The sequence below is a fragment of the Emydura macquarii genome, unplaced genomic scaffold, assembly GCF_026122565.2.
Source record: "Emydura macquarii macquarii isolate MOO-44397 ecotype Brisbane River unplaced genomic scaffold, CSIRO-AGI_Emac_v2 contig_3374, whole genome shotgun sequence".
NCBI lineage: Eukaryota > Metazoa > Chordata > Testudines > Chelidae > Emydura > Emydura macquarii.
The window spans coordinates 162,765-268,263 of record NW_027133511.1 but is presented as its reverse complement, the minus strand read 5'-3'; the positions used below and the strand labels follow the sequence as shown (position 1 = coordinate 268,263).

Sequence of the window (105,499 nt, the reverse complement as noted above, 5' to 3'; positions counted from 1 at the left end):
CTATTCCCCTTTCAAAGTGTTCCTCCTATTAACCCTAATGTGAAATACATTCATGTGTTGTCCAGGGAATAGATTCTTTAGGGTATACATACCCATGTATGTTTCTGAAGTTTGAAGTAGAGACTATATACAGATACATAAGTACACTATGCCTGGGTGTACAACCATCACTTCCCATATCCTAAACAGTTCTGAAGTGTTGCTGTGCACTGCTGCCACGTTGCACCCCAGAGATGGCTGCATTACATTGATGGGTGAAGCTATTCTTATGGACTAAATCCCTTCTTTGTGGCAGAAAGTTCTGCCTTCAGAGGAACCAGTATTGGGAAAGCAGGGTGGAATTTTTGGTGTCCACACTGCAGAGTTTTTGTCTGCGTTCCTGTGCAGCTGCATACAGGGAGGCAGCGCAGGGAGGACGGGGGTCAGGGCTGGTGGAGCCACCAGCACATGGCTCCACTAGCTGTTGTCTCCTGAAGGAACCCAGCCAGAAGAGAGACTGGTGCAGCTTTAGGGCTGCAGTAATTGTCACAGAACATATCTACTGGAATTCTATAGCTGGGGCGATGGTGGGTGAGGGACCTTTTACCCCATCCTGGTGTTAAGCCTGGTGACATGGGCTTGAGGCAGGAGAGCTGAGAATTTGTCCCCATGTATGTAAAATGCTTTGAGCTCTTTCTGGGTGAGTAAGCATTTTTTACCTACATGTACACCAGTGTAACGTCCTCACTAAGGCTACGTCTACACTTGGTTCTAGGGGTGTAATTCCCAGCTCGCGTAGACATACTTGCGCTATCTCAATGAAACTTAGTTCATTAAAAATAGTAGCATAGCTGTGGTAGCATGGGCAGCAGCGAGCGGCACCCCAGTGTGAGCTGTCCTGAGTACAAATCTATCCAGACCCCATGGGTAATTCTCAGGGCAGTTAGCCCATGCCCCTGCTGCCTGTGCTTCTGTGGTTACACTACTGGTTGCGGTGCGCTAGCTTGATGAGAGCTAGCTCAAGTATATCTACACAAGCTGGGAATCACACCTGTAGCTCCAAGTGTAGACATAGCCTCAGAGTGCAGCCTTCACCTTTGCATCCCCAGGCATGAGCTGAAAAAACACATTTGTTTACATAGATATTGTTTATTACATTCCCTAAAACATTCCTTACCAGGCAAAAGTAAAGACTGCCAGAGTTTTACAAGATGACTCCAGGTTTTTAGTGAGAACGTTGCACAGGAGAGAGAATGTTCTGCTGCCGGTCTGGTTTGGGGATTAGTGCTATCAGAAGAATGTTTTCTGCTTGTATGGTCCAAAAGTCCCTCTTATACCCCCTAATATCCAGGGCCAGATTTCGGGGCAGATGACCCAGGCAATTGCCTGGGGTGCCGGGCTTGGAGTGCTGTTTATGTTAGCAACAAAAGGGAAAATCAAATGTTTGAAGTATAATGTTTCAGGTATTCCATATATGGATTCATTTGTCACTAACCTGGAATGTTCTGGACCTTTGTAGAATACCGTGGAACCTTCCAGACTTTCTGAGAACTACATTTTCCTCAAACCTCCTTGATTTACAGATCCTAGCATGCAAATTTACGTCTTACATGACAGGGATAAATCGCGCATCAAAGTCGTGAAATGGGCTGCATGTAAACTCACTCCCAGCTGAACACATGAATGCTGTGCCCAGCCATCCATGAATTACATACAGGGCGACACCCGCATGTCCCCAGTCCTCACCTTGCTCCCCAGAAATGTGCTTCTTGTACTGCTCAGTAGCCCTCGGACAGCACAAGCTCAGATAATTCATCATTCCAGTACTGGGTAATGATTATGCACCAGCCTTGTTGACCTAAGTAGATCTATTTCCCAAACATTTCAATCAAAACACACACTGGTTTAGGTAAAACAATCAAACAAGTTTATTAAGTAGGAAAAGATAGATTGTAAGTGATTACAAATGATAAGACAAACAAGTCAGAATTGGTTACGAAAGAAAAAAAAAACCCACAAGCTAATTCCTAAATTTTACCAAGGCTAAGCGGTTTAAAAGCAAAAGGCCTGTCTCACCATAAGCTGTAATAAAATTTCACAGGCTCATCTCCTTCCAGCCTCGGACCATTCCAGCTTAGTTCAGTTCTTTCAGAGTCATCAGTGTCCTGAGCAGAGAGGTGGGAGGAGGAAAGGGGTGATGTGGAGGTCACTGTCTCTTATTTTATACCCTCCTTCTCTCCTTGAGGATTACCCTCTGCCAGGGTGTAGACAAACAGTCCCTTGTGTACATAAGATGTGAAACATTCCTGTGATGCAATGTAAATGTCTTGTTTATACCTTCCTGTTGCTAAAGAATGGCCAGTTAAACAAGTAATGGCCCTTTAACATCTGTTTGGAGTGCTAGTGTGTCTTGATCTCTGAAAAACTGGTTTGGAGCTGCTTGTCTTAACCTTAGAGCATGTTATAACAATGATACATAGTAGAATCTAAAGCTTCTCAGACAGTGCTGATACACACATTTTACATGGACAACAATATTCAGCAGATTATGAGTTTTCAAATGATGCCTCCCAAGGTTTCTCCACTTAGGAAGGAACAATCCATATACAAAATGGGAAATGACTGCCTAGGAAGGAGTACTCCAGAAAAGGGTCTTGGGGTCATAGTGGATCACAAGCTAAATATGAATCAACAGTGTAACACTGTTGAAAAAAAAGAAAACCTCATTCTGGGATGTATGAGCTGAATTGTTGTAAGCAAGACACGAGAAATAATTCTTCCGCTGTACTCCATGCTGATTAGGCCTCAACTGGAGTATCATGTCCAGTTCTGGGTGCTGCATTTCAGGAAAGAGGTGAACAAATTGGAGAAAGTCCAGAGAAGAGCAACAAACATGATTAAAGGTCTAGAAAACATGACCAATCAGAGAAGATTGAAATAATTGGGTTTGTTTAGTCTGAGGAAAAGAAGACTGAGGAGGGACATGATAACAGTTTTCAGATATCTTCAAGTAAAAGGTTGTTACAAGCAAGAGGGAGAAAAATTGTTCTTGTTAACCTCTGAGAATAGGATAAGAGGCAATGGGCTTAAATGGCAGCAAAGATGGTTTAGGTTGGACATTAAGAAAAACTTCCTAATGGTCAGGGTAGTTAAATGCTGGAATAAATTGCCTAGGGAGGTTGTGGAATCTCCATCATTGGAGATTTTTATGAGCAGGTTGGACAGACACCTGTCAGGGAAGGTCTAGGTAATACTTGGTCCTGCCTTGAATGCAGGGGACTGGAGTAGATGACTTCTTGAGGTCCCTTCCAGTCCTACAAGTCTCTGATTCTAAGGCATACTTTGTACAAAACATATAACTCTATCAAAGTGGTGAACATGGGGTTGGCCACAGATAGCATATAGGTGGCTACAGACACCATGGAGTTCTGTGCTGGTCTTTAATGTTCAGAGTGTCAGTACTGACGTCAGTTTGGAAGTTGTTTTAGAATATTGTAGAGTATACAATGTACAGACAGTTGTCTCCAGCATAGGGCTCATTAAGGCCAGATTGTGACCCCTTCTCTTGGTGAACACTCACAGTCAGTGGGGCTGTTCTTGTGAGCAAGGGGTTTAACAATCTTGCCTTCAGTGATTAAATAACCCAAACAGATTTCCCTCTAGGTTTTAGGGCCAGATTTTAACACCTTACCTTGAGACATGTCTTACACTTCTAGTATCTAATCCCATTGAAACACCTGTATCGCCACTCAGCTCAAAGTAGAAACCTACAAATTGCCAAACTCAGCTAGTTCAGTATCCTGTCTCTGACAATGGCTAGTAATAGCTGCTTCAAGGGATGTGCAAGGAACCCTGCAGTTGGCAGTTATGAGATAACTTGCCCACAGGGAAAGTCTTTTCTTACCCTTTTACATGCCAGGACAACCCTAATGTCTTCACTGGTCTGAAGACAAGGGTGGCCCAGCCACTGGAACTTTTCTGCTAGCAATTCTGTAATGCACAAATGCAGAAAGAGTCCAGTGTGCTCTCCCAGAGCTCAGCTGGCCCTGAAGGACTGACAGGACTGCACAGATGGGACTCTGAATATGCACAGGAAGATTTTTTTTTTTTTTTTGGAGTTAAGAAAGTTTTTTTCACAGTTACTTTTCAGAGTAGAACCACACTTTACAACTGCATCTGTCAGCAGCTTTGTCCCTGGGACCTTGCCTCATCAGCACCTTCCACTCTCCAAGCCATCTTCCAACTCTTGGATCTAGCTAGTTAATCTGATTCTTGTCTGAGATCAGGAAAAAAGTTTGGCCTCCAGTTTCTTCTAAGGATCACTTGTCTACTGTAGTTATGAGATTCCCCCCTTCCCCTCGAGGTTGTAACTTTCTTCTTCACAAGTGCCAAATTTGCTGATGCTCCAGTGTTAAATTAGTTCTATAAAGATTCTGATATTGATTTAAGAGTCGTAAATTATCTGTAAAACTGACAGCCTCCTGATCAATCTAAAATGCTGACCCCTCTGTGAGACCAGGGTTACCCTGATTTGAGCGAGACAACTTGGAAATGGAAATCACTTCTGGTCATGACCCCTGCTTGGGCTATCCTTGCTGGGCATCAAGTTGTATTGACACTCCTAGTGCTCTCTGCTTGTGGTGGGACTTTGAGCTTATGGACTCCCTATTTTCTCTGCCTGATGTTCACCATGTCTTAACTCCTTTCAGTTGCTAGTGTGGGAAAGCCATTCGTCAAACCTTTTTTGATTACAAACAGAGAGACACTACAACAAAGCAGCATGTCGCCGGCTCAGGGCTTCTCAACCCTACTCCTGCCACCATGTATATAAGCGTTCTTCTGTACTGGGATCAGCATCCTCTTCAACTCCAGTGCTGGCTGTGTCCCAGCACTAATATTTCTTTGAGTGAGAGAAAGAGCTGCTTGTACTATGGTGCTGACTTAAACACTGATAGTGTGCTGCTGTTGAAAGGAAATAGCTTTGTCAATTCTCCTGCACAAAAGGCCTTGCTTGTGGTTTTGGGGGTTTTCCCTAATGCAGTTGGTTTCAAGCCTCGTTATGCAGGCACAGACACTATGCAAATGAGATTTGTATACTGGAAGCTTTCACCGTATGCCATGCCATTTCTAGTGATGGCAATACAGATTCTAGATAACAGGAAGCAGATCAGTGCTGATACATTACCCCCCCTAGTCTACAGCCACTCCACATGCAGACCTCTTGCTAAAGCCTATATGAATACAGCTCACAGGTCAGCTACATACAGGCCCTTAGGTTAATTACGGTAATTATATACTAGATAGGAATGGACACTGTATTAAAGTGAATTTTCAAAACCTTTAGAAATAACCTGCAAGACTCACACCACCCTCCTAACTGGGACTGGAGCGGGTGCTCCTCGCAGCAGGCTGAAAACACCTGACAGGCCAGGTTCCTGGTTATTTCTTGATGCACTATTGGCTGACCAGATGTCTGCCAGCTCTGATGTGGATTAGGAAGACAGAGGGAGCCATAGTTTGCCCTCATGACACTGAGTCCCATCCCATTAAAGTCAGTAGCGCAAGGGCTGCAATTCCCACTGGGATGGAGGAAGGAGTCTTGAAGCTTGGTGTATGATCAGCAGTAGTGTAACTAATCAGTGCAGTTATATAGTATAGCTCCTTAACATAGACTCGCAGCCCCAAGGGAAAGTGGAGTGCGATGGGCTGTACAAACCGCACTCGGGCTGGAAAGGGTTAATGAACTGCAGTGGGCACAATCATGTAGTGGATGTCAGGCCAGTAGGAAGGGGTTGGAGAGGGGAGAGCTCACTCCCTTGTGGCTGGCTGGAAAGAGGGAAGCCCAGCTGCTCCCATGTGGGGAGAGAAGCCTGGCTGGAGCCAGGAGCCTGTGCTGGTCAGAGCCTCCCTGGAAGACAGGCCCATTTGGGTTTATCAGGGACCTGCTGATGATTAAACCAGGCAGCAGGTGGAGGGGAAGTGGGGGGGATGGTGACATCTGTGAGCTGAGCCTGAGGGCAGGTTGGATGAATAACCTCAGAAGGGCTGAGGACTTAGCCCAGCTGGGATACAGATTCCTTTATTTCATGTTTGTTTTGAGACTGACCTTGGGCTCCATTACCCCAGAAGGGAAAGAAGTTGAATTTTCACAGTGACCCAAGCTAGAGGGCTGAACCATAAGCCACCAGAGCGGGCTGGAAATCCCATCAGGGAAACTGAGGCAGAGCAGCTGCAGGACCATGCTTGGCCTCAAGGATGCACATAGAGGTGGTGACCTAACAACATGGGGCTCACATCAGTAATTTACCAGATTAAGACTCAGTGATGTTGCTGCACTGTATCTAGGTTGGGGTTTGCTACATAGCTACATCAATATCTCTAATATAGACTGGGCCTTAGGAACCAAAGGAGGAGATAGTCTATCGTCTACAGTGGCAGATCCAGCCTGCACAAAGGAGTTGAGAAGTCAAAGTTTTTCTTTAGTTTAGTAGAGGAACCTTAAAGCAGCTTGGAAAGCCTCCTGCTTTGTCCTCAGAGAGACAGTGAGCTGTTTTCTTCCGCCCTACACTGCAGAATTGTCCCGTTGCGCTGCCTCCTTCCTGCTTGACTATCTTTAAAACACTTTTAAATACATAGTGGCTTACTGTTTTCTATGGTTAGACCTAGGGATTTGGAACATCATGTATGTTACATTGGACTAGGGATGGGCCTCAACCAGAACCTCCAATCAGGAACCATGTCTTTTTCTCCCCCTTCCAAATCTGCCTCTGTGGTTTTGGATCTGCATCAGAAAAGAGGCCCGTTTTCTGGATCTGGTAACAGTGTGACCCAAGATGACAGAGGCCGCACAAAAACAGCTGATCTCATGCGATTTGTCACGTGTATCTAGATGCTTATAATGCATCCATCACCATGGTATCTGGTTGCATATTTCCACCATTTTGCATTGAAATCTCAGAAGAGGCGCTTGCAAGAGGTCAGCTTCCTTGAATCTCAGCCCTGGTTCAGTCTTGAAACTGATCTCCAAAGTTTCATCTAAATCCAAGTCCTAAATGACCAAAGAATCTGTAGAACGCTCGGGTGCATGGGTGTGATTATAACTGTTGGAGGCTACAAAAGACAAGCTTCTTCATTTGATTACCTGTTCTGCTCATTCCTTCTGAAGCATCTGGCATTGGCCACTGTCAGAAGACAGGATATTGGGCTAGATGGCCCATTGTTCTGACCCAGTATGGCCATTCTTATGTTCAGTTATCAGCAGTTATGACATAGTTCAAAAAGCACACCACCCATGTGTGTCCTGAAAATGTCTGTCTTGTGAGGCAACAGACCCAGTCGATGGGTGTGCAGTTGTGTGTTGGGGGGACCTATGTATCTCTTCTGTAGTTTTGTAATGTACTCAAAGAAACACATGGTGTTATGAAAATGTGTGAAGTTTTCCCAATGGCTGTTGTGTTTAAACTTCCACTGTTAAATGTCTTAACAAGAAGATAGCAAAAAGGGCTGTACCATTGAAATGCTATTGAATGTACAATTGAAATGCTACCATGTGTGTCCTAGAGAGGAGGGAGAGCTATTTAAAAAGTGTCAGTCAATTTTGCATTTAATGGACACCTGTTGCCTAGCTATCAAGCATGAATGTGCACATACAAACGAGATTGGTGTTTGTTTTAAAGCGCCACTGTTATGCCACTTCAAGCCAAAGCTTCCCATCGCAGCCTGTTTTTAAATGCAGCAGACTGGCTTGGTTCAATGAGCAGGTCCTGGCCTAATAAATGTTATTGACTAGTGCTCGTTGCAATAAAGTTTATCATAGCAAGAATGTCTGGCGTGGTGGATCTGAGAAAGGATCTATAATAGAACTGTATTGTACCAATGTCCTTTGATTGTGAATGCCTGATGTTTTATGTTTGCACTATATGACCTAGTTGTGGGGATCTTTGTACTCCTGACAATCTTTTTTTTAAATTAGCCATTTTAATCAGAATTTACAACCTATTTTGATTACACTAGAATAAAGGTGTTTTTAGAAAAAGTATTTACCCTCTGGTCCTGACTGTGATGCTTTGGTGGGCGTGGAAATGTTGCTAGCCTCTAGGTTCGGCATCTGCACCTATGCAAGGTCAGACAGTTGAGAGGTGAGCATCTCAGAGCCTGGCACCAGCACTCTGCTCATCTTTGTGAGAGGACTGCTGCTGTTCTTGATTCTGAGCACCAGGAAGCAGTTTGCTATACCTCCACCATCCATGTTGCAGATGGTGATCTGGCTGCTGAACTGGTTCAGCGTGTTCACTACGCATCATATTCTGATTCCCTTTCCTTGGGTAGTGCCTTGCTCCAGAAGAGGTCCTGTTGATTTCTTCCTGGCGAGTAAGGCTGTCAGGTCCGAAGGGCCAGCCCAAGACCTATGCACCACTTAAACCCTGAGGATTTATGTGACTCATAAAGGTGACTCACTCCCTAAACCCTGCACCTGTTGTCACTGCAGCCAATGGCAAAATCCTCACCGTCTTCCACGAAAGCAGGAGCTGACTCTAAAATGCTTTATTCCTTTGAATGGATGCTCTTGATCCTACTGGTAATTCAATGCTTACTGGAGAGGATTATGTTGCCTGTGTCTTGCTGCCTTTTCTCTCCATGGTGTGTTAGAGCTTCTTAAAAACTGGAACTCTTGTTTCCCTGCTCATTTGAGACACTTGCAAACACTGACTTGCCTCCTTCTGGCAACATGATGCCAAAGCCATCCTGCCTTCTCCTGACTCCTTTCTGAGTGCACACCAGTGATGGCAGCAGGAATTGGCACTGATCCGGTAATTGTTTGGGTGAAGAGAGAAGGATCATGACTACTCCACTCACATAATGGTTTTAAATAATGTTGGCTGTTGGTTTCGTTCTAACCATCACCTCAGCCCTCCTCAACAGGGTCTGTGTGCTGGATACCATGATCTGAGGGTTACCTGGATGATTTCAGGAAGGGTTGCAGATGATTCTGATGGAAGCTGAGTCAGTGGGAGTTGCAAAGACTCAGCACCCCTCAAGATCAGGCCCTGAATTTCTTGTGGTTGCAGTGTCATGCTATGGGAATTCTGCTGTAATCAAGCAGTGTTTCAGGCCCACTTACTTTCAAGTGTAACCAGGTGAATGTGTTGATGTGACACTTATCCCAACTCTACAGCTACACCCTCTGCTGGGAATTTCCCTGTGCTTTTATAGAACTTTAAGGCTGATGGTTTTTTCCCAACACACTGTAGTCAGCTTCTTAAATAACAATCTCTCTGCGGCATATCCTCAGCTGGTGTAAACTGATGCAGCTCCATTGACTCAATGGAGCTATGCTGATCTATGCTAGTTCAGGATCTTGCCATCTTATTCCTTCTCTTCCACCTACCCCCCTAGGAAATAAGTGATTGCGTGAGTTCCCACAAGTCATGGAATTGGGATTGGCTCTTCAGGTAAAAATGTTTTGATTTCCCTATGACATTCCCCAGGGTACAATCTGGACTATTGAACAACTGTGTCCCCTCAATTCTCTTTTACACTGCTTTGCTGTGAGAGCAACTACTCTTGACCCACTCCCACACAGCCTCCAGCATGTCAGTTACTCCCAGCTGCATTATATGAGTGCTCCTAGCCAGCCACTCCTGAATTATACTGCAGAATGACACCAGCAATTCCCAGTCCCAGACTTGTCCCCAGAAATGTGTGTCTTGTACTGCCCAGCTCTTTCCTTCTGGACAATACAAGCTCATAGAAAGTCTGTCATTTTAGTAATAGAAAATGCTAGGAATAAATCTTGTTATCCCAAATGAAGTTTCCCAAACACTTTAATCCAAACAGACACTGGTTTAAACGAAACCATAAAACAAAATTAATTAACTACAGAAAGATAGATTTTAAGTGATTACAAGTAATGAGGCATAAAAGTCAGAATTGCTTACAAAGAAATAAAAGGTCAAATGCAAACTAATACCTAATTTCAGCTAAATGAGCAGAAAGGTTTCTCTCAACACAGGCTTACAGCCATCTCGCTGGATTCCTCTCAACCAGGACCCCTCCCCCAGTTCAATGATGCTTCCTTTTCTTTCAAGAGTTGTTGATGCCATAAATGGCATTCAGGAGACAAAGTCTGGGGATGGAAACTTCCAGCTGCGTCTTTGTCAAGATGTAACTTTCTCACTCACACCCTTTTTCCTGCCAAAAAATGGCTGCTTAACCAGGTTGTGACCCTTCCGTGCCTAGGGTAACCACCCGAAAATGCCAAGGTCAGAGCAGGCTGTAAAAGAAGAGCAGATTCTCCCAGTGCTGGTGGGTGATATTGAATTCAGGCTTCCCAACAAGCCACAAACTGTGCTTCTGATTTCCCACACTGGTTATCAAGAAGCCAGTATACAAATACACACAGCCCCCTTTACTGCATTTCAGTCTCTGGCTCCCAATCAGCCACTAGGTCCAGTAAAGAAACCAGTTATTTAAACTCTATGCTCTTTACCAAAAAGGTTCCCCCTGACCCTAAAGGGTCAGCCACAGCACCAGATCAACATAAGTTTGGATCTTACCCAAAATACCACACTGCCAGCCAATCCTTTAGTAATTAAAACTAAAGGTTTATTATAGAAAGAAAGGAACAAACCGTAAGAGAAATGTTAAAGGATTAAAGCAATCAGATACATACAAATGATTTGAAAGTCCATATATATCAGGTTTCTAGAAGAATTGTGGGGTTTGCAGGCTTGTATGGTCCTTCTGATATACATCCAGTACCTGGATGGGTCTCAGTCCTTTGTTTCACAGCTTCAGTTGCAGATGACTTGATCCAGAGGTAGGTAGGTGGCTGAAGCTGAACTGGATTGAAGACAAAATGGATCTCAGGCCTCTGCCTTTTATGTCCTCTGGCCCTTTCCATGCTGCTTGTGGAATTTCACAGGAACCAAAATGGAGTCGAGAGTCACATGAGCAGTCCTGGTGACTCATCAGGTATATCCCTGGCTTTTCCCACCCACCCCCCGGACCCTTTGCATCTGTGAATTTCTTAATGGGCCATCAAGCAAGCTTTTGTTCTGTAGCCATCCTGTCTGGGGTGTGACCCAGACAGCACAATTTGAAATACAGATATATCAAACATATCCATAACTTCCATTACACACATAACACATGAACATAAACATCATCATCTTACTTAGCACATTATAGCCTTTCTAACAATACCTGACATGGCATATCTTACATGAATTACTATGATTTTAACATACTGATGTCAAACAATATACTAAATGCCCCCTCCCCCCAAATCCAGCCAGCGTGACACAGGTGATAGCCCATTTGATTTTGCTGACACCTGACTGAGGCATCCGTTTGCCTTTTGTCTCTGCGGAACTGGCTTGTGCCTGCTTTTCTAAACTTGGAATATGTCTCAGTGATTTTATACGGTAGAATTTTATAACTTTACGTACAACATTGCCACACATATTTTACCAGGACAATCATGATCAGCACATTGAGTTTTCAGATGATGCCTCACAAGTCATAATTTGTACAAAATCCATTATAAGTTTATAAAAAGGGTAGACATAGGAATACAGACTGTCACAATCCCCATTTTAGATAAAGGCAGGATTGCGGCACAGTAGCGTGTGAGAAGAAAACCTCTAGGAGAATTCTACACTGGCTTAAACAATCCTTTCCCCTTCTCCAGCTCCCCTACCCAGATCCAGCACTAATGTGGCTTTGGATCAGACAACTGCAGCTTAATTAAGTGAATGACCTTTCTTTTCTCCTCTGAAATTCCGACACGTGCCTGCATTTTGTTTCTGATTTCCCTTCAATCTCTCTCCCGCTTTCCCCACCCCTCATGTGTCAGCGAGATTTTCATCTGCAGTCTTTAAGCTACAATCCCACAGGTCCCTAGAGAAGGTTATTGGCAGCAATGGGAGGGGAAAAATAGCAGTAGCCGCACTGGGTGAACTCAGTAGGACATCTGCTATTTAATTTTTTTTTTGTAGATGTTGTGATGCTATTGATGTTCAATAAATACATCAGGGAGGTAGGTTGTGGACATTTTTGGCTGCTGCTATTTGGATAGCACAAGAAAAGAAGCACTATTAACCATGAGCCATGGATCCTAGCACCAAAACACTGCCTTCTGTGGAAGGATTGGAGCAGGATGGGTGGCTGGCTAGATTTTTGACCATCTCCTCGTATATGAAATACTAGATGAGGCCATCTGCCAAAGCTGATCTCTTCCATTTGAATGTCTTCAAAGAGCCAGGTTTCATTTTCATTAACATAAAACCTGCTTCCCTGGGAGAAAGTTATTTTATTTAAACAAAATTGGCCTAGGTCCTCAAAGGTATTTAGGTGCCAAACTCTCATTGAAATCAACCGTTGAGGATTTGAGCCAAAACCCTTCCCAGCCCAGGCCCAGCCCTGAGAATTACAATTTCTATGGAGCACATCAGCAGTTGAGCAGCACTGAGAATTTAACTGCCCGCTTCATATGACATATATCGACATCAAAGTGTTTTTTTGATTCAGTTGACAGGTCAGCACTTTGGCTTGCCATGAAAGGAGTTGGTGTTCCAAACGTTCTCCTAAATTGGGTGCACTATCTGCAAACAAGCCCCGGTGCGATAGCGTGCATTGGTTCATGACTTTTGCATTTCTTCATACCCTCAGGTGTGCACCAGGGATGCATTCTTGCTCCAGCACTATTCTGTCGATCGGTCAGCTGGATATTAGGACTTGCCGCACCACACATTGGAATCAAGGTTGGTCAAGACGTGTTTACCGACCAAGACTACACCAGTGATGCTGCCCTGTTTGTGGAGAAGTTAGGGAATTTCAGCCCACCTTCCAAGGTCTCCAAGACGCTGTCTGCAGTATGTGGTTGAACGTCTCATGACAGGAGACCATGGTCCAGAACCTTGAAACTGGACCACAAGAGCCCCTAGTGCAGGTGGGGTCGAGTACCAAGGAAAGAACTGATGAGTTCATCTACTTACGCTGCAAGCAGAGTTCAAACAGCTGCCGCAAACTGGATGTTCTTCAACAAATAGGTCTTGCTGCCCCCTGCATGAAGTTCACAGTCAGTGCCAAATCCTGAGCGTAAAGTGGTTTGACTTTGTGTGAAATGTCAGACTTACAGAGATCTGGCCTTTCTTCAATCACTCATTATATTCAAAAGTGGTAGTGCAAGTTCTTTGGCCATGTCACCAAGAAGGACAAAAACCACCCCAGCACTCCATACTCCTAAACTCTCCATCAACACATGAAGGGGGGCATCCCTTGATCCTACCTGGTGCCCCCCACGAGGACCCCCCCCCCGAGATCTGAGGATTCACAGGATTGAGCTAGATTTGGGAACATCACTACTTGATGCCTGCAGTGACGCCCGCAACCATGGTCACTCTGGCTGGCTGGACTGTGTGTTTGATGATGACGACATCAGTGGTTGGGATGTGGGGGTGGAGTCTGCCACCCACTCTCCCTTCCCCTTCTAGTGTTCTGCCATTTGATAGTGCCTGGTAGGCATATTTGCCTTGAAAAGGGATCAATTCGAGTGTTGAGGAATCCATTTCTGACCTCACCAAAGGCCATTTCCAGTCAGCCTAGTCTTCCCACCTCCATGTTCCCCCTCCCTCAGGACTGCTCGAGGTAGGTTCAAGCAGCAGGGGGCAAGGCTGCCCTCATTTCCTGGAGTATGCACTGAAAGGTGGAGAGCTCCATGTGCCGACCCAGCACTTGGTGATCCACCCACTTCCTCTGGTTGTAGTCCAGGCGGTCTCTGATCTTTGTGACGCCTGCCAAGACCAGCCTCTGGTGCACCGAGTAGGACTCTGCCATCTGCACACTGAGATGGGGATTGTGTAGCAGGGGCTCCGCGAGGAGATCTGCCCCCTCAGCAGCTGCCATGGATGTGGTTGCGGAGACCAGCCTCCAGGTCCGGCAGAAGTCCTGGTAGAAGACCAGCAGCTCATAGAGGTCTCACAGAAGACCCCTCGGGTGGAGAAAAAGAGCTGCTGGTCGTATCAGAGTCCGCGGAGGTGGCGGAGGAAGGTGCGCACCAAGTGGCTCCATGCCGGACTACCTGTGCTATAAAGGAGCCTCTGCAGGGTCTGTTGGCAGAAGGTGTGGACCTGGCTGTGGATGCAACACAGGCCCTGTTCCCTTTCCTTCAGAGGGAGACTCAGGATCCCTGCAGAGACCCAGTGCAGTCCTGGCCAAAAGAACTTCAGAATCATCTTCTGGAGGTTGGCCAGGAAATTCGGGGTAGGGACCAGGGTGTTGAGCCAGTGCCAGAGCATGGACAGGACCAGCTGGTTAAGCACCAGTGCCCTCCTCCATGGGAGAGGCACCGAAGCAGACCAATCCACCTCTGGAGCCACTCAGCCACCCTGCCTTCCAAATCCTCCCAGTTCTCCGGCAGAGAAGGATGGGTGGCAGAAAGGTACATGCCCAGATAGAGCAGTGGACCCGCGCTCCACCGAATGGCCTGAAGTGCGGGTGGGAGAGAGTTCGCCTGCCACCCAGCCCCAACTATCAGGCCAGAGCTCTTGACCCAGTTGACCCAGGCGGAGGAAGCCGCCAAGTAGATGGCTTGGCAAGCCTCCACACACACCAGGTCGCCCGGGTCCTGGATCACAAGGAGCACGTCATCAGTGTACACTGACAGCACCACCCGCAACTCTTGCTTGCAGAGCACCAACCCCGCCAGCCTCTTGTGGAGGAGATGGAGGAAGGGCTCGATGGCCACACTGTACAGGTGGCCTGACAGCAGACAGCGCTGACACACTCTTCGCCCGAAGCTGACTGCGCACTCTGTGGAGGTGTACAGCACCCGGAAAAAACCCAAAAACCAGGGCCCAAAGCCAAACGCCCACAGAGTACCCAGGAGATACCCATGGTCCACCCTGTCGAACGCCTTCTCCTGATCCAGGGACAGGAGGGTGAATGACAGACCATCCCTGCACCTAGCTCAAGGAAGTCCTGGACCAAATAAAAACTGCTGAAGATGGTATGGCCTGGGACAGTGTAGGTCTGGTCGGGATGGACCACATCCAGCAGCCTGGACCCTAGCCACAGCGAGATGGCCTTTGCTATGATCTTATAGTCCGTGCTGAGGAGCAAGATAGGACGCCAGTTCCTGAGGTCATGGAGGTTCCCCTTCTTGGGCAGCAGGGTGAGCATGCCTCGCCTACACAACAGGGGGAGCTCCCCACTCCCCAAGGACTCGGCCCAGATGATGGCGAGGTCCGGGCCAAGGATGTCCCAGAACACGTGGTAAAACTCCTGTCAGCCTATCCATGCTCAGGGATTTATTGGTGGGCATGAGACAGAGGGCTTCTGAGAGTTTGGCCAGAGTGAGAGGAAGATCCAGCCGGTCTCTGTAGTCACGCCAACCGATGGCAGTTCATCCCAGAGCACCCTGCAGGCATCAGCGATGGTCAGATCCAGGGAGAAAAGGCTGGCATGGAAAGCCTCGCACATCTCTGCTGGATCCGTGAGGGGGATGCCGTCCTGTGCTTCTTAGGCCCCCTCTTTTTCTCCAGGGTGTAGAAGAAGCGGGAGCCGCAGTCCATCTCCTGTAGGAGATGGATGCGGAATCGAACAAAGGCTTCCCAAGCCCGATGGTCTTCAAGGGTTTGGAGTTCCTCCCACTTCTCCCTCCCGCAGAGGGATGGATCCTCAAGGCTGGTGGCCAGACGCCTCTCCAGCTCTAAGACCTCCCGTTCCAGCTGCTCTATCGCCACACCGCTCCACCAGCTGGTCCCCCGAGTGTAGTCATGGCAGAAGAGCTGGGCGCAGACCTTCCCCACGTCTCACCACTGTCACGCCAAGGGACAGGCGCACCTCTGCTTTCGCCATGCCATCCAGAACACCCAGAAAGACACCACGAAGCCCATGTCCTCCAGCAGGCTGTTGTTAAAGTGCCAATAGGCCAGCCCCGGCCTCTCCACCATGAAGGAGGCCATCACGGTCACCAGGTGGTGACCCGAGAACAGGGCCAGCTGGACACCGGCAAAGTGGACTCACGCAAGATGGTGACGAGACAGGTAAATGCTGTCCAACCAGGAGTGGTGTGACCAATCTTCCCCCACCCAGACATAGGTTAAGGTGAACATGTCATCCAGGTGGTGGTCATGCCAGATGTCCACCAGGGAGTAACGGTTGACGATCTCCCTGAGGACATCCGCAGTGGCCTGGCACTGCTCGGTCCCCGTGAGGTCCCATTCCTTGAGGGTGGTGTTAAAATCCTCACCCAGGACCAGGCATTCACAAGGATCCAGGGTGCCGAGGAAGGTGGACACCTGCTTGAAGAAACGCACCCTCTGGGTCTGATGTCGGGGCATAGACGTTGACCAGGTTTAACGCCAGCCCCTCCAAGTGGACCCAGAGGTGCAGCAGGTGGCCCAGCACAACCTCGGCAACCCCCAGCACCTTGGGCTGTAGGTCAGGGGAGAACAGGGTGGCCACTCCAGCCGCACGTGTGGAGAGGTGGCTAAAGAACACCCTGTCCCCCCACTCCAGCCGCAAGCTGGCCTCAGTGGCTGGATCCGTGTGGGTCTCCTGCAGGAATGCAACCAATTACTCTCCCTCCCAAAGGAAGGAGAGCACCTGGCTCCTGTGGGGACCCATCCTACAGCCCCGGGTGTTCAATGTGCTGAAGGTGACAGGCATTATAGAATCATAAAATCATAGAGCTGGAAGGGCCTCAGGAGGTCATCTAGTCCAACCCCCTGCTCAAAGCAGGACTAACCTCAGCTAAATCATCCCAGCCAGGGCTTTGTCAAGCCGCAGCTTAAAAACCTCTAAAGATGGAGATTCCACCACTTCCCTAGGTAACCCATTCCAGTGCTTCACCACCCTCCTACTGAAAAACTTTTTCCTAATGTCCAACCTAGACCTTCCCCACTGCAACTTGAGACCGTTGCTCCTTGTTCTGTCATCTACTACCATTGAGAACAGCCTAGCTCCATCCTCCCTGGAACCCCCTTTCAGGTAGTTAAAGGCTGCTATCAAATCCCCCCTCATTCTTCTCTTCTGCAGACTAAGACTTATGAGGAGGGCTGGGGAGAGATCCTCGTTGGCAGGAGTGCTAGCAGCTCCCGTTGGGCCCCACAGCCAGTTCCAAAGGCCATTAAGGCATTACGGAAGCTGCGGGCCCTCTGGTCGGCCACAGTGTCCTGCATTCCGGTCCCTTTCCTCTCCTTCAGTGTGGCCCTCACGGCCTGGAGGACGCAGTGGAAGTCCCCCCCAGCGCTTCAGGGCGAGCTGCACCCGGTTTCGGACACCACATGTGTGTCCCAGAGAAAGGAGTGCAGCTCATCCCATAATGCATTGTGCGGGTTGTCCTCCGACCTGGCCCCACGATGGCCTCACAGCCTACTGGGATGGGAACTAGAAGCAGTGGCAAAGGGAAAACAGCAGCCCCGGGTGGGCTGGGAAAGGCAAACACAGAAGCCGCCCCCTCGGAGCCTGCAGGGGGAAAGGAGACAGCTCCGGAGGTAGCAGAAACACAGAGGCAGGGGAAGAAGGGAAGGGTCGTTGGCAAGGACGGGAGGAGGGAGCCTGGCTGGAGGCCGATCAACCAGCCTGTGGTAAGAGAGCATCACAGACTGCAAGGCTACTGAAGTGTTAAGTTTAGTTTAGAATGCAATTTACCTTTTTATTTCTTCCTGATCAAACCTGATTTATATTCTTCTGGCTTAGAATCACTTCAAATCTTTCTGTACTTAATAAACTTATTCGTTTGTTTATCTAAAGCAGTGCATGTGGTTCGAGTGTGTGTAGAGACCACATTTAGAGTGACAGAGCGGGTGCATAGCAATTTCTTTGATAAATTCACTAACCAATGAGCTTGCAGAATCCAGGGGGCAGCACTGAACTCTGTAAAACTGCAGTTCCTAGGGTTGCATCAGGGATTGGGGATATTAGCTGGGGGGAGGGGGTCACACCATTGCATAATCCCAGGAGTGACTAGTCAGAAGCACTCATTCACTGGGTCAGGGACTGCTTGCTTGCAGGTGGCTGGGCATGGGCTGACCCAGGAGGCAAATGCAAGATGGCCCCAGGAGTAGGGGGATTGGGGTGACACAGCGATATACCAGTCCAGATTGCAGAGGGGAATGTCACAATCAGACACTGGAATAGGAGGCTGGAGTCCTGGATTTTGTTCCTGGCTTTGCCACTGATGCTCTGTGATTTAAGACAAGTCACTTTGCTTCCCCATGCCTCAGTTCCCCCACTCGGAAAATGGGGAGAATGATACTCCCCCCAGCTTATCAGCTGCTTTGAGATCTGCATTATGTAAAGTGCCAAGTATTATTAGAGTACCTACTTGTTCTAGATTAACAACATCTCTGCAGCATGCGTCACTGTGTCTCTAGACCCTCAGTGGAGAGATCGTGTCATCCCACGGCTTCTTTTCCCAGGATTTATTTTTAACTAAGTGCATTAGTTTGCATCTGCCCTGGTGATACCAACAATAAAGTGAAAGCAGACAATTCTCTGCTGTGCAAAACTTCCCTCCTTTAACCCACTTTCTTTCCTGGGGCAGTGATCAGAATGAAGGTGGCTGTTTTGCTTGCAGAAGGAGCTCTCGCTTCTCCTCTGGCCCTCCAGCTTCTGCTTTGTAAAAGCAAGAGGTGCACTCGCCTGACAGTCTGTGTTCCTTCACTAGCCTGGCACCTCTCCTGTGCCTTTTAAGTGTCAGGAAGGTGCTGTGCACAGGCCATGGCATTGCTAATGCTGTGTGCATTAGTTCATCCATCCCTGATACTTTGATGCTCTGAGGTCCAGTCCCAGCAGGCTCTTGGTGTAGGATAGAAAGAGCCTTGGCCCAAACCAGGTGCTGCATATTATGCTGAAATGTCTGCTCCTCCTTACACATCCATTGAACTCTTCTAGGGAGCAGGGCAGTCTCTGGGATACACTTCCCCTTGTTAATCAGGCAGCTTGGGAGATCTTGTCCAGCTTTTTAGCCACGGCTCATGTTTATTCAAGCTGTTATGAATGGTTCTGCCTCTCTCGTCTTTCACATGTTACATTTTGCTCTTCCCATTTAGAAGCTGGAGCAATGACAGCATGAAAGGCTTCTCAGTAACAGCAGGGACCGAAAGGAAAACTCCAAATTAGCCATCTGGCACTGGAAATACAACCCGATGGCACTGCCCTCTCCCAAAATGGGCTTGCTGGCTGCACCAGCTCAGGGAGATGACAGGCTCCCGTTGAAGCAGACAAATTATTTGATCAGCCCTCATGCTAACAGTCCCAGCACCAACTTCTGATGTGGTTTGAATCGAAGCCACTTCCTTTCAGACAAAGCCTACTGGGAAACAAAAATGACTCTAGTGGTCTGATTCGTCTTTGACACAAGATACAGGCCAACAGAAAAGCGGGACTCATGGGTTAAGGCCCCTGAATTCTGTTCCAGCCGTTGACTTGAAGCATGATCTTGGGCACGTCACTGAGGCTGAAATGTTCAAAAGTGGCTTTTGATTTTGGGCCCTTCTATATCCAGTTACCCAAATCTAATCTCCTAAGGCCTGATTGTCAGGTGTGTGGTATTAGAATCATAGAATATTAGAGTTGGAAGGGACCTCAGGAGGTCAACTAGTCCAACCCCCTGCTCAAAGCAGGACTAACCTCAGCTATATCATCCCAGCCAGGGCTTTGTCAAGCCTCAGCTTAAAAACTTCTAAAGATGGAGCTTCCACCACCTCCCTAGGTAACCCATTCCAGTGCTTCACCACCCTCCTAGTGAAAAACTTTTTCCTAATGTCCAACCTACACCTCCCCAACTGCAACTTGAGACCGTTGCTCCTTGTTCTGTCATCTGCCACCACTGAGAACAGTCTAGCCCCATCCTCCCTGGAACCCCCTTTCAGGTAGTTAAAGGCTGCTATCAAATCCCCCTCATTCTTCTCTTTTGCAGACTAAACAAGCCCAGTTTCCTTAGCCTCTCCTCATAAGTCCTGTGCTCCAGCCCCTTAATCATTTTTGTTGCCCTCCGCTGTACTCTCTCCAACTTGTCTACATCCTTTTTGTAGTGGGGGGCCCAAAACTGGACACAATACTCTAAATGCGGCCTTACCAATGCTGAATAGAGGGGAATAATCACTTCCCACGACCTGCTGGCAATGCTCCTCCTAATGCAGCCCAATATGCTATTAGCCTTCTTGACAACCAGGGCACACTGCTGACTCATATCCAGCTTTTTATCCACTGTTACCCCCAGGTCCTTTTCTGCAGAACTGCTACCTAGCTTGTCGGTCCCCAGTCTATAGCTGTGCATGGGATTCTTCCTTCCTAAGTGGAGGACTCTGCACTTTTCTTTGTTGAATGTCATTAGATTTCTTTTGGCCCAATCCTCCAGTTTGTTTAGGTCCTTCTGTATCCTATTCCCTACCTTCCAGGGTATCTACCACTCCCCCCAGCTTAGCGTCATCCGCAAACTTGCTGAGGGTGCAATCTACCCCATCTTCCAGATCATTAATTTTTTGCTGAATTTGGGCACCCCGAGAAGTCAGGCACCACAGACATGGCCCTTGAAATTCCTTTGTAGTTCCATTCTGGCTCTAGGTGGCCACATGCCTGTGCCCCAAAAGGCACCATTGTGTCTGGCACTAACTGGCACCCCGTCAGCAGTCTGCGCGGAAGGGGCCATACACACACCCACACTCACTCACCGTGGCATGAGGGTGCCTCTAGTTGCTTTCCACAGCCACTCCTGGGCCAGCTTGAGGAACCTGGAAGACAACAATGTGCAGGGAGGCAGGAGCTGCCCCTGATGTATCTGTTCTGTGGCTAAGCGGAGGACTTGAGGCACGAGAGCTGGTTGCTCTGCCACCATTCGCCAGGACTGAATTCCCACACACATCCATGAAAGGCAAGCACCTTCCAGGAGCTGCGTTAGACATGGACCAGCTTTCTGTGTTCAGTTCTGATTGGTGTTGCCTCGGCCAGGCAATGGGAGCTGCAGGCACTTATGTAATTGGATGGGGCAGTTTGTCTGGTTCCATTCGGGCTCTGACATCCTAGTGTCAGCATCTCTGTCACTTTCATGCTTTCTGCGGGATGCTGTTTAGTGACTCCCTCCAGTGTGGAGTCAGGCAGTCTGCCCGTCCCTACACCATCTGTGCAAGCACAGGACAGAAGCCCTGAGTGGTGGTGAAAGGGATCTCCCAGCATGCTGTGTGCTGCAGCAAACTCTCCCTGTTCCTGCACTCAAAGTGCTGATCCAGGGGCTTTTGGAAGCCGCCTGGAATTGAGTTTGCTGGACCACCGCTCCCCGGGGTGCTGAGCTAGTCCCTGGGCTGGTCAAGGACCTCTCCATCTGTCCTCCCAAGTCCTATGGTTTGGAACCCTTTGTGTTCTGCCTACCCGGTGCAGAGAAGTCCTTGGAGGAGGAAGGTGAATCATCCATGCAGTAAAGGTTGCTTTGGGCAGCAATTAATATTTCATATAGGTAAAAAATCCTGCTGCTGCTGTGGCAACTTCAGGCGTGCGGGGAGAGAGAAAAACAAGCATACCATGAGAGCAGCTGGGTGGAAAGCAGAGCTGAGCATCTGACTCACCACCCCCAGGGAAGCAGGGGCTAGATTGAGCTCTCCAGGCTGACTGGATGAGGCAGGGATTACAGGCAGGAAGGTTTTCAGGCGATCATCCCGCCTGCCAACAATTATAGCCTTCTGCCATCGCTTGGGCTTTAAAGATCCAACCGTGCACCAAAAGGTGCAGTGGGGAAGGAGAGCTGAGAGGCTCAGCACCTTGCAGGATTGTAGAGGTATAGAGAGAGCACTCACAGGAGGAGGCAGAAAGAACTGGGCAGAGACTGCCTGCTGCTAGTCCAGACTGCAGAGAAGGCGGGCTGAGATCTGCAGCCAGGCCCCATTGTCATGAGGGACAGGGGGGGTTCCAGACACTAGGAATTTGGAGAAAGCATCCTCGGCATGTGGCACAGCAGGAACGCTGGGCATTTAACAGCCCCGTCCTCGTGGGCAGCATGTGGGATTCTGGGATGTGCTAGGGGCAGAATGGAGACTGCACGCCTGGCGTGGGAATGCTGTGAGCTTGCTGAATGAGCAACAGAGAGCAAGGGTGGGATCCAGGGGGCTTGTGTGGCTGAGGCAGCCCCCTGCCCACACAGCGTATCTCCCCACCACCACCACCATACACAACTGCAGTGGCAGTGGCTCTTCAGAAAGTACTCTGTGATTTTCCAGGGGGCTGGGTTATAAGTATTTAATGAATTGCCAGATCACTTCCCAGGCAGGTTATGAATTATTCACTTTCACTACACTTTGTCAGCTACGGATGCCACTTGCCTTGGATTCCTAATCAGCGTAGAAATGATAAAACCCAGAGACCCCCCCCATCTAGCACCCCCCCATCCTAACCCACTCTTGCCCCCTCCCCACTGCCATTCCTGTCTGCTTTCTCTGCTGATTTGCTTTTAAAATGTAGAATTCAGATGGCAAGTGAATAGCTGCAGAGCCAAGGATCCTGCCCTTGAGCTGAAACAGTAGCTCTTTAGGCACCATCTTCTCAGCCTTTACAACCCCAGTGCTAAGCAGGGGCCTGCCTGAACATCTCTTTAAGGATTTTGGTAGCCGAAGGAACACTTGGGAGGTAAGTGGCCTATTCCTGCATTTGCTGTAGAGAGGCCAGGAAGAAATACAGGCATAACCCTGAACAAATACATTCGTGACAAACCAACAGAGCCAGCGGGGCAGCAAGGTCATGGGTAGGGGGCTGGACTGGGCTTCAAGACTTGGCTTCTGTCCCTGTCTCTGCCACTGGGAGAGCAAGGTGCTCACCGCTCTGTGTCTTGTTTCCCCTCCCACCCTTTGGCTCTTTGGAGCATCGGATCTCCTGGGTGGACTGTCCCTTGCTATGTGCCGGTCCTGGGCCTTGCTCCATACAGGTCCCCCGTGCACTGGGCCCCCTTGGTGTCACTCTAATGCAAATAATTGGTTTGATTAATTTTGGCTACCGTGCCACTGATCCGTGTTCTGGGTTGCTCCTCTTGGGGAACTCAGGGAGAGGCCCCCCACAAAATTCCCACCAGATCACTCCTCGGGGGGGGGGGGGGGGGGAAGCCGTGGTTTGAAACCCCCCCTCCCTGTGGAACAATTGGGGGGCTGATCCCTGCAGGTGGCTGTTAGGGAGTGCACAAAGACACAGGTCCATCTGCACCCCTTCCGCTCTCTCCAGCTCCAAAGAAACGGCCCCTCAGTCAGCCCCTCCCCCTGGCACCCTGCGTCCCAGCAGGCGGCTCCATGGTATGGCGGAGGAGAGTGAGTCAATGCTGGCCAGGCTTCCAGCACCTTCCCCACATAAATAGTGTGTGTAAGCAGGGGAATGGGCCCGCTATTGTGGGGAACTTTCCTTGCTTGTACACTACCCCAGTGGAGTTGGCTAGCAAAAGGATCTGAGTCCCTGCTCCCACTCTTTTTACCCAGAGGCCCACCTGACCTCGAGGGCTCCCCTCCCACCCTCCTGTGGGGTGGGCTCCCTGTAACCCCGACAAGGCTGGGCCCAGGATTCCTGGGGCTCAACCCCCAATCTTGCCGTGGTCCCTAGGGCAGGGGCTAGGGTGTCCCCACTCCGGGGTACTAACTCTGCACTGGGCGCTTCCCTGACCCACTCATCATTGCATACAGTGCAAAGCAATACAATGTATTACACAAACAGCAATCAAATCAAATAAAAAAATAAGAAAAGAGGAGAAAGGTTAAAGGAAAACACCCAACACTGCCCCCTGGCATAGGGCACCACAGACAGTGTCTCTGGAGTGTAAGGGAGGTTCACAGTCTGTATCACACGTTGCAGGCCCACTGTCCAGGCCCTGGCTACACTGCAGGGATGCTCTGCCAGTAGCCACACACTCCCAGAGTCCCCTTCGCTCTCCCCAGCTGCTCACCACACACCCAGCTCCAGAGGGCTCCTGCCCCAGCTCGCTCTGCTTCACTGCAGCTGCGCTTGGCTCTCTGGGATGCCCCTCTGGCTCTGCTGCTGTGGGTTGGGTCAGCTTGGCTCCATTCAGCTTTTGGTGCTCCTTTTCCAGCCTTCCAGCTGCTGGCTCCTTTGTCCTTAGCTCAGGTCAGTTCTGCCCCAGGCCTGCCCAAGCAGGCAGCTCCAGCTCACAGGGAGGGCTGGGCTCCCCCCACCTTCCTGGCTCCCTCATTGGCCTGCCTGCCCTGTCATTCAGGCTGACCTGAGCTGGCCTCTCTCCACTGGCTCTGGCGCTGTCTGTTCCAGGGTCCTGCTTCCTCCAGAGATGGCCAACCAAAAAGACCCACTAAGTTTCAGTAAGGAGCTAATAGACCCCTTTCACATGGGCTGAAGTGGAAGATCATGGTGCCTGCAGGCTGCAGATGCTAGTGGGCGCCCCTTCCTGGCTTCCTGAGGGGACCCCCACCCTCTGTGCTCTGGGTCCCTGCCTGTTTCAAGCTCTTCGAGCTTGAAGAGAGCCCAGTCTCAGCGTCCCTTGGCATATGCTGAGGGCACAGAACTTCCATCTGGCACCTCCCTGTGTGTGTTGGGACCTGCTGTCCAGTCCCATCAAACACTGAGCACAGGAGGAGTGGAGATACAGCAACGACGTAATCTAGGTTTCCGAGTCCCTTAGAAGACCTGGGCCTAATAGACTAACAAGCCAGCAATTCTCCCCAACGTGGGCATTTCCTTAAGCCACAGAGCCTCTGCTCTGCTCACGAAGCTATGACTTTTCCGGCATGGCTTTGGTGCAGACAAACCCAGACATACTCGCAGCCATCCAAAATAAGCCAGAGCTTTCACAGGGTTCAGTGCAGCCCCTCGCGTTCTGGCTTTCGGACGTGCTGCTCTGCTGGTTCTGACATGCAGCGTGTGTATGCATTACAGTGACAGCCAGCGAGCCCAGGCAGGTTTGGCTCCCATTCCACTGGGCGCTGCACAAACATGGGACAGAAAACGGTCCCTGCCCCAAACAGCTTACAGTCTAAACAGGAAGCTGCACCAGGGGAGAGGAAGTGGGCAGTAGGAGGGACAGGGCCGTGCTAGGGACACAAGATTGTATATTAGCTCACACCATGGCTCCAGTGCAAATTTAGCCCAGGCTTCTACTTGGGTGTTCCTCTAACCTAGCTCCCATACGCACTGAGTTGAGTGATGCTTTCAACCCAAGCTAGCTGGCCCAGCTGGCCGCTGGATTACAACCTGGGTTCTGCTTTCGCTCAGCTGATACCCCACCCATTTTGCAGTGAGGACACAGGCTAAACCACTCCAGTGCTGCTAGCCTCCCCTGCCTTCCCCCACTACTCCCCCCCCCCCCCCCATGTGCCCAGAAGGACAGACAAATTCCCCCACAATTCACTGGGGAAAGCATCACGAGCAGCTCAGCTCTCTGCAGCACAAGGCCACATGGAATGTACCTCCAGAAGTCCTAGCACCACATGGCAAGAGAGCGCGGCGCCAGTGAGGACCCAGTCACTCAGGCAGGACTTTGCAGTGTGGTTGCTCCCATATGCTAGGCTGCCCTGGGTGCTGATCACCCAGGCTGACTGCAGTGAAGACACACTCTGAGGGTGCCCCTGAGAGTTGCTAAAGGGATTTGGTTTGGGGCTTTGAGCAAGGGCTCTTTGTGCGGTGCCAGCGTGCCAAAGGAGCCTGTGTCCCACTGCCTCCATGGGCACTTGGGCTTCAGCGGCATTCAGACACTTCCAAAAATGTTCCCTATGTGGAGAAAGAAGAGTAACGAACCCGCCCTTGTCAGAACCTGCCCGGTCAGAACCTGCCTGGTCCAAACCTGCCCTTGTCAGAACCTGCCCGGTCAGAACCTGCCTGGTCCAAACCCGCCCGGTCAGAAGCAGGTTGCCGCAGGTGTCATGGCAGAGGGAGGCCGTAAGAAGGGATTTGTACGAGGACACGAGCGCGGCTGTAGGAGTTGATGTAGAGAGGGTGTCCGAGCCATGCACAAGGGGCAGTGAGATGTCAAGGAGTAGGTGCCCTGGATGCTCTCTAACCATAGGCAATCAGTCCCAGCAGTCAGGGCAGGGGCCTGGAAGTTGCTAGCCATGAGCCATCACTTATTTCTAGCTGTGGGCTGCAGCTGACTGGCTACTAGCAATGGTCAATAGTCTATTCCCACCAGTGGCAGCTATCTGAAGCTCCACACGTTCCAAGAGCACAAAATCATTGTACAGGCCAATGACTTAGCCCAGTGGTTCTCACAACAATTTTTTTGGTGGCCTCAGAGTGCAGTCACCAACTCTTGCTGGTGGCCACATTGACAATTTTTCCTAATATACTCAGTTAACATTAGGAAAAATCAAATAAACATGCACATAGACATGTCCAAATAATAAGTTCTGGGTTTTGATGCATCAATTGTGTGGATCACATTATTTGCAAAAGTTGAGGAACTCTTTGAATGAAAAGGCTGACTCACTTGCCCCACTCACTGTTCAGGTGACAAAGGTGAGCGGGGTGCATGAAGAACTGCAGCCCCGCCCGGAGGCTGGAGGGAGTTACTTGTTCTTCCCTGCAAAGCAGCCAGTCTGGCTACATGTGCAGCAACTGCCCTGAGCCGCCTGGCAGAAGGCAGGGAGAGGGCTGCTTTCGGGGGGAAGAACTGCAGCTTAGGGAGGGGGCTTCTGGGTGATTGGGGGTCACTTGCACAATTGCAGAGAAGGGGGGATGAGTGGGTGAATGCAAGGAGTCGGACCGGCATGCGGACAGGGAGGAAAGGGGGGTGGGTGTCAGAAAGGCAGGGAGGGAAGGGGTGGGAGGTGGGACCCCAGGCACTGGTGGGAAGCCAGTGGCTGGCAGGGAGGTGTGTGGACCCTGAGGCAGACACATGGGGGGACTGTCACTTACCTTGGCACTGCAGTCTGGCGGCAGAAGGTGCTTCTGGGAGCCAAGGACCGGGGTTATTCACCCTGTGGGGGCTGCTCCCAACAAGTCCCAGCTTGTGGTCAGGTGAAACTGGGCTGGACCGGGTGGACCCTTGCCCCTGCCTCCCTCCCCGGCAGCTCGTGGCCACACAGAAACCCCCCAGGTGACCACATTTGAGGCCCACTGGCCTAGCCCACCACCTACATATGGCCCTGCTGCATCCCTGTAGCTCATGGTAGCACTTTAGAACATCCTTGGGGATGTGTGACTTTAAGCATTTGAGTAACACACTGACGTCTTTAAGGGCCCTTCTTTATGGGCACCTATAACAACATTTCCTGCTTGCCACACATTGCCCCGTTCAGCCGAGGAGGGGCATTTCATTTTGTAGCGTTAGTTATATTTCTCTCTCGTTGTGTTCAGGTTCCCCTGCCCAGTCTCCACGTTACCAAATAATGAGTGAACCAAGAGCAAGTAGCTGTATTTTAATGTACCAAGGAAGATTTTTAAACAAAATATAAATAGGAATGAGATATAAATCTTTTCACATCCATCTGTCCCCATACACACCACCTAGCTAATCTATCTATCCTTCCCCAATACATGCACATGTAAATAGACAAAGATAGATAGATAAATAGCCAGCTGTCTGTTCTGTGTATCTGTGCATTTATACCATACTGAGCATAGCTATATGTAGGTGCCTAAATCACTGATTCTAATCCAGTCTGGTTTGGCAGTGACTAGTGATGATTATTATCCAACACCTCTCTGGTGTCCTGTGTAAAATGATTTGGGGGTTGCTCAGTCCAGTTCTTGGTGCACAAGTGGCTTTGTCCCAAAAAGCATCACAATTGTCACTTAGCAACTTTGCTGGCAGAAAAATCGAGGTCCAAAGAGGCCATTGGTTCAGAACGCCTCTCTGCTCCCTCCAGTGGGCTATCCCGATCACTGCTGAGGCACCCTGGTGTTAGCAATGGGAATGTCAGCAAGGCTGCTGCCCGAGCTGGGGCTGTCCTGGGAATGAATACAGGTGCTCAGTCTGCGGCGCTCCCAGTCTGAGCTGTGTTTTGAAAAATCCCTGCTACTCGGCATTCACAGCTTTAATTTAAACTTTAAAAGTGCAGGCCCAGGCTCCCTGCGGAGCTGGTGAAATACTACATGACTGGAAGCCCACAGTCCAGAGACCTGGAACATATGGATATTGACTGATGGAAACAATTACACCAATCACAAGTGGTAAATGAAAGGAGAGTGCTTTGGTTTGGCTGCAAGTTCCACTCCCTTATTAGACCTTCCTGGGTTATTTTTCCATGCTTGAAGTAACATTTCCAGACCAGGCTGCACCATATAGGGCTGAGGGGCAGAATGGGGCGTATCCCCCACCGTGCCAGCCAAACCCAGCAATGTGCCAAAGAGGGGAGATGAAAATGACGCAGAAAGATGCTGCTCCAAGCCAATTTCCAGCAGCACATAATAAACGTGACTCAGCCCAGTGGGCAGGACCCTCTCAGCCTGCCCAAAGGATCCCCCCACAGCCTATCAACCGTCCACTTTAAACCCCCCCTGCTGGGGCAACTAGCTAGATCAATCACTGGGGACCATCCAACACTTCATGGCAATGTTCCCTCCCCCAATAAAACAGGAGCTACAGCAGCTGTTTGATAGGCTGTGAGCACACTCTACTGCCAAGGGAAGAGGCATCCACCTCCCAGGCTCCTATCATAGCTGGGGACCCTCCAGGCTGGGGACGCAGCATGTTGGCACAGTGAAGGAAGGCTGACCTCATGGTTAAGAGGTTGCTCGTAGATTCCCAAGGCCTGGGTTAGCTTCCTGGCTTTGCCACAGAGTCTCTGTGTGACTTTGGGCAAGTCCCTTCATTTCGCTGGGTCACATTGTGCAGCTGTGACTCACGCGAGCAGTCCCTTTGAACTCAGTGGGACCTACCTGCGTGAGTAAGTGCTCCCCAATGTGGGTAGACCACTGCAGACCTCAGCCCTGTGGTTCCCAGCTGTAAAATGGGCATGAACGATCCCTGCTTCGCAGGGTGTGCCTGGGGATAAAAGCACCAGTGGAGAGAGGGGCTCAAAGGGCAGGAGCCACAGCAATACATAGCTAGAGAGAGTAGGGGCAGTTTGTCCTGCTGCTACATATGCTTGACCTCTTGTTTTGGAGAGGCCTTTTGGGCCCGAATTCTCCATGGGAGTTAGGCACCCAAATGCCCTTGAGGATCTGGACCTTTGTGACTGTGAGGTGCTATGCCCTGCCCTCAAGTACCCAGGATCCCTATGTCTCCTCTGTCTGAGGTGCTCTCCCCTGCCGATCGCTGACCCAACCCTCTAGTGTTGCCAACCCTTGTTGTTTTATCACGTCTCTTGATCTTTGGGATTTGACTTAAAGCCCCAGCTGCTGGAATCATGTTATTTTGTGATCATCTCCATTTCATAAAGAAAAAAAGAAAGTTTCTGGCCCTCAGGGTGGCAGAGAAAAGTTTGAAAGTGTTCCCTGTAAAATCTAAAAAACCTAGAAAGCAAAGGGAAAGACCTCAGATGTGTCAATTTTAACAAACTCATGATTTTGGGGGGCCCAACTCCTGATCTGGGGATGGCAATACAATTGTCCCCGCCCCCCCATCTCTTGACCCCTGTTTCCTTTTAGTCCCTCCCTTTTTGGGCAATGTGGTCACTTTTGCTTCCCATTGGGCAGAGCCTTCCAAGACACTCCCTCCCCAACTGGGCTCCAAAAGGCCAGCACTTGCCACAAGCTCTTACTCCACTTTTAAAAGAAGAGGGGAGAACCTCTTTCTTGGTGTGTGACTGAGCCCTTCAGATGCCACAGCCCTGTGATGCTGCCTGGAGCCTGCAGTCAATCTAGCCAGCAAACTTTACAAGCCAATTGCAATCCCAGTGTTACTGCAGTGAATCTGCATAATCCCCGCCTCCTCCCTCTGCAGGAAATCTATAGGGTTGACCCCTAATGTTATTTTGAGTTAATGCAGCAGCTTTACGGGAAATCTCTAGCACTTTCACCCTCTGCAAATGTAATGCTCCAGGCCAGGGGCTGAAATGACAACTAAAGTGACCCTGGTGGGAGTGCTGATGAGGCAACTATCACTGTCAGGGTTAGCAGCCCAGTTGTCTCCCTGCCAGGGGGACTTTTTTAGACTGGCATAATTGTTAAGCCTGACGTGGCAGCCTGGTGGTGGAGTCTAATTAGCCGGAGGCATGGCTATAAAAGGATTATCTCAAATCCATTGTTTGTTGTGAGATTTGTCACTGACACTGGGGGGTGAGGGAGAGGCCTTGTTCACACAGGCTCCCAGCTCTGGGACTGCTCCTTCGGGAAGGGCTTACAGCTACCCAGGGGCCTGATCCTGTTTCCCTTGCAATCAGTGGCAAAGCTCCCATTGAAGTCAGTGGCTCACCATGGAACCGTTCTGTTCTGAGCAGTGGCTGGAGCTGGAGGGGTTGGCCTGGGGGAAGAGAGGCACTGTCGTTCATGAGATAAGGCTGGGGGCTGAGAGTTAGCAGAGCTTTCTCCTAGCGCTGGCCCTGCCCTGTACTCTAATCAAATGAAGCCACTGATTCCGGGGACCTTGATTGTTGGACGCTCCCCTTGAGCCATCCAAGACAGTTGAATGATCCCACCAAACATCAGCTGGCAACAGCGCTACTTCCTAGACTAGCCCTATTCCCATCTGCTCCTTCCCCACCAGGGCTGGGTATCACCTCCCAGGAGAGAGCAAACAAGCTAGGTCTCAGCCTCCCAGGACTTTGCTTTACCATTGCCAAGCACACAGCTCCAAAAGAAGCAATAGACTTGACAAGCAGTCCTTTCTGTGCATTCCCAGGGCCCAGACAACAGCCTCACTGTGAAATAGCATTCTAGGCATTGAAATGCAAATTCGCTCACCAAGGAAAAGGGAACAGCAAAGCAGAGGCTATGGGATATAAGTGGGTTTTTAAACAGAGGAGGAGGAAACATTCCATTTTCAGCTTGGTGGAGGGGGGTCTGTTTGCCCACCCTGCTTAAACCTGCAGTGTAATCCAGGCCACAGGTAACCTGCAATTCTGTGGCCAGGGAATCCATCACAGACTCCAGCCTTGCTGCAGACTCTAGCTCCAGAACGGAAGCCTTTCCTTGTTTCGTTAAGCTCCAGCCCTCATCAGTGCAAAGAAAAACCTCTGAAATATGAACTGAGCGCAGCAATGCCGCAACAGCTGCCTGAGTCTGCAGACAGCCTGGAACAATAGTGTTATGCATTGCCCTATTCATCTCACTTGATGGTTAACTCTGAAACATAAGGATGACAGTTGGAATGTCTGCCTTGTTAGCTATTTCATTGCAGAACCATGCAGCTAATGTATTTATTGCACATTCCCAGAGAACTCCCACAGAACTCCCCAGATGCTAAAAAGCCCCAAGTGTCTCCTGTCCAGCTGCCTCAAGGACCACCTTCTCCCTAATACCTTTAATGAGGCCACTATGCACTCTCAGTTCAAATCTCTGCAGCACACTGCATATGGGAAATACAGAACGGTACCAATGTAACAGCAAATGAATTAATTAATATCAAGCTACGCTAATCAAACGATTCATTTCCATGTTGAATCTGATTTTTAGAAAACATTGTTCAATTTTTCTAGAGCTGTGGCAGAATCTCCAGTCTGGAGGGATGCAGGGTAAGGGGGGGCTTGCTGCAGATTGAGGTGGTGCTTGCTACAGAGTAGCGAGGGATGTCTGTAGAATAACGATCATGGCTAGGTTCCTCCCTGCATTTCCCTCCGCGATAAGCTAATTCCCTCATTGCCATAATAAGCCCTTTGGCCTTCATTCTCTTGGAAACAGGATTATTGACTGGTAAAATGAATGCCAGATATCCCCTCCAATCAGCCTTTAACTGATACTGGCTTATGGTGATAGCATTGCACTGATGTCCAGTGTATTTGTCTGCAGTAGACAGCTGGTTTCATTCTCATGCTTGGATGGATTCTCCCATTGCTTGCAGTCTCCACCTGGAGGCTGGACGTCTCTCTAAAAGCTGTGCTGTAGCTCAAACAGCAGTTATGGCTTGATGTAGAAATGACTAGGAGAGGTTCTCTGGCCTGAGTTATGCAGCAGGTCAGACAAGAACAGTGAGACTCAGACTGAGGTGCAGGAGTCGCAAGTGGCTCTTTAATATGGCTCCTGTGGCTCTTTGCAGCACGTTATTAAAACACTGGGGGATTTCATTAGTAACCAATCTAAGTTATTAGCCAATCAGGATGCTTTTACTATGTTGATGAGTTCCAGAGGGGTAGCTGTGTTAGTCTGTTTTCAGCAAAACAACGAGAGTCCTGTGGAACTTCGTCAGATTGGGTTTCTGCCCACAAAAGCTTATGCCCCAATAAAATCTGTTAGTTTTTAAGGTGTCTCAGGACTCTCGTTGTTTTACTATTTTATTAACCAACTGTAGAATACTTGGCAGTCGTTTTGCTGTGAGAATAATATAGACATAGAAATAATAAATGCAACAGTAAATTCACATGACTCCGGCTCTTCTGGGTAATGTTGCTCAGTAATTTGGCTCCTGAACTACTGAGGTCTGAGTATCACTGGACTTGATGATCATAATGGTCCCTTCTGGCCTTCATATCTATGGATCTGGGGGTGTAATGGAAGCTGCAATTGGGAATTTCAACAGGCCCTTTAAAAGTGATGTCCGGCTGAGAGACAAGTATGATCCAGACAGAGAGCAGGCTTCTTTAGAGCTCACCTAGTTAAGCTGCTGCCTGCAAATCTTGTGGCAACATGCAGGGAACAATTCCTGCCAGCTCATACCAGTTTCACTTTATTGGAGGCATTCCTGATTCACATTGGTGAGCGGCGAATCAGGTCCAGCCAGTAGCTAGGGGCTGCACTAATTAGGCAAGTCTATTCTTGTCCCTTTTACAGATAAAGTGCTCCCTACTCTCTTCCTGACTACTTAGCCTGGAAGCTCTTTGGGGCAGAGACTGTCTCTTTGTTCTGTGTTTGTACAGCGCCTAGCACCATGGAATCTAATTCAATGATTGGGGCCATAGCTGATATCACAATGCAAATATCTAATCAGAATAATAGTAGCAACAGCTTCTTCCTGCTGGCTCTTGCTTGTAGTTTACTGCTTTATAAAGTGACTCCCCTGCCTCCACCCCAAACTTCTTCCCCCCACATCCCTTGGGACGGTTATAGTCACTTTGGTTTCCACCCGATGGTCAACCACCATTTCAGCTGTACATTGGAAAAGCCCTCACATCTTCCTACTCCAAGGGTCCCAGCCATTTGAGCTAGAGGAGAATCACCACTAGCATTATCAGTACGTGATCAATGACACACACTTGAATGTGTCTGATTTCCATCCAGTAGGGGTCAGTGATGGTCATATTAGCAATTACATTACACTGTCTTCAATATCTAATGCCCAGCTCCCAGGATCTTACTCGTGCTCCTGTGCCTACCCCTGCCCTCCAACCCCCCACCCCCACCAGGGTACTTGATGCATGTTTCCCCTGCTTGAACCTGAATTAAACTAAAGAACAGAAATCTCAGAGGGGATGATTTTAGCCAAATGCCTTCTCTGCATGACTGAAATTTCACATTTCCGGTTTGTTCTCCCTTTGTATATCAAAATGCTTAGTGATCAGGTGAATGATCTCATTAGCTTTTCTAACCACTACACCTTCTGTCATTTTAGAAAACTTGATAGGATTCAGCATGACCTATCTTTGTATGAGTCCATGCTGATTAAAAGGATAGTTCAGAAATTCCTAAGTGTTCCTGTCCTCTGCCTAATCAGCATTTCCTGGTCCTTCCCCACTGCTGACTGGCATCTAATTGCCTTGATCTCCCTTAGGATCCCATCTTAAATTCAGGTGTGGCCTCTCTTCACCACACTGGCCCCTCCCTTGCTGCCAGAGAGTATAGGGCGAGATCTTAGTTTGCTCAGGCGTGGCCTCATCCAGCCCAGAGGTTTTACCAGCCTTAATAACTAAGGCCTGGTCTAAACTAGAGAGTTTTGTCGACAAAACAGTGCTGAGGTACACACTATAGTCACCCCCACCGACAAAACTGCCCTGTTATTTTGACAAAATAAAACCACCTTGATGAGAGATGTAGGGCTTTTGTGACACGGTGTCAGTGTAGACACTGCGTCCCCTTATAGCGGTGGAAGGGTTGTCATTCTTGTCAATTAAATTAACAGGAAAGCTAGGGAGGTCGCTCTGGGGCCTGGGGCAGCTGGTTCTTGGCTCCTGCCTGGGAGCTGGGATACAGGCGCCCTCCCCAGGATGAGGGCAGGGACCAGGTGGGAGGCAGGCAACTCCCAGCTACATGGCTGGACCAGGAGGGCTGCGGGTGACTGTAGTGCGGCTGGGACCGGGGAGGGGAGAAATCCCCACATGGCTTCCTCGGCTCCCAGCTGGTACCAGGGAGTGGGTGGGGGGTAGTCCACAGGGAACCCGGGCTGAGAGATGGGTCTCTCAGCTCCCCACACTGCCCTTATGTCAGTGGAAGTGCTTCTGGTGAGGACGTGCCCCATCGACCCCAGGAGAGCAGTGTGGATATCGGTCATCATGGTAATTATAGTGGGGGCTGGGAGTCAACATATCTTATGTTGACAAATTTTTGTAGTGTAGACAAGGCCTAAGTGCCGTTCCATTCTTTAAAAGGACTGCGTAAAAACTTAAGAGTTTGCTCCCTCTGTGTAAAGTCAGAGTCGGATCCATGTATTAGTGGCACAAACATATTTTTCACCATGTTTCAGTTTTGTCAGCCCCATGGAGTCACCCCGGAGTCTATGCCAGTTTGTGCATTGCCAACAGCGTTTATTAAATTCCAGTTGCATGGCAGAGGCTTACACTTGCGCAATGCTACTGAAGACAAAGGGTTGCACAAGTGCCACTGAGAGCAGAGCCTGGCTTTGCAGAACCTATGTTATGGGTGAAGATGCATTAGAGGGAAAGAACAGGGCTTTTCCTTTGTCACTCAGAAGGAAATGTATAGGGCTAGCAGTTAGAAGAAACAGCTGTTTACTTGTAAACTCGGCATGTTTAACAAGGAGACACTGAGACACAATGAACATGCAACCCCATGATCAATGCCATTTTCACAGAATCACTTTTCACAAAGAGCTGAACTTTACGTGCCTGAACTAAAGACTTCTGTAATCAGTAGACAGACTCTCACTGGCTTTGGTGTGCTCTGTATCAGGTCCTAAATCGCTTTTACTAGTGTAATCCTGCAGTCCAACGATATTCCTTGGTTTTGCTTTATAAAATATGTGTCTCTTTCACATCTTTCCTGTCTCTTCCCACTTCTGTGCAAACGAAGGCCCTGATTCAGCAAAGGCTGTTAGCCTGCACTTCACTTTGAACATCTCCTAAAGGCCTTTCCTGAATCTGGCCTAACACAAATAATTAATTTGCTTTTTCTTAACCCTATCTGTCTCTTCTGTCAGTAAATTCCCCCTCAGATTGTCAACTTCCTTGATTTCTTTTTCCTTGTGTACTGAAACCATGTTTGGGATAGAATGGAATGTGACTGATAGGTCGCTATGCCTTTCTCATTGAAGGTGCTATGACACAAAGTGCTGTAATTACATTAACGGAAGCTGTAGCATTCGATCCATTACAATACTTGGTATTTATGTAACTACATCTGTATTCTTCCATGCTTTCCTTATTTGGTTGATTGTGATTTCTTAATGCCATTCTGTAATTTCTCAGTTCTTCTGGGTCCTTGATACATGCCTTTTTTTTAACCCAATATTGCCAACCTCAGGTATCCAAAAATCATGAGTTAGGCTCCAAACCATCATGAAATTATTTTAAAAATCATGAGACTTCTTTTTAAAAAAAAACAAAACAAAACAAATGATTGGTCATTTTATTTACCTTTTGAATTTAGGGTGCACTGAAATCACATTTTCAAGCGTTTCTCTGCAACCATTGGAGCTAGAAACTTACTTTTTTTAAACAAAAGCTTAAATTCTCATATAATCACTTGACTCCAGGAGCTGGGGCTTTAAAACAAACACCAAATGTGTTGGCAACATATTTTACCCATGGTTACTTATACCTGGTTCAGCCACATAACCCACATTTTACACCCAGTGGACATAATGCACTAGCTGCACATCTTTGCTTCAATAATAATAATTAATCATTTAACCTTATACAATATGTGATTGCATCTATAAGCAGGAATAAGGTCACAGCATTTCATTTGGAACAATTTCCATTTCCTGTCTGTGCCCTCCTTGTGCCCTCCACCTCAGCAGGATTGTGGTGCTGTGATCAATTACTATGGGGACCAATTGAATAATACATGGGCCCAGATCCTCAAAGGTATTTAGGTGCCTAACTCCTAAGAAATCAATGGGAGTTAGGAGCCTAAACACCTGGGAGGATCTGGGTCATGGTCCCTTTTCTGATTCCCATGCAGTAGGACACAGATACAATTTTGATCTGCAAATATGTCCAAAGAATGTTTAAATAAAAAACAACAACAAAACTGTTTTAATTGAAATTTAAAAAAAAAACCAAAAAAAAAAAAACCCTAAAAAACAGATAGTCACAACTGGGGGCTAAAGCCCCAGACAGTTCTATACTAACTCTTGTCTGTGCTACTTGGTCTCTGGTGGGTCCTAAATCACCTCTGATTTTAACTTCCCAGCTTCAACAAAGGGAGACTCACTATTCCCTTCTCTTTGTGAGGGTCCCAGCAGCTTTTCAAGCCTGGTGGACTAGCTTTAGCATTCACACTTTAGGGATAGAAATTTGCCACCTCTTGACATTTTCCATGGGGACAAACCCATCTGAGTGTCACCGCTGCACAGTCAGTCAGGTGCAGATCCTGCCTTCCTGCCAGCCCCGCCCCTGGGCTGCTTTGCAGTCCGAGCCTTCCTTCTCCATCTGTGAAAGAAGGATCTTTGCCTGGCTTGTGGTTTGAGGGAGCCCCAGAGCCCCGTTCTGCTGTTGCTGTTGCTGCTGCTGCTGCTGCTGCTGCTTCTTCGCCCAGCCCCCACGTTACACAGTTGCTCACCCTGCCTGCAGGCGCCTGTGCTACACTCAGCCACACCAACACCACGCTGATTTATGTCTACAGCTGAGACTACAAATCCCAGAATGCTGCGCTCAGCCCGACGCCATGACACGGAGCAGGGTGACGCGTTGCATGCCGGGGTCTGTAGTCCTTATCTGCGCCTGCGGCGGGCGCAATTTTCCGCAAATGAGGTGGGTCCCTCCGGCTCCGGATAGGCTGCGGCTGGTAGGGGGGCGGGGCAGTACGGAAAGGGGCGCGGACGGGGCGGGGTGTAGTTGATGGGCGAGGGTGCGGGCCTATGGGCTGGCGGCGGTGGGCGGGCGCTGCGGCGACGGTGGGCAGGAGGCGGAGCGCCGGGCTCGCGGCAGAGGCTGTGTCGGACCCGGAGCCTACAGCCGCCTCCTCCGGCCCGTGTCAGCGCGGTGGGCCCGGCCGGACGGTGAGTCTCGGCGGAAACCTCCTGCTCCTTCCTCCCCGTCACCTCCCCGCCGGATCCTCATCCCCCGCCTGGGGCCGGGCCTGCCCCCCCGTCCCCTCCTGGGACCTGGCCCTCACCTCCTCGGACCCCTCACCCCCCCGGCTCCCTCTTCCCGCCCGGGACAGACCCCTCCCCCCCTCAGCCCGATCCCGGGCCTGGTACTGCCCTACTGACCACCCCCTGGCACCCAGCGGACCCCGCCTCCAGCCTCCCCCGTGACCCTCCCATCCCGCCTAGATCAGCCTCAGGCTTGGCATCCCGACCCCCAGCCTGCCCGGCCCCGCCTGGTCTGAGGCCTGGCTCCCTGCTCCAGGTTAGAGACCCCATTCCAAGGCCTGGGAACCCCACCTCGTTATGCTTTGCTCCGTTTCCCCATCCCTCTATCCCTGGGGGCTGGCATGCCCAATACCCCTTTTTCCTGGGTCTTGCTCCCGCAGGAGCTGCGTGTTCCTGGTCTCCCCCCATCTCTGTGGGGCCTGGCATTGCCCGGAGTGGGCTGTCCCTGGCACCCTCAGCCCCACTGCTCTGGCTGGGCCTGGCACCCTCAGCTGGTGTCTGTAGTGGCTGATTCCCCTGGCAGCTTGTCTTTTGGTGTCCTGGTTCCTGTCCTGTGTATGGCTGGAGCCCCCTGTCGCATCTACCTACCGAAGGGGGAGGTGTGTAAACTACTCTACCACTTCATTTCAGTTTCCTTGGGCTCTGGCCTTGATTCTCTACTCCCTGCTCACATTGATTTGTGCAGAGGAGACCCTGTGTTTTGGAGGGAGGATTAGGCACCTTTAATTGGGGGAGGGAAATGAACAATGATAGCACAGCTGCTGGGAGATGGGCGTGAATTTAAATTAGCCACTTTATTGATCTGGGCAGTTAAATCTTCACAGATCTGATTTCTCTCTGCATTTAAAAACAACCATCCCAGAGTTTCCAAAGACGGGTGTGGGCTGAGGAAGAGGGTATTATGGAGGTGGTGGGGAGAAAGATGGGGGAAAGCTTAAGAAGTTAGCCATATGCCTGTTTATTTCTACCTATGCAAATAGCAGTTTTATTTTGCTGGAGGAGCTCAGCCCCACTGGCCCAGGAATGGTGTCTTTCCATGCCAGGGAGTGGCCACACTTGTTCCCAACAGGCCTGACTGTTTTGTTTATATCTGAGGATTTGTGCCTTTTCAGAATAGATAAATCTCTGACTCAAAGGCTCTGAGTGACATTAGCTTCCTGTGTGAATGTTGTACCAGTTATTGCCTCCTTCGCCCAAAGGGCTGTGAGCCGTCTGAAGGGAAAACAGCCTTTATGCTGGAATCTGGCATTCTAAAGTAGCTGCCTTTAAAAAAACAAACAAACCCCAAGTATGGGTTCTTTGTTGGCAGCTTTGAGAATGTAACTGTAATTTTTGTCTGGATGTTTAAAAGGCACTAAAGCTGAGCAAAGAAATTAGGACCCTCCTTTTTTTGTTTGTTTCAGGATCCTGTCCTATCTTGGTACAGAAGATCGGATGGAAGGTGGAAAGGATGGAAGGTTCATCTTGAGGTTGACTCATTCTTCCTTACCCTTCCTGCCCCCCTTTGAAGGGGGAGACAAAAACCTGTGTTCATAGGAGCCTCTCTAAAAGCTAGAAGCTGGTGTTGGTGCTCCTTTCAGACTGGCTGCATGTTTAGTATGCGGATTGTGCCTCTTCACTAATGAGAGGGAGAATGGGAACCCAGGGAAGCCCTGTGAAGAGCTATGATTATCTGCTCAAGTTCTTATTGGTAGGAGACAGTGATGTTGGGAAAGGAGAAATCCTGGAGAGCCTTCAAGATGGAGCATCAGAATCTCCTTACGCCTACAGCAATGGTAAGGATTTTGGAAGGGGTGGTGGGAGGATGCTCTACTCGGTAAAAGTGCAGCCATCATTATAAAGAAGCTATCAATAAAGCTTTTTTCTAATTTACTGAGCAGCTGCTCTAGTTTTTCTTAAAAATAGGTTGACTTTTATTGAGGAAGGGAATTGGACAGTACATGATGCTCAATGGTTATGTCCCATGTTTTGCTTTGTACTTTGGTACAGTTTGGCTTGGTGCTTTATCAGTTCAGTTTAACAGGACTTTCTCTGGTGCTAAAGCAAAAGTGTTGAGTCTGTTCTTTAAAATCGTAAGAATATGCCTTCCAGTGTCATAATGGAGAAATGATCAGAAATGTGTGCTGTGTTACCTCACACATTCATTAGATGTGCAAGTCCCATGGTGTGGTAGGACTGTTCACAAGCATGGCACTTCTTGTACATTATTTAAAAAAAAAAAAAAAACACCTTATTTTGGAGCATTGTTGGAGGGTTAGTACAGGCATTGAACTATACTCAGAGGTAGTACTCAGACACTTCTTCAGAAGAACAATGAGATTAACTCCTATCTAAAGCTTTTGGTGAGTGGCTCTTCCTCCAAAAATCAAGGTTTATAATGGAAACCTTGACAGGCCATTGACTATATAGTGTCACAAGACTAAAAGAGCCAAGGAATGGCGCTGCTCTCTCTCCTGCACAGTAGTTACAATGTAATGCTGCCTGGCAGGGTGCAGGTCCTATGGTGACTTGCAATCTGTCATAGTTCTCTCCATCGTCAGTGCAAAATGCTACCCCAAGGACTTGACAGAAGCAATCTAATTCAGATCCTGGCACACGGCATCTTTGCCAGGATGGGCCTGGGGGCTGTAGCAGTTGGCACTTGGCGTTTAATCTGCAGACAGGAGTCTGAGAGAATCAGGCGCTTGTTAACATGTGAAGTGAGACAGACTGAATTCAGCGTTTGAAGGAGCGGAACAGCTTGACTCCTGACAGTGCTGAGTTCTTATTACACATAGGTAAAACCGGTGCATAAGATGGCTTGGAGAGGGCAGGATAGCAATGAGATCTAGACTCCTGGTAGCAAAATGAGGGGCTGCAGGGGCTGCTCATGTGAGGTACTGGGTACCTGCAAACTCCCATCAAAGGGCTCATTACTCTGCTTTCAGTGAGAATGCTGTGTCATGGTGTACTTTGGACCTAGTGTTGACTGACAAACAAATGAAGGACAAAGCAGGAATTATTTTTGATACCATTTCAACAGGCACTTCTGGGTCTTAAAAATCTAATTAAAACCTTTATTTAATAAAGGCGATTCAAATCAGTTGGAAGCCAGTAATGTAGGAAAAAAAACTAGTGACTCAATAACTTGCCCAGGTTTTTAAATTATAAATATAATTATATTTATATATAAGTAAATATATGAAAGAAACCAATATATCAGGAATTATCAATAAGGCTGTGCCTCATGCACTCAGAACTGTGTATCCTAGGAAATACCACAGTTCTCTTTATTTAAAAAAAAATAAACCAAAAGACCTCGAATAGCTTGAAAACTTCCCCTGGCTGCTTGCTGTGTGCTATTGAACCCATTTTTATGTAGCTAGTTTAACTGTCATATTTTGAGTCTTACTCAATGCTATTGCATTTTTTTGATGTGTCCATTACTTAGTGGTTCATCTTGCTAAATTGCATACCCTGTAGATAATGGGATTGGATAGTCTTGTGATTTGAGTGAATTTAACATTCATGAAAGTCTTGACAATCCTGGCAATCAAATTCCTCTTGCTCCAGAACAGTTAGGCTGCAACTACAAAACCCTGACAGCGTGCATCAACTGTCACTGGGCAGGGACCATCTCTAGGTGTAAAGGAAGTTAAGCTTCCAGGTGCATTTGGGGCTTGGCCTCTCAGCTGAAACTGCCAGCTAAGGTAAAACTCTCCATATATGCCCCCTGAAGAGCATTCCAGTTTGGTCAATACTGGTCCAGATTAAACCAGTGACCTATAGGTGAAGGGCTGCATAATCCATTACTAGTCTCTCAAACTATCCAGTTTTGTCTATCATAAACTTGGGACACATTTCTAATGCTGTCCAAAACTCACCAAATTAAAACATTATGCAGAGGCTCTTGTGTAAAACCTAGATATTTGTACACACATCCTCTTTTTCCTATAAACAGATGTACACCTTATGCCATCCGTTTTTCATTTTAATTGTCTAGAAAACTGATTTTACTGTTATCTGAGAAAAAGGAATATGCTTTTGCTTTGATGGGCTGGCCTTGTGGTTAGCATAACATTTCTCAAGCTTGATTTCCCCTAGCCCTGGTTGGGTCCGATGGCGAGTTCTGCATTGCCCATGTGCTTAGCCTTTGATGGGAAGTGGTCTCCATGGTGTCTACTGTTCCTGAGCAAGGATCAACACTGAGCTTTGAAGGGAGTTCCACTTCCTTTGTCCAGGATGGCTATCGTGATGCAGGGCTCTGAGATGGGATAGGAAAACCTGGGGGGAGGAAGGTGGGAGGGATGCTCAAAAATATTGAGAGAGGAAATCTATAGAACTTCAAAAAATGCTAGTGTTGATCATTTCTTTTTAAAAATGGATTTTGTGGCCTAGGACCAGGCCTGATCCTAGGGCCTTCTGTGCAGCTGAGCTTTGGCTTTCCCTTGCCCAGGCCCTCACCCTATCTAACTTCAGCAAAGGCCTGCACCAGGAGAGTTCTTGGCACTCTGTAGGAGTGACTTGACATGGGGCCCAACTGAGCAGGGGGTCTGCTTTCATTTCAGTTGCCTCTGCAGTCCATGAGAGAGGGAGAGAGCCACTGAAGCTGCAGTACCTCCTTATGTGCAGCTGCTAAGAGGGCCTTGGTATGTAGAATGGACTGCATCCTTCCTGAGAGCATCACCGGTGTAAAGACCTTTCTCAGACTTTTCTAGTCACAGGAAACAGAGTCCAAAGGTTGCTGCTGAATATAGAGCTGTAACTGGGTACCTCTTATCAAATGTGATAGTTTTATTCTGAATGATTCCCTCCTCCCCCAATGTTTAGCAGATATAGCAACAGCTAGTAAATCTTCTGTTTCAATATCTTACACTCAACCTGGAGCTGGGTACATGTATGCAGTGACATAGCTGTTACCATCTGGAGGCTGGCCTCTGTGAAATGAATTGGTGGGTCTGACTCTCCACATCACAGATTGCCTCAGTGCATTGGCACTGACTAACACGCTTGACTATCTCAACAGCAGTCTGGGACTGAAGGAGCCAGGACTACTGAGCAGCCTCGCAGTGCGTAGCTGGCTCGAAATCAGAGTTGAGGCATGCTGGCGTGGAAGCTTCCACTGGCGTTCCCTATACTGTTCATGGTCAGTTAATAATTAAGACGTCAGCATCCAGGAATGTAAGGCTGACTATGCCCCTGATGTTTGCAGCACCTCCTGTTCCCTGGGAAGCAGTTCTGTTCTTAGGGCTCTGGCCTGCATCCTGTGTGAATGTACTGGCATCCTCACCAGTGTTGATTTCATAAAGGAAGTCCTTAAGTGAGGATGAGTGCAGAGAACTCCTTTTCTGCAGGGTGTGTACCGAATTCTGATGGACATGTTGCTTGGTCTGGTCCATACCGAAAGGCTTTCCTTCCAGGCTGGGCCTTTTGGATACAAAGACTCTGAAGCAATCTTCTTCCCTGGAATGTTTGGGCAAAGAGAGCTTGATGCAGACTGTTTGGGGTGGGCGTACCTCTCAACAGTTCCAGATTTCATGGGACTGAACCACTTTGGCCCCCCAAACCCATTATCCAAGTTGAAACTGCTCCTGTCCTAGGGGGCTGGGCTCAGTTCCCCATTTGGGCTTTGTGGCCTGGTTCCTGGCACATAAGGTCACAGTGAAGACAGGTTTCCTATGGCCCCCCCAAGGGCCAGGTTACAGTGCCCAGAGTGGGAAGCTGAGCCCAGCCAGCCTCACGGGACAGGAACTGCCAGTGCAAGGTGGGTGCAGTCTGCAGTTCAGTTTTCCCTCTCCCCAGGTCTCCCACACCCTGGGGGCAGGACCTGCTCCACTTTAGCCACTTGAATTGTTGGGCGGCATAGAGGGGGGTATGGGCCTTCCTCCTGTACTCCCAAATTATTCTCCCCTAAAACAATTTCAGGCAGCCTTCCTCCTATTGCAGAAGCAGGGGTCCACTCCCTCGGGAGTCTACCTGTGCTGTTTCCTTTCAGCTAGAGGGACCTGCTGAGAATGGTGCAAAGCCCATCTTTTCCCTCCAGGCTGAGCATGCTCCTTCCTCTCTGCCCTGTGCTCCTGCTACCTTGGGCAAAGGGGCAACATGGCACCTATGCTCTGATCCCAACTTAGCAGTGTGTGCTGCAGCTAGACTAGCTGAGAGTAAAAGCAAAACTATGTGCGTTGTCCTGCGTGACTCATAGGTGCCCTTGAACATTAGGCATTTCGTAGAATTTGAGGTCAGAAGAGACCACCAGATCATCTGGTCTGACCTCCTGTATATCACAGGGTCCCAGCTGCCACATGCTAAACTCAACAACCACAGTTAGACCAGAGTGTTATAGCCCATAGGAGACTAGACTGTTATGTGCCACAGGAGGAAGTAAGGTGCACCAATGCCTGAGGCCCCAGGAATGGCAGGAAAATGATTAACTGAGGTATACCCAGAAGATCCTGGCAAGTGACCTGCACCCAAATGCTGCAGAGGAAGGCAACACTACAACCCCCAAGGCCTCTGCCAATCTGACCTGAGGGCATATTCCTTCCTGACCCCACATATGATGATCAGTTAGACCCTGAGCATGAACCAAGCACCTGAGAGAGAGAGAATGCTCAGTGCCATCTCAAAGCCCTGATCTTCCCTGGTTAATGTCCCATCTCCTGCTATGACCATCCCTGCTGCATTCAGGGAAGGAAATTAAACAAAAACCCAGAAGACATTGGTGGGGGAATATCTCTTCCTGACCGCTGCAGGTGGTTGGCTGAAACCCTGATTAGGAGATAAAATGCAAGTGTGTCCCAGGGCTGTTGAGCCTTGCTCCTACCATCACAAGCAACTTGGTCATACAATCGCACTTATACATTTGTCCAGCCCCATCTTAAAACTGATTAAGTTGTTGGCATTTCTCAAATCGCACAGTTGTCCTGTCCTTGTCCTCCCCCCAAATGTTGAGGTAGCCATGAGTATCAAAGCAGAGCAGAAATGCCCTGATTGCATCTCTTGTTTGTTCAGAGCTCTCAGGTGTCTGGGCAAGTGTATGCAGTATGCGTACACCCCTGAGCCAGGGTGTGAAAGGCATCTGTTTAGATGGGAAGATGCTTGTTCTGGCAGGAAGGCATGTCATTTAGACAATGCTGTGTCACAAATCAAACCTCTTACTGAAATTCAAGCTGCTCATATGCTTGCACTTAAATAATCTTGTCCAGCTTGTTCCTTTAGCTCAGAAATCTGCTCTGTTCTGTGCTGCGTCACAACCAGCTGAGTCTTTTGAATTCCTCTCTGAAATGCTTGACACAGTGTGCGCAAGTGACAGTGATGCCGTTTGACCAGGTTATCAGCATCCACAGGAAAGAGGGTTTGTCTCAACACTGGTGAGGACTGGACTGTAACATGCTTTCCTGGTGGGCACGTGCTTCAACACGCTTTCCACATTCCCATGAAAAGGATCCTTTTTCTTCCTGTTGCTAGCACTCATAGGTAACCTGTTATACTCTGTCCCTGACTTACCCTGTTCCAGTCCAAATCCATCTGCTTAGGAAAGGATAAAAAGCTTTTCCTACTGTATCACAGTGGTGACATGAGTTTGAGTAGGTACCAGGAAAGAGGTCTCTGCTAGATATAGTAACCCTTACTTGGGGCTACAGTACAGATAGATGCAACATGGCTCAGTGCTTTAGAATCCTATACGGTATCTTGCATTTATTCAGAGGAGGGTTAGAATAAGATTTCCAGCAGGGTCTTTATTTTAAAATGGCCAAAGGTGGTATGTAGAAGAAATAATAATAAAATAGTAAAATAAATTTGAGTCAGATTCTAAGCATCCACAATACAGTTGTTCACAGGCTCCATTGCTGTGAGAAACTGTTCAGTCTTGTATAGGTCTAATAATTTGATATATTGAGTTTAGAGGGTGTGCTGTTTTCAATATCCCTTTCCTTCTCTCTGCAAGCTTTCCATTTTTAGTAATTTTCTAGTAAAACTTAGCTAAATGAGTGAAGGGGATTTCCCTGTTTCCATCCCATGCTGCTTTCTTCATTCTTACTAAGGTATCCAGTGGAGGATCTAGTCATAGTTCTAGGCAGCTACATACGCTGAGGTACGAAGTGAAGCAGGATATAGCAGTAGACTTGCCAACTGCAGAAATAATAAAACTCCGCACACAGTGGAGACAGATGCCCTTGGCTGGATTCACAAGGTGCATTATGTAGACCAGTGTTATTCTAATGTGCTTTCTCTGGGGAAGAGAGCAATTGCTAATAGAGAATAGATGGATATGCTGGTGAAGCCCCAGAAGGGGGCTGGGCCACTTCACTTTGGTATATGGGGTTTTCCCCAATGTGTAGAGATCCTGCCACACTCTAATTTTAACCCCATACACTCTTCCATGAAAGTCTTTTCTCATTTAATCAGCAGTAATCCATCTAGGTTGTTCTCTAGAGCAGACCTGGTCTTCTGCCCAAGCCACATGCCTGACTGCTCCCTTTGCCACCTTCTCCATGTAGTTCCTTCCCTCCCTTTTGACTAGGTCTCATGGCTTCCACCCTTTGCTTCAAATCTGCCTTTAAAAAGCTCCCTTTCAGTCCTCTAAACAAACACAATCTAACCTACAGCACCCCAGCATCCTTCCACCTTGTCATCACTCAGTGCATTAGTTGCATATTTGGATTGTCTATGTAGCAATCCTCAAGTTATCCTAGAGGTCACTAACCAAAAGACACATCCTGGCAATCAGTGCATGCGGGAGTGGAGAGGAGGGAGAGATTGTCTCCTTACTTCCTCAATAAGGACAGAAGAGCTTCAGCCTCCCCTCTGCACCCCTGAGCTTCTGAGATTCACAGGAGAGAGGCTGCAACCTCCTCCTATTGCATGCATCCCCTCCCCCTCCCTACACACCCCTTCTATGGGCTCCGAAGCTCCTTGTCTTCCTTGGACAGAGTCCTGTGGTGACTGGGAGGGCTGCTCTGCCATTGTTTGACTTGAGAAATACTAGCAGACACATGGAATTGTTTAAGATTGCTGCCTAAACTGCGAACTCCTTCCGTTGTCTCCTTTTTTCCTGTCTGCATGCAGTTAGCATTAGTCTAATCTTCCCCTTTTGGGGTGCACAGGAAGCATCTGTCTGGCTTACACCCAGTGTTTACTAAAACCTTGGAATGGGGCAGTCGAGCTATAGCACCCTCTCCTCTGACCTGCATCAGTTCTGTAGGCATAGGTGCTGCTGCTGTTGCCTTGCTTGGGCAGACTTGTAAGTCCAAGACCCAGATCCTTAAAGGTATTTAGGTGCCTAATTCTGATTGATTTCTGTGGGAGTTGGACACCTAATTACTGTTGCAAATCTGGACCCAAGCGGATTGTTCTTTACAGCGTTGCAGTGATGCATCAAGAGCCCGTCAGCAGCACGTCTCAGAGGTGGGTAAGGAGCAGCGATCCTGATGTCCGTACCCTGCTCCCTCCCGGCTGCATGCTGTTGGGTGTGTTCCATGGTGTCTTGATGAAGCAGTATTTTCCATATCAATATAGATGTCAGCTGTCCATTTGGGCTGGCCCAGTAACAGGCAACAGAACAGAACACAGCGACAGAAATGACTGTTCATTCTCTAGCATGATTTGTATTCATGGGAACAGTGTTTCACATTGAGGTTTCAGCACTCTGATGGGAGATGGGTTGGGACAAAATCTTGTAAATGAAGCCATGCCATCAAGTTTCTTCAGTAGTGGCTGCAGAATTAATAGACAGGGAATACTTCAGTGCAGCTGCATTGGCCATGCTGCTAGGAATCCTTCCCTCTTGCAATGGCTTGAAATACTGGACAAGTGGGGAGTGATTGTTACAGTAATCCCTTCCATCTGCTAGCACTCACTCCAGTGCCCTTCAGGGAAACACGTACCTCCATTTCAGCAGGGGGACAGAGGTCTAACCTAATCAGAGCGAGCATTGAATCCAATGACTTCCAGCACGTCTAGTTTTTCGTTGTTTCCTTTTTAGTTCTTTTTGTGAGCAAAGGTTCCTAAGATTCTGCCCTCCTTGTATTAGCAAGACCTCTTCTCTGCTTGATGCAAGTTAGATGGGGCTACTTCTAAACAGGGGCTATAGGCAATCCTGTTTCCACTGAAGTTATTAGGGCAGTGATCCTGCAAGGTGCTGAACACCTTATAAGATCCTGAACATCTTCAACTCTCATTGACACCAATGGGAGCTGAGAGTGCTCAGCACCTCATAGGGCTGGGCTTAGGTTACCTCTTTGGAAGGGATTGGTTGGAGGTAGGCTTTATAGTTACGGCACAGATTTATAATGTAGATGGGGGAAGTGCTCTTCAAAATGCTCCATGGATACTTGGCAATGTTAATGCAGTGAATCACAGAAGATAATAACACCTCTCCTTTTATATGGCTGTTAACAACATAGATAAAGACTCCTGCATCATATCACTATAGACTTACAGTTTATAAATCTGAAGTTAGAGGTTTATATTTAATAACGAAGGAAACTTTGTTCTTTTGTTTTTGCTGTCTTGCTCTTAAAACAGACTTAGCCAACCAGTGCTTGTTTGATGAAAAAGCTAAACCGTTGTCCTGACACAGCATTGCCCCGTTCACAAAAGTTACATACGCTCTGCTATTGAAAACCTTTGTCTTTCTTCCCGGTGAGTTTCTGTTACCAAGCACTTCCTGACACTTTCCTCAAGTTCTACTCTTTGCAGAGGGAGGGGGACAGTCTCTTCCTGTTGTATCTGTAATGATACTTGCAGCAGCTGTGCAGAAAGCTGGAATTACATTTGTGGGTTAAAGTCTGGCTCCCAGGCTTCCCTTGAGCTCACTTCTGTATTTTCTTTCCCTGATAAATCTCTCTTTACTTCTCTTCTACCTTCCCCTGCCTTTCCAAACTTATTTCTCAAGAAACTTTCTGTACCTTACCTGTTTCCTTAGCAGCAGCATTATGTCACATGGGGTCCTAGCCTATTCCAGGCTTTGTGTGAGTAGGGAGAAGCTATCTGACTTGGAATGCATTGGAACTGGTGTCCCTTCCCTTCTTATAAATATTCTGGTGCAAGCTGGGACACACCTGAAACCCCTTATACTAAAAGGGATTTCCTTAGGGAATGGAAGTCTGAATCTGAAGTCTGGTGTTTGCATTTGAGGCGAAGTCCTGTTTTGTGGGGTGTAGTTTTTGTTGCAAACCTCATTTTCCCCTCATCCCTCTCCATTAATTATGAGATTTTAAAATATAATGCTGAAACTTGCATTACTCTCAAAGACCTCTTATTTCTTGATGATTTAATGGGCATCTGTTGCCGTGTCTCATATTTTGATCTATTTCAATATTACAAACTTGTACCTTTTTACAATGTTGGGAGTTGATGTTCCCATTAAGATGCATCAAAGTGATTTGTTTGTCACTCCTACTGTGCAACGTGATGATCATCTCAATATGAGACATGGCATTTATTGCAGTTGGATACAAATTGTACAATATATTTGCTGTTAGGCCATCTTAGGGAGGGAGACACACAAGAGGAAGAGTTGAAAAAGATACATTGAACAAGTGCCAAAATTTAAATGGAAGGCATCAATGCAATTCTGGGCTCATGCTTAGTTACTCTGTCAAACCCTTCAGACTTCTGTATATTCCTAAAGGGACCTCAACTTAATCTAGTTTAAGAGTTAAATAGTTCCAGGTTCTACACTAGCCGATGAATCACCTAGCTAGCACTTACGGTTTTACAATCCCACTTTGCTATCTTTTACAATGTTGTTGTTTTTCTCTCCTCTGTTGTTTGAGGTCGACACACAGGAGAAGCTATGATTTTTTTTGATTTATAGTGGAGTCCAAAGACCCCAACTGAGATCAGGGCCCCTTTTGCTCCAGACACTTTACTAACAGAGGTATGCAGTCTGCACCCTGAGGAGTTTGGGGAAATAGTGAAACTGACTATGTACAGAGACTTATTTAACAAGCAATGTACTTTGTTTCCTCTCTTTCCAGTTTTTCAGTTTAGGCTAGGTTTCCACTGCCAAAACAAGATGTTTGTTTTATTTTTGTCTTATACAGTGAGAATTACAGTGCATTAGTTACCTTGCTGGAAAGTCCTAGTGGAAACAATGGGCAGGTAGTTTTTACCATGATATAACTGGCTGAGGTCATCACTTCCCCACTCCCATATGCAACTGACATCACATAGCTTAATCATGGTAAAAATGAGAGCTTTGTTTCCACAAGGATTTTATAATGAGATAGCTAAAATGTTAATTATCTTGCTGTAAAAACACAGCTTGTTTTGATAGTGAAGACATAGCTTCTGTCCTCGTAAGTGTTGCCTTAACATTAGGTTAAAAACTTGTAGTACAATTTTAAAATATCCAGTGTCCCTTTAAAACTCTGGCATAGGTTTACAGTGAGAGGAATCTCAAATGGCAAAGGTGAGGGAAGTAGTTGAGTGATCCCAACTACAAATGGCTCTTTTTCTCCATGTTTGCCCCCATGCATGTTAATTCTCTCCAGTCTTTCTCTTCCTTGACATTACTGCATCCCTAAAGAGACCTTATACTTTCCACCTTTCTTTTAACCAAAGAAAACTGGACTGAACTCTTCACAGTTCAGAGCTGTGCACTGACTATGGATCAAAAGAAGGGCTCCTGGAGGTCTTAATTAACCGTATAGTCTCTGTTTGAGAGGAGAAGGCTTGGAAGTGAAGTCTCTGCTATTCAGATCTGAAGCAATATTGCTGCAACGCTGGAGAATTCATAAAAGTGCATGGAAAAGAGTGTACCTCCCTAGCAGCTGCAGTTCCTTACTTAGGGAGGAGGATGGGTTTTGGAGTGTGCAGCTACATGTTGGGAGGATCAAATGCCTTGGGAAGTGCATATGCAGTGTTTGTAGCTGTGTCAGTGACTGGAAATGCAAACTGATGTGTGAAACTTCAATACTCGCACCCTTGTTCTCATAAGCCAAACATAAGTCACAGTCCTCTTCAACTGCAGCCAAGAGTAGGGGTCCCCACCTTCTCCTGTATTTATTACAAAAACACTGGTCTCTTCATAATTATGATTGAACCATTGTAAACCTGATGTTTTTGACACTCTTAATTTTTGCAGACCTAACCAATTTGCCTGAAATTCCCTAAGTGTGATTCAATGCTACAATTTTTTTTCTTGGATAGTTTGGGGCAAATTGGGTCAAGTACTTTAGAGATAATGTGGTCTGAAAATTGGGCTATTTTCACTACTTAAACGCTTTCCTGGTGTGGTGTTGTAATGTGATGCTTCAAATGGAATGGCTTACAAATTCTGAATTTGTTTTAAGCAGCTGGCTTTGAAAAGTCGTGCCTGTGAAAATTCTGCATACGTGTTTTAAGTTATTAGAAGCTATATCCACATGCACCTAGAACACTGCAGTGTTCTAAAATCTGCAAGCTGCCATGTTTGCACTCTAGGAAGCTTGCATCAGCTGAGTTGCCTACACTAGGCATTGATGCTATGCACAGATTTTGAAGCAAACAACTATGAATTCTGTATGGCGCCTGTGCCCCATACTTCCAAAGTACTCCATGCTGTCCAGCATTAAAGGTTTTTTAAAAACAGAAACGTTAACTCTAAAATTCCAGGCTTTAAAACATAGCTAGTCCTCAAAACACGTGTTCTCCTGAAATTATTTTGACTGTACTGAATGTTTGTCTCAGAACATATCTATAATTACATCTGTATTGTAATCTAACAGTGCAGCTTGTTATGATTCCCTCCGATTTCCCTCATAGTCTTTGTTACCAAGTGCAGCTGTATAATTTTGTGGCAAACTCGACTGTAAATCGTGAAAAAATTCTTTTCTCTGTAGTTGCTTCTGTATATATAATCAGTCATGATTTTCTTTTAAAGACCAGATCCACTTAATGTTCCCAATTCTAGACTGACTCTTGACTGTCTCTGGCTTCCTGGGTGTTCACTGAAATTGTTTGGAGCTGTAGGAACAGATTTGCTTCTGGCACAGAACACAATTTTCAGATGCATTTGCCATCCTTAAATGAGGCATAGAACAAAGTTCTACTGTGAATGGAAACTCTAGCTGCTTAAGTTCTCCCCATTGGGCTGTAGAGAAAGAAGCTGAAGAATGAAGTATTCTAAAAATCTGGACTCTTTTTACAGGGGTCTGAATATTCATTCTGCTGCTGTGTACGTACAAAACCCGATTTGCAATACTTATTTACATTGTGCAGTACCTGGGAATCCCTGTCATGGACCAGGAACCCAGTTTTAGGCACTGTACACACACCAAACACAGATAGTCCATGCCCCAAAGATTATGTTCGAAGTGTGAGATGGGGAAAAAAATGTTGGATACTGACAGGGAGTGTTCAAAGACTGTTTTGTTTAAAATCTTTCATAATTGTAGTAACTCCAAATCAGCAGGTAAATTTATCCCTCATTTCCAGTATTTTCTGATGCCCTGGATGTGACGCCTCTTAGCTTGTTCAGGGTTCCCCAATTTCCCAGGTAGTTTCTAGGACCCAAACCCACTTTCTGCAATGGAATTCTAGCCACTCATACTTTAGTTGGAGGCAGCTAACATGAGACTTCTGCAGATCCTTCCCAAACATGGATATGCTGCCACTTAACCACTTCTATGGATAAATTCCTATACTCAAAAGAGGACGAGTGTGAACTCCTAAAGGCAACATGTAGTAAGAAAAAACCTAAGAGTGAAGAATTAAGACTTGAAGCTCCTTGCAGCTGCAGTCTTATCATGATCTTGCATTGGATGTTGCTCTGGTGAGCAGGAAGTGCCACAGGCTGTAGACCAAATGGCTACAGGATAGACCAGGCAAGAGCCAGAAACCAACAGGCTGCGCTATGACAGAGCATACTTTTTATAGCCACTATGGTTCTTCCATAGCGCCTGATGTAGACTGAGACCATCACTTGCTGCTCTCAAATAAAAGAGGCTTCATCAGATGTTTCCAGTGTAGTGACATTATCAGTAAATAGTTTCCATTCCTTCCGATCTGACAGCTACTTCAGTCCTAGCACTTCATGCACTATCTGGGATTATTCTGGTATTATCTTACTTGGGAACTATCATATCTTTTAAAAAGATATTAAAACCTAGGATGTATCCCTATTAGCTATAGAAAGCACAGGCCTGAGTTGACTGGTTATAGTTGTTAGCCTCTCTATAAAAGACAGAAGATGAGTGAGGTAAGATCTTTTATTGGACCAACTTCTGTTGGTGAGAGAGACAAGCTTTTGAGCCACACAGAGCTCTTCTTCAGGTCCAAAGATATTACCTCACCCACCTTATCTCTCTGATATCATGGAACCGACATGGCTACAAACTACACTGCATTTAAAAGACAGACATTTGGAGAACCCTATTATTTGGCGGTGAAGATAAGAGTATTTCTATATCTACTAAATATATTTAAAGAGTATACAAATCCCATCTTTCCGTGGTTTATAATTCTGAGCTGAGAAATTAAATTCATTACCACTGGACCTGGTAAATCTAGGTTCAGATATCTTCAGTGTTTATCTATTATTTTAACAATAAAGCTTCATTTATTTAGCTCAACACAATGTTCATCTATTTGTAATGCATTTTTCTAGAAGACTTTGGCCACTCACAGTTTATGATCTATCAATAGAAAGTAGCTCCTCAAAGTTAACTGCATTTTCTTTTGCTGTATATTTATGCCATGGCAATAATTTCTAGATAGCATTGTTACTACATTATCAGGGAGCCTAAATATTTGCATTCTGTGTGCACATGAGGTATTTCTATACCATCCCCATTGGCTCTGTTTTCGTAGCTGACAGTTTAACATTTAGAACTTTCTAACTCATTGCATACCATAGTGTAAAATACCTTTTAAACTGAAAGCAGTTAAGCTACATTAGAGAAATGGAAGGACAAAGTGTTGTTTCAGTGTTAACTTATGCAAACAAGAAAGAAACCATTCAGAGCTCAGTCTCACAACCAAGACTGATAATTCTGTCCTTCATCACCACCTTGTGACTCCACATGGCAGCCTCTGCTCTCAAGTTACACACAAATGGCAGGGGTGAGGGTGAAACACAGAATCACTGGTGCAGTTTCCGGAGCTTCTAGCCTGGCAGGAGGGACAGAATGAACAAAGCATGCAGGCTTGGCAGATACTCTGTGCACAAGGACACAATCCAGCCACCCACAAGAAAGCTAGGCACTTGGTCTTTAACTGGCTTGAAAATAGGCTCATTTCAATGGTGAATATATCTCCTGTCTCCGACAGTGGCCTGTATCAGGGCTTCAGGGGGAGTGTACAGAACAAGCATTTGGAGTGATCCACCCGTCTTCCCTTTCTGGCGGTCAGGCGGCTTAGGGTTGCCTTGGACATGTGGTTGTTTCACTGACTATTTTGTCTAATAGCCATTGATGGACCTGTCCTTATCTAGTTCTTTGTTAAACCCAGTTACGCTTTTGGCCATCGGAACATCCCATGGCAATGAATTCCACAGTTTAATTGTGTGTTGTGTGAAAAAAGTACTTCCCTTTGTTTGTATTAAACCTGATGTCTTTTAAAAAAAAAAAAAAATCACCACCTTGTGAAGGCAGGAAGGGAACATTTAGGAGTGGAAGGTCAGTCAGGATTCTGAGCATTAACTCTTTCTTCCCTCCTGATCTTTTAGGTTACACATCCTGTTTTGTAGGATCTTTCTACTGTATCTGTTTTACTTCAGAGTGACTTACCATGGAACTTTCTGGCTACAGGTCTGTGAAACAGCAAACAAAGCTCAGATGAAAATGTACAAACCTGGAAAATGGGCCATGTTGTGTGCCAGGTAATGCACACTGAAACAGTTCTTCTGAGTGAGAATTTAAATGCAGAGGAAGGGTAGATGAGTGGCCATTTCTAGAATCTGATTTCATGCTTTATCTTCTAATCCCTGGTGGCTATGGCATCACGTGTGGCTGTCTAGTGGTGCAAAGGACGGCATTGCTAAACAGTGCTAGGGAAATAATAATTACAGTGAACCTTGAAGCCTCCGTGGACCTTTGGCAGAATAGGTAGTGAAGCTTTGCTGCTGCCAATGAAGAAAGTCCCTGTAACGGCAGACATCGCTTCCTGTTGTTCACTGCATGGCTGTCTCAGATTCCATGGGGAACAACCATCTTTTCAAAGCAGCCCTCTGTTACAGCTTCCACTTCCTTGTGGAATACAGTCATTATGCAGGAAAATGGGTCCCAGATGGCCTCTGCCTGCTGTAGTGTTTCAAATTAAAGGATTTGTAGGAAACATCATTCCATATAGATGACATGCGAAATATTGATTCATTGCTCTCGTTTTTGTTGCATATATAATCTTGCACCTACTCTTCCCAAATTCACTTCATACATATTTATTAGAGCATCTTTAATACTGGACATGAGAGAAGCTGGGGCTGCTTGTGGAAGCTGCTTGTGGATGAGCCAGTGTCTGTGGCTTTTTGTAGACCAGCTCCACTATGAGCAACTCAGTTCCTGCATGTTGGAATTACTGCTACCAGCTATTTTAATAAATTCTTCAGAGAAGTTCAGTTTCATATTGAAACTGAGAAGTAGAGATGTTGCTTTTGTTACAAGGTCCACGGGGCATTGCCTTGTCATAACACAGATCTGGAGCAACTATTCCTTGGTTTCTGATGTTGTAGCATCCAGTGACCTGTCACTCTCCACTCAGGAGTATAACAGGCTGAGTTGTTGGTATTCTAAGGGTCATGCTCCTCTTCCATGAATGGTTAGAGGGGGTGGAGTGGTCTACGCCAATGTCCAGTCCAGGAAAAGTGCCTGAGTTTTTCCGGGGTGAAGAAGGGAGACAATTTCAACTCTAGACTGTCAAAGAAACCCTGCTGTCAAGGCAGCTGCAGGAGGGGTCATTTGGCCTAATCTGGAAGCAGTAGGCTATTGATGTAGGTCACTTGCCCAAATTAAAGTTTTGGATGGCCAGTCACTGAATTTGGCTCTGTCATGCAGCATGTAGGTAGGTCAGTGTGTGGCACGATGAGTCTGTCACTGTGTGCAAAGCGTAATTAGCCACAAGATTGTCCAAGATTTTAGTACAGTTCCGAATGTTAGACACTTTGGGGATACTGAGAACCTCTGCAGTTGCATGAGAATAAAAATAAGGGATATGAACACTTGTGCTTCATAGCATAAGAGAGTCTTTAAGTGGAGAGCAGAGGAAAAGCCTTTCCCTGTGGGCAGGCTATTTCACAGATGTTCCTTATGAGGTTTCTTGTTCTTCTGTCTGAAGTGTCTGATATTGGCCACGATTAGGGTACTGGACTAGACAGTCCATTGGTCTGATCTAATATAGCATTTTCTGTGCATTACCTGTAAAACTCACTCTAATTCTGTGAGCTGCAAAAATGCCTTTTCAATTACCTTTTCAGGTTGGAAAGGGCCTTCCAGACCCCAGGTGTGTAAATGTCATTTATTATATCCACTCTGTCCTTCTGCCATCAGCTACTGAATTGGAGAGGGCTGTGACCAGATTACTTCATTGGTTCTGGAGGGCAGAGAACTAATTCATATTAGGTGCTGCTGTTGAGGAGCAAGTATTTACATTTGCTTCTGGAACTTTTCACACATTCCAAGTCCTGTGAAGAAGGCTTGGAGGAAAGATACCGTCAGTTTATTAATAAAGTTGTTGGCTTTATGAAAGCCCATTCAGATCACCATCTTTGCTATCAACCAGCTCCTCAAATAATCTTGCCGCTCTTACCCACACTAGTGAAACTCTGTCCTTACTATCTGAAAAGCAATAGATTGCAAAGCACTTGGGAATATTTACTGATCAGACTGCTGGCTTGCTTGACTGAACATTCCTAACATTGCAAGCTCTGAACAGAGGGCATCTCCTGCATTTGACACATTCTGTTAGCAGATCTTCACAATGGAGCTGCACCTGCAAGAAACACTCAACATACCCTATATTGAAAAGGCAGCTGCTTTCTCAGAGGTGGCCTCTTTCACAGCTTGGCAAGAGAGATCACACAGCCTTCTTTTCTGGGCCTCATGTTGATAATGCTCTTCTTGACCTAGAGGCCTCGATACAAAGAAAGGTAGCCTCCAAGCACCACACCATAATTCTGAAAACAAACCATGTAGCTTGTAAGGTGAAAAGTTTCTAGCTAACACTCTAGTGCTTGGAATCTGAATAAAAGGCAGAGTTGAATTTGTGGAGTTATCCCTGGTTATCATTAGGAAAGGGATAGATAATAAGACAGAAAATATCATATTACCTCTTTATAAATCCATGGTATGCCCATATCTTGATTATTGAGTGCAGATCTGCTCGCCCCATCTCAAAAAAGATATTTGGAATCGAAAAAGCTACAGAAAGGGGCAACAAAAATGATTGGGGTATGGAAAAGCTTCCATATGAGGAGAGATTAATAAGACTGAGACTTTTCAGCTTGGAAAAGAGATAACGAGGGGGGATATGATAGAGGTCTATAAAATTATGACTGGTGTGGAGAAAGTAAATAAGGAAGTGTTGTTTACTTCTCCTCATAATGCACAAACTAGGTGTCACCAAATTAAATTAATAGGCAGGAGGTTTAAAAAAAACAAAAGGAAGTATTTCTTCACACAACGCACAGTCAACCTGTGGAACTCCTTGCCAGAGGATGTTGTGAAGGCCAAGACTATATCAGGGTTCAAAAAAGATTAGATTAATTCATGGAGGATAGGTCCATCAATGGCTATTAGCCAGGATAGGCAGGGATTGCTGTTTGCCAGAGGCTGGGAATGGGCAATGAGATGGATCACTTGCTGATGAGCTGTTCTGTTCATTCCTTCTGAAGCAGCTGGCATTGGCCACTGTCTGAAGACAGGATACTGGACTAGATGGACCATTGGTCTGACCCATTGTGGCCGTTCTTATGTTCTGGTTGCTCTATAATTTGCATTTGACAGAAAACAGTAAATATAGCTTATATTACACAGAAATTTTAAAACTGAACAAGTGAATGCTACAGCCTTGTAGCCTTTTAGGTATGCAAAGAGAAGCAATCATGGTCACACTGACCAGTTTAGATACGGTAAGTGTTTGTTGTTAATAAGTACTCTTGTGGGAGAGGAGGGGAGGAGATTTGCAGCTGCTTGAATCTAGTGCATGCCGTTAAACCTACATTTCCCAAAGGGTTCTCTTGAGGCAGAGTACACCTCTGAAGCAAGCATATATGCCTTTTGCTCCATCAGTTCCTTGAGCTGCACAGGCTGTTTCCTTACTCAAGTGATTTATTCCCAATTAGTGACAATATTTGCAGAATTCTGAAGGAAAAGATCGAGTCTGTAACTTTTTGAAAATTCTAATGTATTGTCCAGCCTTTTGTTTAAATGTCTCAAGAGACTGGTCTTCCATTCTTTACCTTAAGTACAGTCTTATAAACTTCACTGTAAAAACTTTCTAACCTAAATTTCTTTTTCTTAATTTCATCTAATTATTCCTAATTACTTCCCATTGGATCACCTTAATTTCCTCTTTCCTCAGTGTTGACCTCTTCAGATAGGATGACAACTGTGTCAATCTCTTCTCCCTCACTCCTCTAACTCCAAAATTGACTAAGAGTCAATATGTGTATCATTAGCTCTTCTAATCTAATCTTCTTCATCAACCCTGTCTCCTGACTTTTGTTCTTTTTTGAATTTCCTTAAATTTGTCAACCTTTCTGGTAATGTAGCACATAGAACTGAATGCAGTATTCCAGATGCGTTTGCTCCAGAGCCATATGTGGTAGAAGCAGGATTTGTCAATTTTCTGTGGACCATCTCATAATCTGGTTTTATGGGTGCTTCCACTCACATTTGCAATTAGATGGGCTGCTACTTTTCCTGTTCACTGTCAAATCATATAACATTGGTGACAGCTCCAAAACTGCTAACAGGCCAAGACTATAGTGGCCGGATAATTTGGTCCAGAAATCCTTTCTTCTAACTCCCATCCAGTGCTAATGGTCTGTAGCAAGGACCCACAATCACTTTTTTTTTCCAGGTCTTCCTGAGAATATCACCATACTCTTAACTGCAGAATGGTGGCTCACTGGCATTGTAAATATTAATAACATAACTGTCCTGTCTGAGCAAAGGTCAGAGAGACAAGGTGGGTTAGGTAATATCCTTTACTGGACCAACTTCTGTTGGTGAGAGAGACAAGCTTTTGAGACAAGCTCTCACCAACAGAAGTTGATCCAATAAAAGATATTACCTCACCCACTTTGTCTCTAATATCGTGGGACTGACATGACTACAACATTACTGCATAAGCAGTGTTCAGTCATTTGTACTCTTCTTACCCAGCGTCTCTTCCTCCTTTGCAGCAGAGCAATGGCACAGCATCGCTTGTTGTCATTGAAACTACTAGATGGATTGTAAGGTCCCACTGCATCCGATTCCTTCTCCAGAGGATCGGTGGGTCAGCCACATGTTGTTTGTTAATCTTTGCAGCTGAGAGTCTAAATCCATTCCAGTAGTTGTCTCCAGAGTGGTGGAGTAGTGCACCTTCTGGTCTAATTGCTGTTTAAAGAGCAGATGTAATCTGCCACTTATAAAGAGCCATAGGAGCAAGACTAGGTTACAAAATTCTCCTTAGCTTACCTTATTTCCCATCTGTTCAATGATGCACTGAAAGGAATCATTTGCTCTTCTGTGGTGGGTAGAAAGAACAATGAAGGTTTAAAATGTTGATCCTATATAGAATAGTCAAAGGGGTCAATTGACTTTTTCCCCTTCTTGATTTGTAACTGAGCCAAAATGAATAATAATTAGCTTATTTATGAAGCTGAGCAATTCTTATTTTGCATTGTTTATAAAGCACTTTGAAATCTACTTATGAAAAGTCCTGTACAAGAATTAGGCTTGTTATTAATGAATTTTAGCAAATGTTTATTTTGGTTTTGGCTTTTTTGCTAGTGCAAAAATCTTATTTATTAAATAAGACAAGATTCAGAAGGAATAAAACCAATCCCTGAGTAGTTTAAAAAAACAAAACAAAAACCAACCCATATATATAATATATATAATATATATATAATGTAACGAAGCATTTCAGATCAACGTACAGTTCATGCAACATATACACATCTCTAGCAACAAACCACTAAGAATTTCTGGGAAGAAAGGAAGCATACGTTAAAACTATAAATAGCCCAGTACAGGGAGGAGGAGTTGTTGCTGTTGTGCTTTTTGAGGTGGGGGTTGGGGATTTTTTTGTTCCAGAATGTCACCATGGCTAAGATAGCCTATAAAGCCTTTTCCATGCTGCTCAGAGAAACTTCAGGCTGTGGCAGCGTTCATACACTGTTGCTAACAGAATTCTAGCGGGACTCTTCAGCTGAGAGGTGCCGGGACTGCTTGTGACAGTGTTTGCAGACTACCTACAGGCAGTGTGATCTAGTTGATCAAGCTTGGAGACCTGCTGCTCATTTACTCTGTGAGCTTGTCTGAGTCACTTCACCTTTTTGCAGGGTTCCCCCATCTGTAAAATTATCTTTGCCCTCCTCTATAAACATGTTGTGTAGATCTGCGTGAAGTATTGCCTAGGGCTGCAAGCCTAAATTCAGGGATTGGTTTAGCACAGCCCTGGAGGGAGGAAAGCGCAATCTGTTCACAGGATCCAAAAGAAGCACTGTCCTGCTGTTAGCTGCAGTCGTGTTTGAACAGTGATCGCTAGTGTTGCTCTGATTCCATCGTCAATAGGGCGTCCAAAATGATCTGCAAAGGAGGAGAAAGGCATGCACCCTTTTCTACTGCTCTGGATGTAGACAAGGACTGAAAAGGTTTTTGTCTAAAAGATTTAATCTGATACTTTTTGAAGGGAAGAAGACTCTTGCAGGTCCCTGACATAAGAAGTAGTAAAAGGCACAAGCCCAATTCAACAACAACAACAAATCATTTGCAGTTCACCTTTTAAAGCATCCAGAGTCTTAAGTTTTAAGTTGCCCTTCTGAGCAACTCCAGAGCTGATAGCAATAAATATTTGGAGGGACAGTCCATTTGAATTTCTTTAACTGAGTTAAAGAATCTGATTTGATAGTGCATCTATTCCATGTTCTGGCTGGATTTTATTTTATTTTTTTTAAGGAAGGTGGTGTCAGCTTCCCTGCTGATCTATTAAAAGATCATTTGAACAAGGGAGAGCAGAGGCCCTGGAGCAATAACACCAACCGTACACCTTCCCTGTCTTCTCTCCCCACCCTACTATCCTGCTCTGTGCATATACGTCTGCTGCCTCTTCAGTTTCAGACTTGGCTTGCTGCTAGCAAGCACTCTCGAAGCGCCTGGTGAAAGGACGCAGGTGAATGCCGCCTCTACAGCCGTGCATACTAACGGACATGTAACTAGCAATCAAAACCAGTGACATTGACTGCAAATAGTGTTGCCAAATGCATGTAGTAAAACTGGACGTTTTTCTCACCTGTCACAAATAGTCATTTTAAGTGGTGCAGTTAACACTGGCAGGTACACAATTTTATGATGGAAGTATAATTCTTTTAAAGTTGATGTCCCTTTTAACATCAAGGGTCGTGTTCAATTTGGGTAGGTTGGTCAGAGGATCCTGCAATGGATGAGTGATCCCCCTCTCCTGAAGGTGACTGCATTTTCCTATGAAAATGGCTTTTTTTAAATCTTTCTTTATAGCTAATTGCTGTTCTTATCACTGACAATCGAAAGGAATGACTCTAATGTGGAATCCTTCAGGAGCAGGGCCTGGAAGCCACCATGATATTGGTAATTCCTCGTCCGCCTGAAAATGCATCAGGGTTTCAAAACTTACTCCTCAAAGGGGAAGAGTGTGTCTCAGATGGTGGTCTATATTTCACCTGCAGTTGTGGCATCTTCTGCCAAATAGCTTTAATTACTTAGACACTAGCCCAACTTTATATTTTTCACAGCCCATAGTTGATCTGGAAAGATAATAGAAGAGCTAGTGTGTACTCTGGTCTAGAGACAACAGCTCAGACTAGTTTTCCAGGCTTCATCCATTGTAATTTATCCAAAATATTTCCAGTAAGATACTATGTGATTTCATCTTCAGCCAATAAAAGACACAAGGCATTACATCAGAATATATTTTTCTTAGTACTGCGTACCCTGAGGGTAGGACAAGATTACCTAGCAGCTACAGCTGTCGGACTAACTCTTTCAAAGGTATTGCATATTACCACAATTGTAGCAATTATGGAGCTCATAACTAGATACGTTTAGCATCGAATCAAAACTAGTTCTGGCTAAGCTTTGAGATGTCTATTTCAAGATGAGCTGTGCTTTGCAACTGGTAGACTGTACATTGGGGGGGGGGGGGGGACTCTGTAAGCACAATTTTTAAACTCTCTCAGAAATCAATTTCAAACTTTCTTTATCCGCTTCTAAATGGCAAAAAAGAGCAGCCTCCTCTAGACCCCAGGGAAGTATGGGCACTGCTGAGTAGACTGCTGCATTGCCAAAAGTTTCTGTGCAACAGTGGCATCTAGTGGTAGATGAACATGAAAATACTGTGTCCTGAGTCATCTCTTAGTTGCAAAATCAATAGAAGAAAAAGAAAAGCATAACCCTGCACACTCGGATTGTGGGTCTCTTGTAGCAAACGTGCAGCGAATCCAGCATGACCTGGCTTACTTGTCTGGTCTAGTCTGAAGCTTTCAATGGGGAGTAGCTCCTGGTAGCTGTAGTTAAGACATGCTGCCTGGGGGGGGTGTCTCCTCTGATCTAATAGGATTAAAACACATAATCTTTTTAAATTAAAATGGTAACTATTGAGTTGTGAGTGAGCTTGGTGTGTGTGTGTGTGTCTGTCTGTTTCGGAAGGGAAAGCAGTAGTACATACAGATAAATGTACTGTACAGGGCTGCAGATTCTGAAACCTTAAAGGAGTGCAGTAGTAAGGCTTTAGATTACTGCTGCAAGGCTGTCTCACTACCAGTCTAGCAAATTCCCCCTTCCCACAATGGCTCACATGTGGACTCTGTTATTCAGCTGTATGCACTGTCTGCTGCCACTGGTCGATGCTCTCTGTAAAAGAGCAAATAGTAAAGTACAGATGGGTGAGTCCTGCACCTAGCAGTGGCCGTGCCAACAGTGTTGCAAGTCACATAACATCAAGTGCCTATGTCATGACCAGGAGGAGTACGAGGGGAGCCATGGATTTGATGAGGCTGTCAGTGTTCCTACACGGTCACATGAGCATTATTCTCCCACCAGCCTGGCAGGTAACTGCAGGCATATGCAGCATACTGCTCAAACAGGCTGACCTACCTACAACGTGGGCGTAAAAGGAATAGTCTCACAGGCTATCACTGTGGAAGGAACATTGCTGAGTCCTGTAGGCCACACGTGTTCAGCTCCCTGCTTATGTATGTGGTCTTCCAAATGACAGCTCTGAAATGTTGCTGTTGCGTAACATATATATCCTCCTCCTCCCCCACCCCGCCAAACAATGATATGGTACTTTACAGTAGTGTGTTTCACGATGAGGTAATCTCATGACTGCCAGGCATGGTAAGGTCAGCAAGTGAACTTGAATCTATGCAATCTGTAATGATGCACCAGTTTATCAAGACTCAAGTTACTGGTTGGTATTTATACACCAAATATATTTTAACAGAAAAGCCTAGCAGATATAGAAGTGTTTTGATTGGAACTTGGTCTAATACAAATTCCTGGCTTTTCAAACTTGCTGGCTGCTGTGATTGTGGTCAGTGGGTGTGACTGGTATAGAAGACTAAATGCAGTTCCCCTTCCAGCATTTAAATCCAAGGAATAAGCTCCATAGATATATGGGCTGCTTTTAGGAGTTAACTAAACTGTTGTAAACAGCAATTGTTGGGCTGTTGCCTGAAACTTTAAGTGCAGAGTTGGAAGCAGACTTGATACGTTCCTTGCTGTGCACCATTGCATAAGACATTTAAAATTAGATTGAGCAAAGCACTAGCAAATACTCTAGGGACCCTTCCTCTGTTGGCAGGAAATGGGACTCCATCACCTAAAAAGAGATGAAACATTCTAATGTCGGGTGTGATTCTCTTTTGGTACAGTCTGAGAACAATGCTGTCACACTGCTCACCAACTGATCCCTGTTATGCACTTCTGCCCTTGGTTTTCTATTTTACTTGTTTTAATGCATGAGACTGCCGTTTGCCTACAGTCAGGCAGAGTGGGAGCAGGTGCTCTAGGCTTCTGCTACGCAGCTTTGCCAGTGTACCTCTATCATGGCCCACTCTTTCAGTTCTCTGCTTGAGTGAGGCCCAGCCTGTCAGCCGTGTCTGATCGAGTCATGTGGTAAGAGGCCTGCTGGGAGTGGGGGGAGGCAGGCTAAAGTGAAACCCCCAAACCAACCCATTTGAACAAAGGCTTTACCCCGCTTTACCCCACTGCCTTTATCAAGGCATGTCTGACGCGAATGCAAGAGGCTGCTAGGGAACCTCCTGATAGAGATGTTTGCCCACTGTTCAATGCTTTTATTGTAGGTGTGGCCATGCTGAAAGACCTTCTCTTAAAGTATGCAGTCTGTTTCTACCTAGAACTGCAGCAAGCACTGCTGCTATGACTAACCAGCATACGTTCACAACAGGGTAATTGCTGCCTGTTCAGGGTGTCCTAGGAATTTTTTTATGTACAGAGTAGGCAGCTAATGAAAGTGGAGGCTGCATATAGCTTTTCTCTTCCTTTAATGGGCTTGTATTTTTGCAGTTTGTATTTGAGCCTGTGTATTCCCTCCTCACTGAGCCAATCAAGCACTGCTAGCTTTTAAAAGAGACAATAGCCAAGTGATTAGTTTCACCTGGCAGTAGCATTTTGGAAGCCTTTGCACCCATAAGAATATGCTGCTATTCCCTGGAGTCAGCTTGGCTTAGCACTTTCACAAGTGTTCCATTAACGAAATTGAACGCTGGCCCAGAGAGCTTTCCGTCTGAGTGCTTTCCTTGGGCACAGAGCTCTGGCGCATGAAAAACAGCAGGCACCTTTGTACGCAGCAGAGCCTCCAGGGACTTTGCAGCTGAAACAAGGCAGTATTCTTAATTAGTTTTGTCCCCCAACAGAACACCTTGCAGAGTAATGCTGGGTCTAGGGTGGTCACTGTTCCATTAAGGGGATATTTGGTTGGAGGCTCCTTTTTACGGTGTCTTTCCTTTAGCGGATGGGGAGAGTGTGAGAACAAGCTGTCACCAGCATTAATTCAGTGGGATTGGACTGCCTGGCCTCAAGTAGCTGTGAATTGGGATGCTAGAGATCATTATTTATGGAAGTAAATCCAGAAGAGTAGCTTTTGTCTTCACCTGGAGACAATGTAAACTATCCGTACTGTATGTTTAAGTACTGGGAATAGTTGGAATGCAAGATAATTATCTTTATGGTTTTTTATAGCACCCCATCAGAGCTCAAATCTAACTTTTCACCAGCAGAAATCTGCTGATGGCTGGGGGTTGGGATGAGGAAGCCATTTTCTTTATTGACCAAACTTGGGGCTATTAATAGGTTATTGGGGAAGGACTTCTGTTGCAGGAGATAGGAAACACACTTTGTTACACAACAGCTGGCTATTTTTTAATTCCAGACTTCAGAAATCTAGCTAGAGGGAAATAAAGGTTGAGCCCTAGCAGGACAGGTTCAGTCTGTGAAGACGGCAGTCTGCTAGGCCACAGTCCAACCCTATGTAAGCAAAGCTCTCTACATCTCCAGAGGTAGCTCTGTAAACATCTCCACATCCCAGGTTCCCTAAACTCAGCAAGTTAAGAGGCAGCAAGTTGGCTCCCTCTGCACTTGAAGCCGGCTGGCTTTGGGGGGTGCTCTATCCTCCCACATACCAGTGGTATGGTAAGCAGCCTGTTGGCTAGTTTTAAAAGGGGTGTGCCAGCTGGGGGTGTTTGTAGCTTTTTCAGTCCAGCCACTTGGAAGGAGATCCAGCTTCCTATAAACCAGAGGGAGATGGCAAGCAGACAGGGTCCCTGATTTTTAACAAAATCCTTGCTTATCCAGAAGTTTTCAAAAACCTTCAAATAAGTGGGCCTTATTAACATGGCCTACCATCAGGAACCTTTTTGGCATTTCTGTGCTGTTGAGCCGTACGCCTCAATAGAGTTCGGGTTCAAATTTTTAGCAAAATTTATAAACCACATCCTGCTTCAGACTGAGCCTTTCCCAAATGCTTCTGGAGGAAGGATGCTCCTTGACCTACTTGACCTAAGTAGAATATGCTTCCCGTGGGTCATCTTAGACTAAGGACTTTCACTTCCAAGTGACTAAACCATGAAGAGTTTAAACAAGCTTTTGTGCTCTAGTCTAAATCTAGGTATTGCAAACACCACCTACTTGGGGAGGGGGGAGGGTTCTTAAAATTTAAACAAGGAGCAGGCAAGGTGAAATGGTATTGCCATCTGGACAGTGCATGAATAGCCTGTAAAAACATCTTCCACAGACATCTGGGAAAGCATAATTTTGGAATGAGCTCCCCATTCTAAGGAATCTTTGAACAGAAGAGGTTCGTTTTTTAAATGGATATCATTTTAAGCCTTCATTAGTTTTCATCTGCAGTTGCAAATATAAAAGAACAGCTATCCAAAGACTCAAAAAGTAACAGCAAAAATTTAAGTACATCGGAAGCAGGAAGCCGGCTAAACAACCAGGAGGGCCACTGGATGATGGAGATGCTAAAGGAGCACTCAAGGAAGATAAGGCCATTGCAGAAAAAGTAAATGAATACTTTGTATCTGTCTTCAGGGCTGAGGATGGGAGGGTGATTCCCAAAGCTGAGCCATTCTTTTTAGGTGACAAATCTGAAGAAGTGTCCCAGATTGAGGTGTCATTAGAGAAGGTTTTGGAACCAATTGATAATTAAAGAGTAATAAGTCACCAGAACCAGATGGTATTCACTCAGGAGTTCTGAAGGAACTCAAATGTGAAATTGTGGAACTACTAACTGTGGTATGTAACTTATTTAAATCAGCTTCTGTACTGAATGACTGGAGGGTAGCTAATGTGATGCCAATTTTTAAAAAAGGCTCCAGAGGCAATCCCAGCAATTACAGGCCAGTAAACCTAACTTCAGTACCAGGCAAATTGGTTGAAACTATAGTAAAAAACAGAATTATCAGACACAAAGATGTCAACATGGTTTTTGTAAAGGGAAATCATGCCTCACCAATCTACTAGTATTTTTTGAGGAAGTCAACAAGCATATGGACAAGGGTGATCCATTGGATGTAGTGTACTTAGATTGTCAAAAAGCCTTTGACAAGGTCCCTCACTAAAGGCTCTTAAGCAAAGTAAGCGGTCATGGGGTAAGAGGGAAGATCCTCTCCTAGTTCAGTAACTGGTTAAAAGATAGGAAACAAAGGGGAGGAATAAACATTGTTTTCAGAATGGAGAGAGGTAAATAGCGGTATCCTCCAGGGGTCTGTACTGGGACTAGTGCTGTTCAACATATTGACAAATGATCTGGAAAAAGGGGTAAACAATGAGATGGCAAAATTTGCCCATGATGCAAAACTACTCAAGATAGTTAAGTCCAAAGCAGACTGTGAAAAGTTACAAAAGGATCTCACAAAGCTGGGTGACTAGGCAACAAAATAGCACATGAAATTCAACATTAATAAATGCAAAGTAATGCACATTGGAAAACATAATCCCAACTATACATATAAAATGATGGGTTCTAAATTAGCAGTTACCACTCAAGAAAGAAATCTTGGAGTCGTCGTGGATAATGCTCTGAAACCATCCACTCAATGTGCAGCGGCAGCCAAATCTAACAGTGTTGAGAAACATTAGGAAAGGGTAAATAATAAGACAGAAAATATCATATTGCTTCTGTATAAATCCATGGTACGCCCACATCTTGAATACTGAGTGCAAATCTGGTTGCCCAATCTCAAAAAAGATACATTGGAATTGGAAAAGGTACAGAAAAGGGCAGCTAAAATGATCGGGGGTATGGAACAGCTTCCATATGAGGAGAGATTAATAGGATTGGGACTTTTCAGCTTGGAAAAGAGACGACTAAAGGAGGAATGATAGAGGTCTTTAAAATCATAACTGGTGTGGAGAAAGTAAATAAGGAAGTGTTATTTACTCCTTCTCAAACACATAAACTAGGGGTCACCAAATGAAATTAATAGACAGCAGAACAAAAGAAAGTATATCTTCACACATTACACAGTCAATCTGTGAAATGCTTTGCCAGAGGATGTTGTGAAGGCCAAGACTATAATAGGGTCCAAAAAAGATCTAGTTAAGTTCAAGGAAGATGGGTCCATCAATGACTATTAGCCAGGATGGGGAGGGATGGAAAACCATGCTCTGAAGTGTCCCTAGCCTCGGTTTGCCAAAAGCTCAGAATGGGTGACAGGATAGATCACTTAACACAATTTCTAGTTGCATGTGCCGGCCAGTCCCTGATACTACCTCTGACGTTTACAACACTTGATATGACTCTCCTAGGACTATCATGTCTACAGAAACAAAGCTGTGAGGTGCTGCAATGTTTTTCTGACTTCTCAGCAGATTTAGCAGCAGGAATTTCTGCTTATGGTTTAGAGCATGTTTCTCAAATTGATTTTGACGTAATGTTGTGCAATCCTGTAGTGTGTTTCAGTCTCCTTATTCTTACATGAATGTAGGTGATAAAGGAAGCGGTAACTCTTCCCTTCTAATACAGTGAAATTTAAGAGAGTGCCTTTGTCACTAAGTCTGACTTTTGTGAGAGGATAACTCATTTTTCTTATTATTACATTTGCTATAGTAGTTTCTTTGAGTTTTCAATTCTGTTCCATGCTCCAGTTTCCTATTTCGAACGGGGAATCAGTCTCTATGGTGAAGTGCTCAGCATCAGTTTTAGAACATAGTTACACTTAGCGGAAGTTGCAGGGGGTGATATTCGTTCAGTGAAAGGAAGGCTCTCTGTTTACAAGCTAAATAAATTAAAAGCTCCTCTGATGTAAGTTGCCAACTCTCCCGTTAATCAGCGTAAAAGCTTGAACTTAATACTCAGCACTGTCATTCAGGGTAGCGGCACAAGTAAGTAAAAATCTTGAGTTTTTTCTTGAAGGCTGGAAGAGATGGGTACAATGAAAAGGGTTAAATGTGGTTGGGGGAGGGGTAATGCTTGCATCAAAGCAAAGTACTTTCTAGTGGAGCTACTTCAATTGATCACTCTTCTACTTCCAAGCACTCCAAATGTACTCCAAATGACACTAGTGTGCCAGAGATGAAGCAGCATCTTCTGCAAACCTTGGAACCATAGAGCTGTCACCAGCTGTGGAAAGTAGATTGCTGTGTCGTCTCCAAAGACCCGCTCAGTGTTTGTTCAGCTTTTGTTGGTTTCCTTGCAGGAATTGACTACAAGACCACCACTATCTTGCTGGATGGCAGAAGGGTCAAGTTGGAACTCTGGTGAGTTTACATTTCTAAGCTATTTTGGCAGCAGGCCCAGTGTCTCTGAACATAGTGAAGTCTCTGCATGACTGGAGAGAGAATATAGCTAGCTCTTGAAAGCATGCTTCGATTCCCTTCTCCAGCTGTAAAAAAATGCTAGCCTGCTGCTCGTTCCTTTTCATTAGCATAACCTGGTGCTACCGACTAAACAGGAAAAGGTCTGGTCCTCAAGCCCAAGGAGAGCTGAAGTGGGTGGGTGGGTGTGTGTGTAATATATATAAAATGCACTGCTTTTCTGTGGTCCTGTTGAGAGCTTCACACCCTTAGTTCATGAGATTTCAGTGCAGTATAAAGGTGACGTACCGCATCTCAAGGAACAGATTATCTAAGCTGCTTTGGTGCAATTAATGCATCTCTTCCACATAGTAACTCACATGGCAGCATTAATTCAGATCCTCTAACACTATAATCAGCCCACACCATCTGCATTCCCAGTCAGCAACCAGAACACAGTCCTCTATTCCCAGTGTGGTTCCATCTTTCTCCTCCTCCAGCACATCACTTGATTCCCACACAACTTTCCTTCTCTTAAAAATAAAAATACTTCAGCTACAATGCCTGGCTTCCCGGATCACACAGGGAAAGAACTGCATGAGGGAAAGTGAAAGAAGGAAAAGAACTTGGTGGCGAGTCTCTACATGTGTGTCTCCAGAGAGCTAGCCCTGGATTTTGTTGGGCTCTGACTTCCACCCTTTAGGCTAAGAGTTGGAGTGAGGGGAAGCCATAAGATGAGCAGAGCAGAGAACAGACCCCAAAGCCAAAAGGGCAGAGACTGCATTCAGTTTCTTGGCAGGGCGTACTGCAAGAACATGACTGTGTAGCAGAGAACAATAAGAATGGCATGTGATATTTCCATGAAGTGTCCTCAGTTAGAATGTAGGAATTGCAAGACTGGATCAGACCTGAGGTCCATCTAATCTAGTATCTTGTCTCAGGGATCTGCACCACGTGCTTCAGAGGAATGTGAAAGAACCCTGAAGCAGGCAGATGAGGGGAATCTGCCCCCCCATATTAGGTGTAACCTTGATCTAACAGAAATTGAATTAAGCCTGAAGTATGAGGTTTTAATATCCCTTCCACACATTTTGAATCATTATGAAAACACTAAATATTTGTTGTTCATATAAATGTCCCATCTCTATTTGAATCCTGTCAAGTTCTTGGACTCTGTCCTGTTGCACTGAGTTCCGTAGTTACGTTAGATGTGTGAAAAGGTGTTTCCTTCTACTGGCTTTGAAACTCCCTCCTTTTCATTTGATTGACTGACCCCTTGTTCTTGTGTTATGAGATCCCCATCTTCCTTTGCTGTTTCTGTAGATAGGGATTGCTATCTGTCATGTCCCCTCGTATTCATCTTCTTTCTGAGATAGCAATCCTAGTCTTTTCAATCATTCTCAGAGGAGAATTTTTCTAGGCCTTTGGTCATTCTCATTGCCCTTCTCTGATCACTTCTAATCTAGAAATATCTTTTTGGAGATGCAGCGAGCAGTACTGCACGCAATATCCAGATGAGGCCACACCTTTTGATTTATATAATGGCATTATAATATTCTCAGTATTAATTGCCATCCTGCTCCTTATTCAACTTAACATTTTGTGTGCTTTTTTGATCACAGCTGCACATTGAGCAGAGGTTTACATTGAGCTATCACATTGAAGCCCAGATCTCATAATGTGACACTTCAAAGCTTAAATCTGAGTGCAGTGCTATGTTGAAACTTAAAGCACCTCTGACTGTAGTGTGCAGCTGATATGAATCTGAAATTGAGTCTCTGGGAAACCTGATCCAGGGTGATCAGACTTCCCATTGCTCGTTGACGTGCCACTCCTAGATCAGCACTGAATGGACACAACAGGCGCAGAAGACATCCCAGTGTGCCGTCTCGTTAGCCTGACCTCGGATTGCACTTCAGTAGACACTGCTTAGATCAGTACACTGTGCTCCAGCATAATCTCCCAGATGTCCACAGATGCTCATTGAGATTCTGCGTTAATGCAATGTCAAGTTTAAATAAACTTAAAAGAATGACTTAAACCTACAAATAAAGAGTTGAGGTGTTGTGTGTCTATAATGCACCCTGTTGTGCCTGTATGCTGCAGAACATGCTGTACTACCACATGCTGTTCACAAGGATTGTGGGCTGTGAAGGATCTGCGCACCTGGTGGCCAAGGAGGATTGGGTGTAAAAGTTTTTTTTACAGCCAGAGGGGGTCACTTATACAGCATCAGTTTTTAAGGACTTTTGAACTGATGAGCTCAAGTAGGACTTTCTCATTTCCATTATTTTAAAATTCAAATAAAAATGCTAAGAAGGTAGGCGAGGTCTGTGCCACTGCCAGAGAAGGGATTCCTAGCCCTGGTCTAACTTGGACCTGTCAGGAGCTTAGGGAAGTAAAAGAGAAGATGCCTTCCCCTAGTGAATAGTAACAGTGTGTGCCTCTTGGTACAACATGGAGAGGGCTGCAGATTTGTCATGGATACTCTGATTTTCCTGTTTGTCTGTGACTTGTCTTTGTGTCTGTGACTCACCCTGCAGCAATGGCTCCCGTCCCACAAGGCAGTTCCTGGCTCCTCGCTCTGGGCATGTTGAGCGGGGTCGTAGCGTTGCTCAGGTTTCGCCTGCCGGTCAGGACGAGAGGGTGGCCAGGCCAAAACCTAAGCAGTGCCGGGACCCCATGTGCCAGGTCACCATGCCTAGAGTGGCGAGCTGCCACTGCAGGCTGAATGCTGGATGGGTTTGCTCTCCAGCCCCCTCGCCGCAACCCCTCATTAAATACAGCATTTTCTAGTTTAAAAAAAAAAAAAAGTAAATCACAAAATCCATGATTTTTACTAAATGTACTGTGACTGCTTTGTAATTTTTTATTAAAAAAATGCTGTGACAGATCTGCAGCCCTGATCATGGAGTAGTGCTGAGAAGGTGCAAGTACAGCACTGCTCTGCAGGAAGAATGATGGCTTCAGCAAGGGACCTCCTGGTGTACTCTAAAGGTGATGGCCTGTTGGGAAGGAAAGACTTTCCAAAATCATGTTAAAAACTGTGCAGAGCAGCACGCGTTCCCTACAGCAGCAGGTACTATGTATAGTACTGGGAGATCTGGTGTGACTGTCACGGATTGATTGGGTCGTACTTTAGTCTCCCATCAGCAGGGTCAGTTGGGGGTCCTCCAGGCTTGACCATCTAACTCTCTTCTCAATTTATTGGATTTTCTGTTTCAGGGACACATCTGGCCAGGGGAGGTTCTGCACCATTTTCAGATCCTACTCCAGAGGTGCCCAGGTAAGCACTACAGCATTTCTACTCTGGACTGGGCCTGCTCACCATCAAGGTTCTCCAGATGAATAGGAAGCAAGTTAATGCCCAAAAGCACTGTCCAGCATCTCCCCCATTTCCCTTCAGATGTCCTACCCCTGCCCTTCCAATCAGTATACACACAAATCGGGAGACCCTCTCCTAGGGGGTGACTTATGCTATTGCGATAGAATATGAACATGCTCCACTGTACGAGGTAGTACACTGGGGGTGGGCAGAGGCCTGGTTACTAGTAGGATCATATGGAGCAGTCTTTGCACTGGATCTGGATTTGGGATACGTTGGAGTTACAGGGTTTGGCTGGAAGTTGACTTGATAAGCCTCAGATGACCCCGAACTCTCAAGATCAGCTTTGCCTAGTCTGTGCAGTTCCAGAAAATGAGCCCCTTCTATTTATGTGCATGATCCAGGCCTTAAACCAGAAGGGAGGGATGGGTCCGAGTTGAAAACTCAGATCTCAGAATGTGGGGGTGAAGGCTTAGATTGTGAGACTGTACTTTGGGCCCAGCTCCACAGCAGAGACTGACTCAGCATCTCTCACTGATGTCAGAGATCTCATGGCTCAGCTTCTACCCAATTCTCTGAATAGTTCTCTAGTTACCACAGCAAAATGGCATCACTGACTTAACCTCTCTGGTAAGAAGACAGGACTCCATGGAATAAAGTCAATTTAGGCTGATAATTTCTCTGGCCCAGAGGGGCTACAGAAAATATCCCTCTGACTTTTTCTCAAGAGCCAGTTGCTGTCTAAAGGCTCACTAATCTGACTGGTACACCCAGCAATTAACTAAGGCCTCAGCCTCTCAGTTTCTTCTGCTTTGACTTAATCTCTCACTGTTTTTGCTCTTTGGATTTCACTATCCACAGCTGTTGACCTGCTTCGCAGCCAGAGAGGGCCATCTTGCTGTCTTTCCTTAGGACTTGCTACAAATGTACTTGAGTTAGACATGCAAGCACTTAGACCAAATACCATGTGCTGTCTCCTCCAACTGTCACATTTAGTTCTTGTAGGTACACACCTTTAGTGTTGTGGCTGGTTCCCTGGGGTACCCCTTTGGATAACTCTATAGTTCTCTCAACAATTTGCATAGTATCTGTGGAATGAGGGAGCACAGAGGCCCTGCACCTGCACACCTAATATGGTAGAGGAAATTTAAGATGTTCTGCCCCAAAGTTGCATTCCAGGGAGATCTAGAATTCTGCTCCTGGTAAAGCATGTATAGGCAGGACAGGTCTTTGTCCCTTCCAACTTCTGAACAGCTAATTGATGCCATGTGGTATTTTGATGGTCAGATTTACTAAGACCAACCTTTCCCTATTCCCGAAACTTTACAAGAGTCAAATGCACAACCCAAACTGTTGGTGGACACAGATAACTTATCGCAAACCAGGAATTAGAACTAGGAGATGAGTCCCTCTAGATTTCCTAATCAGCCTGACAGGAAACACAGACTGACAGCTTCTGCCTCACTCTGTGTTATTCAAAGATACGAGCTGCTTGGCAAGCTATTGCTGTTAGAGAGAAGCTTTCTATCCTACAATCTGTATTCTTTGGAGCAGGGACCATCTGTCTCTCTAGGTGTGTGTACAGCATCTAGCACAAAGGAGTCCTGATCCATGACTGAGGTTCCTAGGCACAAGTAAAAAAAAAAAATGAAGGAGAAACAAAAAGCTAAGAAAGCAGCCTTGTAGTATGTAACAACCTGTTACCGTGTCAGAATTGGACAATTGGATTAGAGTTATACCTCTAGAAATCAGATAAATAATGCAAGATGGCTGCATTGGATAGCCACATCATTCCTGCAGCTAGGCCTGTCCTCAACACTGCTGTCTGTTGGAATGACTGTGTGTGATAAGGTACCCCAGAGGGCAGCCTACTATTGAAACTGAATTGGGAGAGCTGACTTTCAGTCCCAAATGGAGCATTTGCTTAGGCAATAGCTTCCCTTCCTCCCTCCCCTAACTAAGAGTGTTGGGTGTTTCTTTTGAATGGCAGAGTCTGGAACTGCCGGTGTTTGCACACATCCAACGATGCCTGCCCTGGCACACCGCGATTACGAATGAAAGCTTGAAACTATTTATCGGGAAAGTATGCCTCATTTACCTTACCTGCATACCTCCCCACCTGGGAGGAGTCCGTGAGGAATGTGATTTATTTATTTATTTTAATCCCAGGCCCTACAGCTAATCTGGGTGGAGGGGATCATTGGACATAATTGGGTTTTTAATGTAAACAAAGAACTGTGTGCAGGGATGTGGATAGAGCTGCCAGCCAGTAGGGGGCTTATTTCCAGCTTCCTCAAAACCTCGGGATCCTGCACGCCTTGTGACTGCCCTTTCCACAAATGCACCTCTTTTGCTTTCTAAGTCCTGGTTTTAAATATTAAAAAAGTGATCCTAAAAGTTGAGTGTAAACAGTGAGTGAGCTGACCTATTAAAAAGCAGAAGGATACTAAATGAAAGCCTCTGCAGCATGCCAGTGAAATTTGCACTGCAACCTCATAACATGGTTCTCATGAGCTAAGAGTGTGTGTGAGAAACTCGGGCACCTTTTCAACACTAAGGACAGGAAATTCCGGTATCATTCCACCATGTGGCTTGTAATAGAACATTCACTCAATACTATTAGCTGAAAGCCTGTGCTGTAATTTGTATAGTAGTGTGTAAAAAAGCCAGAAAAAGACTGAGAACTTAGAAATTAGGCAGTTAGAGACTGTGAATCCCTGTGATGATTGCACCTGGTCATATTCTAAACAAAAATAGCTCTTAGCCATGCTTGTAGCTGTTTCCATCACTTCACACTGATTCAACAGCTGCTCTAGGCTTCAGAGTGACACACAGCGTAACATTCCTGGAATCATATTATGTAGAAGAATAGATGAACATAGGGTTTTCCCTAAATCTAAATTTTGACTGATATCTTCAAATTGGTGCCTACTGTCCTTCATGGCATAGAATACACTGAGTAACCTGAGCTTTTGCTGAAATATTTGTGCAGATCTGTAGGTGCCTTTGAATCAAAATAAAATACTGTGGAATGCCATGCCCTCTGTTTCTCATGAATTTTGCCACATGTTTCAAGAAAAGGACTATCCTAGTTTAAGCTGCTCTTTAAATAAGTAGCCAAGCAAAGGACTGGGACTGATTGCATCAGAAGGCTGAATTTGCTGCAAGGATGGGCATTAATTTCTTAGCACCACCTTCTGGCACTTGAAAATTGACACTAGACTGGCACCCCCGCCCCTTCCTATGATTGAAAGCTATCATTCAACAAGAGCCCATTGTCTGAGAATGTGGCAATGCCTCAGAATGAGTCTCATGCTCCTAAGAATAAGTGCCAAACAGCCACTTGGTTTGAAAAGCAGCTCCTCGTCAGAGAGACTGCACCTGACTGTCATAGAGAATGAATGGAGTGGGCAGAGCAAAACCTCCGTGGCAGTTTCTTTAAGAAATGTAGCCCTAGTGACCATGGACTGGGAAGCAATTAGAAAATGGGAAGAGAATCTGCCTTGATGATTCCCTTTCCTGTACCATGCATCTTCTCATTCAACCCAAATTTGATTGTGAGAGGAGGTGAATCTGAATTAACAAGGAGGTATTCTGTGTTTTGAACACTTAGGCTGATTGTGGTGTCTCCAGATTGCACACTATCTGTGTCACTGGGCTTGGTAAACAACATTACACACTTTTATGGGCCACATCAGTGGGGCATCCTATTTTTCTCCTGGAAAAAGTCCGTCATTGGAAGTATCAGGATAGGACCAACTTCATTGTCCAAGGTTAGCCAATTTCAGATATTGGGCAATGAGGAACAGTCCCTTCTTCAGCCTAAGCAAACAAGCCCATCTGACTCAGTGGGGCTTGGAGACATGGACAAATGATTGGAGTACAGTAGAGCAAGTGACACAGCTATGTCATATCCTTTGGTAGAGAATAGGTGAATTAACTCACTTTGCTTACCTACTGCTTTAAAGAGGTAAAAGGTTCGTCTAGACTTGAAGGAAAGCAGTACCAAGTTGCAGTTTGAGAGTTCAGCCAAAAGGGCTTTAAAATGTAATAACAGTGATGTAGGCCAGCACAATGTTAGGCTAAATTTTTAGGCTGTGGTCCAAAATGCTGCATTTGTCTACTAGTGTTCATTAGTTAAGAACCTCTGTGTGGATTCAAGTATATTTCTCCTTAACTGGCTCTTCATCAGAATTAGCAGTAGTAGGCTATTGCAGGCAGTGTTACCTAGTGGCTAGAACAGGTGATTCTTGGGACATTTGCAGTCTGGCCCTAAGTATGCTCCTGAATGTGAGAGAGCTACAAGGCACTCCAGTCTGTGCCTCCATTTTCTCATCTGTGAAAACTTCACAGGGTTGCTGTGGGCTTCCCTCCAATACTTTAACAACCTCTCTTAAGTAACTTCAGGCCCTGCACCTTCCCCTGAGTCTCCTGCCAGTTTTTGTGGTGGCAGAATATCATTTTTCCTTTTTGCTGTTGGATGAAAGGTGCATACAGACAGGGAACTGACTGCAAGGAAATAGAGAAGCAGAGTTGTCACAACTGGTAACATTTTCAAGAGCATCGGACTCCCATTGAGCACTGGGCCATTGTGAAAGTTAGAGGGATTTAGGCCCTCTTGAAAACGACCCAAAGCTCTGCCAAACACTCTCAGTAACCTAACTGGAAATACTTTTGTCTCTAAACTTTTCTATTAATAGCAACCTTGGGTGCTACAAATAATAGTTACAAGATGGAATGTCTGTTTAAGTTGGTGTCCTAACTTGAACAGCCCTGTTGCCCCACCCCATATTTGGGCTGGGGAAGATCCAGCACGTGTAAATTGCAGCTTGGGGCTGTGCATCTTTGTAGTAGGGGCTGCCATTCATGTCCTTAACTATGCCAAATAGCTCACCACCTGGAATAATTGTCCACTGAGGGTACTGAGCACTAATCTTTCTGACCTCTCTCCCGGCTTGAATTTCTGCATCTACTGCAGAAAGGTCTTCATGGAAGCTGTTCTGTAGTACCTTGATGTTCCTGGCATCTGCCTCACTAACTGAATTTAAATTCTTGAGGTAGGGATGAATGGGGAAGCATCACTGAAACTTGTGTGAGCAGCTTCCCGGCAGATACTGTCAGTGCAACTCAGGCCTCAGGAATTCAGGCAGAGAAGATAAATAAGAAAAGTGGTGTTGATGTGATGTTGAAGCGCTGTCATGTGAGGAGTGCTCCTGACAGACAGACAGGCTAGGCCATCTTGAAAAGCAAACTGATCGCTGCCTTTTGGGGCTGGCTTGCTTTCTGAGTCCCCGCCCTGTCCTTGCATGCCTGGCTTGCTGCCGAACAGTGAAACTGGGAGTCTATACTGCTCTTTCTCATTGAAATGAGAGGGTGATGAGGACTTTAGCTCTACGCCTTCACACTTGGCATCTAGCTCTTCCAGTTCCTTTTCCCCATTTTTTCTCATGTCTTTTTCATCTGCCATTCCTGTAACTAAACCACACCTTCTTCAGGAAGGACAAGCTCTTCAGCTACTTAGACCCACCATACTGATTTAACACCTTGGGGTTAGTGAGCTTGGACTTTACATAGATGTAGGATTTTGAACAAGGTCTTATTCTATGTCAGAAGCAGCTAGCAAAAGCCCTCGGTAAAACTGTAACTATTACTATTAGGCCTCTTGTTAGTTGGATTTGTACCACGTGCTAGATGCTCCTGACATTAAAGGATTAGGTGTGTGAATTCGGATCTCTCTCTCTCTCTCTCTCTCTCTCTCACTGCCAAGTTAATCTGACTTTTTGTTCTTGACCAGGGTATCAGTTCTGGAATTTCTGGCTTGGATTTCAATAGTATCTCTTCTCCAAGGATCTCAAAGCATTTCTCTACACAAACATCAGTCAAGCCTCAAACACCTTGTTTCTACCCCCAACGAGGGGGACATTTATTTCCTTCTTATAGATGGGTGAATTGAGGCACAGAAGTTGTAATTGGATCAAAGTCACCAGCAAAATGTTGCAAAGTCATGAACAAAATATAGGGATCAGGATACCTAGTCCTGTACTCCGTCTGCTAGACCACATGCTAAAGAAAACAGACTGCCCAGAAGAGAGAGCCAGCAGTAACATACCTTGAAGCCTCAGATTGCCTCTGGACTGATCCACATTAAGCCTGCCATGGTGCAGGTAGCGAGCACCGCCATGGTTTCATGTCTGTAGTTGAATAATTATAGAATATGTGGCAGTGTCCAAATTGCAGTTGTAATGGTAGGGAATTGCACAGGGGCCAGCTGATGATTGTTTTATCTTTAAATTTGTTTGCAGCCTAGTGCGTGTAATAGCATTTCTCATGGCTTAAAGCAAACAACTTGAGCAAGGGACTGCTATCATTGTACACTTTTGCATCTCTGATGGTGTTGTAAATAGAGTCTTGTCTGCCAGATCAGTGTGACCTGGGAAGTATTTTGAGAGCAGTGGTTTTTGTGGCACATAACTGGGCACTGAGTACAAAGAACAAACCAGCTACATTAGCTGAATTTTCAGACTTCTCATCAGCTGTGGTCTAATAACAATCAGTAGAGTGCCAGGCTTCCCCTCCCTTCTGCAACCCGGGGAGTTGGCAGTATAAACTGCCCTCTTGTTCATGGCACAGCTTGTGTGAAACTCTCACCTGGAATCCTCTGTTAGCTATGAAGATCAGATTCTGCTTACACTAATGAGCAGAAATTGCATCCTGTTAGGAAATCACCAGTCCTTTAGAAATTCAAATATTGGCTTTTGAAGTTTTTATTTGCATGTGTATGTATTTAAAAATAATGCCCAACATTCAGGGGATGACTTACGACAAAATAGCTGTTAATGTTATATAATTAACCATTGCAGTGTCACGTACGGTACACATAGCATATTTACCTGTGTTAAGCTGGTGCAGAAATCTATACTACACTTTGGCTTCTAGTCTTTTGCCCTTCTCTATTGTAAATCATTCTCATATGATCACAACTGGTGCATAAGGATGTAGTTATTATAAGAGTAGTAGGGAGTAAATAACATTGCAAGAATCATGTGGCTTTTCCAAGTGTTGGAGTTTCTAATCTAGGGAGGAGCCATTCTTTTCAGCACCCCCGCAGATGCCAGTAACTAAACTTGTTTCCACAGACACTGTGGAGACTCGACTAGCCACCGTTCACATTGGCTGTACTACACAGAGGTTCTAAGAATGTGTTTCATAAATTGTTCCAAACAGCTGTCCACAGTTCATTTTTAATATGCATTCTAAGATTATTCCATGGGCAGCCTGGATCGGAGTCTCCAAGCTGCAGCCATAACACAATAAAAATATTGCTGAGCTCTGCCTAGTAACTACATTTCTGATCAGTTCCCTGTTGATCCAGTTGATGGTTTAACAATATTTGATGAGATACTGGAATTTTTGGCACCTTTTGCTGTTTCTCAGATGCCGGCTGTGCTGTGCCTTACAGCTGGTTTGATCACAGCAGACACAGGGTTGTGTCAATCACTCAACTCAAGCAAGCCAAGGTGAGATGAGGGGGCAAAGGACAAAATGTAACTGCTCTGGTTGCGGTAAATTCCCTCCAGTTCATAGGGTTTTTCTACACAGCTTGCATGTAGCTTCCCCTGTACCAGAGAGAAGGATAGACAGGTGCTCTTCCTTCCCAGCAGCCTTCTGGGGACAGGGTTGCTAGTGAACATCAATCTCCACACAATCATACTGTCAAATAGCATGCACCTAGGTTAAGCTGAGGCCTTTTGCAATCACATAACTTCCTAGTACTTTGTTTTCCTTTGTTCTCTTGTATGCCTCTCTAGAAAAATCTCAAAAGCTTTTTCTCCAAGCCACAATTTGCTCACTCTTTAAATATTCAAAAAGCCATAGCAGAAATAACTTGCATTGCATTGGTAGCCAGATCTAACACCCTATCAAGTCTTCATAAATCCTCACGTCGTAGTAGGCCCAATCTAGTCAATTCTAGCTAATGTAGTAACAGCTCTCCATGAGACTCCGATCGCCTGCCATTACAGGATTTTCCTGTTGCCTCCTCTTGGTTTTGCAGATATGCTTTTTGATGGTTTAGTGAAAATCAGCTTTAACTTCGGCAGAGTTAAAATGCTTTAAAGATAAATGTGTAAGCACATTGTTTTATTGTCCTATAACAAATGACTGTTTCTTTTTCACTGCGTATGTGTGCATATACACATGGCATGGAAACGTCTATGTGTGTGTGTGAGTGTGTGAGAGAGAGAGAGACGCACATGTTCATTCTCTCTCTCTCTGTTGTGTTGGTGCTATGGATGCATGCCAGAAAGCTGAGCAGAACTTCACATTTTCTGGTGCATTTTGAAAATGGAATGAGGCAGGGTTAGGAATGAGTCCAGCCTCCTTCCATCTGAGTTGAAAATGAGTGACTGGACTGTACAGGATGGAAAGGATGATTTAGTGGCTACTGTATTGCTTTAGGAAGAGATCAGTATTCAATTCCCACATCTGTCACACACAATTCCTGCATGACCTTGGACTAATCACTTAATCTCCCTGTGCCTCACTTTGCTCATCTGCAAAATGGGGTTAATAGCACTTTTTTACCTCTCAGGAGCACTCTGAGGCTCATTTTTTGTGAGGTGTGCAGGTACTATAATGATAACCATGTAGTATCTGGAGAGACACAATGTACTACTTCTGATTAGCAAATAGTATGCAACTATGGCATTCTTCTGTTCTTTTAAAGTAATCTAAGAAATTCTATACATAATGTTATTTAGTGCAGTTGTAAGGTTGGAAAAGGGAGGCAATCAATCAAGAAATGCCTAAGTTAGGATAACCTGTGTGACTCTCTCCTAGTCCCTGTTTGCATGTGTCTACATAATACTACGGCTCTGTCACTACTTTTTTTCCCAAATGAATAGTGAGTGAAGCAGGGCTGTATAATAAACGAAGCTCCTTGCCAAAGCACACCTGCCAAACTCATTGCATGGTTTGTAGGTGTCGGACATCATGCAGACCACTGAAAAAAGGTTATTTTTTAAAAATCCTAAGAGTTGCCTCATGCAGACAGTACCATCCATCTTGTGCAGGGAAAAAAAAAAGTGTGATTACTCTGTCCTAATGCACAAGCTGGGGGAATAATGGCAGAGTTAAGGGTCACAGACAACCTTAACTTTGGTATTTCTTGATATCTGTGTGGGTGTGTTTCACTTGGCAAACTTAATTCATTTCATATGTGCAAGGAATTATATTATAAAGTACCTATGTTGACAGTGGAGGAATACTTCTTTCTTGAAGTCAAAGCAAGTGTAGTCTTTATCTTTCACCTGGCTACTGAAAATTTGGCCCCATCTTCCTGGTGATGTATTGCATTGATGCAAAACATTCCTGTTGAAGGAGATCTTGGGCCACAGCTCCCAGAGTGCCTAAATATGCTATTCTCCTATAGCATATGGCTGGCCAAAACATTCTCTTGACAAATTAGGCCTCATGATTGTTTCTACTGGCTAAGGGAACTTTGTCCACAAGTAAACAAGACAACTGCATAATGTCTTTTATCTAATTGGTTTGCAACCTGATTTTTTTTAAAAACAAAAAACCCTCTTTCACGAAGCAGAAAGTGTGATTAATAGTTGGTAGTCTCTTTTAGCTACCTTGACTTATGAAGAAATCATTAAAAAATTTCTTCCCCTCTCCTCCCCCCCCAAAAAACCAAAAACCACCAACCCAAAACCCTGCATGTTTACTTTGGGAGCATCTTAATTTTTGTCTTCTCTGTTTTACTGGATGACTCCACAGAAGACCACCGAACTGGAGTGAATTTATTTTTACCCTTAGTTGATAGGAACTTTGCAAAATTGTTGAAGAAAATGTATCCTTTCTTCACTCACTCTCCTGCTCTCATTGCCTGCTATTTGACTGTGAAAATAATTATCAGGTGCGTTAGGCAAACCGGTAGCTAAATTAACTAGATTTTTAAAATGTTAACTTTTTTCCATGCAGGTAATGTAAATAATGCAGATGGTGGTGATTTTTTAACAGCTTTTTCATGACCTTAAGCTTTGGCACACTGGGCCTTGGATAGATGTTCGCCTTTCTGCAGGTAACAGAAATTCCCCATTAGTGGAGACTAATGAAGAGGAGTGGGCAGGATTTGTAGAGAATGAAAGATTGTATGGATGAGGGCTATTGGACTAAAACAGAAGAAGTTAGAGTTGCTTTGAGAAGTATTGAAAAGCATAGTAAAAACTGGCCAGGCCCTGGCCCTTCCCTCCTCCCCCCACACCCACCCACTCTCTCCAAGAGCACAGACACCTGTTTAAAGGGAAGTCCATTGTGAAAACACGTGCATTCTGCTGCACCCAGAATATGTTTGCCTTGTGCTATCCACTGCTATAGAAGGGAGCTAAATACTGTGTCTGCTTTATAAAATGGCTGGAGAATTTTGATTAAACTGGACAGTAACAGTGGTGCATAGTACAAATACTGACACAGCTAGAATGTCCCAGCATGCATCATTCCAGTGTAATCCAAACCTCATGCTGTGCTCCTGCCCTGGGAGAACAAGAATGAAAATCCCCCACCCCGCCATCCTCCCCTCCCTTACAGCTTTATACAATATCCCTGGTGCATTATGGGATTTTATTTAAAGTATTGGACACAGAACAAGGATACTGAAAGACTAGGTGGAGTAGTGGTCTGATCTGGTACAATAAATCCTGAGATTCTAACAGAATGAAGTGCTGATTTTGTGCAGTAGCATCGGTAACCCCATTGGTCTGTTGGACTATCCCGTAGGTCAGTTGACGTCTACCAGTTGATACTATATGTTATGGAAAAACTTCACTGCATGGCTTACAGATCCAGGGTGGAGGGTGAAATGAGACTTTCCCTTCTCACTAAAGGCCAAGTTGTTTTGATTTGGGGCCTACTCTTTAATTCTAGCCCCAGGGCTGACTATCCTTTGGAGGCATCAGACTATGGTTTTGTTCAACATCTTCATTAATGATCTGGAGCAGGGGTTCTCAACCGGTGGTACGCGTACCACCAGTGGTACGCGGAAGACGGCTCGGTGGTACGCGATGGAAAACGCGCCGCCGATTCCGCCGCCGCTTCCCCCCCCTGCCGCCGTCACTAAACCCCGCTGCCGCTGAATCCCCCCCTGCCACCGTCGCTAAACCCTGCCGCCGCCGAATCCCCCCCCTTGCCGCCGCTGAACCCCCACCACCCCGCTGATAAACCCTGCTGCCGCCGAACCCCCCTTCCGCCGCCGGGAAACTGTGCCGCCACCGAATCTCTTCCCCCGCCTCTGGTCAAAAAACTTTTTGCTGCCAAATTAAAGCTTCCCCCCCCCCCCCCCCCCCCCCCCCCCCCCCGCACACGCGCCACGAAACGCATTTTCCGCAATGTGAAACGGCGGCAGGGTTTCGGCGGAGGGCATCGATCCCTCACGCAAACCTGCAATTTTACCGAGTCCCACTCTGGCCAGGTACAGTTAGGTGAAGGGGTACTTGACCCGACTGTACTTGACCCGAGTGGTACTCTGTTTAAAAAAAAAAAAAAAAAAAAAAGGTTGAGAACTGCTGTTCTGGAGGATGGGCTGGATTGCACCCTCAGCAAGTTTGCAGATGACCCTAAGCTAGGGGGAGTGGTAGATATCCTGGAGGGTAGGGATAGGATACAGAGGGAGCTAGACAAATTGGAGGACTGGGCCAAAAGAAATCTGAGGTTCAGCAAGGACAAGTGCAGAGTCCTCCACTTAGGATGGAAGAATCCCATGCACAGCTACAGACTGGGGACCGACAGGCTAGGCAGCAGTTCTGCAGAAAAGGACCTGGAGGTTACAATGAATAAGAAGCTGGATATGAGTCAGCAGTGTGCCCTGGTTGCCAAGAAGGCTAATAGCATATTGTGCCGCAGTAGTAGGAGCATTGCCAGCAGATGGCGGGAAGTGATTATTCCCCTCTATTTGGCATTGGGGAGGCCTCATCTTGAGTACTGTGTCCAGTTTTGGGCCCCCTACTACAGAAAGGATGTGGAGAAGTTGGAGAGAGTCCAGCGGAGGGCAACAAAAATGATTAGGGGGCTGGAGCACAGGACTTATGAGGAGAGGCTGAGGGAACTAGGCTTGTTTAGTCTGCAGAAGAGAAGAATGAGGGGGGATTTGATAGCAGCTTTTAACTATGTGAAAGGGAGTTCCAGGGAGGATGGAGCTAGGCTGTTCTCAATGGTGGCAGATGACAGAACAAGGAGCAACAGTCTCAGGTTGCAGGGGGGGAGGTCTAGGTTGGACATTAGGAAAATGTTTTTCACTAGGAGGGTGGTGAAGCACTGGAATGGGTTACCTAGGGAGGTGGTGGAATCTCTATCTTTAGAGGTTTTTAAGCTGCAGCTTGACAAAACCCTCGCTGGGATTATTTAGCTGAGATTAGTCCTGCTTCGAGCAGGGGTTGGACTAGATGACTTCCTGAGGTCCCTTCCAACTCTAATATCTTATGATTTGCTTAGAAGCCTGGCTCCACTATGCCTGCTGCAAGAATAGATATTTCCACCAGGCTGAATTTTGTAGCTTGGACCTGTTTGTTTTGCACTTAGATTGGCCTCTGACCATTTGTATCAGTGCTGGGTTTTTTTTCCTTATGATGTAGTTATTTCCAGCCGAGCCTCTGTCCTAACAATGTGAGTTCATCTGTTCCTACTCTATTTACAATCATTATCTTCCATTATGACTCTTCCTATGCAACCCACTTACAATAACAGTAGCAGTGGAACTGTAGGAGCAGATGACCTTAAACTTCCTGTTTTCATTCAAATGTCCTTGGTGAGAAAGGGGGGGGGGGGGGGGGGGGAGAGGGAGTGAATGAATAAAGTAGAAGTGTTGAAAAGCTCTGGCATCAGTCATTAGCTGCCCTTTAAGAAGAATCTTTGAATCATTTACATGTTTGCTCAATTTCTTGTAAATGCTTTGAAAGCAGAGGTGGTAAAATCTGTGCGTGTAGGGTCAGACACACATCACCAGTTGCTGGGAGTACAGGAAAGCCTGGAACTGGACTCATTCAGTAAGAAACACCAATCTAAGTTTTCCCTAGCATGCTCCACTGTATTGCTATGGACTCATTGTATGGTAGCTGCCATTAAAAAGGCAACATTTGCCCAACAGTTACTATACAGCAACCATTATTGCTTCCAGATGAAGGTATAGGGTGGGAAATGTGATATTTCAGCTACTAGGTGGTAATTGTTAGCAGCCGGCAGCTTTTTGATGAAGATCATGGTACTTTCAGTGAAGCTAAAAGCAGCATTGTCTAGCTACCTGTCTGGTAACCCATTGCAAGTAGCAGGCTGCTGCAGAATATGAGAACAGTAATTCTGCCCTTTCCTCTGAAATATATATATATATTTTTAAAGTTTTGAAAGAAGGGACGGATTTCTTTGGGATTTGTGTTCTCCTCAGCTGCTGATGACTGAGATGTCTTTTAAATGCTGTGCTGCCTGTGGTTAACCTCAGATTCTTCCCTCTGGGACATCTTTAGTCTTCCTCTTAAGCTTTACATTCTCTGTTTTAACTCTCAGTGCTTTAACTTTTTGGTGATATATCTTCCATTGCTGGCTTGCTATGTCCCACCACCAAGACAGCCTTATCTTAACCTAAATGTAAACAGGATGTCCTACAAAGTGTACTCCTTCAGCCCAGATGTGTGGTCTATTCCTTTGAATCTTCAAAAATAGCAAGAAGTTACTCAATGTGAATATCCAAAGGGGCTGTCAACAAAGTAACCTTCTCTCCCATGTGCATTCACATTTATATCTACCACCTTATTTGCTTCATTTGTCACAGCTTCAGGGACAAGGTCTGAGCTTGGCAGCTACATGGTAAGAAAGGGGGCTTAAAAATTGTCTTCCGGTTGGAAACTAAAGGTCCATTAAATGAAGGTTGCTCTGCCCTGCCCTGCTCTGACTGCAGGACTGAGAAGGCTTTATGGTGAACTGTCAGAAATGAAACTGAGCAGTATAAACTTCTCTGAGCATGGGGCTGGTGTGTATACTGCCTTCTCCAAACTGAAACACTAACATTGTATAAAGAGCATTCTCTGAACTTTTATTAGCTTACATAGTATGACTTATTTAATGCTATGTAGTACAGCAAAGTCTTACAAAACCATGCCTGTCTGTCTTGGGCATTTTTAGTGCCCCCATTGTCATTGTAGCTAAGTGCCATCGGCAACCAAAGTTGAAGACTGGGAGCCCATTCATGAAAACCAAAAGAGTAACCTAGGGAATGTCCCATTGCCTGATTTTTGTCCCACATGGATGCAGCCAGGATAGCAATCTGTCCTCCATACCATACACAAATGGCAGTTATTTGGAAGCTTCCACCAACACTATGGTACCACGTCTTGCTTAGTCTAGTTCTTTGCTTTCCTGATTAGTGAATTCACTCAAATAATAATCATATTAACTCAAATAGAAAATAAAAAGAAAAGTTGGGCAAAGAGTGAAACAATTCTTGGCAAAATAAATGCAAACAGTGTGCTAGGTGTGCTGTACGGATTTACCAGTAACTTTGTCAGCTTTATTGCCAACATATCTTCAAATGCAGTCGTTTCATGTAAAAATGACTTTTTCTGCTTCAGATATTCCATTTTAAGCATGCTATTGGCAAATAGATGCCCTCCCCGCAACTGCTAGTCTTGTAAACTTGCCTCCTAAGTTGGCGTGTCAGTCCCACTGTGTTCCCTCTTACTCATATGTCTTCAGTTGTAATAAAGACTGTAGTTGGAAGTTAGTTAGTCCTGATGTGCAAGCCAGAATAGAATTCTCTCTCTCTTCCAGAGCCACTTACAATATCCCCAAACTTTAAAATCAGAGGACCAAAGAAGTAAACAGTCAGCTTCTTGTGCTAAGTGTCCGAGTTCTTCAGTTGCAGGGGAGAGAGGTCTTTCCAGCTGCATCTCCCTTTCAGTTTACATAGCATGAAATTCACCATGCTCACGTTTGTTTCCATGCAGGGAATTCTCTTGGTGTATGACATCACTAACCGCTGGTCCTTCGATGGAATAGACCGATGGATAAAGGAAATAGATGAGGTAAGTGTGACACTGAGGATGTGTTTGTGCAGCGCCTGTCAGAACGGGCCCTCAAGGGACTACAGTAATATAAACACTTCCGCTTCCGAAATATCCACGTGTCATAACAGTGGCAGATCTCCTTGGATGCTGAATCACCTACGAATGCTGATACCTCTGACTTTACTGAGCCACGCAGATGGCGCTTGCAGGAAAGCAGAGATTACAGATATAATCAAGAGAGAGAAGGTATGTGAGATAAGAAGATCTTTTTTGGGATCAGCTTCTGTTGGTGGAGGGGACAAGCTTTTGAGCTTCACCAAGCTGCTCTTCAGCTCTGGGGAAGGCAACCAGAGTGTCTGAGCTAAATACAAGTTAGGACAGGCTGCTAGACATAAGGGGTTCACAAATGCTGTAGGAGGCCACTAAAATGAAGTGGGCAGTTGAGGGTTGTAGGCAGTAGGGTGTGTTACAAATGGTTGTAATGAGCTATAAAACCAGTGTCTAGCAGAGTTGGGAATTAAGTACAACTGAAACATTTGTAATTCTGTTGACACTTGTTTTATGGTTCATTACAACCATTTGTAACACACCCTACTGCCTGCAACCTCAACTGCCCACTTCATTTTAAGTGGCCTCCTAAAGTACATGTGAATTCCTTCTGCCTAACAGTTTGTCCCAACTTGTAGTTAGCACAGGCCTGGTCTACACTAGGAAATGAAGGTCAATATAACTGTTGCTCAGGGGTGTGAAAAATCCACATCCTGGAGCAATGCAGTTAAACTGACCTAACCCCCAGTGTAGACAGCACTAGGTTGACAGGAGAATTCTCACATTGACCAAGCTACTGCCTCTTGGGGAGTTAAATCACCTACAACGATGGGAGGGGTTGCAGCATTTTCAGAGTGGACACGCCCATAGATACTCGGGTTGCTGTCCCCAGACCTGAAGAAGAGCTCTCTGAAGCTTTGCAAGTTTATCCTTTCCACCAGCAGAAGTTGGTTCAATAAAAGGTCCTTTTACTTCACCAGTCCTGCCTCTTATGTCATGGGACCAACACAGCTACAATAACACTGCAAACAAATATTGTCAAGGTCTGGTGCAGAGGAGTCCATTCCTGCTGTGTCCAGGGGGAAAGGAGGACTACACTGCGGAGAGAAAGTGCTTGCAATTCCCTAGTCAGAGAAGAAAGAAAAGCCTCTCTCCTGCTAACCACTTCTACCAGGCTAAAACTGCAGGCAGGGGAGCAGAGTATCAATTCAGCTGAGTTGTGGGCCTGTTGACTAAGGCATGCAGGGCAATTCCCTTTAAAATCAAGAGTGGAGGGGGTGCGGATCTGAAATGGAATAATCTGTATGAGGGATCCCTGCTCAGACACCAGCGTTTATCTCACAGTGGCCAGTCCTAGCAGAGGCAGTTTCCCTTCCTCGTGTGCCCCTTGATACCATAAGCTAAGTAGCCTGTTAGGTATAGTCTGTGTTGACTGGAGTGTCAGTGTGAATCTGATGCTCTGTTCTAAAGATATACCGTGTTCTTTTAAAGCATGCTCCAGGTGTCCCCCGGATTTTGGTTGGAAACAGACTCCACTTAGCCTTCAAACGGCAGGTGCCCACAGAGCAGGCCCGTTCCTACGCTGAGAAGAACTGCATGACGTTCTTTGAGGTCAGCCCGCTGTGCAACTTCAATGTGACCGAGTCCTTCACGGAGTTGTCTCGCATCGTACTAATGAGGCATGGCATGGAGAAGATCTGGAGACCTAACAGAGGTGAGTGGAAACCTGTTCTCACTGTGCTGGTAAGTTGCTCTTTGGGCAGAGGGAGAAGGGGAGTGTTTGCATTCCTGCTTGGAGGAGGGAGTATTTAATAACCATATGCAGAGCTCCAAGAACTTGATAAGCACAAAGTGCCTCAGTCCCCACTAACCTCTGTGAGTCTTGTAAACGTATCCTGGCTTTACAGGGGGAAACTGAGGCACAGAAGGTAAGTGTGCCCGCAGTCACAGAATGAGTCAGTATCAGAGCTGGGAATAGAACCCCAGGAGACCGGACTCCGTCCCATGCTGTAACCACTAGACCATGCTGCTGCCATATTCAAGCACACCTGCATGACTGCTTGGTGCTATGTTGATTCACTAGTTGAACTCACTTTGTCTGATGTGGCAGCCCACTGGTACCCGTTGAAAGAAAATAATTGTCTGCTTGACCACAGTTACTCCATTTTAGTTCTTTTTAGTGTTCTGCTATTTTGTAGAGATTGCCAGCCCCCTCCTTTTTTGTTCTTACAGTGGTCAGAGAAAGCGTTCCTAGAAGAAGCAAGGAGATAGCCTTAACTGGTTCTAACTAGTTATATAGCCTTGAGAGAGACCAAGCAGCCCAGAGAGATAAGCAGAGAATGCTTGAATAGTCCACTCCTGAATTTGGGGAGAGGATGTTTCCAGTGCAAGAGGCACTTTGCTTCATATATATACTCAGTGAGGTGAGCTTAGAACAAAACAAAGGCACCTCCATTGGTCTGTGGTGCAGGGTTGCGTGTGCGTGAGCTCAGTCCTTTAATATCAGGCTGCAGCGAAGGGGCACTGGGTTGCAGGCTCATTCTGCGCTTTTCCACACGTTGGGGTCACTGCAGTGGTGTTGCAGAGCCCTGGGGAGGAAGAAGTAAGCTGTCTTCTTCCCGATTTATGGTGGTCCATTTCCTCCTGCAGATGGGTGGTGGTGTCTAGGTATCCAAGTGTGGCCGAGTCTCATTGTCTTAGACACTCCACACTCTGTCCCGGCCATCACTGAAGTGCTGTTTCTTCAGCCAAGAGGGATGAGGGAGTCCTTCTCTGCTAAGGCAATGGTCAGTGTCCCTGCAGCTGGGCCTGCTGCTGTTTGATGCATATACAGAGTCAGTGAGATACTAGAGGGAATTCAAACCAAAATCTTGCTGGATGCAGAAGGCAATGCTACTGCGGTTTCTACATGTGGTGAGATATTTCGCTCTGAGGTGAAAGCTTTCCCTGTACTGAGAGCTAACATACACAGCTGGCTTGATTTAAAGATCTAGCCTGTCTAGTTGCTCTGTTGCCCTGCAAAACAGTGCTGAGGATTTAAAGCTGAAGTCTCCTGTGCAGTGCAAATCTATCCTGAATGCCTTGCAGGGACAGCATCTACAGTCTTTGCCAGCTTCTTGTGCCCCATGCATAGCATGGAGTAGTGGCTTTGCATGCTCAGTCCTTGAGCAGACTGAAGATAGGAGTGTGCCCCCGTGTGGCCAGCTGTAAGGAAATCCTGTGCTTTTTCACACTTCATTAAAAAGCAGTAAGGGCCCTCTCAGGGAGAGGCTGAGTCTTGCTCTAGCAGTCTGGGGTTGTCAGCTCTGCTGGGTGATGGGGTCATAGGTGAGAAGAGCCTGCCTTTGGGCTGATACGGATGGAACGGGTCCCAAATGGGAATGTGATCTGCCTCTGGGCCTGGCGAGCCCCTTGCCTACCTCCAGCCTACCTCTGCTCTTTGTGTCTTGGAGTGGGGAAAAGTGGCTGGCTAAGGGGACTGTACAATTCAGCTGCCAAATGCTTTCTGCAAATCCTGACTTAAAGAGGTCTCACAGCACTGTATGGAGGGCAGGGATCACTGCTGTGCTGATGGTTAAATTGCAGCCCAGAGGCAGAGCTCGGAGTAGAATTTGGGAGTCCTGTCTCCCAGTTCCTTGTTTTAACCTTCAGATCTGCGGTCTCTTGAAGGCACGGTACTGCCATTGCTCGTTTCTTCCTCCCTAAGAGGTGGGTAATGTACAGTGCAGGTGAGAGAGGCCATTCGCTGCTGCACTTCTTTGGAGACACCATCTGGATGGTAGTTGCTCTCTGACTCTGCTTGATTCTTTCTCTCCCAACAGTGTTCAGCCTCCAGGACCTCTGCTGCCGTGCAATTGTCTCCTGCACACCCGTCCACCTCATCGACAAGCTGCCACTGCCCGTCACCATCAAGAGTCACCTGAAATCCTTCTCCATGGCCAATGGAATGAACGCGGTGATGATGCATGGCCGGTCATACTCCTTGGCCAGCAGCGGGGGCGGGAGCAGCAGCAAAGGTAACAGCTTGAAGAGATCCAAATCAATCCGCCCACCGCAGAGCCCCCCGCAGAACTGCTCACGCAGCAACTGCAAGATCTCTTAGCAAGACTGTACTGCCAGGAGCTCCACGCACACCCACACCCACCCAGTAATGTACAGATGTTTGCACATGTAACCCTTTTCAATTGGATCCTTTCCAACGGTCCTTGGTCACTTTTTTGATGGCGCACATAGCTTGGGGAGAGGAGTTCGGCTTAACATATTGGCTGGATCCCACACCACTGGCAAAGGGACCATGCCAAGTGAACCTTCAGGAATGCTTTGGGATTTTCCTCAGTCTGGGTGGAAAACTCAGCAGCTGCCGGCTTGGGGAGGGACAGTCTCGTCCCGGCTGCCGGCTTGGCAGAGGAACAGATTTAACGGAAGATCAAGAGGCTTAGGAGATGGGCAAGGGAGTCTGTGCTGCAATTGTAACTCTTGAACTCCCAGATGGATTGCTGGTGCTATAGTGAATGTTAGACTTTTAACGAATAAATGGGGCATAAGATGATGGCAAATCCTACGTGGACTTTAACTTGCCATTGCTAAAAAAGAGGCAAGAGTTGGCTGATTGGGATCTGAAGGAAGCACTCCTGCTTGCCTTTTTCACTTATTTATATAAAAATTATATATAGAGATCTTGCTTCTTTTTTAAGGGTTTTTTTTTTTTAAGAAGCAGTCAGGGAAAATTTTATGCAGCCATGTAAATAGAAGCACGGTTGAACCTCTGTTCGCAGTGCACCAGCTAAGGGGGAGGGAGGGAAAGGGGGATTTTAAGGTGAATATCTACAAACACTTTGGGGGATTGTATAAATAGTCGCACAGGATTGCTCTGATTTTTTTTAAAATACTATGTATGCGAAAGGAGAGAGCGATTTGTACGTTACATGCCAGAACCTTTCTGTTCTGAACATTCCTGATAACAAATGTGAGGGCTGAAGAGAGGACTAGGGTTTAAATTTAATGGGAGGTGCAGAGGCTGATGGTACTGCTCATGTAAACCAAAACCCAAATAGAGTTGCAACTGTGAGGCCACCCTAGTCCGGTCAAACCAAATACTAGAGACCCGAAAGTCAGCTGGTACCAGGTTTATTTTCCTGTGACAGGCAGCATCTCCCCACATGAGAGTTATTGATCTGTGCTGGCACTGAGGAGCTGCAGCATAGAAGTAAAACACTTCGGGTGGGAGTGCAGTGGAGAGAAGTCCAAAACTTGATCACAAGCTTCCCTCCTGGGGTCCTTCGCCTTATCCCCCACAGTACTGTTATATATCCACCCCACTCTTCTGGGCTGTAAGATCACCCCTCTAATAGGCCAAGGGACTTTGAGCAGGCCCTGAATCCAGGGTCCTTCCTGTGCCTATAAATACCCACTCTGCCTTTCCAAAGAACATCTAATCTAGCATTGCCTAGAGCTCCTCTTCTCCTGCCTCCATCTAGAAGGGAGGAGAACACGCTCTTCACACTGGAATGTGGCATGTTAGAGCTGATCAGGACTGGAGCACTAGTATTAGCCACTCTAAGCTGTATTAAAACACAACTTTGTTGGTCTGGAGCTTGCCTGCATTGGGTGACCAAGCAAAGCTGTCTTGCCCTGCCCTTAGACAGCCATGTTTGCTGTTCAGTGGCAAGAAAACATGAAGGCAAATGCACTGGCTTGTTTTTACTGTCAGCTAGGTTTTCACAGCTTCTAGAGCAAGCAGTCTCTCACTGTCAATATGCTTGGGATAGGTATGATATTAGAGAAATCCCAGCTAGCACAATAGCAGCAGCTTCCTTTCCTTGGTCCCATAGCAATAGGACTTCTAACTTTCCGCTAGGATTTCCAGCAGAAGTAGTGCCCAGTCATCGTTAAGCTAGAGAGGATGATTACAGGTTGGTGGGAGCTCCGTCAGGTTAGTGAGACCAAGGCAGAGTGGCAGGTTATTGTAGGTCACCTGGGCGTGTTGTTTTTTAATGGCTTTCAGGATCTTCCAATGTGTTGGCTGCTCTGTTCTGCTGCTGTTCTACCTCCTGCTTTATTGGGAAACTAAACCTGGCCTGTGTCTGCTCTAAGATGCTGGTGCTTTCCTGTTACCGGCTGTCTCCCATTAGCAGCAGTTACCCAACGCCACGCATGGTCTGTCCCGCTAGAGCACCTTGTGCCGTGGGCAGGATGAAGCTGCTACATTTTCTACGCGGCTGACCACCCATTCCATTCAAGCAACAATTAAGACAGGTGGCAGGGAATGGGCACAGCCTCTTCCCACAGCAGCCGTCCCTACTGAGCTTTGCCTTTCCTTCCCTGACAGAGCCTGGAAATGAAGGAGTCTCTGCCCTCTTTCAATCCCCCGAGGACATATTTTCCAGATAGTCCAACTCCTGGGCAATAAACCGTGCCACTGATGAAACTCAAATGAGGGAGCGGGAGAAAATAAACAAAAGGGCTCAGAGTGTCTTTTGTGGCTGTGATTCAGACTAAGAACTAAAGCTGTAGTTAAGTTCAGTGCTGTTGCAGGGAAGCCAGAGGATTTCTAGAACCTATCGGCAGCACAACGCCCATTCCTCTGTGTCACTTACCAGGGAACAGAAAGGGATATATGGCTAACAGGCAGCCCACACCACCATGCATCAGTGGAAACCAGCCTCTCTTGAAACCAGCCCTCAAATGAATTTGGTTTCAATTAGACAATTAGTTGTGGAAGCCCCTCACCAGGCTGTAACTCATTGTGCGTGGTTATCCCCTCCACAAAACCCTCTCCCATCTCTTCTCCCACTGCACGTTTTCCCCTGTACAGTCTCAGCAAATCTAGAATGTCTGCTGGCCAAAACTAAACTCATCTTGTTCTCTTAATTGGAAAAGAAAGTGGTTCTGGCATCTGATATCAACACTAGTCCTTAGCTGCTGTCTGACACTCATACCATTCCAATGTTATTTTGGACTGTCTTTTATTCCTTTGTACAGTCAGTGTTGTTCGATTGATATACATGTTTTGTTTTATATAAATTAAAGTCTCTCTTGTTGTTTTAAACTACCAGGCGGGATGTGGACAATCAAGTCTGTTTCCAGTGGGGCTGCGGTTTTAGCAGGTCTTTAAGTGGGTGGTTCTGGGGGTTGCTCAGAGGTGGGGGTTGGGATGTGACAGGGCTCGTGGCAATTGCTGATGCCCGTTGCTAGCCATGTTCCCAGGATGGACCTTCCCAGCCGTTCAAACAATCACAAGCTTTGGCTTACAGACGACGAGATTTCGATTCACATTTGGTTCTCTTCTTTTTCTTTTGGTATTTTGAACCTCTATGGCTTATGTTCAAATTTGTCTCCAAAACTTGTTTTGAATGAAAGCTGAGATTCTCACATAATCATTTGACTCAAGCTGCTGGTGCCTGAGACTTGTGCTAAAATCACAACACTTAGCAACACTTGTCAAGCCCATATAAGCTCTGACTGACATTGGTTACAAGTGGGGTAAAACTCACCTTATGCAGCTACATCACTTGCTGGTCACCAGTGCTTGAATCCCAGGTATGGGCAAGACCATAGTTGATGGTACCATCTTTAGGGGCCTAGTTCTGCTTTGTTACCTGTGGATGGAGCTGGGGTAACTCCTCTGACAACTATGGCATTATCTCTGGTGTGATGGAGACCATCCTATCCAAACTGGAGTAAGTGAAATTGGTATAAAGATGGATTCAAAGTGAATTTCAGAAGCCATCTCTAGACAAAGGACAGGCTTGTGGCCTCAGATAGCTTGCTTCACTTTCTGTGCTGTTCATGTGACCATGATAAATATTGCAGTCATTACACTCCAGAGTGAACGGTGATCCGAGAGATGGGTCACAAAGCATGTCTAGGCCCCCAGCTAGAAGAATGGCCTGTATGGTCATCACTAGGGTTGAGGTGCCTAGATCCCAGGGAAGCAGTCACTGTTCCTCTTGGCTTCCTCTCCTTCACTGGCCCTCCGTTTGACCTTCTTCTTCTCCCTCCCCCCACTTCTCTAGGATCATATTTCCACTCTGTACCAGGCTGACCAGGCTTGTTTTAGCAGCTTAGTGTGATTGCTGGGGCTGGGAGGAGGGAAATCAGATAGCGGCTGCAGGATGGAAAAACCCCATAGTGGGGTAAAAGCCTGGTCAGGGAAAAGTGAGCAAACAGGTCTTGTCTTATTTTTCAGGCACGTTCAGGAAGTGCCCTGTGCTGTCTCACCCCAGGAGCCTAAACAAAAGATTTATGTGATTTCAGGTGGAGAAGGATCTGCAGGAGCTGTTGACTCTCCAGCTGCAGATTCTGTTTTCATGCAGATGTCCTTGTTCGTAAAGAACAAGGCTAGAAAAACACCTACAATGAATTAACGCTGTGCCCATCTAGCCTCTTTCTTCCTGAGTTGGTCAAATGACTCTCAAACAGCTTCAATCTTGAGCCTCACTTCTTCTCCCTCCCCCCCCACCCCCCGAGAAGTAGGCAGGGGGAGGATGTTGCACTGGGACCACTTTACCAGTTTCCCAATACCTGTGAGATCTGGTGGTTTTCTTAAATCCTCAGCTCCTGGAGTCATGTCATTAAGCAAGAATCTCTTTTCATTTAAAAAGCAAACAAACTTACTCTCATGGTTGTAGAGAAAAGTTTGCAAATATCACCTGAGCACACCCAAAAGGCTCAGGACCAGAAGATAGATAGAATCCAAAATATATTACTTTGGCTTAAAAAAAACAAACAAAAAAAAATTTAACTTCTTCCTCTTCACGATGTAGGAAGGTCTGAAAATTATATTTAAAGTTCTATTGGGCAGGGAGGGTGGCCCTGTTGAAAGATTATTTTGCAGAAGAAATGTCGAAAAGACGAGACCTGATGCTTGGTTTTGGTTTGTTGTTTTATTTGGGAGTGGGAGTTCTGGACGTCTCCTCAGAGAAGTAGAGAGCTAGGGAGGGAGTTTTCTTCTCTCTCGGGAAGAAAATAGATGGTAAATTTTTCATTTTTTTTTTCTCCCGTGTATTTTAGGAGCTTGAGTTTTGTGTTAAACTTTTCAGGCCGCCTTTATACACTATAAAAATAAAAAAACCCAATTTTTTCCTTTGCAGATCTCTTATGAATCCTGTCTCTTAAGCTGAGAGTTTCCTGTAGTGACCATCAATAGAAATAGCTAGCTTCTACTTGCATTCAAAAACCGTTGGGTACGGAAGCATCAATAAACCTGTCATGGGAATCAGGTTATCTAGCTAGTAACTCCAATACAAAGATGAGATACAGTAATTCAGCTCTCACAATTCTTTAAAGAGACACCAGGCTAGGAATGAGATGGGCTCACTTCCCGGTTCTGTCACTGACGGAAGGGACTTGCCAAAGTCACACATCTCTTCTCTTTGCCTCACTTTCCCTATCTTTAGTCTGCCCATCTTTCAAATGGGGATGATGATACTGATGTGCCTGTGTCCAAGCTCTAGGGGATACATCACTCGTCCCAAACTGCTCTGTAATATACATATACATGCAGCATTAAAGAAACGTAGCCACCTCTAGGCAGGGGAGGTAGCAAGTGCACTGCATAACGGTGGGAAGGGGACTTTTGACCAAGGACATCAGCAAACTCCTGATCTTGTATGCAGTGCCAAGGGACTTCATTGCCAATGCAGAGCAGGTGGGACCTTGGTTTTCAAAGGCTGCTCACAGAGCTAACTCCGAGCCTCATCTCTTTTGGTCCTTGCCTTGGTTAAGTGCTTTGATTTGTGGCTCTCATGCTGATGGCTAATACCAACTGTAGCCCACAGCAAAGCTGTAAGAGCCTTTCTTTCACCAGTGGGACTTGTCAATCTATTCCATTGTGTTAAGGATTTGCCCGCAGTTGTTTGGATATTGACTCAGGGCTGGAAGTGACTGGCACTGAAGCTATGCTGCTTCCCAACAGGTGGTGGTATGTCAGCCACCACTATTGTTAAATTGCCCCGCAAGCGGTGGGAGTAATCAGTTTAACGTTTGCAACAGCAGGAGTGACTGATCTGTTGACACTGTGCCCTCCCCGGCAAGCAACCTGCGAGGCTACACAGAGCCACACGTTCTGCTGGGCAGCATGTGCGGTCTTGCGTTGCTGAATCAAGGCCTTTGAGTGCAATTGATGTCATAAGCATCTGCTTTGCTGAATCCAGCCGTGAGCCTGGCTTGTTTGGAGCTGCTGCTTCGGCTGCAAGTCTGGAGGAAGGGGTTTAATCTGTTGCTCTCTCTCTGAGGTCAGGCACCTCTGCTTCTGTCTCCTGGGCCAAAAGGTCATGACAGAAATCACTGGAGCTCTCTCAGATCAAACAAGAGAGGAAATAGCTCCTTGCTCTGTGGGCCTCTCCTGGGCTTGCCTGATGCATGTGGAAACAAAGGTTCTTGTCAGCCCTTTACCCTGCCAGCTGGCTTCTGCTCTGGGTGATGGGAGCATGAGACATCTCAGGAGTGCCTGTGAAAGGGGGCTGCCATTTGCCTTGGGACACTCTCTGGCCAGGGCACTGGCTCTGCTGCTACAGGCAGGGCTGCACTCCAAGCCCGGACCTGCCTGAAACAGTCTCTGCAGCAAACTCCCACCTTCCTTTCATTTCTTGCCTGCAAGACCTTCTGCTGTTCCACTAGCAAGCAGGTGCTGGGGGAGCTGGCGCCAGGTTGCCTGATGCCTTTTTCCCCTTTCACAAACACCCCAGGTGTTGTGTCATCCTCGAGCAGGGGTCCTGTGACGCCCACTGGAGCTGGGAGCCATCGGAGCCTCTCCCTCCACCTGCTCCCCCCTTGTGCTGGGTGGCTCTGTAAAAGCAGTGCTCTCCCCAGCTCGGCAGCCTGTGCGCTAGCAAGGCTGGTATCCGGCTGGGACCCAGGAGACCTGGCTTCTATTCCCAATTCTGCCACTGCCCTTGGGCCAGTCACTCCCCCTCCATGCCTCTTGGCCATAGTGACTGAGCGCCCTTTGGGCCGGCAGCTGTCTCCCGCTATGTTTTGTACTGTGCCTAGCACAGCGAGGCTCCGGCCAGGCTCAGATACTATGCTGTGATACAAACCAGGGAAGGAAAATGCAGTGAGTGGGTGAATGCAGCAGACACAAAGGGTGGGGCAGGGCTAAGGTCACAAGTTTATTGCACTGTAGGCCGAGATCTCAGCTTCCCCACCTGCCTAGTGGCATCTGTGACCCTTGCCAAGGTTAAATGGCTGCTGGCAGCATCCCCACATATCGTGCTTCACTTCCCGGGGCAGCATCTCTTCCGGTTCCTGCAGGGGTGTTTTAGCTCCCCTTCAGGCCTCTATTAACTCATGGAGAGGTGTTTCTCTCCCTCTTTGATGGAGCCTGCTGTGTCAGTGATCTGGGGGTGGCTGTCTGTGGAGGGAGACCATTAGCAGTTGGAGATGGGTCCATTTCGCACCCCTGGGAGGATAAGTGCCTCCAGGAATGTGTGTGCTTCAATGCTGTGGGACAGGAGCTTGGCAGGACCAGCTCAGCCCCTGGGCGGCCATCATTTCCCTGCCGCTCCCAGCTCCCTGCATGGGAGACAGCCCTGAGCTCCTAAGGTAATGGGCATAGAGGTGGGGGTTGCCAGGCTCAGCTCTGGGCATGTTTGATGTGGCAGGGTGGGAGCCATTCTCGGTCTGCCCTCTCCTCTGTCCCCTATAGAGGTCCTGGGAGATGGCCCTGCTGTGCTCACCAAAACAGACATGGGTGCTTCCAGGTCCCCCTGGTAGTTCCTGCCCCCCAAACCTGTGCATTTCCCCCTTTCTCATATTTGTGTTCATCCCATGAAGGCCCCAGTAAGGCTAGCCTCTCACTAGCCTATCATCAACGCCTGCTTGGCTGTTGAGCAGCTGCCACGTTCCAGAAGCAGCTGCATTTCAGCAGTGGGCAAAGGAGTCCCTCTCTATGTGTAACTTGTAGTTGTGTAGCACCCCCAGAGGCACTAGGTAACCCAGTGCATTCGACTGCTCAATGTATTTATCACATCAGGACTGGGGCCTGGATGATCCCAGTGAGCCTGGTGCAAGAGGAACAGCTCCGGAGCAGGGGATAGAGACGGGGTCAGACAGAAGGAACTGGAAATGAATGTGTCACTGGCCTCTGCATCCAGGCTAGGGAAGACGGGCCAGCCCCATTCCCTCCCTACCAGCGTTTGTTTCATTGGCCCTGCTGCTGAGATGAGCTGAATGAAACTGCTGTATGCTCACCCCCCTGCTCTCTGAAGGAAGAGGCAGCAGCCATGGAGGGGGAAAATACAGAGAACTGATGTGAGGCTTGGATGGGGACCGCTGATGCCGTGTGGCTCATTTTGCAGGTCATGCTCAACCAGGTGAACTAAGTCTCTGGCCTAACGGGCTGGAAGGGTTGTCTGGGCCTTGCCCTGTCTGTCTGGGGTGGGAACTGGTTTACACAAACCAAGTTTAAATGGACCCAGGTCTCTCTGTTTAAATGCTGGAAGCAGCATTGTCCAGTGGCCAGAGTGGGCATCAGGACTCCTGGTTTCTATTTCCCAGCTCTGCCACTGACTTGCTGTGTGATCTGGAGCACATTGCATCCTGTCTTTGTGCCTCAGCTTCCCCCTTTATGGACAGGAGTAATGATACTGAGCCATTTGTCAACTGCTCTGAAGTCTCGCTATAGCTGCTAAGAATTATTCTGAATTAAAAGCCAGTGTAAGTGGAGTTAGGCCACATTTAATCAGATATTGGAGACTTGCAGGGCCCCAGTGTCTGGCTCTGTCCAAACTGTTACATCCTATGTTCAAACTGCTTTGGATATCATGGTTTCTAGCTTGGCCTATATAAACCTTCATGCTTCAGGGCACAAGCTGACCTCTGATTGTGGGGGTGGTCAGGAGGAATCTACTTTCTAGGCTATATAGAGATTCTGGGGTAATCTGCCCACTGCAGGCCCTGCACCTTCTTTTGAAATAATGTTGTACAGGTCACTGTTGGTGTCTGGATACCGGACTAGCTGGGTCACGTGGTATGACACAGTGTGGCAAGTCCTACGTGGTGCTCTGCTGATTGAAATGGGACAGTTTTATGTCTCCATTCATGGTCCTATGACAACCATCACTAAAATGATGCATTTACCCTCAACTGTTGCTCTTTGCTCCTAAACATCCTCTCCCTCTATGGTCTTTCCCAGGTCTCTGATGAAGACCACCAGACCAGGAGGACGAGGTGGATGAGGCTTTCTTTACTCAACTAGGGAAAGTTTCCAGTTCACAGGACCTGATTCTCATGGGAGACTTCAATCACCCTGACATCTGCTGGAAGAGCAATACAGCAGAGCACAAACAATCCAGGAAGTTTTTGGAGAGTGTTGCAGACAATTTCCTGGTGCAAGTGCTGGAGCAACCAACTAGGGGCCGTGCTTTTCTTGACCTGCTGCTCACAAACAGGGAAGATTTGGTAGGGGAAATACAAGTGGGTGGCAACCTAGGCAGCAGTGACCATGAGATGGTCGAGTTCAGGATCCTGAGAAAAGGAAGAAAGGAGAGCAGCAGGATACGGACCATGGACTTCAGAAAAGCGGACTTTGACTCCCTCAGGGAACTGATGGGCAGGATTCCCTGGGAGGCTAATATGAGGGGGAAAGGAACCCAAGAGAGCTGGCTGTATTTTAAGGAGACCTTATTGAGGGCACAAGAGCAAACCATCCCGATGTGCAGAAAGAATAGCAAATATGGTAGGCGTCCAGCTTGGCTTAACAAAGATGTCCTTGGCGAACTTAAACGCAAAAAAGAAGCTTACAAGACGTGGAAGCTTGGTCAGATGACTAGGGAGGATTATATAAACACTGCTCGAACGTGCAGGAATGAAATCAGGAAGGCCAAAGCGCAATTGGAGTTGCAGCTAGCAAGGGACGTGAAAGGGAACAAAAAGGGTTTCTACAGGCATGTTGCCAGCAAGAGGAAGATTAGAGAAAGTGTGGGCCCCTTAGAGAATGAGGGAGGCGACCTAGTGACGGAGGATGTGGAGAAGGCTGAGGTACTCAATGCCTTTTTTGCCTCTGTCTTCACAGACAAGATCAGCTCTAAGACTGCTGCACTGGGTGGCACAGAATGGGAAGGAGGCGAACATCCCACAGTGCTGAAGGAACGGGTCCAAGACTATTTAGAAGGATTGGACATTCACAAGTCCATGGGGCCGGATGCAATGCACCCGAGGGTGCTGAGGGAGTTGGCTGAGGTGATTTCAGAGCCGTTGGCTATTATCTTTGAAAGCTCGTGGCAACAGGGGGAGGTCCCTGAGGACTGGAAAAAAGCAAATATAGTGCCCATCTTCAAAAAAGGGAGGAAAGAGGATCCAGGGAACTACAGAGCGGTCAGCCTCACCTCAATCCCTGGAAAAATCATGGAGCAGGTCCTTAAGGAATCCATTTTAAGGCACTTGGAGGAGAGGAAGGTGATCAGGAACAGTCAACACGGATTCACTAAGGGACAGTCATGCCTGACCAACCTGATTGCTTTCTATGATGAGGTGACTGGCTCTGTGGATGTAGGGAAGGCGGTGGATGTGATATACCTTGACTTTAGCAAAGCTTTTGATACTGTCTCACACAGTATTCTTATCAGCAAGTTAAAGAAGTATGGGTTGGATGAATGGACTATAAAATGGATAGAGAACTGGCTAGAGCATAGGGCTCAACGAGTAGTGATCAATGGCTCCGTGTCTAGCTGGCAACCGGTCACAAGCGGAGTTCCTCAGGGGTCGGTCCTGGGGCCGGTTTTGTTCAACATCTTTATTAATGATCTGGAGGATGGGGTAGATTGCACCCTCAGCAAGTTTGCGGACGACACTAAGCTGGGGGGAGTGGTAGATACCCTGGAGGGTAGGGGTAGGATACAGAGTGACCTAAACAAACTGGAGGATTGGGCCAAAAGAAATCTCATGAGGTTCAACAAGGACAAGTGCAAAGTCCTCCACTTAGGAAGGAAGAATCCCATGCACAGCTATAGACTGGGGACCGACGAGCTGGGCAGCAGCTCTGCAGAAAAGGACCTGGGGGTAACGGTGGATAAAAAGCTGGATATGAGTCAGCAGTGTGCCCTGGTTGTCAAGAAGGCTAATAGCATATTGGGCTGCATTAGGAGGGCATTGCCAGCAGGTCACGGGAAGTGATTATTCCCCTCTATTCGGCATTGGTGAGGCCGCATTTAGAATATTGTGTCCAGTTTTGGGCCCCCCACTACAAAAAGGATGTGGACAAGTTAGAGAGAGTGCAGCGGAGGGCAACCAAAATGATTAGGGGGCTGGAGCACAGGACTTATGAGGAGAGGCTAAGGGAACTGGGCTTGTTTAGTCTGCAAAAGAGAAGAGTGAGGGGGGATTTGATAGCGGCCTTTAGCTACCTGAAAGGGGGTTCCAGGGAGGATGGGGCTAGGCTGTTCTCGGTGGTGGCAGATGACAGAACAAGGAGCAACGGTCTCAAGTTGCAGGGCGGGAGGTCTAGGTTGGACATTAGGAAAAATTTTTTTACTAGGAGGGTGGTGAAGCACTGGAATGGGTTACCTAGGGAGGTGGTGGAATCTCCATCCTTAGAGGTTTTTAAGCTGAGGCTTGACAAAGCCCTGGTTGGGATGATATAGCTGAGGTTAGTCCTGCTTTGAGCAGGGGGTTGGACTAGATGACCTCCTGAGGTCCCTTCCAACTCTAATATTCTATGATTCTATGATTCTATGATCTCGCTGTGAGGCTGACTGGCCGCAGTTGTGAAATCCTGTCTTATGGCTGTGCTGGCGGCTGGTAAATAAAGCTTCATTGGCTCTGTGGAGCAGCTCCGGAGGGCTGCTAATCCGTGAATACAGGCTCTGGCTGCTCAGCTTGACAGCACAGTGTGTCTGCTTGCATGGGTTGAGTCCCTCTCTCCATGTCAGCCTGCCAGCGGACCCTGGCGGGAGTGGACATTTTCTCTGAGAGGACCCAGCCTCAGGATATTGCGCCCCTGCCCTGACGCTCTCATGGAGTGCCCAGGGTTTGGTCCTGTCACCCCTTCCTCTTGTGTACCAGGCTGTGGCGGGGTGGGAGAGAACTGAAGCCATCCGGGTGGCACCCAGCTCTCGTTCTCTGGCTGAGAAGGGGGCAGGGATAAGATCCAGGGGGCAGAGGTTCAGATCAGACAGCAGTGAAGAAGGACAGAAGAGACATGATGGGCTGCTGCCCAGCCAGGCAAAAATCCAGCCCGTTTACCCGCTGAGTGAGCAATCAGTCCCAGGAAGGGAGTCCTCCTTCAGCGGTTGGTATGTCTGCCATGGGTTGCGCCTGCAGCAAGCCTGTGATCAAGCCACACTGCCGTAGTACTGACCCAAAGGCAGGGCTTTCCCAGCTGTAGCTGCACTAGCAGCATTAGGAGCTGGACTGCTGAATGCAGATGCCCGTGCTCTGACTGTCTTGCACTCACAAATACAAGGGACGCTGGCGTGTTGGGCCGCAGCGTGTAAAGGGCGCTATGCAAACATGGTTGTATAACTGTGCCAAATAGTGTCAGGAGCGCGTCTTAGTGTGTTCTTCCTCTCAGGGGCACTGCTGTTCTTGTGTAAACACAGGGTGCCCCGTCAACCCCACATCCAAAGCAGCCCTGGTGTTGGTGACACTGCTGTCCTTGTCAGTGACCCTGAAGGATGGGCTGTTCGGAGGGGAGATAACTCTCTGAACTAGCCTTTTTGAGGCTGGGAATCTGAGCATGAATCTGAGCCACCACAAGTGAAACGAGTCTGTGAGTCTCAGCTCAGCCCTTAGCCTGTGTTTGTCGGTGTCGCAGGAAACAGCAGTGCTTTTGGCACTGTTCACCATTGTATCAGACTGGTTTGCTCTTGGGTAACATGCCCTCAGAGGTGAACGCATCCTTTATGCCGGTGCTGGCAGAGAAATGTTATTGACACTATTGTCAAGGCCAAATTCGGCCAGCAGAGGAAACGCAAGATAAACGGGAACTACAGCAGAAATGGCTGGGAAGCTGACAGCCATGTTCGCAGGAAGCTGTGAAATCCTATCATCTGTGCCATGCAGGAGGCCAGACTAGAATAACCATCATGATCTCTTCGGGTCTTAAGATCTTTGCCGGTGAGCAGGTAGCTGCATTCGGCACAGACTTTGCTTTCCAAGCAGCTTCAAGGTGCAGCCCCATGTCAAGTGTGGCGCAGTGACCGGCGCCGAAGGGGCCGAGGCCTGGCTAACAGTTCAGGTGGAAGGCCTGGCTACAGTGACATGTCAGTCAAGAGTGGAATGCATTGTTGAGTGGAAAGCCCTGCGGTTGATCACCAGATAATGCAGGGGCTGTGCTGTCACAGCCAATAAACCTTCCTTTCTTAGCAGATAACACGTCGCACAAACGATGCTAAGGCAACCACTTTCCAGCACACCAGGTTTCTCAGTTACCTCCCTGCGGAACAAGGGCCATTCAGCTCCTGGTGTCAGAGAGAGCCATTGTCGAGGTGTTGCTTGAACCATCACAACTGCGTTAGCCATGCAACCACCTTTAAGCTACCTTGGGGCAGAAGGACCCACCCTTCCATGCCCTGTCCTTGGCTCGACTAGGATTTCAAAGGTGTTAGCGAACAGGTGTTGAGCCTAGTGCAGTGTGTGCCCTTAACACGTGTTAACTCGGTCAGCTTAACATGTTAGAGGCTCACTGCCTTGTCTTCGCTGGGCTTCAAACGTGTTATTTTACATCTTCCAAAGCCTCGTCTAAATGAAGTCTTAGATTCTAGGGCATTGAAGCTCCTGGGCAGAAATAACATGGAAATCGAAGGGGGAAATTGGGGGGACATGGAACTTTGCTCCTTTATTGGACCAGGCTGAACCTCACCTAGCTTAGTTGTTTCCATCTGTTGGCTGTGGCGTAGCTGAGCTAAAGTGAATTGTCATTCTCCCATATGAGCCCTGCCACTTCCGTTAAAGGAGAATCTCTCTCAGCTTTTAGCAATACGAGGCCTAGGACACAGAACTGAGCCATTCCAGTTCCATGCAGCGGCCTTGTTGTGTGGGCACTGCCAGCAGACAAGCCAAAGATTGGCTGGACTGTGGCAACGCTACTGGGTCCCCTAGAAGGGGCTAATCCGGATCAAGGTTAAGGCACACTGGCAGTGTGGAGTGGGGGGAGCCTGCCTGGCCTCCCTACTTGTTCTGGGGGTGCAGGACTCAAGCCTCCAGGGCTACCAAGCCAGCCCCAGCTCCCTGGGCGATCCCTTCCAGTGCCCCTGTTGCCGCCTCTAGGTTGCGTTGGTGA

General features: G+C 46.6%; 1 protein-coding gene across 3 annotated transcripts; it reads left to right on the top strand.

The window, feature by feature from the left end:
* Positions 1-37,289: 37,289 nt before the first annotated feature.
* RAB40C (RAB40C, member RAS oncogene family) lies at positions 37,290-100,516 on the top strand. Of its 3 annotated transcripts, none has more exons than XM_067534053.1 (8): positions 37,290-37,351; positions 38,851-39,222; positions 68,760-68,820; positions 72,082-72,142; positions 87,172-87,249; positions 88,771-88,993; positions 91,101-91,295; positions 100,415-100,516. In XM_067534053.1, the coding sequence occupies exons 2-8, from the start codon at positions 39,069-39,071 to the stop codon at positions 100,420-100,422; spliced, it is 780 nt and encodes a 259-aa protein (XP_067390154.1). In that variant the 5' UTR covers positions 37,290-37,351; positions 38,851-39,068; the 3' UTR covers positions 100,423-100,516. The 3 variants fall into 3 exon arrangements, with proteins under 3 accessions (XP_067390154.1, XP_067390152.1, XP_067390153.1); XM_067534052.1 differs by lacking the exon at positions 100,415-100,516 and adding an exon at positions 37,828-38,046 and having other exon boundaries at positions 37,291-37,351; positions 91,101-94,330; XM_067534051.1 differs by lacking the exon at positions 100,415-100,516 and having other exon boundaries at positions 91,101-94,330.
* The last annotated feature ends 4,983 nt before the right edge of the window (positions 100,517-105,499 follow it).

What these genes read in the sequence shown, in the direction of transcription:
- RAB40C (XM_067534051.1), top strand. Translation starts at nt 39,069, where the DNA reads ATGAGAGGGAGAATGGGAACCCAGGGAAGCCCTGTGAAGAGCTATGAT. An exon ending in AGGGTCAAGTTGGAACTCTG is followed by an intron (nt 68,821 to 72,081) that starts GTGAGTTTACAT and finishes TTTCTGTTTCAG; the next exon opens with GGACACATCTGGCCAGGGGA. An exon ending in GATCTGGAGACCTAACAGAG is followed by an intron (nt 88,994 to 91,100) that starts GTGAGTGGAAAC and finishes CTCTCCCAACAG; the next exon opens with TGTTCAGCCTCCAGGACCTC.